The sequence below is a fragment of the Entelurus aequoreus genome, linkage group LG08 (genome assembly GCF_033978785.1).
Source record: "Entelurus aequoreus isolate RoL-2023_Sb linkage group LG08, RoL_Eaeq_v1.1, whole genome shotgun sequence".
NCBI lineage: Eukaryota > Metazoa > Chordata > Actinopteri > Syngnathiformes > Syngnathidae > Entelurus > Entelurus aequoreus.
Window position 1 is genome coordinate 82,478,251 of NC_084738.1, and position 144,179 is coordinate 82,622,429.

The 144,179-nt window shown below is 39.2% G+C and overlaps 3 protein-coding genes across 14 annotated transcripts; 2 read left to right on the plus strand and 1 right to left on the minus strand.

The window, feature by feature from the left end:
* Positions 1–15,317: 15,317 nt before the first annotated feature.
* Positions 15,318–66,632, plus strand: cert1b (ceramide transporter 1b). 6 transcript variants are annotated; one of them, XM_062057436.1, is made up of 17 exons: positions 15,318–15,813; positions 20,566–20,700; positions 36,659–36,775; positions 37,164–37,241; positions 45,751–45,858; positions 45,928–46,066; positions 46,317–46,400; positions 49,767–49,924; positions 49,986–50,078; positions 50,145–50,228; positions 50,698–50,790; positions 53,935–54,030; positions 58,883–59,015; positions 59,090–59,160; positions 59,223–59,351; positions 59,424–59,553; positions 64,465–66,631. In XM_062057436.1, the coding sequence occupies exons 1-17, from the start codon at positions 15,703–15,705 to the stop codon at positions 64,590–64,592; spliced, it is 1,887 nt and encodes a 628-aa protein (XP_061913420.1). In that variant the 5' UTR covers positions 15,318–15,702; the 3' UTR covers positions 64,593–66,631. The 6 variants fall into 6 exon arrangements, with proteins under 6 accessions (XP_061913420.1, XP_061913421.1, XP_061913423.1 ...); XM_062057437.1 differs by having other exon boundaries at positions 45,931–46,066; XM_062057439.1 differs by having other exon boundaries at positions 37,164–37,229; positions 45,931–46,066; positions 64,465–66,630.
* Positions 66,633–67,088: 456 nt separating this feature from the next.
* On the minus strand, positions 67,089–91,900 carry LOC133656369 (3-hydroxy-3-methylglutaryl-coenzyme A reductase-like). 6 transcript variants are annotated; one of them, XM_062057444.1, is made up of 21 exons: positions 91,773–91,879; positions 91,646–91,698; positions 86,705–86,874; positions 86,156–86,267; positions 85,980–86,067; positions 83,564–83,648; positions 83,370–83,475; positions 83,185–83,291; positions 78,889–79,008; positions 78,675–78,808; positions 78,412–78,596; positions 76,232–76,335; positions 74,601–74,795; positions 74,366–74,524; positions 74,132–74,289; positions 73,968–74,073; positions 73,025–73,195; positions 72,813–72,953; positions 69,234–69,392; positions 67,835–67,989; positions 67,089–67,764 (listed from the first exon to the last, which is right to left on the minus strand). In XM_062057444.1, the coding sequence occupies exons 2-21, from the start codon at positions 91,665–91,667 to the stop codon at positions 67,710–67,712; spliced, it is 2,532 nt and encodes an 843-aa protein (XP_061913428.1). In that variant the 5' UTR covers positions 91,668–91,698; positions 91,773–91,879; the 3' UTR covers positions 67,089–67,709. The 6 variants fall into 6 exon arrangements, with proteins under 6 accessions (XP_061913428.1, XP_061913427.1, XP_061913431.1 ...); XM_062057443.1 differs by having other exon boundaries at positions 67,090–67,764; positions 76,232–76,338; XM_062057447.1 differs by lacking the exon at positions 91,646–91,698 and having other exon boundaries at positions 67,090–67,764; positions 76,232–76,338; positions 91,769–91,900.
* LOC133656370 (beta-1,3-galactosyl-O-glycosyl-glycoprotein beta-1,6-N-acetylglucosaminyltransferase 4-like) lies at positions 90,782–98,412 on the plus strand. Of its 2 annotated transcripts, XM_062057451.1 has the most exons (3): positions 90,782–91,036; positions 96,447–96,488; positions 96,602–98,412. In XM_062057451.1, exon 3 carries the CDS (start codon positions 96,618–96,620, stop codon positions 97,878–97,880), a length of 1,263 nt encoding a protein of 420 aa, XP_061913435.1. In that variant the 5' UTR covers positions 90,782–91,036; positions 96,447–96,488; positions 96,602–96,617; the 3' UTR covers positions 97,881–98,412. The 2 variants fall into 2 exon arrangements, with proteins under 2 accessions (XP_061913435.1, XP_061913433.1); XM_062057449.1 differs by lacking the exon at positions 90,782–91,036 and having other exon boundaries at positions 96,391–96,488; positions 96,617–98,412.
* Positions 98,413–144,179: the final 45,767 nt, after the last annotated feature.

The following is a 144,179-nucleotide window of genomic DNA, read 5'->3' on the forward strand; positions in this document are numbered from 1 at the left end:
TGTAAGTATCGCACTTTTTACAAACCAGCTGTTTGATTGCGACGTGCGTTTTAGTTGCGGTTCGCACCAGTCCATCTTAGATGAGCTCGGGCCCAGCGAAGCTGGCGGCGTTTCCGGGTGTTGTTGATAAATGGCTTTGGCTTTGCATAGTAGAGTTTGAACTTGCACTTACAGATGTAGCGACCAACTGTAGTTACTGACAGTGGTTTTCTGACGTGTTCCTGAGCCCATGTGGTGATATCCTTTACACACTGATGTCGCTTTTAGATGCAGTACCGCCCGAGGGATCGAAGGTCACGGGCATTCAATGTTGATTTTCAGTCTTGCCGCTTATGTGCAGTGATTTCTCCAGATTCTCTGAACATTTTGATGATATTACAGACCATAGATGGTGAAATCCCTAAATTCCTTGCAATAGCTGGTTGAGAAATGTTGCTCTTAAACAATTTCCTCACGCGTTTGTTGACAAAGTGGTGACCCTTGCCCCGTCCTTGTTTGTGAACGACTGAGCCTTTTATACCCAATCGTGGCACCCATCTGTTCCCAATTAGCCTGTTCACCTGTGGGATGTTCCAAATAAGTGTTTGATGAGCATTCCTCAACTTTCTCAGTCTTTTTTGCCACTCGTGCCAGCTTTCTTGAAACATGTTGCAGGCATCAAATTCCAAATGAGCTACTATTTGCAAAAAATAACAACGTTTTCCAGTTGCAGTCTATTCAATTGAATATAAGTTGAAAAGGTTTTGCAAATCATTGTATTTTGTTTTTATTTACCATTTTTAGAAAAGTGAAGCCTTACTTGATTGGTTGGGGTGTTCTTTTGAGTCTTTGGTAGAAATTTAGGTTTGCTTCTGCCAGCTAAGAAAGAGATTATTATTGGCGAGTGGTTGCCAAATAATGCTCCTCAAGCAGCAAAAGTATGCGGACGCGGTTTTAACACTTTGAAGACGTGTTGTTTGTGTAGGTGGTAGCTCACGTTGAGGTCTCTCTCTCTCTGCATCTTCGCCAACGCCACTCTGAGGGCGTAGGAGGCGGTCCACGCCATGTGATGCACTCCTCAATCTGTCATCCCTCGTTAAGACGGCGCATAATAGATGCATAGTGACGGCGACGTTAATTGCTTCTCCTTCTCGTCAGCTGGAGGTTTGCAACCATTAATCACGCTGTCGTCGCCCGCCATCGGCTTCTCTCACTTCCTGCCTCGGGTCCTGGGACAGTTCCTGGTTCAGGTCTTCTGTAGAATTGTGCAAATTGCGGCCCGAGGGTCCAGAGCGGCTCCCTGAAATATGATGACACCCCAACAACATTAATAATATATACATGCTATACAAATATAAAAAAAGCTTGTTGTGAAAAATGAGTTGGAATTTCACAAGAAAAAGGTCACAGTTTCACAAGAAAACCGTCATTTTACTTAACGCAAGGCAAAATTTTACAAGGAAAACTGGAACATTTGTGAAATATTATGATAAAAGTTGGCATTTACTCAATAACAGTCGCAATTTTACAAGAAAAGCTAAACATTTTGGCAATTTTATGAAAAGACTCGTCATTTTACTCTACAAAAGTCACAATTTTATAAGAACATTTGGGCATTTTTACTTGGCAAAATGATGACAAAAGTCATCATTTTACTCCAAAAAATATCACTATTTTACAACAACAACAAAAAAAAATTATATGAATAATGTCATCAATTTTAATTAAAAAGTTATAATTTTACATTAAAAAGTAATAATTTTACAAGGAAATATTGCACTTGAATTTGTTAATTATTCGTATTATTTATTTATTTGTTAATATTTTTTTAATTAACTGAATTTGTTGCGTTTGAATTTGGTGAACTGATTTTTTTTTTTTTACAGCAAATTATGCTGACAATTTCATTGAAAAAAAAATTGTTAGCAAAATGCGCGTATTCAACAATTCACTGTTTAAAAATTTAGTGCAAAATAAATTCAGTATAAAAAATATCAGTGTTAAAAAAATTTTTTTTTAAAATTCAGTGCTGAAACATTCAGTGTCGAAAAATTTGCTTCTCTGAATTTTTTCACACTGATTTTTTTTTACACTCAATTGTTATGAACAGAGTTTTTTCACACTGAATTTTTTACACTGAATTTTATAAACTGAATTTTTTTACAGTGAATTTTTTTATTCTGAATTTTTATACACTGAATTTTTTTTACACTGAATTTTGTTACGATGCATATTTTCAAACTGAATTGTTTTACACGGAAATTTTTACATGAGATATTTTCAAACTAAATAATTTTTTTACACTGAATTTTTTTTACACTGAATTGTTATGAACTGAGTTTTTTCACACTGAATTTTTTTACACTGAATTTTATGCACTTAATTTTTATACACTAAATTTTTTTATACAGAATTGTATGGACGGAATTTTTTCAAACTGAATTTTTTTTTACACTGAATTTTATAAACTGAATTTTTATACACTGAATTTTTTTATACAGAATTGTTATGAATGGAGTTTTTTCAAACTGAATTTTTTTACACTGAATTTTTTTACACTGAATTTTATGAACAGAATTTTATAAACTGCATTTTTTTACACATCATTTTTTTTACACTGAATTTTTTTTACACTGAATGTTTTTCTTCTGAATTTTTATACACTGAATTATAAAACACTGAATTTTAAAATACTGAATTTTTAGACACACATTTTGCTAACACATTTTTTTTCAATGAAACTGTGAACATAATTTGATGTAAAAAATAAAAATTGAAAATTCAGTCCTGAAAAATTAACTTCTTCAAAAAGCAACTGAATTTTTGTACACTGAATTTTTTACACACTGTATTTTATACACTGAATTTTTTTGTACACTGAATTATTATGAACGGAATTTTTTCACACGGAATTTTCTTTACATCGAATTGTTATGAACTGCGTTTTTTCACACTGAATTTTTTTACACTGAATTTTTATAAACTTATTTTTTTACACAAAATTTTTATACACTGAAATTTTTTTCCTGAATTTTAAAACACTGAATTTTTAGACACACATTTTGCGAACACATTTATTTCAATGAAATTGTCAACATAATTTGATGTAAAGATAAAAAAATAAAAATTCAGTGCTGAAAAATTCAGTGTCGTAAAATTAGCTGCTTCATTATCCTACACCATTGTTAGCATTCTAACATTAGCATGCTAGCTTTTCTTGTGCAAATTCTATAGGTATATACCTTAGCGACAAATATTTTGTTAGTTGACGACCTGTTAACGTTAATGTTAATATGCTAGCTTTTAAAAAAAAAAATTGTGATAATTTTGTAGGTATACACCTCGGCCATATTTCGGTAACTAACGCACGCTAACGTTAGAATGCTAGCATTTTAAACAAGTTGTCCAGGTACACACCTCAGAATAATACATTTTGGTACTTAGCGCATTTTAACATGCTAACAATATTAACTTTTAGCTCATTTGACCTTAGCGTACTAAATTTGGGCATTTCACTTATGCTAACAGTAAGCATTTTATTGTTAGCACGTTACAGTTAGCATGGTCGCTTTAAAAAAAAAAATTTTTAGCTCATTTTCTGTTAGTTGAAGCTATCTGGCTGTTAGCATTTCAGTTCGGCCCTGTATCTTCCGAAATGTCGACCTAAATTGCGTGTTCGAGTTCTTTGAATACAATATTGTACTGGTTTTGAAGGTGAAAAATACCAAAATGGTGCCCCTGTCCTAATGAGACTATATATATATATATATATATATATATATATATATATATGACAGTCTCCCCCGAAGGACTGTTCTGAATGATTAGTTTTCATGATTTCACTATTTTATATATATTTTTTAAAGTTTTTATAATTTCTAGATTTGTTCCTCCTTTTTCAATAGATTCACGTTATTATAGCACTTTTATTATACTGATATTGGTTATTATTAGCAGAATTGACCGCCATACTGACGCCTGCCAGAAGAGGTCGCTGCCTCGCATCTACACGCGTCGTGTCGACGTGTTATTGCGACTGGACGCCAGCAGGGGGCACTGCTGCGCTTCTAAGCAGTTATGAAGCACGTGAGTCAGAAATACCCTTTTCCCCTTTTTGCCTGCATAAATCTGCTGATTGAGCAACATTCTTCTGGAAAAGAGGATATGATTTCACCGAATTACTGACTCATCAGCAGAGTCTGAATGATGCACCACATTAATCTCAAAGACTATTTTTATTTTGCAAGCCACCATGGTGACACATGTTTCTTAAAGGCCTACTGAAATGAATTTTTTTTAATTTAAACGGGGATAGCAGATCTATTCTATGTGTCATACTTGATCATTTCGCGATATTGCCATATTTTTGCTGAAAGGATTTAGTATAGAACAACGACGATAAAGATCGCAACTTTTGGTATCTGATAAAAAAAAGGCTTGCCCCTACCGGAAGTAGCGTGACGTAGTCAGTTGAACATATATGCAAAGTTCCCTATTGTTTACAATGATGGCCGCATGAAGTGAGAGAGATTCGGACCGAGAAAGCGACGATTTCCCCATTAATTTGAGCGAGGATGAAATATTTTTAAATGAGGAAAGTGCAAGTGAAGGACTAGTGGGGAGTGGAAGATGCTGTGAGAGCCGGGGGTGACCTGATATCCAGCTGGAAATGACTACAACAGTAAATAAACACAAGACATATATATACTCTATTAGCCACAACACAACCAGGCTTATATTTAATATGCCACAAATTAATCCCGCATAAAAACACCTAGGTGTTTGTTATGCTAGCTCCTAGCTACTAGCTCGAGCTAGTTATAGCTCGAGCGGGTAATATGGACGGGATCCTGTATATATAACCCGCCAATACAATTCAAACACCTGCACAACACACACACTCACTCAGCCCAAACAACCGTTCACCTAACCCAAGGTTCATAAAGCTTATATATTTAATCAAAGTTACGTACATGACACGCACGTACTGGCAAGCAATCAAATGTTTGGAAGCGCGCGGGTGGGACCTGATATTCAGCTGGGAATTGTCACGACTTGGTCTTTGGCGTGGTTTGCTCTCCCGTGGTGCAAAAGAAATGGAACGGACGTGGCGTGCAGGTAAAGACATAGTTTAATTATAACTATAAACTACAAAGTACAAACAAAAGGGTACAAACAAAAGGCGCTCACAGCGGAGGTAAAAAACTTGACTAGAAAAACAAAGGGCGCGCACAATGGCGGAGAACTATGAACATTAAACAAACAAAAACTTACGTGACAAGAGATGAAACAAGAACTAACGTGACAAGGAACTGTGGACATGGCATGAATGGGTGATGTCGCCAGGACGAACAACAGAAACAGAAAAGCCTATATAGTGACAACAGGTGCGTGACTTAACTGTGAACAGGTGCGTGACATGACAATGTGAAAACGTGAGACAGGTGTGTGTGAGTACAAACGTGGAACAGGTGAAACTAATGGTTGCTATGGTGACAAACAAAACCAGGAAGTGAAACAAGGAACTAAGGAAGTGTCCAAAAAACAAAACAGCACATGGCCAAACAAAAACATGAACACAGACATGACAGAACCCCCCCCTTACGGACAGATCCCAGATGTCCAAAAACAAAAAACAGGATCAAGAGTCATGGGAGGGGGGGAGGGGGACATGGCGGTGGGTCGCCAGACCAGGTGTCCCCGAATCCACCGGGGCAGAGTCAGGTGGCGGCGGCGGGTAGACCGCCGCTGAACCTGACGAGGTGGGCGACCTGGGAATGGCCACATTCGTGGCAGACGAGGAGGTCGGCGCACCTGGCGTGGCGGACGCCCATGGAATGGCCACATCCTTGGCCGACGAGGAGGTGGGCGCGTTGTCGTGGCAGGCGGCGAAGCTTGGCTTGGTGCGTCAGGCGGCGAAGCTTGGCGTGGTGCGTCAGGCGGCGAAGCTTGGCGTGGTGCGTCAGGCGGCGAAGCTTGGCGTGGGTGGTCTTGGCCTTGGCGGTCTTGGTCTTGGCAGCGTGGGTCATGGTCTTGGCAGCGTGGGTCTTGGACTTGGCGTGGTTGGTCTTGGACTTGGACTTGGCGTGGTTGGTCTTGGACTTGGACTTGGCGTGGTTGGTCTTGGTCTTGGCGTAGTTGGTCTTGGACTTGGTCTTGGTGTGGCGGTGCTTGGACTTGGTCTTGGTTTGGGTCACTTGGCGGGTCTTGGTCTTGGTCACTTGGCGGGTCTTGGTCTTGGTCACTTGGCGGGTCTTGGTCTTGGTCACTTGGCGGGTCTTGGTCTTGGTCACTTGGCGGGTCTTGGTCTTGGCTTTGGTCTTGGCGTGGGGCAGCCACGGGCGGCACTTGGCGGCGTGGGGCAGCCACGGGCGGCACTTGGCGGCGTGGGGCAGCGACGGGCGGCACTTGGCGGCGTGGGGCAGCGACGGGCGGCACTTGGCGGCGTGGGGCTGCGACGGGCGGCACTTGGCGGCGTGGGGCTGCGACGGGCGGCACTTGGCGGCGTGGGGCTGCGACGGGCGGCACTTGGCGGCGTGGGGCTGCGACGGGCGGCACTTGGCGGCGTGGGGCTGCGACGGGCGGCACTTGGCGGCGTGGGGCTGCGACGGGCGGCACTTGGCGGCGTGGAGCAGGTACTGGCGGCGCTTGGCGTGGAGCAGGTACTGGCGGCGCTTGGCGTGGAGCAGGTACTGGTGGCGCTTGGCGTGGAGCAGGTACTGGTGGCGCTTGGCGTGGAGCAGGTACTGGTGGCGCTTGGCGTGGAGCAGGTACTGGTGGTGCTTGGCGTAGAGCAGGTACTGGTGGCGCTTGGCGTAGAGCAGGTACTGGTGGCGCTTGGCGTGGAGCTGGGCGTGGAGCAGGTGGATCTTGGCATGGTCGAAAAACTGGTGGTGGTGGTCGTGCTGGTGGCTGTGGCTTGGCGTGACGAAAGACTGGTGGTGGGGGTCGTGCTGGTGGCTGTGGCTTGGCAGGTCGAAAGACAGGTGGTGGTGGTCGTGCTGGTGGCTGTGGCTTGGCAGGTCGAAAGACAGGTGGTGGTGGTCGTGCTGGAGGCTGTGGCTTGGCGTGACGATGCTGACCCACCCCACCTGAACAATTCCCAGCCCTAGCCCCCCCCTCAAGGAGCGGATACCAGACGCGCTCCCCGCGGTCTGGAACCGTCTTTTGGGGTGGGCGGAGGGGGTTCAGGAGGAGGGCAGAATCCTCCCCTCTAAATTGTCCAAAAGGTCTTTCGTTCCCCCCCACCTGGGCTTTTGTGGGTGAAAAAAAAATTTCTGACTTGGGCGTGGCATGAGTCCTGGGGGGCGGGGCATGAAAATTGGGTGACTGTGATTGACAGGATCTGATTTCTAAAAACATGTCTTGGTAATATTTAATCATGGATTTAGAGTCTTTGGTTGGATGTGGCTGACAAGAAAAAGAGTTCAGGGGAAAAAAATCCATGACGTCACCCACTGGCAGCGGCGTGACGTCGTCCTGGGGAAGCCGGGCTGGCTGCAGCTCGTTTCCGCCCGGAGGGGGAGGAGCTTGCGGGAACGATGCGTCCTTTCCAATGCTTGTGGAAGCCCTCCCTGACGTCCTTCGTTGGGAGCGGCGCTTCCGGGACTGCGGTGACGCAGCGCCATCCTCGGACCAAAGGGAGCTGATCGGCACCAGTTTGCCGGTCGGACCCCACATGAGATCCCTGCGCTCCATGGGGGAATGGCGGAGTGTCTCGGCTTCCATGGCGCGCAGGACCTCCCACGTTACCTCGTCAAAATTGTCCCATTTTTTTGCGGGAGAGCTCTCGTGCTGGCGACATCTGTCAAGACTTGGTCTGTGGCGTGGTTTGCTCTCCCGTGGTGCAAAAGAAATGGAACGGACGTGGCGTGCAGGTAAAGACATAGTTTAATTATAACTATAAACTACAAAGTACAAACAAAAGGGTACAAACAAAAGGCGCTCACAGCGGAGGTAAAAAACTTGACTAGAAAAACAAAGGGCGCGCACAATGGCGGAGAACTATGAACATTAAACAAACAAAAACTTACGTGACAAGAGATGAAACAAGAACTAACGTGACAAGGAACTGTGGACATGGCATGAATGGGTGATGTCGCCAGGACGAACAACAGAAACAGAAAAGCCTATATAGTGACAACAGGTGCGTGACTTAACTGTGAACAGGTGCGTGACATGACAATGTGAAAACGTGAGACAGGTGTGTGTGAGTACAAACGTGGAACAGGTGAAACTAATGGTTGCTATGGTGACAAACAAAACCAGGAAGTGAAACAAGGAACTAAGGAAGTGTCCAAAAAACAAAACAGCACATGGCCAAACAAAAACATGAACACAGACATGACAGGAATGACTACAACAGTAAATAAACACAAGACATATATATACTCTATTAGCCACAACACAACCAGGCTTATATTTAATATGCCACAAATTAATCCCGCATAAAAACACCTAGGTGTTTGTTATGCTAGCTCCTAGCTCCTAGCTACTAGCTACTAGCTCGAGCTAGTTATAGCTCAGGGGTCACCAACCTTTTTGAAACCAAGAGCTACTTTTTGGGTAGTGATTAATGCGAAGGGCTACCAGTTTGATACACACTTAAATAAATTGCCAGAAATAGCCAATTTGCTCAATTTACCTTTAACTCTATGTTATTATTAATAATTAATGATATTTACACTTAATTGAACGGTTTAAAAGAGGAGAAAACACGAAAAAAAAAAAAAAAAAAAATTTGAAACATAGTTTATCTTCAATTTCGACTCTCTAAAATTCAAAATTCAACCGAAAAAAAGAAGAGAAAAACTAGCTAACTCGAATCTTTTTGAAAAAATTTAAAAAATAATTTATGGAACATCATTACTAATTTTTCCTGATTAAGATTAATTTTAGAATTTTGATGACATGTTTTAAATAGGTTAAAATCCAATCTGCACTTTGTTAGAATATATAACAAATTGGACCAAGCTATATTTCTAACAAAGACAAATCATTATTTCTTCTAGATTTTCCAGAACAAACATTTTAAAAGAAATTCAAAAAACTTTGAAATAAGATTAAAATTTGATTCTACAGATTTTCTAGATTTTCCAGAATAATTTTTTTGAATTTTAATGATAATAGGTTTGAAGAAGTATTTCACAAATATTCTTCGTCGAAAAAACAGAAGCTAATATGAAGAATTAAATTAAAATGTATTTATTATTCTTTACAATAATAATAAAAAAATTTACTTGAACATTGATTTAAATTGTCAGGAAAGAAGAGGAAGGAAATTAAAAGGTAAATCGGTATATGTGTTTAAAAATCCTAAAATCATTTTTAAGGTTGGATTTTTTCTCTAAAATCGTCTTTCTGAAAGTTATAAGAAGCAAAGTAAAAAAATTAATGAATTTATTTAAACAAGTGAAGACCAAGTCTTTAAAATATTTTCTTGGATTTTCAAATTCTATTTGAGTTTTGTCTCTCTTAGAATTAAAAATGTCGGGCAAAGTGAGACCAGATTGCTAGTAAATAAATACAATTTAAAAAATAGAGGCAGCTCACTGGTAAGTGCTGCTATTTGAGCTATTTTTAGAACAGGCCAGCGGGCTACTCATCTGGTCCTTACGGGCTACCTGGTGCCCGCGGGCACCGCGTTGGTGACCCCTGTTATAGCTCGAGCGGGTAATATGGACGGGATCCCGTATATATAACCCGCCAATACAATTCAAACACCTGCATAACACACACACTCACTCAGCCCAAACAACCGTTCACCTAACCCAAGGTTCATAAAGCTTATATATTTAATCAAAGTTACGTACATGACACGCACGTACGGGCAAGCAATCAAATGTTTGGAAGCGTGCGGGTGGGACCTGATATTCAGCTGGGAATGACTACAACAATAAATAAACACAAGACATATATATACTCTATTAGCCACAACACAACCAGGCTTATATTTAATATGCCACAAATTAATCCTAATGCTAGCTCCTAGCTCCTAGCTACTAGCTCGAGCTAGTTATAGCAAGCGATCAAATGTTTGGAAGCGCAGCTGTGTACTCACGTTATCGCAACTGTGTATCCAAATCAAAGTCCTCCTGGTAAGAGTCTCTGTTGTCCGAGTTCTTCCATCTTGACTGCATCTTTCGGGAATGTAAACAAAGAAGCGCCGGCTGTGTACGTGTTGTTGCTGACTTCCCTCGCAAAATAGACACTTCGCACCGACAACTTTCTTCTTTGCTTGCTCAGCTTCTTTCTCCATAATGCAATGAACAAATTGCAACAGATTCACCAACACAGATGTCCAGAATACTGTGGAATAATGAGATGAAAACAGAGCTATTTCGTATTGACTTCAATGGTGTCCGAATACTTCCGTTTCAATGATTGACGTCACGCGCATACGTCAACCCTCAGAGGCGTTTCGAACCGGAAGTTTAGCGGGAAATTTAAAATTGCACTTTATAAGTTAACCCGGCCGTATTGGCATGTGTTGCAATGTTAAGATTTCATCATTGATATATAAACTATCAGACTGCGTGGTCGGTAGTAGTGGCTTTCAGTAGGCCTTTAAGCCCCGCTACTCCCGGTAAACAACCGCCATGTTTTCTTCCGGAAGGTTCCGACAAGGGCCGCATTGTTTTACAGCCAATATACATCGAACTGTGCGTCCTATGTGGGTCTTGTGGTGTTTTTCCGGGTCTCATGACCGGGTGGAATGACATCAGGCGGGCAAAAACCCACGAGGAGAGCATGAGTCACGGTGGCATGAGGGAGGAAGGGAAGACACCGGATCAAAAATGTTCTTTTAACCTTAACATTAAAATACAGTAGTGTAGTAGACCTAAGTATTCATCAAGTACCACCATAATGACAACATTAAAATACAGTGGTGTAGTAGACCTAAGTATTCATCAAGTACCACCATAATGACAACATTAAAATACAGTAGCGTAGTAGACCTAAGTATTCATCAAGTACCACCATAATGACAACATTAAAATACAGTAGTGTAGTAGACCTAAGTATTCATTAAGTACCACCATAATGACAACATTAAAATACACTAGTGTAGTAGACCTAAGTATTCATCAAGTACCACCATAATGACAACATTAAAATACAGTAGTGTAGTAGACCTAAGTACGGTATTCATCAAGTACCACCATAATGACAACATTAAATATAGTAGTGTAGTAGACCTAAGTATTCATTAAGTACCACCATAATGACAACATTAAAATACAGTAGCGTAGTAGACCTAAGTATTCATCAAGTACCACCATAATGACAACATTAAAATACAGTAGTGTAGTAGACCTAAGTATTCATTAAGTCCCACCATAATGACAACATTAAAATACAGTAGTGTAGTAGACCTAAGTATTCATCAAGTACCACCATAATGACAACATTAAAATACAGTAGTGTAGTAGACCTAAGTATTCATCAAGTACCACCATAATGACAACATTAAAATACAGTAGTGTAGTAGACCTAAGTGTTCATTAAGTACCACCATAATGACAACATTAAAATACAGTAGTGTAGTAGACCTAAGTATTCATCAAGTACCACCATAATGACAACATTAAAATACAGTAGTGTAGTAGACCTAAGTATTCATCAAGTACCACCATAATGACAACATTAAAATACAGTAGTGTAGTAGACCTAAGTATTCATTAAGTCCCACCATAATGACAACATTAAAATACAGTAGTGTAGTAGACCTAAGTATTCATCAAGTACCACCATAATGACAACATTAAAATACAGTAGTGTAGTAGACCTAAGTATTCATCAAGTACCACCATAATGACAACATTAAAATACAGTAGCGTAGTAGACCTAAGTATTCATCAAGTACCACCATAATGACAACATTAAAATACAGTAGTGTAGTAGACCTAAGTATTCATCAAGTACCACCATAATGACATTAAAATACAGTAGTGTAGTAGACCTAAGTATTCATCAAGTACCACCATAATGACAACATTAAAATACAGTAGTGTAGTAGACCTAAGTATTCATCAAGTACCACCATAATGACAACATTAAAATACAGTAGTGTAGTAGACCTAAGCATTTATTAAAAACAAGCCAGAGGTTTGATTGAACAAGTCCAGTGTAACATTACACAGCATTTGAACGGTAACACTGGGTTTGAATCTTGGAAAACAAAACACTAATCACTTAATGAAGTGATTCTTTGGCGTGCCACTAGATGGAGTCTGTGTAACACGCATAGTACATATACCACAGTTTGGGAAGCACTGCTGCAGGGTTTCCCTCAAGTTTGGTCCCGGGGACCCGTTAGGGTCTCAGTCATAAAGATGTCATTATGGCGGTACTTACTTTTCCACTTTGCATCAGTCCATCTTAGACAAGCTCGGGCCCAGCGAAGCCGACTGCGTTTCTGGGTGTTGTTGATAAATGGCTCTGGCTTTGCATAGCTGAGTTTTAACTTGCACTTACAGATGTAGCGAGCAACTGTAGTTACTGACAGTGCTTTTCTGAAGTGTTCCTGAGCCCATGTGGTGATATCCTTTACACACTGATGTCGCTTTTTGACCGCCTGAGGGATCCAAGGTCCGTAATATAATCGCTTACGTGCAGGGATTTCTCCAGATTCTCTGAACCTTTTGATGATATTTGGTGAAATCCCTAAATTCCTTGCAATAGCTGGTTGAGAAATGTTGTTCTTAAACAATTTGCTCAGGCATTTGTTGACAAAGTGGTGACCCTCGCCCCCATCCTTGTTTGTGAACGACTGAGCATTTCATGGAAGCTGCTTTTATACCCAATCATGGCACCCACCTGTTCCCAATTAGCCTGTTCACCTGTGGGGATGTTCCAAATAAGTGTTTGAGGAGCATTCCTCGACTTTCTCAGTCTTTTTTGCCACTCGTGCCAGCTTTTTGGAAACACGTTGCATGCATCCAATTCCAAATGAGCGAATTATTGCAAAAAATAACAACGTTTTCCAGTTCGAACGTTAGATATCTTGTCTTTGCAGTCTATTCAATTGAACATAGGTGGAAAAGGATTAGCAAATCATTGTATTCTGTTTTTATTTACTGGTTTTAGGGTTTGTATATGTTGATATTTCACTAATGCTAACTGTAAGCATGCGTTTGTTAGCATTCTATCTTTTATTTGTTTAGTTTTTTTGAGCTCATTTTGTTCCTATTTTTTGTTACTTGATGCTATCTGGGATCCAGATGAAGTGGTTCGGGCATCTGCTCAGGATGCCACCCGAACGCCTCCCTAGGGAGGTGTTTTGGGGCACGTCCGACCGGCAGGAGGCCAAGGGGGAAGACCCAGGACACGTTAGGTAGACTATGTCTCCCGGCTGGCCTGGGAACGCCTCGGGATCCCCCAGGAGGAGCTGGACGAAGTGGCTGGGGAGAGGGAAGTCTGTGCTTCTCTGCTTAGGCTGCTGCCCCCGCGACCCGGAAGAAAATGGATGGATGCCATCTGGCCAGGATGCAAACGGTTAGCATTTCAATTCAGCTTTGGCTCTTTTTGACCGAAATAGCTTTTTTTTTTAGTTACTTGAAAAAAATATATGTATTTTATAGTTTTGAAGGTGACAAGTACCAAAATGGGCCCCGCATACTTTTGATTTGTCAGTCTGTGACTCACAGCGGAAACAAATTGGGCAACACTGGCCTAAACCACAAGTTCTGTCGTGCACTAAATAAGTAACATTGCCTGTTAATTTGATCTAAAAAAAAAAATTAAAAAAATTCTGCAACCACACTTTTATCCAGATTTGCACCAACATGTAATTGTTTCAATACCACAATGGTTTTAGGTTCTGTGTATGTGTGTCGATAATAATAATGAATACATCTAGGATAGGGATGTCCGATAATGGCTTTTTTGCCGATATCCCGATATTGTCCAACTCTTAATTACTGATACCGATATCAACCGATACTGATATACACAGACCTGGACATAGTCTGGACTGTATACAAATGCTTATTTTGAAAATTGTATTTTGTTTACAGATTATATGCAATCTGTTGTTGAAGTTCCCAAATTTTGAGTGTACATAAATGAAGGTGTGTGTTGCTGAGCCCGACCTGGACATAATCTGGACTGGACCTGGTTTTTAAGAACCCTTTAAACAATCTAATTTCATGGACAACCAGGTCTGGTGAAGATAAGGTGCCTGTTAAAGGTTAGTACTACTAGGGATGTCCAATAATGGCTTTTTGCCGATATCCGATATTCCGATATTGTCCAACTCTTTAATTACCGATACCGATATCAACCGATACCGATATATACAGTTGTGGAATTAACACATTATTATGCCTAATTTGGACAACCAGTTATGGTGAAGATAAAGTCTTTCTTTCAAAAAATTATAAAATAAAATAAGATAAATAAATTAAAAACATTTTCTTGAATAAAAAAGAAAGTAAAACAATATAAAAACAGTTACATAGAAACTAGTAATTAATGAAAATGAGTCAAATTAACTGTTATAGTTTAGTACTATTAGTGGACAAGCAGCACGCACAATCATGTGTGCTTACGGACTGTATCCCTTGCAGACTGTATTGATATATATTGATATATAATGTAGGAACCAGAATATTAATAACAGAAAGAAACAACCCTTTTGTGTGAATGGGTGTAAATGGGGGAGGGAGGTTTTTTGGGTTGGTGCACTAATTGTAAGTGTATCTTGTGTTTTTTATGTTAATTTAATTAAAAAAATAAATTAAAAAAAACAAAAAAAAACGATACCGATGATAAAAAAAACCAATACCGATAATTTCCGATATTACATTTTAAAGCATTTATCTAATAGTACTAACATCTCTAGTTAGTACTATTAGTGGACCAGCAGCACGCACAATCATGTGTGCTTACGGACTGTATCCCTTGCAGACTGTATTGATATATATTGATATATAATGTAGGAACCAGAATATTAATAACAGAAAGAAACAACCCTTTTGTATGAATGGGTGTAAATGGGGGAGGGAGGTTTTTTTGGGTTGGTGCACTAATTGTAAGTGTATCTTGTGATTATGTTGATTTAATTAAAAAAACAAAAAAAACGATACCGATAATTAAAAAACCGATACCAATAATTTCCAATATTAGATTTTTTTAAAGCATTTATCATCTAGGATATACTCAACCGGGGTGAATAAAGTGTGGGGATTTCCTCCCAGCAACCGTGAAGCTAAATTGGGTTCCATCAGCGTCCGTCGAGCTCTCTTATTTCCAGTGGGATAAACAAAGTGGGCGGGGCCTGACGCCCAAATTAGGAAGAGGCTTTAGTGACGTCACGGCGGCCAGCGCCCCTTGCTGGATGCGCGCGCGCCCGAGACCCGCGTAGACGTCAAGGCGAACATGGCGGAGAGACACCCAGAAAGCTGTCAATAGAACACGCAGAGGAGCCACACGGAGTACCGCTGCCTCGGGAAGACGTTTTTCATCGACGTTCGGTTCTTTTTTCATTTTTCACCATTTCGACCAAAAATCCGGAAAAAGGGGCGGCGGAGCTGAACTGACAGCAAGTGCGCGAACATTTGAACAGAATGTTAGCTAGCATCTCCATTTAGCCGAAATTCACCCGGCCAATAATATTTTAAATATATATTTTTAATTTTTAATTAACGACAGCAGCAGCCATGCTCCGGTGAGTCGTTGCTCCGAATTAACGAGTTCAAACCCAGCTAGCACGCTAACGACATGTCGGACAACCAGAGCTGGAACTCTTCCGGCTCCGAGGAGGACTTGGAGCCCAAAGACGAGCCCGCACACCCGGCCGTCAGCGGGGTGTTCAACGGGGTCCTCAGCAAGGTAAACCGAGCCTATTTGTCAATGACGTGACGTCACTTCCGCCTGTGGAAAGTCCTTTTAATCCCATCTTAACCCCGCGCATGTTTATGTAGCCTCCAGTGACAACTAACGTCTAGAAATACTTTAAAAAAAAAAAAAAACATCAAAAGTGGGATAAAAGAGCAAATGTAACAAGAAAAAGTTGCAATGTTGACTCTAATAACACAAAGCTACCATGCAGGCTGTTTTTTTCCCCTTTAAAGGCCTACTGAAATGAATTTTTTTTATTTAAACGGGGATAGCAGATCTATTCTATGTGTCATACTTGATCATTTCGCGATATTGCCATATTTTTGCTGAAAGGATTTAGTATAGAACAACGACGATAAAGATTGCAACTTTTGGTATCTGATAAAAAAAAGGCTTGCACCTACCGGAAGTAGCGTGACGTAGTCAGTTGAACATATACGCAAAGTTCCCTATTGTTTACAATGATGGCCGCATGAAGTGAGAGAGATTCGGACCGAGAAAGCGACAATTTCCCCATTAATTTGAGCGAGGATGAAAGATTTGTGGATGAGTAAAGTGCAAGTGAAGGACTAGTGGGGAGTTGAAGCTATTCAGATAGGGAAGATGCTGTGAGAGCCGGGGGTGACCTGATATTCAGCTGGGAATGACTACAACAGTAAATAAACACAAGACATATATATACTCTATTAGCCACAACACAACCAGGCTTATATTTAATATGCCACAAATTAATCCTGCATAAAAACACCTGCGTGTTTGTTATGCTAGCTCCTAGCTCCTCTGCTAGCTCCTAGCTCCATAGAACACGCCAATACAATTCAAACACCTGATCAACACACACAATCACTCAGCCCAAAAGACCGTTTACCTAACCCAAGGTTCATAAAGCTTATATATTTTTAAAAAGTTACGTACGTGACGCGCACATACGGTCAAGTTATCGAATGTTTAGCAGCCAAGGCTGCATACTCACGGTACCTGATATTCAGCTGGGAATGACTACAACAGTAAATAAACACAAGACATATATATACTCTATTAGCCACAACACAACCAGGCTTATATTTAATATGCCACAAATTAATCCTGCATAATAACACCTGCGTGTTTGTTATGCTAGCTCCTAGCTCCTCTGCTAGCTCCTAGCTCCATAGAACACGCCAATACAATTCAAACACCCGATCAACACACACAATCACTCAGCCCAAAAGACCGTTCACCTAACCCAAGGTTCATAAAGCTTATATATTTTTAAAAAGTTACGTACGTGACGCGCACTTACGGTACGGTACGTGTTATGCTAGCTCCTAGCTCCTCTGCTAGCTCCTAGCTCCATAGAACACGCCAATACAATTCAAACACATGATCAACACACACAATCACTCAGCCCAAAAGACCGTTCACCTAACCCAAGGTTCATAAAGCTTATATATTTTAAAAAAGTTACGTACATACGCAAAAAAAAGCCAAAGCTGCATACTCACAGTAGCACGTCTGCGTCTTTGTCATCCAAATCAAAGTAATCCTGGTAAGAGTCTGTGTTGTCCCAGTTCTCTACAGGCGTCTGTGTATCCAAATCAAAAGTCCTCCTGGTTAGAGTCTCTGTTATCCGAGTTCTTCCATCTTGACTGCATCTTTCGGGAATGTAAACAAAGAAGCGCCGGCTGTGTACTGTTGTGGCTGACTACGTTCGAAAAATACGTCCATTTCGCACCGACAACTTTCTTCTTTGCTTGCTTGGCTTCCTTCTCCATAATGCAATGAACATGATTGAAACAGATTCACGAACACAGATGTCCAGAATACTGTGGAATTATGAAATGAAAACAGAGCTTTTTCATATTGGCTTCAATGTGGAAGGCATACCCGTGTTCGTCGGGCTACGTCACGCGCATACGTCATCCTCAGAGGCGTTTCGAACCGGAAGTTTAGCGGCAAATTTAAAATGTCACTTTATAAGTTAACCCGGCCGTATTGGCATGTGTTATAATGTTAAGATTTCATCATTGATATATAAACTATCAGACTGCGTGGTCGGTAGTAGTGGGTTTCAGTAGGCCTTTAAAACTGTCATGGCTCGAACAAAAAACAATAACAATCAATGTTGATCTGAATTATTGACCTACTTAAAGCTCAAATGACTTCACATCAAATAATACGCATACCCTGTATGAAAAACATAATTATTTGACCAAAAGTGCATAAAAACAAACATGAAAAAAAAAAAAAAGAATCAAAATTAATGTTGTAATGAATTATTGACCTATTTAAAGCTGAAATTACTTCACATCAAATATTCCACTTTGAAATATATTTGTTGGGGGAAATATTGCATATTTACACAAGGCCACTTCTCAGTGGCCTTGTGTACTAATGTCTAGAAATACTTAAAAAAAAAAAAACACATCAAAAGTGGGATAAAAGAGCAAATGTAACAAGAAAAAGTTGCAATGTTGACTCTAATAACACAAAGCTGCCATGCAGGCTGTTTTTTCCCCCTTTAAAACTGTCATGGCTCGAACAAAAAACAATAATAATCAATGTTGATCTGAATTATTGACCTACTTAAAGCTCAAATGACTTCACATCAAATATTACGCATTGAAATATATTTTTTGGGGGAAATATTGCAATTATTTGACAAAAACTTCATGAAAAGTGCATAAAAACAAACATGGAAAAAAACAAAACATATACCGGTAATCGCCCGATAGATCTGAATTTGATATAGATACTTAAGCGTTGAAAGTAAAAAAAAAAAAAAAAGTATGACCTTTTAACGCTTTTAAGAATTTTAGTGGGACTTTTTAACAACAACAAAAATCGTCTCAAAAAAACAATAACACATTAAAATCAACCTTGTCATGAAATATTGCCCTTTTGGTAGCTACAATTACTTCACATCAAATATTCCGCATTGAAATATATCTTTTTGGGGAAATATTGCAATTATTTGACAAAAACGTCATGAAAAGTGCATAAAAACAAAACTAGGTAGATCTTAATTTGATATAGACACTTAAGCGTTGAAAGTTAAAAAAAAAGTATGACCTTATTTTAACGCTTTTAAGAATTTTAGTGGGACTTTTTAACAACAACAAAAATCTTGTCAAAAAACAATAACAAATTTAAATTAATGTTGTCATGAAATATTGCCCTATTGACAGCTACAATTACTTCACATCAAATATTCCCCATTGAAATATATTTTAGGGGGAAATATTGCATATTTTGTGTGTTTGCCATATAAAAAAACTATTATTTGACTAAAAGTGCATAAAAACAAACGTGAAAAAAATTATAAAAACATAATCGCTAGATTGATCTAAATTTTATATAGACACTTAAGCGTTGAAAGTTAAAAAAAAATATGAATAGGGCCTTTTTGGGTCACCAAGAATTTTAGTGGGACTTTAACAACAACAAAAAACTGCTAAAAAAAAAATAACAAATTAAAATCAACGTTGTCATGAAGTATTGCCCTATTGATAGCTCCAATTACCTCACAGTAAGAATTCCGCATTGAAATATATTTTTGGGGAAAATATTGCATATTTTGTGTGTTTGCCATTAAGAAACTAGGTTTTCGTTGACAAAATGGAATAAAACAAACAAAACAAATAACTTAAATCGGCGGATAGATCTGAAGTTGATATGGAGACTTAAGCGTTGAAAGTTAAATAGAAATGTTTGACCTTTTACACAAGTGGGGTTCTTTTGGGTCAATGATTTTACTGGTACTTAAAAAAGCTGCTAAAAATAATTATGAATCAAAATCAATGTTGTAGTGAATTATTGACCTATTTAAGACTCAAATTACTTCACATCAAATATTACACTTCGGGGAAAATATTGCATATTTTGTGTTTTTGCCATAAAAATAAAGACTTTCTTAGACACAAAGGGCATAAAACAAATAACTTATAATCGACAGATCTAAAGTTGATCTAAAGACTTAAGCGTTGAAAGTAAAAAAAAAAAAAAGTATTACTTTTTTTTAACATCTGTAAGTGGGCCCCTTTTAGTCCTCAATCATTTTAGTTGGACTTAAACAAATAATAGTGAATTAAAGTCATTGTTGTAAAGAATTATTGACCTATTTAGGGCTCCAAATACTTTGCATCAATTATTCCACAACAGTAATATACCAAAAACTCTACAGTTGGTTGATTTGCGGTAAAAAACAAAAACAAACTTGCAGCTCAGGTGCCAAAATTCTACTGTAAAATTGCTTTTTTTTTTTTATTCACAGTAAAAAAAACTAATGTAAATTTTACAGTAAAATTCTGGCAACTGAGCTGCCTTTTTTTTCCTTTTTTTTTACCATAAAAACAGCAGTACTGTTTTTCAATTTACAGTAATATACATTACATTTTGAGGTGAAATTATTGCAATTTACCATATTTTGTATACATTTTAGTTTAAAAAAAAATCTACTAATAAAATCTCTTTGACACCTCTGCTTTACGCCATCATACAAAGTCCAGTTTACGCCATAGGATTAATGAGTGTACACACTTCTACTACATGTATCACCACGTCGCCGGGGTTACTGTCTGAAATGATAAAGTGTGTTGTTGGTGTACTGTATGTACTATGTACACTCAATTCACCAAGACCCAATATGGTTGCTTTATTTAGCATTTGTAATACATTTCACTGTTATTCGCAAAATAAACACGGATTACAAATTGCAAGTTAAACAATATGTGTAGAATTCTAACTGGTGCTTTCACTCCCCAGTGGACCAATTACATCCACGGCTGGCAGGACCGCTGGGTGGTTCTGAAGAACAACACACTCAGCTACTACAAGTCCCAGGATGAGACGGAGTACGGCTGCCGCGGCTCGCTGTGCCTCAGCAAAGCGGTTATTACCGTGAGTGTCCACCGTCCTTACAGGCCAGCAGGGCAATACATTTACCGTACAGGCTTTGGAAAGACGTTTAAGCAACTATGTAGGCGTCAAATGGTCTTGCGAGACGGAATGTTGTAAGAAGGCGCAGTGATGACAGGTTTTAGCCGGCAAACTGTCGTAACTTGGACATGTCACAGGTAGGAAGAAGCACTGCTGCTTGTTTGAACTCTCAGTAGGAATAAATGTAGCGTGGCACAACTTATTAATTAACTGCAGGTGCCTTAGTTTCCCTTGTGTCTTAATTAAAACCCAACTTGTTTGTACAGTGCTGCCTAGGGATACGACGGTTTATGAAATAAATCCGAAACGTTTGGTTGACCTGACACGGTTCGGAGTGCGTGTGTTTGGATCACCCTACATAAACGTCGCCGGCAAAATAGAGGATTGATGTTCCGTTATTTAGACTAATTCACATGGCAGCATACAAAATGGTCCAGGCTTGGCGATATGGGTGAAAACGTCACCAGGGCTCGAATTTAAGGCCGCGAGCGCCCTCGTCATTTGCCGTAATGCCCTAAAGAATTGACCAACATCTGCGGCCAGAACATGCCGTGACCGCCCTTGACTTTTTACTTGTTAATGTTGTGAACGTTGTCTTTAGTTTGTTGACTGGAATGTTCACTCCTCCTTTATTTACCCTATTTTTCGGACTATAAGTCGCAGTTTTTTTCATAGTTTGGCCGGGGGTGCGATTTATACTCTGGAGCGACTTATGTGTGAAATTAATAACACATTACCGTAAAATATAAAATAATATTATTTAGCTCATTCACGTAAGAGACTAGACGTATAAGATTTCATGGGATTTAGCGATTAGGAGTGACAGATTGTTTGGTAAACATATAGCATGTTCTATATGTTATAGTTATTTCAATGACTTTTACCATAATATGTTATGTTAACATACCAGGCACGTTCTCAGTTGGTTATTTATGCGTCATATAACGTCAGTGTTTCCCACACATTCATTTATTTGTGGCGGCCCGCCACAAAAGAATTACGTCCGCCACAAATAAAAAATTATTATTATTATTATTATTTTTTTGTCCTGTCCAGCTTCTCAGGCAAATTATATAGTTGATGTAGATGCCCATATAGGCTGTTCAGATTTACTTTACAAAAGAGAAGTGTAGGATACTTCTCTTGTTGCCTTATTTGTATTTGACCACTACTGTTTTCTGTTTATTTGTTACTGACTGTGGCAGGACACCTCTGCCTCTGTTTCACTTTATGTTGCTGGTAAATAATATGGTTGTAGTAGTAGGCTAAAGTTAAATTATTTAGTATGCACTAATTAAAGGGGCAGAGCTTTAAGAGACATTTGAGCTTTTATATTTTATAAGATATATTTTTTGTAAGAACCACAATTAATAAATATATTTCAGTGAATAACTTATTGTTCAAATCTGTATATAAATATGCACATAAAGTGTTGTAATTATATTGTAAAATGGATGGATGGATGGACGTTTAAAACAAAACTGTTATTATTAATTAGTAAGTATACATTTTTTGAGCCTTTTTAGAGAAAATCATATTGTAGTAAATCATGCAAATTACTCTATGATGTCATGGTGACCACGCCCATAGCCACGCCCCCACCGCCACAGGTATCTTGGCAGTATATGGGAAACACTGGTAAACGTATAGCATGTTCTATATGTTATAGTTATTTGAATGACTTTTACCATTATATGTTACGTTAACATACCAGGCACGTTCTCAGTTGGTTATTTATGCCTCATATAACGTACACTTATTCAGCCTGTTGTTCACTATTCTTTATTTATTTTAAATTGCCTTTCAAATGACTATTCTTGGTGTTGGGTTTTATCAAATAAATGTCCCCAAAAAATGCGACTTGTACTCTGGTGCGACTTACATATGTTTTTTCCCTTCTTTATTATGCATTTTCCCTTTTTTTATGCATTTTTCCCTTCTTTATTATGCATTTTCGGCCGGTGCGACTTATACTCCGAAAAATACGGTAACTACAAACTGTATCAGTGTTCAAATAACATCAATACCAGCTAAAAGGTTTTGTCATCTCATCGAATTGAACGCATGCTGTGAAGATTGTGTATTCGATGTGAGAGGTGTCACTCTTGTTTTTTTTTTGTTATTGGCCAAACTGTTGTACTGAACAACACGGAGGCGTTGGAGAAGAACAAAGCTTGTTTATTAGACTTCATCTTCATTAGCCAAACTACTTTGTGTTTTATATTGATATCAAAAAGTAAACACCATGTTTTTTTACATTACTTGTATTTTTTTCATGTTACAAAGGTATTACTTAAAAAAACATTTATGTGACACATAATTTTGTTAATGTGTTATTGTGTATAGTTAATTCCTATATGACATATTTCTGCTCAAACTCTTAATGGATCAGTTTCATATCGGTCCATATTGTTAATTATTTATATTTTTATGACCTATCGAAAATAAGGAGCAGAAGAAAAAAATATGAAATATAAACATTTTTATTTTAAACGTAACCTTCATCTGTTTAGAATCCCCTCAGCTATCAAGGCAGAAAGGGAATGTCAACACAAGCATGGTAAACACTCAAACAATGTAAACAACATTGTAAAACCACATTGAACACTTCTTAAAATGAAGGTGCAAAAATAAGGAATACGTAAGAAATGCTTGATAAAGTGTAAGGAAATAGCGCAAACTGTGAAAATATAAACATAGAGAAACCTGAGAATAACCATTTGCTGCAGGTTTAGTGCCAGGAAGCTACAGTATATAATGTTATAAAGAGTAGAGCATAGTTATTTTTTTTGTTTACACTAATTCAGTAGTCAGAGCTTCAGGATACATTTTGAAGTTTTAAGATACCGTAATTTCTGGGCTGTATAGCCGCATCCACCAAATTTGAGAAGAAATACATGTGATTACATATATTAGCTGCACCGGACCATAAGCTGCAAATATATACCAGTAGGAAAGATATTGTAAATGTTCATTTATATACCTTAGTTGTTTCCAAACGGTGCTTGTCACACGGCAGTAAAACAGCGGATGAAACAAAACGGAAGCCATCGTCATGGACTCGCTATCAGCTAAACAGACTCAATAACTCCACGGTGACGTTTTGGTGAATTTCCTGAAGAAATTTGTGAAACTGAAACAATACAAAAAGATTGCTATTGTAAGTTAATAACACTAACACGGACACTTGTAAATGTGTTAGCATATTAGCTAATGCTAACGACGCTAGCTTGATTACATTACGATAGCACGTACAAATATGCATAAAAACACTCCTATAGACAGCAAACATGGGACGGTTTAGTAAGTATGAATTGTTTTAGTTACATTGTAAAACTTACAAACATAGTTTGGAGTGACGAATGAGCAGAAAGGTTACGGACAAATAGCAGACAAGACGGGGTATACTTTTGGTTCAAGGTATCACCTGCAGTCAACGAACTCATCCAAAAGATGGCGCCAAAGCACAAACAACACCACACCCTTTCAGTGTCTGTGGTTGTTTCATGAAAACTATTTGTTGAATACAAAACATTATGGCTGGTAGTGAAGAAAAATCAATAAGATAGTTGCACTGTTTTATAAGTAGTAGAGTTCAAAGTATAATAATGGCTTTTTTGCCGATATTCCGATATTGTCCAACTCTTAATTACCGATTCCGATATCAACCGATACCGATATATACAGTCGTGGAATTAAGACATTATTATGCCTAATTTTGTTGTGATGCCCCGTTGAATGCATTAAACAATGTAACAAGGTTTTCCAAAATAAATGAACTCAAGTTATGGAAAAAAACGCCAACATGGCACTGCCATATTTATTACTTAGGTCACAAAGTGCATAATTTTTTTTAACACGCCTCAAAACAGCAGCTTGGAACTTGGGACATGCTCTCCCTGAGAGAGCATGAGGGGTTGGAATAGGGATAGCGGGGGGTGTATATTGTAGCGTCCCGGAAGACTTAGTGCTGCAAGGGGTTCTGGGTATTTGTTCTGTTGTGTTTATGTTGTGTTACGGTGCGGATGTTCTCCCGAAATGTGTTTGTCATTCTTGTTTGGTGTGGGTTCACAGTGTGGCGCATATTTGTAACAGTGTTAAAGTTGTTTATACGTCCACCCTCAGTGTGACCTGTATGGCTGTTGACCAAATATGCATGGCATTCACTTGTGTGTGTGAAAAGCCGTATATATTATGTGACTAGGTCGGCACGCAAAGGCAGTGCCTTTAAGGTTTATTGGCGCTCTGTACTTCTCCCTACGTCCGTGTACACAGCGGCGTTTTAAAAAGTCATACATTTTACTTTTTGAAACCGATACCGATAATTTCCGATATTACATTTTAACGCATCTATCGGCCGATAATACTGGCAGTCCGAATTAATCGGACATCTCTAGTTCAAAGCGTAGGGATAGAGTAGCGGCGGTATTTTTGTATGAACCATGTAATGGTGGATTGTTAATGGTATTCTTGGGTGTAAAAAGAACAACAAAGTGAACTGAACTGAACACCGTCTCCCAAATCCGTGACAAGATCTGAACTGTGGATTTGGTGAACCTTTCCACCCCTTCGTATTGCTTAAATTAAACTGAACCAAACCCAGGCCACAAAAAACATTATTTTCTTATATAAGAATGCTCTTCGGTTTTCCCCCTCGTTTCCCCCTCGTAGCCTCTCGCATAGCCGAGATATGTTTGAGTCATCATTATGTAAATACAGTTTTGAATAAAGTGAATCAGATGTCCAGTATGCTTCTCATTTCCTTCCGGGCTCCCAGCGGCGCCCGAAAACCAGCTGGTGTTTTCAGGAGACCTCCTAGTGACAAAATGTTGTTTCTCCTCATCACAAGACCTCCCCGGTGAAGAATGCATCTTTTTACTGCCACTCAGCCAGGCTTTTCCCCCCGTGCGTCACTTGCAAATACATCCGCGACGTTAAGGCACTTTCCACCGTGCCGAGAGTGTAATCCTCATGAGGTCACCGGGTCACGCGGCCCAAACACGCCGAGCCCGACTAGCGGTCGTTCACAAGCACTACGCGACAGCTCGTACCTGTGTTTGCTCAGCTTCAACCATCCCATGCCAATGTAAATATTAACCTTGGAGTCATACACCCCGGGTTGCCAGGCTGACAACACACCCCACACGTCCACGCAGCCTTCTCAAGAAGCGTCTTATCTGCGATTTCCAAGCGAAAAGCGTTAATTAAAAGGAGATGTGATCATTTGGTTGGACTGACCCTTACCAGTGACAACGAGCGGTCTGGGGCGGCATAGCTCGGTTGCTAGAGTGGCCGTGCCAGCAACTTGAGGGTTCCAGGTTCGATCCCCGCTTCCGCCATCCTAGTCACTGCCGTTGTGTCCTTTGGCCAGACACTTTACCCACCTGCTCCCAGTGCCACCCACACTGCTTTAAATGCAACTTAGATATTGGGTTTCACTATGTAAAGCGCTATATAAATATAATTCACTTCACACTTTTACGTCTTGGAGAACACTTGCAGGAAATGCAAGTCGTGTGACTTCCTCTACATTGGTCATCATGAAAGAAGCTGACCACATGTCCTAATGCTCTTTCTGACTCACACTATGAACCTGATCCTCTTTTAGTGTCACACTCCACTTGTCTCAATTCCAATTCGCTAACATGCACGATTAATCTAGTCGTGGATATTTGGTGGTTGCTGGCTTCAGCTAACGTCGTGTTGATGCACCAGGCTACCACATGTTATTTTGTGCATACATGCTGCATGTACCGCATTTTCCGGACCATAGGGCGCACCCGATTATAAGGCACACTGCCGATGAATGGTCTATTTTTGATCTTTTTTCCATATATTAGGCGCACCAGATAATAGGTCTCCATCTCATCGCTGCCACCACAGCCTGGGGGGGGGGGGGGCAATTGCAGTGTTTCCCACACATTCATTTATTTGTTGCGGCCCGCCACAAAAGAATTACGTCCGCCACAAATATTTTTTTTTTTTTTTTTTTTTTTGTCCTGTCCAGCTTTTTAGGCAAATCATATAGTTGATGTAGATGCCCATATAGGCTGTTCAGATTTACTTTACAAAAGAGAACTGTAGGACACTTCTCTTGTTGCCTTATTTGTATTTGACCACTACTGTTTTCTGTTTATTTGTTACTGACTGTGACACCTCTGCCTCCTGCCTCTGTTTCACTTTATGTTGCTGGTAAATAATATGGTTGTAGTAGTAGGCTAAAGTTTAATTATTTAGTATGCACTAATTAAATGGGCAGAGCTTTAAGAGACATTTGAGCTTTTATATTTTATAAGATACACTACCGTTCAAAAGTTTGGGGTCACATTGAAATGTCCTTATTTTTGAAGGAAAAGCACTGTACTTTTCAATGAAGATAACTTTAAACTAGTCTTAACTTTAAAGAAATACACTCTATACATTGCTAATGTGGTAAATGACTATTCTAGCTGCAAATGTCTGGTTTTTGGTGCAATATCTACATAGGTGTATAGAGACCCATTTCCAGCAACTATCACTCCAGTGTTCTAATGGTACAATGTGTTTGCTCATTGGCTCAGAAGGCTAATTGATGATTAGAAAACCCTTGTGCAATCATGTTCACACATCTGAAAACAGTTTAGTTCGTTACAGAAGCTACAAAACGGACCTTCCTTTGAGCAGATTGAGTTTCTGGAGCATCACATTTGTGGGGTCAATTAAACGCTCAAAATGGCCAGAAAAAGAGAACTTTCATCTGAAACTCGACAGTCTATTTTTGTTCTTAGAAATGAAGGTTATTCCACAAAATTGTTTGGGTGACCCCAAACTTTTGAACGGTAGTGTATATTTTTTGTAAGAACCACAATTAATAAATATATTTCAGTGAATAACTTATTGTTCAAGTCTGTATATAAATATGTACATAAAGTGTTGTAATTATATTGTAAAATGGATGGATGGATGGACGTTTAAAACAAAACTGTTATTATTAATTAGTAAGTTTACATTTTTTGAGCCTTTTTAGAGAAAATCATATCATTGTAGGAAATTATGCAAATTACTCAAAGATGTCATGGTGACCACGCCCATAGCCACGCCCCTACCGCCACAGGTATCTTGGCAGTTTATGGGAAACACTGAATAGACTACAGACTGTGGTGAAGTAGGCCGGCTTCGTCGCGTGAAGAAGCCTACAATTTTTGGTCGTGTTTTCCGCTCCGTATGCTGAAGGGCAATATACGATATATAGCTCGATATTTTTTCCGTAAAGTAAAAACAAAACAGTCCTAGTTACCTGACATACTAATAAGTATGTCATTATTTTGATTTGATTCTAAGACAAAATAATGACTAAGTCAAATTAATGACTTACTGTAAATAAGCGTTTGCAATAAGCGTTTGAAAAAATGAGTTAAAAGTGGGGCCACATGCTGACATATGCACAACTCATCATGCTTCATTTATTACAGCAGCGTTTCTCAAAGTGTGGGGCGCGCCCCACTGGTGGGGAATAGAGACATGACAGGTGGGGCGCGAGGAACGGGAGGAAATTTCACTTTTGATTTTTTAAATTTTTTTATTATTATATTCTTTGATTTTTTTTTTATTACTATGCTTTCATTTTCTATACACACTGGAAATCACTTTGTGATTCTGTCTGTGAAATCCGCTATATAGATAAATGTAAATTACTTATTTTTCCTGTATGCTTTACATTTCTAGGTAGGAGCGAAAGTTTGACAGACAGCAACAGTAACTAATGGGGGCGGGGCTAAGCGGAAGCTTTGTGAATGGCGAGTCACTGTGCGAGGATTTGCTGTTTTGCAAATACATAAAAAATAGAGCCACTGCTGATGAGCTGTTCAAGATAATGGACAGTTTCCTCAAAGAACACGACCTTAAATGGGAAAACTGTGTGGGCTTTTGATCTGATGGCGCGCATGGCAAAGTCAAGAAACGGGCTGCAGGCTCTAATAAAGAGGGTTGCGCCAAATGCGCATTGGACACAATGTGTCATTCACCGGGAAACACTCGCGTCAAGGCAGCTCAGCCCCGAATTCAATGAGGTTTTAACAGTGGCAGTGTCAAGCCTGCAACCCTGATTTGAAAAGCTGTGCAGTGCAAAACAGGCTCATTGCAGCCACTAATGCTGGAGTACTGTCAAACTCATGTTCACTTGCCCTGTCCTCCTTTTTTTGGCAAAGATTGCAAAGTGGCACTTTTATTTTCATTTATTATTGAACTTGATGCAAGTTATTTGATTTATTATTGAACTTGATGCAAGTTATAACACTTTTATTTGATTTATTATTGAACTTGATGCAAGTTATAACACTTTTTTTGATTTATTATTGAACTTGATGCAAGTTATAACACTTTTGTTTTATTTTTTATTGAACTTGATGCAAGTTATAACACTTTTATTTGATTTATTATTGAACTTGATGCAAGTTATAACACTTTTTTTGATTTATTATTGAACTTGATGCAAGTTATAACACTTTTGTTTTATTTATTATTGAACTTGATGCAAGTTATAACACTTTTGTTTTATTTATTATTGAACTTGATGCAAGTTATTTGATTTATTATTGAACTTGATGCAAGTTATAACACTTTTATTTGATTTATTATTGAACTTGATGCAAGTTATAACACTTTTTTTGATTTATTATTGAACTTGATGCAAGTTATAACACTTTTTTTTATTTATTATTGAACTTGATGCAAGTTATAACACTTTTGTTTTATTTATTATTGAATTGATGCAAGTTATTTTATTTGATATTGAACTTGATGCAAGTTATACCACAGCTGTACAGTTATTTTATTTATTATTAAACTTAATTTTATTTTATGTTATTGAGTTTGAATGTATAAAACTTGAGATTACTTGATGTTCGATAAATTTGAAAATGTTAAGCTTGGCATTAGCGTTCTGTTGGGGCGATGGGGGCAGGTGGGGCTTGAAAACTCCCCCTTGTCCAAAGTGGGGGATGACAAAAAAAGTTTGAGAACCACTGTATTACAGCATTTGGGAAGCCTAAAGTTGATTTTTATTATGTAAATGTTATATTTTTATCAACATGTTATAGCAGGGACCCTGCAATTCAAAACTAGGCTGCTACATTACTAATGATTAATGTAACTATAGCTCAAACAATATTACAATAGCAATAGGAGAGACTATTCATCCCTGAACACCATGAAGTTCATGTAGGCTTTATGATGCAGTTACATTATTATATCAACTATCAGAGACAGAAACTTTTCATTTAACATAATGTCCTTTTTTGCTGCTTCAACACAGAAAAAGGTCAAGTGAAATAACTTAGTTGTTAACTGTAGGTCAATAATGCTTGTCTTTCTCTCAGACAGACAGGGCTTTGCTGTCCGTAACACACGCACGCACACACACCGCAAAATGAGCTAACGTTACGCTAAAAGCTATTTAGCCTTCACCTCAAGGACTGCGAGCGAGCTGAGCTGCCGCTTATATTTCTTGAACGTCAACGGGCTCATAGTGATGTTACTGGTAGTTGACAGGGAGGTGTTTATTATAATTTGGGGAGAGTCCGCTGCATTATGCTCACCTGAAGAAAAAACAACAACTTTAGTTTAGGCGGTTGCTCTTTGTTGTTAAGGCGGCCGCCTTAACAACAAAGTGCTGCGGGAAACCCTGGTGGTTCTTTGGTCAAAATGTTGCATAGATGATGTTTTACAGATCATCTTCAAACCTCTTTCTGACATTCGCTTCAAGATGCGCCGTTTTGTGGGCGGTCTTATTTACGTGGCTCACCTTCGACAGTGTCTTCTCCCCGGCAAAAAAAACATAACAACTTGAAGTCGACAGGTAGATTTGAGGTTGATGTAGAGGGGTCCCCAGGACCAAACTTGAGGGAGGCACTACAAAATAAATATACCGTATTTTCTGGACCATAGGGCGCACCGGATTATAAGGCGCACTGCCAAAGAGCGGGTCTATTCAGGTCGTTTTTCATACAAAAGGCGCACTGGATTATAAAGCGCATTAAAAAGGGGTTATGTTATGATTTTTTTCCCAATTTAAAACATTTCCTTGTGGTCTACATAACATGTAATAGTGGTTCTTTGGTCAAAATGTTGCATAGATGATGTTTTACAGACCATCTTCTAGCCGCTTTCTGACAGTCGCTTCAAGATGCGCCGTTTTGTGGGCGGTCTTATTTACATGGCTCACCTTTGACAGCGTCTTCTCCCCGTCATCTTTGTTGTAGCGGTGTAGCGTGCAAGGACGGGAGTGGAAGAAGTGTCAAAAGATGGAGCTAACTGTTTTAATGACATTCAGACTTTACTTCAATCAATAACGGAGCAGCATCTCTTCAAACAACCACACTGAAAATGTGTCCCGTGAAAAAGCGTCCGACCGGAACTCTCTGATAAGTAAAGTTCCTTGGGTGGATAATGTAAACTCACTACACCGGTATGTTTTAGCGCGTCCATGGTGAGTTTACTGACAGATATAAGTAAGAACTTTACACTACTTTATATTAGAAATGGCAACAGCGGAGGATGAATGTCCCATAACAAGAAGATAGAGGAAAAAGAATGAGCTTATCGATTACAGTAGGGGTTCCCAAACTTCGGACCTGGCCCGCCAGCGTCCAAAATCCAGCCCACGGGAAGTCCCAAGTTTAAAAAAATAAATAAAAATTTCTAATCCATTTTCTACTGCATGTTACTTTCGGTGTCTCCGAGCCGCTCAGGCAAATCATATTGTCAAAAAATGCATTTTCCCATCGACAACATGACATTTTTCCCTTTCAAAAAATGAATTGGCCATTTTTCAAACTTCCACCATTTCCACATTTTTCAACTAATTCAAACTATTCCACCTTCAACACATTCCACCATCCTGTAAATTTAAACTACCTTTTTTTCCAAGTTCAAAACATTTCCTGGATTTTCCAGAATTTCCTGATTTCCAAAGCCCTATTTCCACCCTTTTTTCTGGCGTCTATTCCCTCCACATTTTTTCACCCATTTCAACCGTTCCACCGTCAAAACATTCCTCTTAATCCGGACAAAAAAAACTGAGTTGTTTTTTGAACTGGAAAAATTCCCGGTTTTCCCGAAATTCCCTAATACCACTAGGGATGATACTCGAAACCGGTTTTACGGGTTGTTCGATAAGAAAAGAACCGAGTCCTCGGACTCGAATCCCTTTTTGAGACCCGGTACCTGTTATCAAGACCACTATAGTAAAGAAAAAGAGTTGGTTCTTTATTGGAATCCCGCCCCGACCAGAAATGCTCCGTGGGACATCACAAGAAATGACGTCACGTAGCTCAGTCATTAGGCGCAGATAGCGAAAGCAGGAAAACAATGCACCGGAAAAAGCGCTCCAAGGTGTAATAAAGTTCAAAACAAAAGGTATAATCCAATGAATAACTTTACTGAGAGATTTGAGCAGGGTACAAACACATGACCAACACTTTTACGACCAACCGGAAACATAGCAACCAGGTTAGCAACGCACCTCCTTTACGGCAGCTGTCGCAACATTCTTAAAGCAACTGCAGCACATACATATATATGACATCTCCCTTTTTTAACTTTTGTTTTTCTTTCCTTGTAAACAAAAAAAAATCACACTGTATATGTGTTGTCTGTCTAATTATAAATAATGCAGATGAGGCGTGTTGGCTGAGTTCTTGACGTTTACTTTCACAGCGTGCTCATAACCTCATTCTTAGCTGCCGGGTGACGACATGCAACAACACTTTTCGGGGCTACCGCGCATGCTCGTCACTCCCGTTGCATGCTGGGTAGTGTAGTTGTTATATTCCCTAGCTCATAACATCACATCTTTCCCCTATAAAGAAATAATGTTAACTCAATAAAGTGTAATTTTTTTTTAGCTTTAACTTTTCATTTTTTAGCATTGTAACCACATTTGCAAACAACTTTTCTCTTCATAGAATTTTCTTTCAATAAAGAAATAAAGTGCAAAAATGTCAAAGCATCATAACAAACAGTTATGTCAAATAGCAGCAGAAGTGCACTTTTTGGAGAGCTGTATTATTTTCAGTTTTGTGCCCAAGGGACTGATTTTATTTAACACTATATTATTATTTATACACCTATAGTGATCACAGAGACAGGTTGTTTTTGTGTTACTGTATATATTTGTTTTTCTGAAAAATCCCACCTAATATACTTTGGGTAACAACAATCAATAATTATTTATTTTATTTTTTTTTTTAGGGGGGTAACAGACAATATTTATTTATTTATTAGATTTAATTTTTTTCTAATATAATAAAAGTGAGCTTTTGTTAAACCACATATTGTGTGTTTTTTTCCATATACAACAACCTATCTGGACTCGATAAGAGAATCGATAAGGAATTGGTTCGATAAGAGGATTCGATAATAGGCGATAATTTCTTATCAAACATCATCCCTAAATACCACTTCTCAATTCAACATGTTACTACTTCAACATTTCACGACCAATTTTAAAAATTCCAACACCAACCATTTCAACACATTCAGTTGTTTTTTTTACCGTTTTCCAAAAAAAAATTCCGCTTTTCCCGAAATTCCTACATTGAAATCAATGGGACATTCTTCAAAGTTCTACAACTCCCACATTTTTCATCGGATTCAAACTGTTCCAACTTCAAAATATTCAGCCTGTTTGAGGAATTATGTACTTTACTTCAACAAGTCTAGAAACAACTTCCAGGATTTCAGTTCAACTTCAGCATTGGAGCATTCACACGCACTTCCTTCAGGAATGGCCTCATCTAGTTTTTGAATGTTTTTTTTTCCAACCTAAACTTGGTTAAAAGATTTTAGTGTAAGCACATTAAAAAATACCAGTGATAATAATGATAAATGTGATCATTTTGGTCACAATAACCGTGATAAGAAATGTTCATACCTTGACATTCCTAGAATCAACTAATATAGTATTACTACTAGTGTTGTCCCGATACCAATATTTTGGTACTGGTACCGGTATACCGTACAACCCTAACTACTACCATCCCTACCCCTGAATGAGCTTAAAGCTGGTACAAGATGCAAACTGGCCATTTCGCTAAAGCTTCCCTCAGCATTTGTCTTAAGTAGCTTCGAGGGAAAAAGCGAAAACTCAATGAAGGATTAAAATGTCTTCTCTCGCAATACCCCTGACTCCTACGAATCAATGAGTGCAATTTAAAAAAAACACTTCAGCGGTTACAGTTGCACTAATTGTTGCCGGCCTTTCTGCACACGTGCACAGCAGACCTCTTCACACGCACGCACACAGGCGGAGCAGCTGTTAAACGGCGCTGTGCTGACGTGATTCAAGGCGGCTGATAGCAACCAGCTTTTCCCTGATGGCCTTAAGAGTGTGTCTGCTTGTGTGTGTGTGTGTGTGCACCTCTTTCTTGTTGACATACTGCACGCTGAAAAACATGGAAAACATTCATCGCAGACCGTGTGTTCGGCTGTCTGATGCAACAGAAAATATGTGCGATCATTTGTTGGGCCGCCAGCAGCAGCAGGGTGACAGCCGGGGGTCACAGACATCGTGTCCCCGTTTTGTTTATTCAGCTTTTCCTCTCATTTTCCCCCTGCGTGTGGCGTCATCGGATCACTATCAACCAGAGTAAAACAACTTGCACTGAGCCTAGTCTATAAAATCTGCTACACCTCCCTGATACCGAAATACATGTCAAACTACTTCCATAACGTAAATGACCGCCATAACCACAACACCGGGGGAAGCTCCACAAACCACGTTAAACCCAGATTCCGATCTAACAAAGGTCTTAACTCACTCTCCTTCTATGCCACATCAATATAGAATGCACTCCCAACAGGTGTAAAAGAAAGTGCATCTCTATCCTCCTTCAAAACCGCAGTAAAAGAACACCTCCAGGCAACTTCAACCCTAGACTAACACCCTCCCCCCACCACATCCCACCTCCCCGGATTGTAAATAACCAAATGTAAATAATCAAATGTATATACCGTATTTTTCGGAGTATAAGTCGCTCCGGAGTATAAGTCGCACCGGCCGAAAATGCATAACAAAGAAGGAAAAAAACATATATAAGTCGCACTGGAGTATAAGTCGCATTTTTTTGGGGAAATTTATTTGATAAAACCCAACACCAAGAATAGAAATTTGAAAGGCAATTTAAAATAAATAAAGAATAGTGAACAACGGGCGGAATAAGTGTACGTTATATGAGGCATAAATAACCAACTGAGAACGTGCCTGGTATGTTAACGTAACATATTATGGTAAGAGTCATTCAAATAACTATAACATATAGAACATGCTATACGTTTACCAAACAATCTGTCACTCCTAATCGCTAAATCCCATGAAATCTTATACGTCTAGTCTCTTACGTGAATGAGATAACTAATATTATTTTATATTTTACGGTAATGTGTTAATAATTTCACACATAAATCGCTCCTGGGTATAATTCGCACCGACCAAACTATGAAAAAAACTGTGACTTATAGTCCGAAAAATACGGTACTAGTTCTTATGCTTTCCGAACTCACTATGTGCACTGCTTGCTGTACATATCCTACCAAGTCAGACCTACACTGTTCCAATGTCCATTTCTCAGATGATGCAATTGTTGATGACTGAAGTGATGATATCAACCAAACCTAACCCCTCCCCCTCCACATCCCACCCCCCGGGTTGTAAATAATGTAAATAATTCAATGTATACACTCTGATGATTAACTTGTGTGATGACTGTATTATGCTGATAGTATATATTTGTACCATGAATTGATTAACTATGGACTGGACTCTCACTATTATGTTAGATCAGTGGTTCTTAACCTGGGTTCGATTGAACCCTAGGGGTTCGGTGAGGCGGCCTCAGGGGTTCGGCGGAGGTCAAAACACACCCGACTCATCGTGTAAATACAAACTTCTCCCTATCGGCGTATTACGGATACGGCAACAGCTGACTGATTTGCAGTTGTGTGATTTGTTGTGAGTTTATGCACTGTGTTGGTTTTGTTGTTTGAACAAGGCGATGTTCATGCACGGTTCATTTTGTGCACCAGTAAAAAAAAACATGGTACACTTTAGTATGGGGAACATATTCACCATTAAATAGTTGCTTATTAACATGCAAATTAGTAACATATTGGCTCTTAACTAGTCATTATTAAGTACTTATTAATGCCTTATTCGGCATGGCCTTATTATAACCCTAACCCTCTAACCCTGACCCTAACCCTAACCAAAACACTCTAAATTCAGTCTTTATTACTTAGAATATGTTCCCCTAGTGTCCAAATAACTCTAAATTAAGTCTTCGTTACTTAGAATAAGTTCCCCATACTAAAGTGTTACCAAAAACATATAACTTTGTCTTGAATTTGAAAAAAACCAACATTTTATTTTTCACTAAAGAAGGGTTCGGTGAATGCGCATATGAAACTGGTGGGGTTCGGTACCTCCAACAAGGTTAAGAACCACTGTGTTAGATCCACTATGGACTGGACTTTCACAATATTATGTCAGACCCACTCGACGTCCATTGCATCCGGTGGGGGTTGTAGGGGAGCGGGCACATATGCAGTCCTCTCCAAGGTTTCTCATAGTCATTCACATCGACGTCCCATTGGGGTTGTGAGTTTTTCCTTGCCCTTATGTGGGCTCTGTACCGCGGATGTCGTTGTGGCTTGTGCAGCCCTTTGAGACACTTGTGATTTAGGGCTATATAAATAAACATTGATTGATTGATTAACGTGGACCCCGACTTAAACAAGTTGAAAAACTTATTGGGGTGTTACCATTTAGTGGTCAATTGTACGGAATATGTACTGTACTGTGCAATCTACTAATACAAGTTTCAATCAATCAATCATCACTCACAAACATTCAACAGTGCATGTCTTTCCTGTTTTTGCTTTGCAGGCCCACGAGTTTGACGAGTGCCGACTGGACATCAGCGTCAACGACAGCGTCTGGTACCTGAGAGCGCTGGACCCCGAGCGCCGGCACCTATGGATCGACTCCATCGAGATACACAGGGTGAGGAGTGCGCAACAACATCCCGGTCACATTCTCAACACAGTAGCACCGACTAGACCTGGGCCGATAACACATTTTGCTTGACGATTTATTGACCTACAAATTATTGCCGATAAACGATAATATCTACCTACGCAGTGGCCTAGTGGGTATCGGTAGGTTGTGAGTTCAAACCCCGGCGTAGCTGCCGAAACCGATGAAAGCATGAATGCTCTTGAAGTCTGCACATGACAATGTATCGACGCTGGAAAACTTACCGTCTTTAATTTTCATTTATCGTTGGTTAATTGACTTAACGAATGTCGGCCCAGGCCTAGCAGTAACCATTGAGAGTTGAGGAAATGCGTGTGTGTGTGTGTTTTATTGTACACATGTGTGTTTCTATCAGAGTGTCAGAGAGGGGAGGAGAAACAAGGGAGGAGTCCAGGCTGTGACTTTCATCCCTCCACCACTGGTGTGTAGAAATGTGTGTACACTAGCTCCTCTTAGATGCTTCCCTGCCTTATCCACTCCGTGTTTTTCAACCACGGAGATGTCATTTTACCTATTTGGGTTAAAAATATTTTTTGCAAACCAGTAATTTTAATCCGCACATAATGTGCCGTTGTTGAGTGTCGGTGCTGTCTAGAGCTCGGCAGAGTAACCATGTTATACCATACCATATCAGTAGGTGGAAGCCGGTAGCTAATTGTCGGGAACACGTCGTGCGAGACGACGACGGTTTGTCGTAATCACAAAATGCAGGCGTACAGCGGGAGGCAGTGTGCAGGTAAAAAGGTATCTAATGCTTAAACCAAAAATAAACAACAAGGTGAGTGCCCCTAAGAAAAGGCATTAAAGCTTAGGGATGGCTATGTAGAACGAAACTAAATAACGTGCAAATCGGTCGTACAGGTAAAAAGGTATCTAATGCTTAAACCAAAAATAAACAACAAGGTGAGTGCCCCTAAGAAAAGGCATTAAAGCTTAGGGATGGCTATGTAGAACGAAACTAAATGACGTGCAAATCGGTCGTACGACCTGGGTATAGGGGCGAAAGACTAATCAAACCATCTAGTAGCTGGTTCCATCCGAAGTGTCCCCCAGGACAGCAGGCTCGAGGATGCAGTTTTATCTGGTAAAGCGAATGACTAGAGGCCCTAACTGAACTGGCTACAAAGTAAACAAAAACAGAACGCTGGACGACAGCAAAAACTTACAGCGGTGTGGAGCAGAGACGGCGTCCATAAAGTACATCCGTACATGACGTGACAATCAACAATGTCCACACAAAAAAAAGATAGCAACAACTTAAATATTCTTGATTGCTAAAACCAAGCAGTTGCGGGGAATAGCGCTCAAAGGAAGACATGAAACTGCAACAGGAAAATACCAAACAACAGGAAAAGCCACCAAAATTGGGGCGCAGGACAAGAACTAAAACACTATGCACGGGAGCGTGACCGAAAAACTCCAAATAAGTCAGGGTGTGATGTGACAGGTGGTGACAGTACACCTACTTTGAGACAAGAGTTATAGTGATGCATGCTTGGTTATGCTTTAAAGTCATGTCCAACAATTGGGACAACGACTTTTTACTGTCCACTGAGTTTAATTTCTTAATGATTTATGCTGGTGGTGTGCCTCCGCATTTTTTCAATGAAAAAAATGCGCCTTGGCTCAAAAAAGGTTGAACAACACTGGTCTATACCACTTGTCCTTATTAAGGGTGTAGGTGAGCTGGAGTCTATCCCAGCCGACTGGACTGGCCACCAGTCAGTCCCAGTCTGTATCCGCAAACACGCATTCCCATCTACGGACACCTTAGAGTCAGCATTTAGCCGACGGTGCATGTTGGAGGGCCATTTAACTGGCGGCCCAGGGATGACACCACACCGGCCCCCCCGAGTTCAGTTCAAAACTTGGGAGACAAACATTTTTGCAGCAAATTCCTAAAAGAACAATAGTGCTCGTGTTTTATAGAGGATCTTGGACCATGGTAACACATTGGTGGATCCTAGCATTGTCATTTTAACCTTGCGAGCAAATTTAGACCACTGGCGCCCAAACTTGTGATTTACAACACTAAGGCGTTCCTCGAGGCATCCCGTTAAGTCCTCTATTTTTACAATTGTACGTAACTAAAGTTTTGCCGTAGCTTGTTTACAAACCCCAAAAGCAGTGAAGTTGTCACGTTGTGTAAATGGTAAATAAAAACAGAATACAATGATTTGCAAATCATTTTCAACTTATATTCAGTTGAATAGACTGCAAAGACAAGATACTTAACGTTCGAACTGGTAAACTTTGTTATTTTTTAGCTCATTTGGAATTTGATGGCTGCAACATGTTTCTAAAAAGATGGCACAAGTGGCAAAAAAGACGGAGGAAGTTGAGGAATGCTCATCAAACACTTATTTGGAACATCCCACAGGTGAACAGGCTAATTGGGAACAGGTGGGTGCCATGATTGGGTATAAAAGCAGCTTCCATGAAATGCTCAGTCATTCACAAACAAGGATGGGGTGAGGGTCACCACTTTGTCAACAAACACGTGAGCAAATTGTTTTAGAACATTTCTCAACCAGCTATTGCAAGGAATTCAGGGATTTCACCATCTACGCCCTGTAATATAATCAAAAGGTTCAGAGAAACTGGAGAAATCACTGCACATAAGCGATGGTATTACGGACCTTCGATCCCCCAGGCAATACTGCATCAAAAAGCGACATTAGTGTGTAAAGGATATCACCACATAGGCTCACGAACACTTCAGAAAACCACTGTCAGTAACTACAGTTGGTCGCTACATCTGTCAGTGCAAGTTAAAACTCAAGTATGCAAAGCCAAAGCCATTTATCAACAACACCCAGAAACGCTGCCGGCTTTGCTGGGCCCGAGCTCCTCTAAGATGGACTGATGCAAAGTGGAAAAGTGTTCTCTGGTCTGACAAGTCCACTTTTCAAATTGTTTTTGGAAACTGTCGACGTTGTGTCCTGTGGACCTAAGAGGAAAATAACCATCCGGATTGTTCTAGGCACAGACTGTAAAAGCCAGCATCTGTGATGGTATGGGGGTGTATTAGTGCCCAAGACATGGGTAACTTACACATCTGTGAAGGCACCATTAATGCTGAAAGGTACATACAGTTTTAGGAGCAACATATGTTGCCATCCAAGCAACGTTATCTTAGACGCCCCTGCTTATTTCATCAAGACAATGCCTTTCTCCTGGAGCTACAGCTCCAGTCTGAGGCTCGCTGAAACAAATAAAGCTTTTTGTTCGACGATTCCTCGTTGGCATCTTCTTGGCTCATCACCATCTACAGTCCGTAATATCGTCAAAAGGTTCAGAGAAACTGGAGAAATCGCTGCACGTAAGCGGCAAGGCCGAAAACCAACATTGAATGCCTGTGACCTTGGATCCGTCAGGCGGTCCTTAAAAGCAGCTGATCGCTGCTATAACTGAGAAAATAAATGGACCAATATCAAATGTCGACTGTAGAGGATGCTTGTTCTCCGAAATATAAAACATAAGATTACTAGTGAAGGGGGAAGTCCGGCCCCCCCAGCCCTTAGCTTTTTGGAAATGTGGCCCTCAAAACAATTTAGTTTAATAAGCCTGCTCTACACGGATGTTCCAAAGGGGTTTTAGAACCCAGAGTTGCTCGAGTTGCGTGGCGTTCCTACTAAAAACAGCCGTAGGTTCAAATCCAGAAAAGTACGTATGCCAGTTTAAAGCAGGGCTTCCTAACCTTTTTGACTCTGGGGCCCACATTTTCAACTACAGAGGTGCCCGGGGCCCACTCAAATATTTACTATGAATTATAAATCTTACTCTTGATTTTAATCATATTCTATAATTACATTATTTATTTAACACATAAACCTTCGGATTAGGTCAGGCTGATTTAAAAAAAAAAAAAAGAGTACAAAAATAAATGGTATATACGTTCTACATCACTAGCAATACTTTCTGTGTTTTCTCTTCATCCACCATGTTTGAAGGTTGTAGATAGAGTGCATATCTTCCCAAAGGTTGTTTATATTGAGACAAGGCAAGCCCAAAAATAGCTTTCGTGGATGTGGCCATCCTGATTTCTGACCTTGTAACGCTCACAGCTCGGCGATGTCGTCATTCCCAGCTCCCACTTCCCAGGTAAACTGAACGCACCAATACTGAAAGTAGTTGTGGCCAATCACAAGCCAGTAGGAGAGGCTTCTTTCTTGTGTTTGGAGCCATCACCAGCGGGTAGAAATTGCTGTGTGCTGGGATAAAAAAAATGTGATTAAAAAAATATAAAGTAAATATATAATAAATAAATAGAACTAAATACAATATTGCATATATAATAAGATAAAAAGTAAATGACTTCAATAAAATGCATAAATATTAGGTAAAAATTAGGGATGTCCGATAATATCGAACTGCTGATATTATCGGCCGATAAATGCTTTAAAATGTAATATCGGAAATTATCGGTCTCGGTTTCAAAAAGTAAAATGTAGGACTTTTTAAAACGCCGCTGTGTACACGAAGGTAGGGAGAAGTACAGAGCGCCAATAAACCTTAAAGGCACCTCCTTTGCGTGTCGGCCCAGTCACATAATATTTACGGCTTTTCACACACACAAGTGAATGCAAAGCATACTTGGTCAACAGCCATACAGGTCACACTGAGTGTTTTAGAACCTGACCTGTATGGCTGTTGACCAAGTTTGCGTGAAAAGCCGTAGATATTATGTGACTGGGCCGGCACGCAAAGGCAGTGCCTTTAAGGCTAGGTGGAAATCGGGAGAAATTCGCGAGAATGGTTGCCGCGGGAGATTTTTGGGAGGGGCACTGAAATTCGGGAGTCTCCCGGAAAAATGGGGAGGGTTGGCAAGTATGACTGGGAGACGCAACTGCTCTGTACTTCTCCCTACGTCCGTGTACCACTCCGTACAGCGGCGTTTTAAAAAGTCATGAATTTTACTTTTTGAAACCGATACCGATAATTTTCGATAATACATTTTAAAGCATTTATCGGCCATCTCTAGTTTTTTTACGATAAAAGTCTGTCGTTTGAGCTGCCCGTTTTTGTTGTTGTTTTTAAATTGTATTACCGCAAATGGAAAACTAAAAATGACGGTAAAAATCTGGCACCTTAGATGGCAGAATTTAAAAAAAAAAAGTGTTATTGTTTTTCCATTTACCGTAATATGTAGCAAAAACTGTATATTTCACAGTAAAATTCTGGTGAATGATTTGCCATTTTTTCCCCTGTAAAATCTACAGATGCTTTTTTTATTTTTCACTGCGTACATAAAAACATATTTTCAATATTCAAATTCTAATATTTGCTGTTTCAAGCGGCCCTTTGATGGAAGCCATCACTGCGATACGGCCCTCAATGAAAACCAGTTAGATAAATGAATGTCCTCACAAATATTAATCTGAATATCAAGCCAAAAAGTGAGTTTTGTGGCCTTGCCTCGGATCTGTTTTCCATTGTTAGAATGTTGGCAAAACCTAAACGACCACCTCAGTATGTCGCCAAAGTATGTAGAAATGTACGTCGGCCTCGATACATCTCAAGCGCGTAAGCAAGCTGGTTATTTATATCTGCACCTTATTGCTCTTTTATCCTGCACTACCATGAGCTAATGCAACTAAATTTCGTTCTTATCTGTACTGCAAAGTTGAAATTTGAATGACAATAAAAGGAAGTCTAAGTGTAGTTACATGATCTCCAGACTGTGAGGCAGAGGTTCTAACTAGCATGCCTCATATGATGGAAAAATGTGTCAGACTAGTGCTAATAGTTGCTGGGGTCAAGATACTTTACAGAAACTTGCCACCTGGAGGTGTTTATGTTATTTTTTTAAAAACGTGAGACTTGTCAACAACGTGTCGGTTCTCATCTGGTCTCCAAAGTGTGGTGAGAATGTGTCTTGTACGTGTCAAAACACGGAGCGGCTGACTTTGTCTCTGCTTTGTCGTTTGGTTTTCTTGTTGTCTTTTTCGACATAGCAGTAATTAGGGATGAACTGGTTTTTTTTCCAAACCCATCCATCCATCCATCCATTTTCTACCGCTTATTCCCTTGGTGGGTGCTGGAGCCTATCTCAGCTACAATCAGGCGGAAGGTGGGGTACACCCTGGACAAGTCGCCACCTCATCGCAGGGCCAACACAGATAGACAACATTCACACACTAGGGACCATTTAGTGTTGCCAATCAACCTATCCCCAGGTGCATGTCTTTGGAGGTGGGAGGAAGCCGGAGTACCCGGAGGGAACCCACGCAGTCACGGGGAGAACAGGCAAACTCCACACAGAACCCAGGACCTTAATACAGAAAACTTACTACTTGACTGATACCGATAACTCAATTATATCGATTTTTATATTTATTGTAGGTAGAGATGTTTTAAAATGTAATATCGGAAATTATCGGTATCGGTTTCAAAAAGTAAAATTAACGACTTTTTAAAACGCCGCTGTACATATCCGGTAAAACACGCACGTAGGGCACACTTGCCAACCCTCCCGATTTTCCCGGGAGACTCCCGAATTTCAGTGCCCCTCCCGAAAATCTCCCGGGGCAACCATTCTCCCGAATTTCTCCCGATTTCCACCCGGACAACAATATTGGGGGCGTGTCTTAAAGGCACTGCCTTTAGCGTCCTCTAAAACATGTCATCACGTCCGCTTTTCCTCCATACAAACAGCGTGCCGGCCCAGGCACATAATATATGTGGCTTTCACACACACATAAGTGAATGCAAGGCATACTTGATCAACAGCCATACAGGTCACACTGAGGGTTGCCGTATAAACAACTTTAACACTGTTACAAATATGCCCACATTGTGAACCCACACCAAACAAGAATGACAAACACATTTCGGGAGAACATCCGCACCGTAACACAACATAAACACAACAGAACAAATACCCAGAACCCCTTGCAGCACTAACTCTTCCGGGACGCTACAATATACACCACCCGCTACCTTCTAATCTCCCCCCCCCCACCCCCCAAGTATGCTCTAGTATACTCTGGAATCAAAGTATAGTATTTGCCATAGTTGTAGTGGGTATCAGGATTATCTCAGGGAGAGCATGTCCCAAATTCCAAGCTGATGTTTTGAGGCATGTTAAAAAAAATAATGCACTTTGTGACTTCAATAATAAATATGGCAGTGCCATGTTGGCACTTTTTTTCCCATAACTGGAGTTGAAGTTGTTCTCTTTTTTTGGAAAACCTTGTTTTTGATTGATTGATTGAAACTTGTATTAGTAGATTGCATAGTGCAGTACATATTCCGTACAATTGACCACTAAATGGTAACACCCCAATACGTTTTTCAACTTGTTTAAGTCGGGGTCCACGTTAATCAAATAATAAATGGTAAAGTTACATTGTTTAATGCATCACAACAAAATAAGGCATAATAATGTGTTAATTCCACAACTGTATGTATCGGTATCGGTTGATATCGGAATCGGTAATTAAGAGGAATGTCGGATATCGGCAAAAAAGCCATTATCGGACATCTCTAACCTTAAAGGGCACTGCCTTTGCGTGCCGGCCCAATCACATGATACCTACGGCTTTTCACACACACAAGTGAATGCAAGGTCACGCTGAGGGTGGCCGTATAAACAACTTTAACACTGTTACAAATATGCGCCACACTGTGAACCCACACCAAACAAAAATGACAAACACATTTTGGGAGAACATCCGCACCGTAACACAACATAAACACAACAGAACAAATACCCAGAACCCCTTGCAGCACTAACTCTTCCGGGACGCTACAATATACACCCCCCGCTACCCCCTACCCCCCCACCTAAACCCCGCCCCCCCAACCCCGCCCACCTCAACCTCCTCATGCTCTCTCAGGGAGAGCATGTCCCAAATTTTAAGCTGCTGTTTTGAGGCATGTTAAAAAAAATAATGCATTTTGTGGGCTCTGTACCGAGGATGTCGTTGTGGCTTGTACAGCCCTTTGAGACACTTGTGATTTAGGGCTATATAAATAAACATTGATTGATTGATTGATTGTGACTTCAATAATAAATATGGCAGTGCCATGTTGGCACTTTTTTTCCATAACTGAAGTTGATTTATTTTGGAAAACCTTGTTACACTGTTTAATGCATCCAGCGGGGCATCACAACAAAATTAGGCGTAATAATGTGTTCATTCCACGACTGTATATATCGGTATCGGTTGATATCGGAATCGGTAATTAAGAGTTGGAGAATATCGGCAAAAAAGCCATTATCGGACATCTCTAATTGAAGGGATTGAAGGTACCAGAAGGCGCTCCCCAGCTTAGCGCGGGTAACTTGGCCTCCTTGCAAAAGTGCATTGGTTATTGGAGCTCTTTGTCCTGCACCCTTAGCGGTAATGCAATAATCCGCTGGCCGCCAAAATAAAAGCATTAGCTAAAGACCTCTGTTGCCAAACTCATCGCCACACCCACTATAACGTTTTAGTTGACTCACAGGCGGTAAGTTTTAGCAGTCATCCCACCCACCATGAGTCACCATTAACCCCTGCCCGCGTCTCCGTGGCAACACAACACTTGTGTAAAAGTAGGTGTCATTCGTGGGATTCCTCCTGGAATGACACACTGCGGCCATAAAAAAAACACAAAAACACGGGATGACAAAGCGTGGCACTGATTGGATCACGTACTCCTTATCGGCCGCAGCAGCTCCGTGTTGAACCTGCAGGAGCGACCACAAAGCACACTCTCTTTGTGCCACAATGGCAGTTTCAGGAGGTTGTGTTGCACTAAAGCTGAGTTACTGTCGGTCATTGACCTGTCGTTACCTTGTCTGTGGTTCTACTGCCTCCTGGTGGTGCAGCATGGAAGTGTCTCTTGCTGTGCTATTGCCATGGTTACCCGCTCTTAAACAACATAAAGCTTAGATGTTAACAATCTTGCAGGACTTGTAATCGTACTCTCCCTTTTTGATCTTGTCTCCAATGCAGGCGGACCCCGGCTACGGTTCCGAGTCCAGTCTGCGACGGCATGGCTCCATGCTGTCCCTCACGTCAGCCACCAGCGGTTACTCCGCCACCTCCACCTCCTCCTTCAAGGTGGCCCCGTCGTCGCGCCAAAAGTCCCGAAACGTTGCGCGGCGTCTGACCACGTTGCTTCCTTCCTAGAAGGGCCACAGTCTGAGGGAGAAGCTGGCGGAGATGGACACCTTCAGGGACATCCTGTGCCGACAGGTGGACACGCTGCAGAGGTACTTTGACGGCTGCGCAGACGGCGTCTCCAAGGACGAGCTGCAGCGGGACAAAAGTAAGCGGCGACTTGTAAAACCTGCTAAAGTCGGGTTGGATGGTTAGTCTTTTATTTGGAGTCTGACTTTGTGGGCTTTGAGCCTCTTCACGCTCGCGCCTTTTGTTCTCATTCCGATCCCTCTCAGCCTCGCTCCATTCTCAAGATGAAACCACACCATTGTCATCTTGTCGAGGGCAGCGGTGTGTGTGTGTGTGTGTGTGTGTGTGTGTGTGCGCGATGACAACCTAAAGGCTCTCTTGTGTTTCAGTTGTGGAGGACGACGAGGACGACTTTCCCAGCACCCGCACCGATGGAGAGTTTCTTCACAACAACAACGGCAGCAAAGACAAATGTAAGTAGTCCTAATTAGAGATTGACCGATTATCGCCACCGATATTTGGCATTTTGACGTGTATCGGCCTTTTTTTTCCCTAACTGCCACTGAACCACATTAGCGCATATACTGTATGTATGTGTGTATATATATATATATATATATATACACAGTGTTTCCCATAAACTGCCAAGATACCTGTGGCGGTGGGGGCGTGGCTATGGGCGTGGTCACCATGACATCATCGAGTAATTTGCATAATTTACTACAATATTATTTTCTCTAAAAAGGCTCAAAAAATGTATACTTACTAATTAATAACAACAGTTTTGTTTTAAACGTCCATCCATCCATTTTACAAGATAATTACAACACTTTATGTACATATTTATATACAGATTTGAACAATAAGTTATTCACTGAAATATATTTATTAATTGTGGTTCTTACAAAAAATATATCTTATAAAATATAAAAGCTAAAATGTCTCTTAAAGCTCTGCCCCTTTAATTAGTGCATACTAAATAATTTAACTTTAGCCTACTACTACAACCATATTATTTACCAGCAACATAAAGTGAAACAGAGGCAGAGGTGTCCTGCCACAGTCAGTAACAAATAAACAGAAAACAGTAGTGGTCAAATACAAATAAGGCAACAAGAGAAGTATCCTACACTTCTCTTTTGTAAAGTAAATCTGAACAGCCTATATGGGCATCTACATCAACTATATGATTTGCCTGAGAAGCTGGACAGGACAAAAATAAAAAAATAAAAAATATATATAAAAAAAATAAAAATAAAATTATTTTATTGGTGGCGGGCGTAATTCTTTCGTGGCGGGCCGCCACAAATAAATGAATGTGTGGGAAACACTGATATATACTAGAGATGTCCGATAATGGCTTTTTTGCCGATATCCGATATTGTCCAACTCTTAATTACCGATTCCGATATCAACCGATACCGATATATACAGTGGTGGAATTAACACATTATTATGCCTAATTTTGTTGTGATGCCCCGCTGGATGCATTAAACAATGTAACAAGGTTTTCCAAAATAAATCAACTCAAGTTATGGAAAAAAAGGCCAACATGGCACTGCCATATTTATTATTGAAGTCACAAAGTGCATTATTTTTTTTAACATGCGGGTGGTGTATATTGTAGCGTACCGGAAGAGTTAGTGCTGCAAGGGGTTCTGGGTACTTGTTCTGTTGTGTTTATGTTGTGGATGTTCTCCCCAAATGTGTTTGTCATTCTTGTTTGGTGTGGGTCCACAGTGTGGCGCACATTTGTAACAGTGTTAAAGTTGTTTATACGGTCACCCTCAGTGTGACCTGTATGGCTGTTGACCAAGTATGCCTGGCATTCACTTGTGTGCGTAAAAAGCTGTAGATATTATGTGACTGGACCGACACGCAAAGGCAGTGCCTTTAAGGTTTATTGGCGTCCGTGTACCACTACGTACAGCGGCGTTTTAAAAAGTCATACATTTTACTTTTTGAAACCGATACCGATAATTTCCGAACCAATACCGATAATTTCCGATATTACATTTTAAAGCATTTATCGGCCGATAATATCGGCAGTCCGATAATATTGGACATCTCTAATATATATTTATGCATACGGGCCTAAAATGTGTACTTTTTAAGGTCAAAGCAAGTGTTGCCTTAAAGGAGGGCTCATATTTTAGGGCACCAAGACAAACATTGTTTTCTTTCCAGGCAAAGTAATAATTAAGATTATTGTTATCAATATTGAATATGAAGACAATCTTTTTCATGTCTTCATCTTCTCTCACTTTCTTTTGCATGTCTTCATCTTCTATTTCTGCTTTTCATGTCTTCATATTCTCTCTCTTTTTCACGTCTTCATCTTCTATTTCTCCTTTTCATGTCTTCATCTTCTATTTCTCTCCTTTTCATGTCTTCATATTCTCTCTTTGTTTTTCATAACTTTATATTCTCTCTTTTTCATGACTTCATATTCTCCTCTATTTTTCATGTCTTCATATACTCTTTTCATGTCTTCATATTATCTTGCTCTCTTTTCATGTATTCATATTCTTTCTCTCCTTTTCATGTCTTCATATTCTCTCTATTTTTCACGTCTTCATCTTCTATTTCTCTTTTTTATGTCTTCATATTCTCTTTCTTTTTCATGCCTTCATCTTCTATTTATTTTTCATTACTTTATATTCTCTCTTTTTCATGACTTCATATTTTCTTTCTCTCTTTTCATGTCTTTTCATATTATCTTTCTCTCTTTTCATGTCTTCATATTCTTTCTCTTTTTCATGTCTTCATATTCTCTTTCCTTCTTTTTCACATTTTCATCTTCTATTTCTCTTTCTTTTTCATGTCTTCATATTCTGTCTTTTTCATGTCTTCATATTCTGTCTTTGTTTTTCACGTCTTCATCTTCTCTTTCTCTCTTTTTCATGTCTTCATATTCTCTCTCTTTTTTTCATGTCTTCATATTCTCTCTCTTTTTCACGTCTTCATCTTCTATTTCTGCTTTTCATGTCTTCATATTCTCTTTTTCATGTCTTCATATTCTATTTCTGCTTTTCATGTCTTCATATTCTCTTTCTCTCTTTTTCATGTCTTCATCTTCTATTTCTTTCTTTTTCATGTCTTCATATTCTCTCTTTTTCACGTCTTCATCTTCTATTTCTCTTTTTCATGTCTTCATCTTCTATTTCTCTCTTTTTCATGTCTTCATATTCTGTCTTTCTTTTTCACGTCTTCATCTTCTCTTTCTCTCTTTGTCATGTCTTCATATTCTCTCTCTCTTCATGTATTTATCTTCTTTCTCTCTTTTTCCTGTCTTCATCTTCTATTTCTGCTTTTCATGTCTTCATATTCTCTCTTTCTTTTTCACGTCTTCATCTTCTATTTCTGTTTTTCATGTCTTCAAATTCTCTTTCTCTCTTTCTCATGTCTTCATCTTCTATTTCTCTCCTTTTCATGTCTTCATATTCTCTCTTTTTCACATCTTCTCTTTCTCTTTTTCGTGTCTTCATATTCTCTCTCTCTTCATGTATTCATCTTCTTTCTTTCTTTTTCATGTTTTCATATTCTCTCACTTTCTTTTTCATGTCTTCATATTCTCTTTCTTTTTCACGTCTTCATCTTCTATTTCTGCTTTTCGTGTCTTTAAATTCTCTTTCTCTCTTTTTCATGTCTTCATATTCTCTCTTTCTCTTTCATGTCTTCATCGCGTAATGAAGACATAAGTTAACGTCCGTAACGGATACTATTTATGTTTAGATAACTTTTACTAAATGAATATGGGCCTCCCTGACTGATGTGTATCAGTATCGCCGTGGTGATATCCCACATTGGAACATCTGCTATTATCATCATCCCCGCAGTGTTCCCGTGCTCCGGTCCTAAAGATGTGAACGCCATCGACTTCAAAGGCGAGGCCATCACGTTCAAAGCCACCACGGCGGGCATCCTGGCCACGCTGTCCCACTGCATGGACCTGATGGTGAAGAGGGAGGACAGCTGGCAGAAGAGGCTGGACAAGGTGCGTCGCACGCCACCGCCGCCATTGCGCCTTTCCTGCCTCAACTTCCTGTTCCGTGCAGGAGATGGAGAAGAGGAGGAGAGTGGAGGAGAGCTACAAGGCGGCCCTCAACGAGCTGAAGAAGAAGTCCCACTTCGGGGGTCCGGATTACGAGGTGGCGTGGTGGTTGCAAGACGAGCGCGCCGCTGAGCTTACTGACGTCAACTTTCTGTCTTGACAGGAAGGCCCCAACAGCCTCATTAACGAGGAGGAGTTCTTTGACGCGGTGGAAGCTGCTCTGGATCGACAGGATAAAATAGAACAGGTATGATAACGATATCTACCATGTTGATATCAGTCTATCGTCAAAACAATCCGATACGAGACAGCAGTTAACAAGCACACATTTTGTTCCGCTTTAGTCTCAAAGTCTCCAACTAAAGGCGCGAGCGGCTACACAACAGCTAAGCACACGTGCCTAATAATCATTGAACAATAGAACAGCACATTTGTCAATATAAACAAGTATCTACATTACAAAGCCTTGAAGAATGTATCCAGTAACAAACGTGTCTGTATTATGAGCAAAAAACAATGACCACTCTCCTTTAATTGAAAGACAGCATAATTCCATTCCAGACAGTTCTAACAAATAGTTAGTGATCAGACCCTGAAAGCAGGATGTAGGATTCTGTGTTGTACTCAACTGCAGAGGGATGATGTTATTTATGCTATCAGCACTCAGCTTTACAGATGCCACGTCTCTGGGTGAGAGTTGTCTTTCTGCTTCCCAGTGTCAGACGGAGAAGACAAGAATCCAGAGATCCAGTCCAGTTCCACCACCTGATGTCTTCTCCAGTTCAGGCTCTCACAGACTGGCTGAGCAGGTTGTCTCTCTTTTTCATGTCTTTGTCTTCTCTCTTTCATGTATTCATCACTTTTTCATGTCTGTCTTCTCTCTCTCTCTTTCATGTATTAATATTCTCTCTCTCTTTTTCATGTCTTCATCTCTTTTTCATGTCTTTGTCTTCTCTCCCTCTCTTTCATGTATTCATATTCTCTCTCTTTTTCATGTCTTCATCTCTTTTTCATGTCTTCGTCTTCTCTCTCTCTCTTTCATGTATTCATATTCTCTCTCTCTTTTTCATGTCTTTGTCTTCTCTCTTTCATGTATTCATATTATCTCTCTTTTAAGATTAAAGATTAAAGTACCAATGATTGTCACACACACACTAGATGTGGTGAAATTTGTCCTCTGCATTTGACCCATCCCCTTGGGGAGCAGTGGGCAGCAGCGGCGCCGCGCCCGGGAATCATTTTGGTGATTTAACCCCCAACTCCAACCCTTTGTTGCTGAGTGCCAAGCAGGGAGGTTATGGGTCCCATTTTTATAGTCTTTGGTATGACTCGGCTGGGATTTGAACTCCAACCTACCGATCTCAGGGCGGACACTCTAACCACTTTTTCGTGTCTTCATCTCTTTTTCATGTCTTTCTCTCTCTCTTTCATGTATTCATATTCTCTCTTTTTCATGTCTTCATCCCTCTTTTTCATGTCTTCGTCTTCTCTCTCTCTCTCTTTCATGTATTCATATTCTCTCTCTCTTTTTCATGTCTTCATCTTCTCTTTTTCATGTCCTCCTCGTGTCCGCTGTAGTCAGTGGTCCTCTTAATGTCCTCATGTTTTCTCATGTCTTCTTCATGTCCTCATGTTTTCTCATGTCTTCTTCATGTCCTCATGTTTTCTCATGTCTTTTTCATGTCCTCATGTTTTCTTATGTCCTCCTCGTGTCTGCTGTAGTCAGTGGTCCTCCTCATGTCTTCTCATGTCCTCATCATGTCTTCCCATGTCATCTTCATGTCCTCATCATGTCTTCTCATGTCCTGCTCATGCCTTCTCATGTCCTCATCATGTCATCTTCATGTCCTCATCATGTCTTCTCATGTCCTGCTCATGCCTTCTCATGTCATCATGTCTTCCCATGTCATCTTCATGTCCTCATGTCATGTCCTCATCATGTCATCTTCATGTCCTCATCATGTCTTCTTCATGTTCTCCTCATGTCTTCTTCATGTCCTCCTCATGTCATATTCATGTCCTCATCATGTCTTCTTGATGTCCTCTTCATGTCCTCTTCATGTCTTGTCATGTCCTCTTCGTCTTGTCATGTCCTCTTCATGTCTTATGTCCTCCATGTCTTCTAATGCATCTTTGTCTTATGTCCTCTTTATGTCTTCTCTTGTCCTCTTTAGGTCTTCTCATGTCCTCTTCATGTGTTCTCCTGTACTCTTCACGTCTTCTCATGTCCTCTTCACGTCTTCTCATGTCCTCTTCATTTCTTGTCATGTCCTCTTCATGTCTTCTCAGGTCCTCTTCACGTCTTGTCATGTCCTCTTCATGCCTTCTCATGTCCTCATCATGTCTTCCCATGTCTTCTTCATGTCCTCATCATGTCTTCTCATGTCCTGCTCATGCCTTCTCATGTCCTCATCATGTCATCTTCATGTCCTCATCATGTCTTCATGTCCTCATGTCTTCTCATGTCCTGCTCATGCCTTCTCATGTCTTCATCATGTCTTCCCATGTCATCTTCATGTCCTCATCATGTCTTCATGTCCTCATCATGTCATCTTCATGTCCTCATCATGTCTTCTTCATGTTCTCCTCATGTCATATTCATGTCCTCCTCATGTCATATTCATGTCCTCATCATGTCTTTTGATGTCCTCTTCATGTCTTGTCATGTCCTCTTCATGCCTTGTCATGTCCTCTTCATGTCTTGTCATGTCCTCTTCATGTCTTGTCATGTCCTCTTCGTCTTGTCATGTCCTCTTCGTGTCTTGTCATGTCCTCTTCATGTCTTATGTCCTCCTCATGTCTTCTAATGCATCTTTGTCTTCTCATGTCCTCTTTATGTCTTCTCTTGTCCTCTTTAGGTCTTCTCATGTCCTCTTCATGTGTTCTCCTGTACTCTTCACGTCTTCTCCTGTACTCTTCACGTCTTCTCATGTCCTCTTCACGTCTTGTCATGTCCTCTTCATTTCTTGTCATGTCCTCTTCACGTCTTCTCATGTCCTCTTCACGTCTTGTCATGTCCTCTTCATGTCTTGTCATGTCCTCATCATGTCTTCATGTCCTCATCATGTCTTCTCATGTCCTGCTCATGCCTTCTCATGTCCTCATCATGTCTTCCCATGTCATCTTCATGTCCTCATCATGTCTTCATGTCCTCATCATGTCATCTTCATGTCCTCATCATGTCTTCTTCATGTTCTCCTCATGTCATATTCATGTCCTCATCATGTCTTCTTGATGTCCTCTTCATGTCTTGTCATGTCCTCTTCGTCTTGTCATGTCCTCTTCGTCTTGTCATGTCCTCTTCATGTCTTGTCATGTCCTCTTCGTTTTGTCATGTCCTCTTCGTTTTGTCATGTCCTCTTCGTCTTGTCATGTCCTCTTCATGTCTTATGTCCTCCTCATGTCTTCTAATGCATCTTTGTCTTCTCTTGTCCTCTTTAGGTCTTCTCATGTCCTCTTCATGTGTTCTCCTGTCCTCTTCACGTCTTCTCATGTCCTCTTCATTTCTTGTCATGTTCTCTTCACGTCTTCTCAGGTCCTCTTCACGTCTTGTCATGTCCTCTTCATGTCTTCTCAGGTCCTCTTCATGCCTTATCATGTCCTCTTCATGCCTTATCATGTCCTCATGTCTTCTCACAAACTCTTCATGTCTTCTCATGTCCTCTTTATGTCTTGTCATCCATCCATCCTTTGTTCTACCGCTTGTCCCTTTTGGGGTCGCTGGAGCCTATCTCAGCTACAATCGGGCGGAAGGCGGGGTACACCCTGGACAAGTCGCCACCTCATGTCTTGTCATGTCCTCTGCATGTCTTCTCATGTCCTCTCATGTCTTCTCATGTGCACAGATTTAGCAGAGAGGTAAAAGTGTCGTCCTGCTCCCTCAAGTTGTTATTTCCTAAGAGGACATTTTGAAAGCCACCTTTAGTGTTGAAAGTGAAGTTGTCGTCTTGCAGGTGGAGGAGATGGTGCAAAGTCACATGACCTACTCCCTGCAGGACGTCGGCGGCGACGCCAACTGGCAGCTGGTGGTGGAGGAAGGGGAGATGAAGGTACGACACAATGTGGATGACAATTGACACATCACACTGTCATCATGTGTAACAAAGCATATTCATCATCACTGCAGTAAAACGCTCAGTAATACATTTAAACCCCAAAACCGTGATTAAACATGAAAACAAGAGACATTAACATCTTTCCTAATTTAGAAATACCCTACCCCAATCTGAAGTCATTACTGTCTGAGCAACTTAGATATTCAATTGTTAAGTTAAAGTACCAATGATTGTCACACACACACACTAGGTGTGGCAAAATTATTTTCTGCATTGGACCCATCACCCTTGATCACCCCCTGGGAGGTGAGGGGAGCAGTGGGCAGCAGCGGTGGCCGCGCCCGGGACTCATTTTTGGTGATTTAATTTGCATAGAACCTACAAGTTCGCCTCTTAGAACACAGTCATCCTTCTATACTCCTTATGGTGCGTTCAAGGCCCGCTGAACAGAGTAGGACGCCACACCACCCCTCAGAAATAATAGCAATAGATTTGATTTGTAACGCACTTTTCATTTAAATGTATTTTAAAGTGCTCCGGTACAAAGCATTATTAAAACTAGAGATGTCTGATAAATGCTATAAAATGTAATATTGTAAATTATCGGTATCGTTTTTTTTTACTATCGGTATCTGTTTATTATTTTTTTTATATTTATTAAATCAACATAACAAACACAAGATACACTTACAATTAGTGCACCAACCCAAAAAACCTCCCTCCCCCATTCACACTCATTCACACACAAGGGTTGTTTCTTTCTGTTATTAATATTTCTGGTTCCTACATTATATATCAATATATATCAATACAGTCTGCAAGGGATACAGTCCGTAAGCACACATGATTGTGCGTGCTGCTGGTCCACTAATAGTACTAACCTTTAACAGTTAATTTGACTCATTTTCATTAATTACTAGTTTCTATGTAACTGTTTTTATATTGTTTTACTTTCTTTTTTATTCAAGAAAATGTTTTAAATTTATTTATCTTATTTTTTAGATGACTTTATCTTCACCATACCTGGTTGTCCAAACTAAGCATAATAATGTGTTAATTCCACGACTGTATATATCGGTATCGGTAATTAAGAGTTGGACTATATCGGAATATCGGATATCGGCAAAAAGCCATTATCGGACATCCCTATTCAAAACCTTGTCTTCACTGTGTGTTCAAGGACACAACGGGTCTGGGCTGACTATTAGGGGTGTCACAAAACGGATTTTCAAAATGAATCGTGATTCTTATCTGTAACGATTCTTAATCCCATCAAAAATTAGGATTCAAAAAAATAAATCTGTGATATCCAGCCACTTTATTAAATGTCTGCGTATCATTTTCTTCAACAAAACCAGTTTTCTGTGAGGTAACATGGAAATGTACCGTATTTTTCGGAGTATAAATCGCACCGGCCGAAAATGCATAATAAAGAAGGAAAAAAAACTGGAGTATAAATCGCATTTTTTGGGGAAATGTATTTGATAAAAGCCAACACCAAGAATAGACATTTGAAAGACAATTTAAAATAAAGAATAGTGAACAACAGGCTGAATAAGTGTACATTATATGAGGCATAAATAACCAACTGGTATGTTAACTCATATTATGGTAAGAGTCATTCAAATAACTATAACATATAGAACATGCTATACGTTTACCAAACAATCTGTCACTCCTAATCGCTAAATCCCATGAAATCTTATACGTCTAGTCTCTTACGTGAATGAGATAAATAATATTATTTGATATTTTACGCTAATGTGTTAATAATTTCACACAAGTCACTCCTGAGTATAAGTCGCACCAAACTATGAAAAAAACTGCGATTTATAGTCCGAAAAATACAGTATCTATTTTATGAAGGAATGTACAAACCCCGTTTCCATATGAGTTGGGAAATTGTGTCAGATGTAAATATAAACGGAATACAATGATTTGCAAATCATTTTCAACCCATATTCAGTTGAATATGCTACAAAGACAACATATTTGATGTTCAAACTGATAAACTTTTTTTTTTGTTGCAAATAATCATTAACTTTAAAATTTGATGCCAGCAACACGTGACAAAAAAGTTGGGAAAGGTGGCAATAAATACTGATAAAGTTGAGGAATGCTCTTCAAACACTTATTTGGAACATCCCACAGGTGTGCAGGCTGATTGGGTATAAAAACAGCTTCCCAAAAAATGCTCAGTCTTTCACAAGAAAGAATGGGGCGAGGTACACCCCTAACTGCGTGAGCAAATAGTCAAACAGTTTAAGAACATTTCTCAAAGTGCAATTGCAAGACATTTAGGGATTTCAACATCTACGGTCCGTAATATCATCAAAAGGTTCAGAGAATCTGGAGAAATCGCTGCATGTAAGCGATGATATTACGGATCTATGATCCCTCAGGCGGTACTGCATCAAAAAGCGACATCAGTGTGTAAAGGATATCACCACATGGGCTCAGGAACACTTCAGAAAACCACTGTCACTAAATACAGTTGGTCGCTACATCTGTAAGTGCAAGTTAAAGCTCTAATATGCAAAGCGAAAGCCATTTATCAACAACACCCAGAAACGCCGCCGGCTTCTCTGGGCCCGAGATCATCTAAGATGGACTCATGCAAAGTGGAAAAGTGTTCTGTGGTCTGACGAGTCCACATTTCAAATTGTTTTTTGGAAATATTCGACAAAGGGGAAGCGAACCATCCAGACTGTTATCGACGCAAAGTTCAAAAGCCAGCATCTGTGATGTATGGGGGTGCATCAGTGCCCAAGGCATGGGTAACTTACACATCTGTGAAGGCACCATTAAAGGCCTACTGAAATGAATTTTTTTTATTTAAACGGGGATAGCAGATCTATTCTATGTGTCATACTTGATCATTTCGCGATATTGCCATATTTTTGCTGAAAGGATTTAGTATAGAACAACGACGATAAAGATTGCAACTTTTGGTATCTGATAAAAAAAAGGCTTGCCCCTACCGGAAGTAGCGTGACGTAGACAGTTGAACATATACGCAAAGTTCCCTATTGTTTACAATGATGGCCGCATGAAGTGAGAGAGATTCGGACCGAGAGAGCGACAATTTCCCCATTAATTTGAGCGAGGATGAAAGATTTGTGGATGAGTAAAGTGCAAGTGAAGGACTAGTGGGGAGTTGAAGCTATTCAGATAGGGAAGATGCTGTGAGAGCCGGGGGTGACCTGATATTCAGCTGGGAATGACTACAACAGTAAATAAACACAAGACATATATATACTCTATTAGCCACAACACAACCAGGCTTATATTTAATATGCCACAAATTAATCCTGCATAAAAACACCTGCGTGTTTGTTATGCTAGCTCCTAGCTCCTCTGCTAGCTCCTAGCTCCATAGAACACGCCAATACAATTCAAACACCTGATCAACACACACAATCACTCAGCCCAAAAGACCGTTCACCTAACCCAAGGTTCATAAAGCTTATATATTTTTAAAAAGTTACGTACATACGCAAAAAAAAGTTGCGCACATACGGTCAAGCGATCAAATGTTTAGAAGCCAAAACTGCATACTCACAGTAGCACGTCTGCGTCTTTGTCATCCAAATCAAAGTAATCCTGGTAAGAGTCTGTGTTGTCCCAGTTCTCTACAGGCGTCTGTGTATCGAAGTCAAAAGTCCTCCTGGTTAGAGTCTCTGTTATCCGAGTTCTTCCATCTTGACTGCATCTTCCGGGAATGTAAACAAAGAAGCGCCGGCTGTGTACTGTTGTTGCTGACTACGTTCGAAAAATACGTCCATTTCGCACCGACAACTTTCTTCTTTGCTTGCTCAGCTTCCTTCTCCATAATGCAATGAACATGATTGCAACAGATTCACGAACACAGATGTCCAGAATACTGTGGAATTATGAAATGAAAACAGAGCTTTTTCGTATAGGCTTCAATGTGGAAGGCATACCCGTGTTCGCCGGTCTACGTCACGCGCATACGTCATCCTCAGAGGCGTTTCGAACCGGAAGTTTAGCGCCAAATTTAAAATGTCACTTTATAAGTTAACCCGGCCGTATTGGCATGTGTTATAATGTTAAGATTTCATCATTGATATATAAACTATCAGACTGCGTGGTCGGTAGTAGTGGGTTTCAGTAGGCCTTTAATGCTGAGAGGTACATAAAGGTTTTGGAACAGCATATGCTGCCATCTTTTTCATGGACGCCCCTGCTTATTTCAGCAAGACAATGCCAAGCCACATTCAGCATGTGTTACAACGGCGTGGCTTCGTAAAAAAAAAGAGTGCAGGTACTTTCCTGGCCCGCCTGCAGTCCAGACCTGTCTCCCATTGAAAATGTGTGGCGCATTATGAAGCATAAAATACGACAGCAGAGACCCCCGGACTGTTGAACGACTGAAGCTCTACATAAAACAAGAATTCCACTTTCAAAGCTTCAACAATTACTTTACTCAGTTCCCAAACGTTTACTGAGTGTTGTTAAAAGGAAAGGCCATGTAACACAGTGGTGAACACGCCCTTTTCCAACTACTTTGGCACGTGTTGCAGCCATGAAATTCCAAGTTAATTATTATTTGCAAAAACAAAATAAAGTCTGAGTTTGAACATCAAATATGTTGTCTTTGTAGTGCATTCAACTGAATATGGGTTGAAAATGATTTGCAAATCATTGTATTCCGTTTATATTTACATCTAACACAATTTCCCAACTCACATGGAAACGGGGTTTGTAGTTAAACATGAAATGTTATTTAAAATAAAAAAAAGTATTGATTCTGAATCAAGAACCGAATCAAATCTTGAAGTAGTTGAGTGTTGAGTGAGGGACTAAAAGTATGTACGTCCACCAGGTGTACCGCAGAGAGGTGGAGGAAAACGGGATAGTTTTGGACCCACTGAAGGCCACCCACTCAGTGAAGGGTGTGACGGGCCACGAGGTGTGTCACTACTTCTGGGACACGGCCTACCGCAACGACTGGGAGAGTAGGTCCCCACACCGCCTGCCCTCACTAGTCCCAACACACTCTTGTCTCACCGCCGCCTCTCGCTCTCCGCAGCCACCATCGAGAGCTTCAACATCGTGGAGACGCTGTCAGACAACGCCGTCATCGTCCACCAAACACACAAGGTAAGGCCTGGCTACGTCTACCTTTGCTTGATGGGCGGCGCTAATGTGTGTGCGTGCCGCAGAGGGTGTGGCCCGCCTCCCAGCGGGACGTCCTTTACCTGTCGGCCATGCGCAAGATCATGGCGAGCGACGAGAGCGACCCCGACACCTGGCTGGTGTGCAACTTCTCCGTGGACCACGACAACGCGCAGGTGAGACGGGTGGGCGGACATTCCCGTCGGCCGCTCCCGCTAACGTTTGGCCTTCTTCCGCCCACGCCTCAGCCAAGCAGCCGCTGCGTCCGCGCCAAGATCAACATCGCCATGATCTGCCAGACCCTGGTCAGTCCACCAGAGGGCGACAAGGAGATCAGCAGAGACAACGTCCTGTGCAAAATCACCTACGTGGCCAATGGTTAGTGTACACCAAATATTCACATCTCTTTATTAGGCTGAGGTCAGGCGTATTAGAAAAATAATATTAAATAATAATTAAACTTATCTTATGATTACTTTAAACACAGCTTGACCACTTTAGTCTTCATTTTTATGCTTTACAAACTTCTATGACTTAAACTCCACACTGCTCTTCTCATTACTGCCACAAGTGGTGGAAAAGTGTATTACACAGCTGAGAAACATTTTGTGGTGGCCCTCTAGAGCAGAGCTGGGCAAATATTTTGAGTCGGGGGCCACATTGAGAGAAAAAAAGTGTCTGGGGGGGCCAATGTGTATGTGTGTATAAATGATATATACACATTTAGCTGTAAAAACTTGCTGTACAGTATGTGTGTTGGGGTCCCTTTTTTTCCAGAACACTAATACCAAAAGTCACAAAGTCTGATAGGGTTCTAAAAAAGTTATGACATATGACCTTAAAAAAAAAAAGGAATGGAATTATACAGTTTTTTACTGAAGGGGACACCCAAAATTAAGTTAAAGTACCAATGATTGTCACACACACACACTAGGTGTGGCAACATTATTCTCTGCATTTGACCCATCACCCTTGATCACCCCCTGGGGGGTGAGGGGAGCAGTGGGCAGCAGCGGTGGCCGCGCCCGGGAATTATTTTTGGTGATTTAACCCCCAATTCCAACCCTTGATGTACACGAAAATAAATACAGTGGGATTTACAATATAAACTATGAACAATAAAACACTGAATATTAACAACATTTGAACGTATTTTACTTGTCAGACCAGCTGCTCCATAATAAAGTCACAATGTCCGATAGAGTTCTAAAAAAGTTATGATGGACCACCTTAAAAAAAAAAAAAAAGGAACAGAATTTTACAGTTTTTTACTGAATGGGACACCCAAAATGTACATGAAAATAAAGACAGTGGGATTTACAATATTAACTATGAACAATAAAACACTGAATATTAACAACATATGAACATCTTTTACTCCTCAGACCAGCTCCTCCATAGTTGTGTATCTTTTACAATCAAGCAAAAGACAACAAAAAATGTAAAAAACAGCAAAATATTAATGCAAAGTGTAATAAACAACTACAATATGATAAAAACCACAACATTCATAAAAAAAGAAAAATAAATACTTCCATTGTCGATACTTTTCCCTGAATATGTTTTGATATCTGCCAGGGCATTTATTTGTAGTTGGACAGAATCCTTCACAGTGTGTCTCCTCGGCTTACCTGTCAAAACCTCAGGATCCAGTCTTTGTCCTTCTTTCCTGGCGTCTTTGTCTCGGCTCCAGCAGCAGCAATCAGGACGAGCCTCCGTCCACAACACCCGGAGCGCAGGCTCATGAAATGTGCGCTTCGACTTTCATGTTCCGTCATTCAGTCAAATACCAAAGCGACAGAGAAGATATATCTGCTAAAACCTAAACTTTGTGTAAACATCTTGACAAGCGGGACAATGTCTTATAGGTGAAGAGCAGGCAGCAGCTCACACATTCTCATACTTTCTGTAACACCCAGGAAGGAATGTCAGACGTCTTGAATAATGTTTCAATTTATAATCGACGTGAAGGAGCCCAGAAATGTGTGAGGAAACTTTACAATGTATTAAATCCATAAACTGATATAAAAAGGAGTATAGGGTGAATTATTGTGATGTAGACAAATGCCATATTTTTAGCCATTTTTAATGCAAATGTCCTCTTAGATACACGTATTAAATGTGTTTTGCTGCTAAATGAAACATGTCTACTGGTGCCACCTTTACTAAAAAAAACATGTTTAAAAAGTACTGAAAGCCGTGTTTACTGAAGTGTAATATTCATGTTGGAATATCGGTTATCGGCCTCTTTGACTAATCAGAACAGTCAATCTCTAACAAAAATCATATTTTATTTTTGGATAAAAAAGTAAAAAAATAAATAAAATAAAAAAAGACGCAGGCTTTGCATTGGACAGCTAATAAAAAAGTGAAGTGAATTATATTTATATAGCGCTTTTCTCTAGTGACTCAAAGCGCTTTTTACATAGTGAAACCCCGATATCTAAGTTACATTTAAAGCAGTGTGGGTGGCACCGGGAGCGGGTGGGAAAAGTGTCTTGCCCGAGGACACGACGGCAGTGACTAGGATGGCGGAAGCGGGGATCGAACCTGGAACCCTCGAGTTGCTGGCACGGCCACTCTACCAACCGAGCTATATAAAAAGATGTCTGATGCTGATCATCATCATTAGTTAAAGTACCAATTGAGATGTCCGATAATGGCTTTTTTGCCGATATCCCGATATTGTCCAACTCTTAATTACCAATTCCGATATCAACCGATACCGATATATACAGTGGTGGAATGAACACATTATTATGCCTAATTTTGTTGTGATTCCCCGCTGGATGCATTAAACAATGTAACAAGGTTTTCCAAAATAAATCAACTAGGGCTGCAACTAACGATTAATTTGATAATCGATTAATCTGTCGATTATTGCTTCGATTAATACTCGGATAAAAGAGACAAACTACATTTCTATCCTATCCATATTTAATTGATAATTCATACTTATTTTGATTGTTTCTCAGCTGTTTGTAAATGTTGCAGTTTATAAATAAAGGTTTATTAAAAAAATAAAAAAAAATAAAAAAATGTAATTGGAAAAAAAAAAAAAAAAACCTGCGCATGCGCCCAGCATAGATCCAACGAATCGATGACTAAATTAATCGGCAACTATTTTAATAATCGATTTAATCGATTAGTTGTTGCAGCCCTAAAATGAACTCAAGTTATGGAAAAAAGTGCCAACATGGCACTGCCATATTTATTATTGAAGTCACAAAGTGCATTCTTTTTTTTAACATGCCTCAAAACAGCAGCTTGGAATTTGGGACATGCTCTCCCTGAGGTTGAGGTTGGGGGGGTAGGGTATAGCGGGGGCTGTATATTGTAGAATCCCGGAAGAGTTAGTGCTGCAAGGGGTTCTGGGTATTTGTTCTGTTACGGTGCGGATGTTCTCCCGAAATGTTTGTCCTTCTTCTTTGGTGTGGGTTCACAGTGTGGCGCATATTTGTAACAGTGTTAAAAGTTGTTTATACGGTCACCCTCAGTGTGACCTGTATGGCTGTTGACCACATATGTCAGAGTCAAGGCCCGCGGGCCATATCCGGCCCGCGAGAAGGTTTTTTACGGCCCTTGGGATGATCTTGATTTATTATTAGAACCGGCCCGCAGACCGCAGATCTTTTACACGCACCAAGCGGATGCCGGTCCAAGGTTCCGAAAGGGGGCGAGCGGCCCGCCGGGACGCGCCTGCCGGCCGAAGGGCTGCAGCCCGGCCGTCAGTCGCGGAGCCCGCCGTGCCACGCGCGCCAAGGGGGCGGGCCGAAACCCGGCCCCGAGGCCCTGAGACTTCTGCTTTGTTTCCCCAAACCGCGCGTCACCGCCGGGCCCGCACCACCGTCGGGCTGCAGCCCGAGCGTCGGTGGCGGAACCCGTCATGTGCCGCGCGCGCCAAGCGGAGCGGGGGGGTCAAGCGGGCCGAAACCCGCAGGCCACCCCCTCACCACGAGGCCCTGAGACTTCTGCGTTTGACCCCTACGCGCGGCCCGTCGGGACGCGCCAGCCGTCAAGCCACGAGGGCCAGCCGTCGGGTCGCGGAGCCCGCCGTGCCACGCGCGCCAAGGGGCGGGCCGAAACCAGCGGGGGGTTTCGGGCACCCAACTCGCCTCCCTCCCACGGAGGGAGGAGGGGGGTTTAATGTGAACATTACTGTGCAATCACATATTTAGAGTTTTTACTCAATTCAAGTTTAAAAGTTAAAGTTTAATATTTGTTTTCACTGCATGTTACTTCTCCTTAAACAAAGTGTTGTTTTTGATTTATAGATTTTTGCACTTTATTTTATTGTATTTCAATTTAATTATATTTTAAAAATATTTCAGTTGAGTGGATGATAGAAAATTGCTATTATTGTTTTTTTCTTTGAAGTAAATTTAGCCCACTTTTGCTAAAATAGAAAATATAGGCTACTGATGGTGCCTTGAATACCGGTTTCTTTCATTTAATGTTCATGTTATGGGGATTTTTATATAAAGGAAATTTGTCTTTTGTGTCTGTTGAAAATGAAAGATTACTGACAGAGCCATAAGAAAATATTGCTTTATTTATCTGATCATATTGGAATATATTTGTTAGGTTTTCAGTAGGTTCAATTAGGTTCACTAGACTATATGCGTCATTTAAAATTTTTTCAATGAACATTCGAACAGTCCGGCCCTCGGCTTGTAGCTAAATTTTTTATTTGGCCCTCCGTCCATTTGACTTTGACACCCCTGCTGTTGACCAAAGTATGCCTTGCATTCACTTGAGTGTGTGAAAAGCCGTAGATATTATGTGGTTGGACCGGCACGCAAAGGCAGTGCCTTTAAGGTTTATTGGCGCTCTGTACTTCTCCCTACGTCCGTGTACATAGTCATACATTTTACTTTTTGAAACCGATAATTTCCGATATTACATTTTAAAGCATTTATCAGCCGATAATATCGGCAGCCCGATATTATCGGACATCTCTAGTACCAGTTATTGTCACACACACACACTAGGTGTGGTGAAATTTGTCCTCTGCATTTAACCCATCCCCTTGTTCACGCCCTGGGAGGTGAGGGGAGCAGTGGGCAGCAGCGGTGGCCGCGCCCGGGAATAATTTTTGGTGATTTAACCCCCAATTCCAACCCTTGATGCTGAGTGCCAAGCAGGGTCCCATTTTTATAGTCTTTGGTATGACTCGGCCGGGGTTTGAACTCACGACCTACCCATCTCAGGGCGGACACTGAGTAGGTTAGGCCTAATATTATCATTATAATTATGTGAAGATAATGAGAATATTGTGTGTGTCCACAGTGAATCCCGGAGGCTGGGCGCCCGCCTCGGTGCTGAGGGCGGTGGCCAAGAGGGAGTACCCCAAGTTCCTGAAGCGCTTCACCTCCTATGTGCAGGAGAAAACCGCCGGCAAGCCCATCTTGTTCTAACGGCGCCCCCTGGTGGCTGCATAGCTAAACCACACTCCATGTTAACGAAGGAGTCGACTGTTAAAGACTTGAAGTGTCCAAGGTGCTGATGTTGCCAGACTGTCCTGCTAATGAAGGCGCCTCGTTAGCGCAGAAGGCGGGACATCTTCACACTTTGACAAGGAACATTTCAGCTCCACGTTGAATCTGTAAGCTAGAGAGTTGTTTTCTTCTTGTTGCTGCGAGCTCCGACTGCCTTAGGAATAGTTTTGAGGTTGCAGGTTCATCGCTACTAGTCAAGTGCCTTCATTTCATCCATGACGACTTTTACAAGCAGGAAGTTCCGGCACTTTTGACTCTCCTCTCGTCCTTCATTTCAATGTTCAACCAATTTGTTTGAATTTTACATTTCAGCCAAGTTGCTAAATGACGTGAATTCCAAGCCGTGTCCGAGCTTTTTCCACTGAAAAATGCAAGCATGCGGCGAACATTTTGATATTTTTCATTTTCAAAACCAAACCAATATATATTTGTAACCCTTCCTTCCATTTTGGTGAATGTTGAAGGTCTCAAGGACCCAAAAGGGTCTCTAATTAAAGTGTTCAAAATAAGTCATAACATTTTTTTTTCTTTCAAATATGCAAAAAAAAATGTTCAAAGTGGAATACTCAATGTATAAATAGGTCAATAGTTAATATCATGGTTCATTATTTTTTGAGCAATGACTGTTAAAAAATAAATCCATAAATAAAAATCAGACTAAAGGTCACAGGGACCAAAAAGGGTCTGAGTCTTTAATTAAAGTGTTAAAAATAAGTCAAACTTTTTTTTTTCTTTCAAGTATGCAAAAACATTTCCCCCAAAAAATGTTCAAAGTGGAATATTCAATGTATAAATAAGTCTAATTAATATCACGGATCTTGATTCATTATGTTTTGAGCAATGATTGTTTATAAATAAATCCATAAATAAAAATCCGACCAAAGGTCACAGGGACCAAAAAGGGTCTCAGTCTCTAATTAAAGTGTTGAAAATAAGTCATATTTTTCTTTCAAATATGCAAAAATGTTCCCCCACAAAAATGATTATATTTGATGTATAAATAAGTCAATAATTCATGTTACGGATTGTGGTTCATTACTTTTTGAGCAATAATTGTTAAAAAAAACATTAAAAAGCAGACTAAAAGTCCCAGGGGGATCTCAGTCATTTAAGTGTTAACATTTGTTTCACTTTCAACACTTAAATGTCAATAGATCAACTGCAAATCTACATTTTTTTTTTTACATTTTATGCCATTTTGTCAAAACCCTTGAGGTGAAACAGGAAAAAACTAAATGTTCAAAGTAAAGTAATTGGAGCCTTAAATAGGGTTAGGGTTAGGGTTATTTTTTGATTCATTATTATTTTTTGAGCAATGATTGTTTAAAAAATAAATACATAAATAAAAATCAGACTAAAGGTCACAGGGGATCTCAGTTATTTGTTCAAGTGTTAAAAATAAGTCATAACTTTTTTTTTTTAAACTTTCAAATATGCAAAAATGTTCCCCACAAAAAATGTTCAAAGTGGAATATTTGATGTATAAATAAGTCAATAGTTTATTATTTTTTGGAGCAATGACCGTTAAAAAAACATTAAAAATCAGACTAAAAGTCCCAGGAGGATCTCTGTCATTTAAGTGTTAAAAATAAGTAAGAACTTTTCCTTTTTTTTAACTTTCAAATATGCAAAAATGTTCCCCTACAAAAAATGTTCAAAGTGGAATATTTGATGTATAAATAAGTCAATAGTTTATTATTTTTTGGAGCAATGACTGTTAAAAAACATAAAAAATCAGACTAAAAGTCCCAGGAGGATCTCAGTCATTTAAGTGTTAAAAATAAGTCATAACTTTTTTTTTTTTTAACTTTTAAATATGCAAAAATGTTCCCCACAAAAAATGTTCAAAGTGGAATATTTGATGTATAAATAAGTCAATAGTTTATTATTTTTTGGAGCAATGACCGTTAAAAAACATTAAAAATCAGACTAAAACTCTCAGGGGGATCTCTGTCATTTAAGTGTTAAAAATAAGTCATATATATATATATATATATATATATATATATATATATATATATATATATATATATATATATATATATATATATATATATATATATATATATATATATATATATATATATATATATATATATATATATATATATATATATATATATATATATATATATATACATATCATTTTTTACTTTCAACACTTTAAAATGTCTATAAACCAAGTGCAAATCTACATTTTTTAAAAATGTTTTACAGCACACCCTGTTATTTTGTCAAAACCCTCTAGTTAAACCAGGAAAACCCACAAAATGTTCAAAGTAAAGTAATTGGAGCCTTAAATGGGTCAATAATTCATAACAACATTCATTATTATTTTTAATTCATTTTTCTTTTTTGAGCAATGACTGTTTAAAAATAAATACATAAATACAGATCAGACTAAAGGTCACAGGGACCCAGGAGGATCTCAGTCAATAAAGTGTTAAAAAAAAAGAAAAAAAGCCATATATTATTTTGACTTTCAACCTTTAATATCCATAAGTCAACTTCACATCTTCCATTGACAGTTTTTGTTTTGTTTTATGCCCTTTTTGATGCGAAGTCATGTGAGCCGTCAATAATTCATAACAACATTGATTTTGAATCATTATTTTTAAGTAATGACAGTTAAAATAAATAAATAAATGAAACTAAAGGTCTCGAGAATCCACTCATAAAAGTGCTTAGAAATATCAATAAATAAGAATGCAGCTGAGACAGGCTCCGGCCAGCCCGAGAGGGGACAAGCGGTAGAAAATGGATGGATGCTTTTTACATGGCAGTTTTGTGGTATGACTGTCAATATTGCAACATTTTCTGGTGACATTTCACCTGCTTGTGTTTTGTTACAGTATTTTGTACATAGTTTGTTCAGAATAAACCCTCGTCATCTACAAGTGATCATTTCATATTCTAGAATAGACGGGACCGTTATGGCTTAAACACCCGCTGCTGGTCTTAGTCTCACAACAAAGGAGGAGGCGGAGAGAGAACCTTATTGCCAGGCACTGGAGGAGGAGGTGGAGTCCACGTCGCTCACACGGCGTCGCCACAATTTGCAGACACAGTTTGTGCTAAGTTCAACTTGGACCTGAGAGACGAGAGAGGGGGGAGGTGAGTGAGACCAGCGACACACCGAGGGGCGGGGTTTGGCGTCTCACCTGTTGTGGGTCATGTGACTCTTGACCAGGTGTCCCGCTTGGAGGGCCGCCATGAGGGAGAGCTCCCCCGCCAGGACGGTGGCGCAGACCACGCGAGCCAACTGGCGAGCGTTCTCTCCCGGCTGCTCGGGCCTGCTGCCTTGCACTCCCAGCATCTGACCATAAGAGGGCGCTGTCTTAACACTTCATCAGGGAGCTGGCCTATAGCCTTTCTTCTTTTTCATGTCAAATTGTAAACACTTCATGCTTTTTACACCATAACACAACCAACGTTAGCCTTTTATTGTGAAGTTTGTTTTCACAAGACGTGAGGAGGCTGTCCACAAGGTCGCGGAGTGTGTTTATAGGGAATTTTCCACCGTTCTTCCAAAAGCGCATGTTGGTGGAGAAGGCCTGGCTCTCAGTCTCCGTTCTAATCCATCCCAACGGTGTTCTATCGGGTTCAGGTCAGGACTCTGTGCAGGCCAGTCAAGTTCATCCACACCAGACTTCACATACACTATATTGCCAAAAGTATTTGGCCACCTGCCTTGACTCACATATGAACTTGAAGTGCCATCCCATTTAACCCATAGGGTTCAATATGACCTTTTGCAGCTATTACAGCTTCAACTCTTCTGGGAAGGCTGTCCACAAGGTCGCGGAGTGTGTTTATAGGGAATTTTCCACCGTTCTTCCAAAAGCGCATGTTGGTGGAGAAGGCCTGGCTCTCAGTCTCCGTTCTAATTCATCCCAACGGTGTTCTATCGGGTTCAGGTCAGGACTCTGTGCAGGCCAGTCAAGTTCATCCACACCAGACTCTGTCATCCATGTCTTTATGGACCTTGCTTTGTGCACAAGTCGTGTTGGAAGAGGAAGTGGTCCGCTCCAAACTGTTCTCACAAGGTTGGGAGCATGGACTTGTCCAAAATGTTTTGGTTCCTTTCACTGGAACTAAGGGGCCTAGCCCAACTCCTGGAGCGGGCCCCTTCCTCTTACAACTAGCTTTTTAAAAATGGATTATTATATAAAACAATCATTTAAACGACTTTTGAAAAAAAAAAAATCGATTTAGAATCGGAATGAATAAAAAAATGGCGATTCTGGTGTGAATCGATTTTTTTGTGCACCCCTCTAATTATTATTTTTTTGTTCATGGAGCTAACGCTGTTTGAAAAGTGCTGCTTTTTTGTACATTTCAGCACTTTCTATCAGGCATGCATGAAAAATGACAACATTGCACTGACATGGTCTGCTCAAAGTGCTTGAACGTGCCAACAAACATGTCGAAATATCGTACTTTTTTTTTTTTTAACAGTATTTGTGTTTTTGAGTCATTCCTGTGAGAATCCTGACTGAAGCATTAAGGAGTGGAAGTGTGCGCAAACAAGCGGCAGGTAGCAGATAAAAGGGAAAGTACCTGCAGGCAGGCCTGCTGGGGGGCCAGGTTGGTGCCCCCTCCCACGGTGCCCAGCTGGATGGAGGGCATGGTGCAGGTGATGTAGAGGTCCTGGCCGTCGGGGCCAGCAGCTTCCATCTGAGTGATGCAGTTGGAGCTGCCCACCGTCTGAGCGGGGTCCTGCCGTCAAACAGTTCTCTTCATTAACAACAACTTCTCCCACTGAAGAATCGGCCATTTTGAAAACCACTGTCATACATGGAGGGGTTTTTTTACCCTGAGGGCTTACCCTCCCTAGGACCCGGGATGTAAAAAATAAGTGATTTTATTTTGAATGTTTTTAATATTTTTGAATGTTTTATGCCCTTTTTGTTCAAGAAAACTCGTTTTTTTATGGCAAAACCACAAAATATGCAATAATTCCCCCAAAAACATTTCAAAGTGTAATATTTGATGCAAAGTCTTTGAAGCCTTAAATAGTTCAATAATTCATAACAACATTGATTTATATTTATCATTGTCATTTTTTGAACAATAAAGTTTTGTGTTTTTTTTTTAAATCCCACAAGAATTCTCAGGGATCCAAAACAGCCCCACACATGTTTTTTGACTTTCAACGTTTTTTCTGGATCAGCTGAGTATAATTTTTTTCGTTTTTTTTTAATTTTATGCCGTTTTTTTGTCACAGAAAATATTTCAAAGTGTAATTTTTGAAGCAAAGTAATTGAAGCCTTAAATAGTTCAACAATTCATAACAACATTGATTTTAATTCATTATTTTTAGTTTAAAATAAAAAAAATATCCCAGTAAAATGATCAGAGATCCAAGCACACTCAAAATAAGTTACACATTATTTTCATTTTTGACTTTGAACGCTTTTCTCTACATCAACTTTAGATCTGTTAAGTTTTTATTTTTTTACGTTGTTTTTGTCATCAAAAACTTTATGGCAAACACAAAATAACCAATATTATCCTTGAAAAAAACATTTCAAAGTGTAATATTTGATGTGAACTAATTGGAGCCGTTAATAGTTCAATAATTCATAACATTGATTTTGATTTATTTTTTATTTAATCCCAGTAAAAAGTCACTCACTCAGAAGTGTTAAAAATAAGTTGTTTTTTTTACTTTCAACTTTAGTCCTGTTGATTTTAAGTTTTTAAAAAATGTTTTATTGTTTGTTTATTTTATGCCGTTTTTAATGGAAGACACAAAATATACAATATTTTCCCTGAAAAAACATTTCAAAGTGGAATATTCAATGTGAAGTAATTGGAGCCTTTAATAGGTCAATTATTCATAACAACATTGATTTTGATTCATTATTAATTGTTGAACAATGGTAGTTTTAAAAAATCTCACTAAAAACTCACAAGTGTTAAAAATATTTTATTTTTACTTTCAACTTTAGTCCTATTGATTATAAGTTTATATACTGTATATATATATATATATATATATATATATATATATATATATATATATATATATATATATATATAGTGGGGCAAAAAAGTATTTAGTCAGCCACCCATTGATTGTCAATGGGTGGCTGACTAAATACTTTTTTGCCCCACTGTGTATATATATATATATATATATATATATATATATATATATATATATATATATATATATATATATATATATATATATATATATATATATATATATATATATATATATATATATATATGTCTTTTTTATTTTATGCTGTTTTTGTCATTGAAAACTTTACGGCAAACACAAAATAAACAAAATTTTCCCTGAAATAACATTTCAAAGTGTAATATTTGATGTGAACTAATTGGAACCTGTAATAGGTCAATAATTCAGAACAACATTGATTTTGATTCATGATTAATTGCTGAACAATGGCAGTTTTAAAAAAATCACAGTAAAAACTCACTCACTCAGAAGTGTTAAAAATAAAAATGTAATTTCAACTTTAGTCCTGTTGATTATAAATGTGCTTTTTTAAAAATTGTATTTTATTTTTTTAATGTTTTTTTATTTTGTTTATTTTATGTCGTTTTTGTCATCGAAAACTTTATGGCAAACACAAAATATGCAATTATTTCCCTGAAAAAACATTTCAAAGTGGGATATTTGATGTTAAGTAATTGGAAACTATAATAGTTCAATAATTCATAACAAGATTACTTTTGATTCATGATTAATTGTTGAACAACGGCAGTTTAAAAAAAATCCCAGTAAAAACTCAGTTAAAAATATATTATTTTACATTCAACTTTAGTCCTGTTGATTATAAGTTTTTGTTATTTTATTTTAATTATATATATATATATATATATATATATATATATATATATATATATATATATATATATATATATATATATATATATATATATATATATATATATATATGTGTGGGGAAAAAATCACAAGACTATTTCATCTCTACAGGCCTGTTTCATGAGGGGTTTTCCTCAATCCTCAGGAGATTGAAAAATCTCCTGAGGATTGAGGAAAACCCCTCATGAAACAGGCCTGTAGAGATGAAATAGTCTTGTGATTTTTTCCCCACACATTTTTTCCCCCACACATACATATTACGCTCTACCACGGTATCGAGCACTATTTTTGATTACAATCATTTTGGATAATCTAATTAAGACATATATATGTATATATATGTCTTTTTTATTTTATGCCGTTTTTGTCATTGAAAACTTTACGGCAAACACAAAATAACCAATACTTTCCCTGAAAAAACATTTTAAAGTGCAATATTTGATGTGAACTAATTGCAACCTGTAATAGGTCCATAATTCATAACAACATAGATTTTGATTCATGATTAATTGCTGAACAATGGCAGTTTAAAAAAAATCCCACTAAAAACTCACTCACTCAAAAGTGTTAAAAATATATATTTTTTTTACTATCAACTTTAGTCCTGTTGATTATACGTTTTTTTAAACTTATTTTTTAATGTTTTTTATTTTGTTTGTTTATTTTATGCCGTTTTTGTCATCGAAAAACTTCATGGCAAACTGTATTGTTGCACAAAATATGCAATATTTCCCCCAAAAAACATTTCAAAGTGTAATATTTGATGTGAACTAATTGCAACCTCTAATAGGTCAATAATTCATAACAACATTGATTTTGATTCATGATTAATTGTTGAATAATGTCAGTTTTAAAAAAATCCCACTAAAAACTCACTCACTCACTCACTCACAATTGTTAAAAATATATTCTTTTTACTTTCAACTTTAGTCCTGTTAAGTTTTTATTTTAATATTTTTCAAATGTTTTTTTATTTTGTTTGTTTATTTTATGCCGTTTTGTCATCGAAAAGTTTATGGCAAACACACAATATGCATTATTTTTCCAGAAAAAACATTTCAAAGTGGAATATTCGATGTGAAGTAGGTAGAGCCTTCAATAAGTTAATAATTCATAACAAGATTGATTTTGATTCATTATTATTTTTGGGCACATATTAGAGTCAACATTGCAACTTTTTCTCACTACATTTCTCCTGCATGCGCTTTTATTCCACTTGTTTTCTGTGATAGTGTTTTTAGAACATTATAAAAATTTGCACATAGGCGATGACTCACCTGCCCGCAGGCGATGAAGATGGCCGCTACGATGTTTGCGGCGTGCGCGTTGAAGCCGCCGATGCTGCCCGCCATGGCCGAGCCCACCAGGTTCTTGTTGATGTTCAGCTCCACCAAGGAGGCCGTGCTGCTCTTCAGAACCTTGACGCGATGGTACCACGCGTGAACGGGAGGCCACAAACAATATTCAGGAAGCGGAGACGTTCCCTTACCTCACTGACCACCGTGGCGGGGATGGTGGCCTCGCTCACGGTGCACTTGCCGCGGCCCAGGATCCAGTTGATGGCGGCGGACTTCTTGTCGGTGCAGTAGTTGCCGCTGACGGAGAGGACCTCCACGTCGGGGTGGTGCTGCTGGAGCCTGAGCAGAGCCTTCTCGCAGCCCTGAATTTGTAAATAAGCCTTTTTTTAAGCAGGGAAGTCAACTTTAATTCTTGAATATTCATGACAAAAAGTGTATTAAATAACTATAGATGTCAACATTGTGTATGTGCTGAAAGATTCATTTATGATTGTTTATCAAACTAAAACTACAGATGTCAACATTGTGTATGTGCTGAAAGATTCATTTATGATTGTTTATCAAAATATAACTATAGATGTCAACATTGTGTATGTGCTGAAAGATTCATTTATGATTGTTTATCAAAATATAACTACAGATGTAAACATTGTGTATGTGCTGAAAGATCCATTTATGATTGTTTATCAAAATATAACTATAGATGTAAACATTGTGTATGTGCTGAAAGATTCATTTATGATTGTTTATCAAACTATAACTATAGATGTCAACATTGTGTATGTGCTGAAAGATTCATTTATGATTGTTCATCAAAATATAACTATAGATGTCAACGTTGTGTATGTGCTGAAAGGTTCATTTATGACCCGCCAAAGTAAAAGAGTCAGAAAAAAACTACGCACCAAGTTTTAGTTTGATACCGTAATACATAATATAATCTACAAAACCGTTACATCCCTACTGGATCTTTTTTTCCCCTTATTCAGCGCTGACTCAGTGCTCAGGCGCCAAAAATTGACGCGGCTCGTCAAGTGTTGTCGAGTTTTCGGTAATGACGCAAAAAAAAGCAGCTTTCAATGTTTTGTATGTTGGTATCAAAGTAAACTGAAATTGCTAGAAACCAGGTGGTACCTTGGACAGCATGTTCATGCCCATGGCGTCTCCTGTGAGCGACTCAAAGCGGATGTAGAGGTTCCTGCCCGCTAAGCACACAAGCAATTTATCCAGACGGGCGAACCTGGCAAGGACACGCATTTGTCAGGAGAGGTCCAGTCGAACGAGCGGCGTTAGCAAACCTGCTGGTCTGGTCGAAGGCCTCTTTGAGGTCGCCAAAGCCGTCGCTGCACTCCAACCACGCCTTCACCTCGGCGGCCCGGCAGGCCGAGGGCAGGCGCACCACGGGCCCCCGGGTCATGCGGTCAGCGAGGACCATGCTGCGGCAGCCCCCGCTCAGCTGGGCAGGAGGTAGCAGAGCGTCAGTAAAAGCCGATAAAAGGCGTGTCAGCGAGTGGGATTGGTTGGACGCTTACAAACAGAGCCCTGCAGCCTCTGTTGGTGCTCGCCACCAGGCAGCCTTCTGTGGTCGCCATGGGAACGTAAAACTGCTGGTCATCCAACAAGAGCGGACCGGCCACCCCGACCGGCACCGGCATGTAGCCGATGACGTTTTCACAGCAGGTACCCATCACCTGTCGGACCAGGAGACACAAGTTAACCTGCTTTCTGTAGAACTGGATAACCATCAGAAACAGATCTGGCGTCCACCTTGGCGTAGTCGTAGTCCTTATAAGGAAGTGAAGACAAGGCAGAGGCGACTGGAAGCTTCGATGACAACATTTCCCTCCTGATGGCCACGCCCCTCTCTGGTGTCTCCAGCACAGACTCCAGCTTGTAGTTGGGGATGCCGCGGGACGCCACCAGGCTCATCACCTCGCAGTCGCTAAGGCAACGGGCTCCTAGCTGAAAGGCGACAAGTAAAGCCTTCACTCCCTGACACTAAAAACCAAACTAGAGATCAAAATTGTATTTCAATACTTTTCTAAATAAAGGAGATCACGAAAACATTTGCACTATTTTAACAAAAAATCTTATGATGCATTGATTGATTGATTGAAACTTTTATTAGTAGATTGCACAGTACAGTACATATTCCGTACAATTGACCACTAAATGGTAACACCCGAATAAGTTTGGACCAAACTAGAGATCCACGTAATCAATTCATGCATTAAACATATGTTTCTTATTGAAATCAAAGAAAAATTTTGGCATTAAATAAGATATGAGAAAACTTCACTTTTTAGTAGTAGTAAGTAAACAAAGACTCCTACTTTGTCTGCTGACGTATGCAGTAACATATTGTGTCATTTCTCATTCTATTATTTTGTCAAAATTATGAGGGACAAGCTGTAAAAAAATGTTTATTATTCTACTTGTTCATTTACTGATAATATCTGGTTATATTCTGTTTTAACATGTTCTATCTACACTTCTGTTAAAAGGTAAGAAACAATTATTCTACTGCTGTTTGATACTTTACATACATTTTGGGTGATAACACAGGGTATCGATCCGATACCGAGTAGTTACAAAGTCATACATTGGTCATATTTAAAGTCCTCATGCGACCAAGCATGTATTTCCTGAGTTTAAAGACATAATAAAAAATTAAAGATTTTGTGATGATAAAAAATATCGATGTAATCATTGTAGTATCGACAAGATATGGATCTTGTACTTGATATCGTTACAATCGATATCTGTTTAGACCCACCCTTTTGTTTACATTCAGGAGCGCTAGCCTGCTGTCAGTGATCCGCTAGTGTATCCTCCTACGGTGTGTTGAGCTATTCCTCGTCGTGCAGGGAGGATATTTGTATGAAACATCGTTTACTTGTCACCATGGAGGCGAGGATAAGTCATTTACAAGTAGCTAAAACACTATGGAGAGACGTCAGCCGCTGGCTGGCTATGTTTTAAAGCACCACTTGCAGTGGAGCGCTTCAGTGTGTATAGCTCCACCTTTATCGTTAGGTTTAAAGCCAAAGTACGTCCATTCTCCAACTTCACACTGTTTCTGCTTGCATGAAGTGCTGTGTGTGCGTGTGTTGACTAACACGCGCCGCGGCTTGTATGCCAGCATTGTCACAGCAGCGCACATCGTGTCGGTGAAAAAAAAAAAGTACCGGTATTTTGAAAAAGTAGTATCGTACCGTTTTTGATTAATTAGTACCGTGGTACTTTATTAGTACCGACCGGTATGTCGTACAGCCCTTGCAAATACCTATAAAAAAAGGCAGATACTGTGATAGATCAAAACGCCAAATATCGCCGCCAGTAATCGGTCGATCTTTAAACCAAACACTTTTTTTTTTTCTGTGGAGTTAGAAGCTCACCTGGGGATCAGCGAGGACGTCCAGACATTCCTCCAAAGTCCGTGGTGCTCCATCTGAGATGCTCCGTGCTGAACATTCTTCAGCCGCTGGAGGTCCAATCCTGTCTTCTGTGGACGACCGGGACAGTTAGAGGAATGTCCTCGTTGGTTCATGAGCACAATAAGTAGAGATGTCCGATAATATCGGAAATTATCGGTATCGGTTTCAACCTCCCGATTTTCCCGGGAGACTCCCGAATTTCAGTGCCCTTCCCGAAAATCTCCCGGGGCAACCATTCTCCCGAATTTCTCCCGGACAACATTATTGGGGGCGTGTCTTAAAGGCACTGCCTTTAGCGTCCTCTACAACCTGTCGTCACGTCCGCTTTTCCTCCATACAAACAGCATGCCGGCCCAGTCACATAATATATGCGGGTTTTACACACATGTAAGTGAATGCAATTCATACTTGATCAACAGCCATAAAGGTCACACTGAGGGTGGAAGTATAAACAACTTTAACACTGGTACAAATATGCGCCACACTGTGAACTAGGGCTGTGAATCTTTGGGTGTCCCACGATTCGATTCAATATCGATTCTTGGGGTCACAATTCGATTCAAAATCTTTTTTTTTTTTCAATTCAACACGATTCTCGATTCAAAAACGATTTTTTTCCCGATTCAAAAGGATTCTCTATTCATTCAATACATAGGATTTCAGCAGGATCTACCCCAGTCTGCTGACATGCAAGCAGAGTAGTAGATTTTTGTAAAAAGCTTTTATAATTGTAAAGGACAATGTTTTATCAACTGATTGCAATAATGTACATTTGTTTTAACTATTACATGAACCAAAAATATGACTTATTTTATCTTTGTGAAAATATTGGACACAGTGTGTAGTCACGCTTATGAGATGTGATGCAAGTGTAAGCCAATGTGACACTATTCTACTTTTTTCCTTTTTTATAAATGTCTAATGATAATGTCAATGAGGGATTTTTTTTCACAGCTATGTTGAAATTGTAACTAATATTGATACTGTTGTTGATAATATTCATTTTTATTTCACTACTTTTGGTTTGTTCTGTGTCGTGTTTGTGTCTCCTCTCAATTGCTCTGTTTATTGCAGTTCTGAGTGTTGCTGGGTCGGGTTTGGTTTTGGAATTGGATTGCATTGTTATGGTATTGCTGTATATTGTTTTGTTGGATTGATGAATTTAAAAAAACCCAAAAAAAAACCCCAATTTTTTTAATAAATTAAAAAAATTTAAAAAACGATTTTTAAAAAATGAGAATCGATTCTGAATCGCACAATGTGAGAATCGCGATTCGAATTCGAATCAAATTTTTCCCCACACCCCTACTTTGAACCCACACCAAACAAGAATGACAAACACATTTCTGGAGAACACCCGCACCGTAACACAACATAAACACAACAGAACAAATACTCAGAACCCCTTGCAGCACTAACTCTTCCGGGACGCTACAATATACATCCCCCGCTACCACCAAACCCCCCCCCCCCCATCTCCCGAATTCGGATGTCTCAAGGTTGGAAAGTTCGCTCTAGTATACTCTGGACTGAAGCTGTGTGCCTTCATTGTTTTTGTAGCTGTTGTTTTGAGGCATGTTTAAAAAAAATAAAAAATAATGCACTTTGTGAAAGTCAAAGTTTAGTATTTCCCATAGTTGTATTGGGTATCAGGATTATCTCAGGGAGAGCATGTCCCAAATTCCAAGCTGCTGTTTTGAGGCATGTTAAAAAAAATAATGCACTTTGTGACTTCAATAATAAATATGGCAGTGCCATGTTGGCACTTTTTTTCCATAACTGCAGTTGAAGTTGTTCTCTTATTTTGGAAAACCTTGTTTTTGATTGATTGGTTGAAACTTGTATTAGTAGATTGCACAGTACAGTACATATTCCGTACAATTGACCACTAAATGGTAACACCCGAATAAGTTTTTCCAACTTGTTTAAGTCGGGGTCCACGTTAATCAATTCATGGTAAAGTTACATTGTTTAATGCATCCAGCGGGGCATCACAACAAAATTAGGCATAATAATGTGTTCATTCCACGACTGTATATATCGGTTGATATCGGAATCGGTAATTGAGAGTTGGACAATATCGGAATATCGGATATCGGCAAACAAGCCATTATCGGACATCTCTAACAATAAGGGTTCACCTGTCTCGCCGCACACACGTTTACACTCTTCTTCTGCAGTGCTGCTGGTGGTCTTCTTGAAGTCCGCCCTGCAGCCGGGACTCTTGATGGACAAGGAGGACTCCGTCTCCGCCTGCTCGAAGAGGACGTACTTGACGGCGAGAAGCAGCGCCAGGCCGAGCGTGATCACCTGCTCCAGGTCCATGCTGGGGGACGACAGAAGGGACGGTTTAAGACACGGACGCCGGCACCCGAGTGATAAGAGGACTTTTTGGAAGTTCTACCCGTTCAGCTGCAGTGGGCGCATAGAGGCGGCGGACTCCAGTCTCTCCGGCACCGATCCTTCCACGGTGCGGTTGTGTCCGGGATGCTCGGCCGCCAGTCGAGTGTGAGCGTGCACCAGAGCCAAACCCAGAGACTTGATGAAAACAGGACAAGACCTCCTGATTACGAAATGTCTCCGGTAAACATCTGCCAGGCTGAATACAGACCACCCACCATGATGAGTTTTACCCTCTGCGTCACAGGATTGGGCTTGTTGTGTTCCTCCTCGGCCAGCACGTGGTCGAAGTGGCTCAGCTGCCAAATAGGGCGACCCTCACGACTCTCCCTAGACAGCTGCTCGCACACACACACGCACAATAAATGAACACGCTTTGATTAGCAAAGAAAAGCAATTACTAGCATGGAAGTACAGCAATACCCAAATGAACGCCTCATTTTAAGCAAACAGTCAAATCCATAGCCGCAGTGTACGTGGTTGACAAATGCAAATTATCTATCACAAAAAACATTGGTAGTAACAGCTGTGGCTGTAAGCAACCTCTTGTTCGGCGACACCTTGTCCAAGAGCACACACACACACACACCAGCAGCCCCACCACTCTTTTGCCGATGTTAATGTAAGTAGATTTTACTTTTTAATGTTTATTATTGTAGCAATGATTGTTAAAGTTGAGGATTTTTGTGATTTCTGATCGTTTGTGAGGGCACCAAAGAGACTTCACTGTGTGCGCGCATGTCGGCAGAGCATTCAGCACAGTTCAGTGTGTCATTATTGTTTTGGCTTGTAAATTTTAGTTTTTTTCTTTCAGTATTTTGAATGTCTCCTCAATTGCTTTGTATTGTAAAGCTGGAATGAGAATGTAGTTGCTCAATTTTATTCTAAAAGACTGATTAACATAATGTGATTTTTGTAAATAAATTTAAAAAAAAAAAAAACATTTTCAGGCCATCACACCGCATACAAGTTGTAGTACGTCAATACAACTGAAGTTTAATGTATTTATTTATTTGGAACATGTCAAAACTTCACAAGCACACATTTTGCTGAAGTGATCAACCGTCCTAAAGGAATGGTAAAAACCACAGCGTGTCTGGTCCCACCTCTGTGGGACCAGACTAAACCGCACGTCAGCAGCCAAGAGGAGCTTAAGTAACCTGTAACATGTTTTGAAAATGTTTTATCATCATTTACATACCAAATAATATATCACGAGAATCTCGTTCAATCGGAAATCGAATCTGAATCAAATTGTCAGTAGTATTTACAGTATAAACACTTTGTAGGACTCAACAAAAGACCAGACTGGCACTTTAGGACCTAATGGCTAATGTGAATCCGAAACAGCCGGGGATCGGCACACATGCGCAGATGGACTATTTTCGTTATTTAAGTCAATGTGTCAGTTTCCACCGCCTGAGGAATGTCACTAACAAGCCGGTTCCGTTCCGTATTCCAGCGCTAAATATACGCAGAGCTTCTATTTTTGCCGGATTGTCATTAAAACAGTTAGCTCCATTTTTTGGACACTTCTTCCACTCCCGTCCTTGCACGCTACGCCGCTACAACAAAGATGACGGGGAGAAGACGCTGTCGAAGGTGAGCCACGTAAATAAGACCGCCGGCGCACCCTGAAGCGACTGTCAGAAAGCGACTTGAAATTGGTCTGTAAAACATCATCTATGCAACATTTTGACCACGGAACCACCATTACATGTAATGTAGACCAGTGGTCCCCAACCTTTTTGTAGCTGTGGACCGGTCAACGCTTTTTAATTTGTCCCGCGGCCCGGGACAATTTTTTTTTTTTTTTTTTCATGAAAAAATTAAAATAATAAACGTGAATCCACTGTGTACCCATATGGACCTTTATTAGCACATTGCGCCAACAACATAACAAGAATATAACAACAAAGTCTCTGGTAACTTCCTGTCTGCCCAATACATAAATAAAAAAATCACGTGGAAAAATATATAAATGACAAGAACCAGCAATTCCACACTACTGTCATTATGAATGTTATTTTTCAACAGCCGAAATAAAGTTGTCACTTTGGACCGTCAGATAAGCCTCCTGCATGTTTGTATGCCCAAGTCGACTCACAAGCTCCTCCTCTCCCCTCTCCCTCGCCTCCCTCTGCCCAACACGCTCTGATTTTCGTTGCTATGGTAACGTTTACATGCCTTCAAAATAAGATGCAGATACAACATTAAAAACGAATATAAATTGCATGAGATTTTTAACTCACCGTAACGCTAAATCAATGAGAGCCCTGAGCTTGTTTCTCTGCAACGAGACGGTCCCAACTGGGGGTATTGGGAGACAAAGACACCCGAAGTGTGCTTATGTCCAGTCTGCTACGTTGTTTTGTTTTGGTGGCTGTCACTGCAGAAAATCCCGCTTCACACAGATAGGATGTTGGAAATGGCAACAGTGTTTTCAGTGCTGTGGTGGCGATCTCGGGGTATTCTGCCATGACTTTAATCCAGAAAACAGGCAGAGTTTTTGTCTGAAATACACTTTTAAGGGTGCCGTCATTTGCGATCTCCAGCATTTGATTTTCTTCTTGCGCAGACATGCTGGATTCATCTGCTTTGTTGACAAATGGGTCGCGGATCCATTCCTTGGCAGTTCGTGGGTCTTTTGAAGTTGGGAAGTAGCGCTCAAACTCTTTTAAAAGCACAGACAGGTGATCGTGCAGCAGCTTGTTGAATGAAGGCGCAGGCTCAGTCTCACGCAAAAACCCCGCCAATGTTTGAAACATGTCCAGGTTTTTGGGGTTGGTGCACTAATTGTAAGTGTATCTTGTGTTTTTTATGTTGATTTAATTAAAAAAATAAAATAAAATAAATTAAAAAAATTAATAAAACATTCTTCTGCGGCCCGGTACCAATCGAGCCGCGGCCCGGTACCGGTGGTTGGGGACCACTGATGTAGACCACAAGAAAATGTTTTAAATTTTGAAAAAAAATCATAAAATGACTCTTTAATGCGCCTTTTGTATAAAAAAAGACCTGAATAGACCCGCTCATCGGCAGTGCGCCTTTGGTCCAGAAAATACGGTACATTACTTAACCACTAAACATTTATTAAAACAGTAACTCACAGAAAAGTATAGAATATTTGTACCAATCAGTACCACTATCGGTTGAAATATTAAAGGCCTACTGAAATGAATTTTTTTAATTTAAACGGGAATAGCAGATCCATTCTATGTGTCATACTTGATCATTTCGCGATATTGCCATATTTTTGCTGAAAGGATTTAGTACAGAAAATCGACGATAAAGTTCGCAACTTTTGCTCGCTGATAAAAAAAACCCTTGCCCCTACCGGAAGTAGCGTGACGTCACAAGCGGTAGTGCTGCTCACAATTCCCCGTTGTTTACAATGGAGCGAGAGATATTCGGAGCGAGAAAGCGACGATTACCCCATTAATTTGAGCGAGGATGAAAGATTTGTGGATGAGGAACGTTAGAGTGACGGACTAGAATGCAGTTCAAGAGATATCTTTTTTCGCTCTGACCGTAACTTAGGTACAAGCTGGCTCATTGGATTCCACACTCTCTCCTTTTTCCATTGTGGATCACGGATTTGTATTTTAAACCACCTTGGATACTATATCCTCTTGAAAATGAGAGTCGAGAAGGCTAAATGGACATTCACAGTGACTTTTATCTCCACGACAATACATCGACAAAGCTCTTTAGCATGAGCTAACGTGATAGCATCTGTCTCAAATGCAGATAGAAACAAAATAAATAAATCCCTGACTGGAAGGATAGACAGAAGATCAACAATACTACTATCAGGAGACACCGAACCAAACACTGGACATGTAAATACACGGTCAATGCTGTGCCGCCTGTCGAAGCCTAGCAATGCTGTTGCTAACGACGCTAACTTAGCAACGGGACCTCATCAGAGCTATGATAAAAAAATTAGCGCTCCACCTACGCCAGCCAGCCCTCAACTGCTCATCAACACCCGTGCTCACCTGCGTTCCAGCGATCGACGATGCGGTCGGCGGCCCGGAGACGTAGGAAGTCAAGGTGAGGTCGCCGGCGCTAGCGTCTGCTATCCAACAAAGTCCTCCTTGTTGTGTTGCTGCAGCCAGCCGCTAATACACCGATCCCACCTACAGCTTTCTTCTTTGCAGCCTCCATTGTTCATTAAACAAATTGCAAAAGATTCACCAACACAGATGTCCAGAATACTGTGGAATTTTGTCGACGAAAACAGAGCTTTGTGTATTGTGTCCAATAGGGTCCAAACACTTCCTTTGACCTCGCGACGTCACGCGCATACGTCATCCTCCAAAGGCGTTTTGAACCGGAAGTTCCCCGGGAAATTTAAAATTGCACTTTATAAGTTAACCCGGCCGTATTGGCATGTGTTGCAATGTAAAGATGTCATCATTGATATATAAACTATCAGACTGCGTGGTCGGTAGTAGTGGGTTTCAGTAGGCCTTTAAAGTTAGTGAGCGTGCTATGGTTGCCACACTTACCTCTAGAACCAGAGAGACACACGCGGGGAAGAAGGTCATGAAGACAAAGTAGTTAGCAAGGACCGACATGCAGCCAAAACAACACATGATCTCCAACTGTGGCACGCCTACAAAATAAGCACTCAGCTTAGTTAGGTCAGAATCTGTGCCAAACAACCAGCAGAAGAGACTGAAGACGCTCCTACCTGACATGGTGCCAACGCCGATGACCAGACACTCCACCAAGGCGTCCAGGGTGAAGGTGGGGCCCAGGATGGCCATGCCATGTGAGATGTTCTCCCTCACCTCCTCCTGCACACACACACACAAACACACACCACGCATGAATAACTTGTTGGCATTATGAAGATCGTGCATCGTGGATCGCACGCATGCACACCTGAGAGTTGGAGCTGAGGGCAAATTTGGCCAGCGTGCAGGCTTTGGACAGGTCGATGAGGAGGAGGAAGAAAGGTAGCGCTTCACTGCAGGAGGAAGAGGAGAACGGTCATTGTGGCGCAGGTAGATAGCTGCGGTGAACGCAGACATGACAACATTAACCGCATGTACATGGCAGCTGTAGAGCTGACGTGAAAAGCAACGCAAAAGCGATTAAACGTTTTAACGCTGACGCAAGCACAAGAGATAACTCTTCTGCTAATAAAGGGCTGGGCGATATGGCTGAAAACTGTATCACAATATAATTGTTTCATATCGGTCGATATAGATAATTATTAGGGCTGTGAATCTTTGGGTACCAGACGATACGATTCGATTCTTGGGAAAACCATTCGATTCAGAATCGATTCTTGATTCATCATTCAATACTTTTTTTTAATAACATTGAGTGCCAGTTCAATGATTAACCACATTCCTCCTTAAAATAGATAACAGCTCTAATAAATGTCTATATTACTTAGAAGAAAACTGGTTATGCTTAATAGAAATTCTAGCCAAACATTTAATAAAGTAAAATACAAATAAGGCAACAAGAGAAGTATCTAACACTTCTCTTTTCTAAAGTAAATCTGTACAGCAGATATAGATCATCAACAACAACAATATGATTTGTCTGAGTGGCTGGACAGGTAAAAAAATAAAAAATATTTTTGATTTTTTTGATACAATTAAGAATCGTTACAGGTAAGAATCGCGATTAATACGAAAATCTATTTTTTTACACTCCTAATAATTATTGATATTTTTTAGGACCCATCCAAAATAAGGACCAGGATAAAAATACATTTCAAAAGTAAATAATAATAATAATACATTTTATTTGGTATAGCGCTTTTCAGAGTACTCAAAGACGCTTTACAGGATAAAAAAATTAAAATATAAAACAGTTCAAAGTAATAATATAAAATACAGGAAATATAAAAAGCAACCTTCCTCTGAATATAATCCCCTCAGCTATCAAGGCAAAAAGCAAAGGAAATGCCAACACAAGCATGGAAAACACTCAAAAGTAAACACAATTATAAAATCCCATTGGACACTTAAAGGGGAACTGCACTTTTTTGGGGGAATTTTGCCTATCGTTCACAATCATTATGAAAGACATAACGATGGATAGATTTTTTTATAACACATTCTAAATAGTGAATAAATGCAATCAAAAGTCTGCTTACAATGGAGCCTATTGGGGCCGCTCTATTCTGCCTATAAAGCCCTTAAAGAACATCCAAACACCTCTATTAAGGTTTTATATACATGATGTAAGCATATATGTAATGTAGTAACATTTAATATTTACATATTTTGCTTATTTTAAACATAGCATTACATTCGCTTTTTTTTTCTACATACTGATTACTACTCACTCCAGACTTCATGAGAGCCACATAATAAAAAATTACTTACTGTACAAGGTCTGCTGTCATTAGGATGCTGACTGCCAGGATGTTCACATAATCCCATTTAGGTCAAGAATGATTCATAAGGGGGGTGGAACTAAGCGTCTTTTTGTGTCATTCTCGACAATTTCGGGACAAAATTGGCTGTCCAAGTGTACTACGGACGTAGGGAGAAGCACAGAGCAGTTGCGTCTCCCAGTCATACTTGCCAACCCTCCCGATTTTCCCGGGAGACTCCCGAATTTCAGTGCCCCTCCCGAAAATCTCCCGGGGCAACCATTCTCCCGAATTTCTCCCGATTTCCACCCAGACAACAATATTGGGGGCGTGCCTTAAAAGGCACTGCATTTGCGTGCCGGCCCAATCACATAATATCTACGGCTTTTCACACACACAAGTGAATGCAAGGCATACTTGGTCAACAGCCATACAGGTCACACTGAGGGTGGCTGTATTAACAACTTTAACACTGTTACAAATATGCGCCACACTGTGAACCCACACCAAACAAGAATGACAAACACATTTCGGGAGAACATCCACACCGTAACACAACATAAACACAACAGAACAAATACCCAGAACCCCTTGCAGCACTAACTCTTCCGGGACGCTACAATATACACCCCCCCCCTCACCTCCTCATGCTCTCTCAGGAAGAGCATGTCCCAAATTCCAAGCTGCTGTTTTGAGGCATGTTAAAAACAATTATGCACTTTGTGACTTCAATAATAAATATAGCAGTGCCATGTTGGCATTTTTTTCCATTAACTTGAGTTGATTTATTTTGGAAAACCTTGTTACATTGTTTAATGCATCCAGCGGGGCATCACAACAAAATTAGGCATAACAATGTGTTCATTCCACGACTGTATATATCGGTACCGGTTAATTAAGAGTTGGACAATATCGGAATATCGGCAAAAAAGCCATTATCGGACATCTCTACTGAAGACTTACTTGAGGCCCGTCAGCTCTCTGCCAAAAAAGTGGATGACAACTGAACTGAAAACAAAGCTGGAGAAGAGCGTGAATAACCCTGCGATACCTGCGAGAGAGAGAGAGGGAGAGAGAAAACCACATAAGGGGAGCTTTAATGGCGGTGCACATGTCTTCAAACATGGCATCCTACTGACCCAGTATGTATTTGGAGCCCAGTTGTCTGAGGTTCTTGAACTGGAAGTAGATGTAAACGATGGCGATGCAGCGTGTGACAGTTAGGATGATGACGTCGCTGCTCTGGACTTGCTAAAAGGGGCACACATGCAAGGTTTTGTGTTGAAAAATGTCATTTCGGTGTTATGTAGTGACAATTGGCAATTGGCACGTTTCACAGTGAGCAGGTTCTTCGCACATTAAAGAAAACCAAGTGAACTGCACACATGCAAGAACTTGTGACAGAGGCGAGGTAAAAAAAAAAAAAATCCCAATCGGATGATTAACATAAAAGGAACCGCCTTAAATTGGCTTGAATGCTATTTTTCCAATCGCTTACAGTTAATAAGTATTGGTAACAAAGATGTTAGCCCTGGCATCACACAGGGATCCATGCTTGGACCATTACTGTTTAGCTTCCAGTTATGAAAACAACACATAACTGTATCTATCAATGAAAACAAATACAACCAAGTCTAGGTAGGTCTTGAAGATATTATTGAAAACAAAAACAAGTGTCGTCTTCTCACCTCGTCGACTTTGGGACAGTTGTTCCAGCTGCACATGTGGCCGCCGGCGGCCAGGCTGTTCATGGACATGAGGCAGACGGTGAGCGCCAGCGTGCCGATGATCACCTCCCACGGGTGGGCGGCCACCAGCAGGCCGTGGAGCCTGAACAGTCTCGCCAACATGGTCTTTGCTGTCATGTGGAAGGGAAGACACAAAAATCACTAACAATAAGCAAAAGACAATTTCTCAAGTATAATTAAAAAGACATTTGGGAAGTTCGAATATCAAATTCTAGTCCCTTTTGTCTTCACTTAGGCAAGGTGATGGATAGGAAACAAAATAGCGTAAATTTCAGACTATGAGCCGCTACCTTTTACCTACACTTTGTACCCTGCGGCTTATAAGACGGCGCGGCTAATTTATGGATTTTTTTCGTCAGCGGCATTAATACAAATTATTTTATAAAAAGGTGCTGCAGTGTCCTTCCATTTACCAGCAGTGACTTTTTTTAGTTTTCTTAGTTTTTTAGCTGTTCCTAGCGTTTTACTCGTTCATAATTCCCAGCAACGTTTGTAAGTTTTACAGTATAACTAAAATTGTTTATACTTACTTAACCGTCTGTAGGAGTGTTTTCATGCATATTTGAACCTAGCATCTTTTTCCGATGTTATAAAATGCACCCGTGTTTAAAGACTCCTAACTTCTGTCCCTCGATGTCGCTGACGAAAGAGGCTAGCTGCAGCTATAATACCATGAATTGATTAACGTGGACAAGTTGAAAAACTTATTCGGGTGTTACCATTTAGTGGTCAATTGTACGGAATATGTACTGTACTGTGCAATCTACTAATAAAAGTCTCAATCAATCAAAGCTTGCTTCGTGCTGTTGCTCCAGTTGGATTTTCTCTTCTTAAAAGTTGCCACTGTCCTCTTAATATCTGCACATTTTGTAGACGGCTGTCTGACGGTATATCTCCAATATATTAAAATTATGTTGCGGACATGCTGACAACGTTCCAGACACAATGACGTACGTTTTGTTTACATCCGGTTTTGGCAATCAAAGTATTTTTTCCAGTGGCCTAGTTTTCGGTGTCAATAGTGCGCACATAATAGACATATGTATATATATATATATATATATATACACACACAGGTATATATATATATATACACAGGTATATATACATATATATATACATACATATATATATATATATATATATATACATATATATATATATATACATACATATATATATATATATATATATATATATATACATATATATATATATATACATACATATATATATATATATATATATATATACATATATATATATATATATATATATATATATATATACATATATATATATATATATATATATATATATATACATATATATATATATATATATATACATATATATATATATATATATATATATACATATATATATATATATATATATACACATATATATATATATATATATATATATATATATATATATACATATATATATATATATATATATATACACATATATATATATATATATATATATATACACATATATATATATATATATATATATACACATATATATATATATATATATATACATATATATATATATATATATATATATATATACATATATATATATATATATATATACATATATATATATATATACACATATATATATATATATATATATATACACATATATATATATATATATATATATATATATATATATATATACACATATATATATATATATATATACACATATATATATATATATACATATATATATATATATATATATATATATATATATATATATATATATATATACATACATATATATATATATATATATATATATATATATATATATATATATATATATATATATATATATATATATATATATATATATATATATATATATATATATATATATATATATATTCATACTGTAACGACCAACTGGTATTAATGTTTTATGATCATGTGGTTTGGATTTGATGTCAGTTTTTCCCAAATTTGCAAACACACCGTCAGTGCCTGAAAGGTGATTGGCGGAGAATAAGGAAGTGCTGTTGTGTATCCGGGGAAATGTGGACTCGCAGAGACAAAAGTGTTTTCAGGGGAGGTAAAACCTGTTGGAATTTTGCCGTTTGTTATCATAAGATTGGTAATAAAATGTAAAAACAGCGTCAGACTTTGTGTGATTTTTTTCCGGGGCTACGATATATTACTTTAATTTGTTTTCAAGTTAAAAAAAACATATTTTCAAGGCGTAGCGGTAATAAAAATGCCGTGGCAGCACGCCACTTTCAATGGAAACCCTGCAATTGTACAGGATGAAGGTTGGCTCTAATGTCGCTGGCTTAATGCTAACAAGCTCATTGACAGGCTAAGGAAAATTAGCAGAGAGAACTTGTACAAACGTTTATAATGAGGTTATAACGGGATATAATTGACATAAAACAGCAAGTATATTTCTACTTACAGGCATATATTCACCCAACTCCGTAGAAATGAATACTGACCGCTAACTTTGTACTACTCAATGAGTCTCCTGACGGAAGCCCGTTGCTCAAACCTCAAACTAACTCCCAAACAAATAACATAGTCAATGTTTTGTGGAACATCATTGCGGAAGATGGAGGCACATATATTACCCGGAAAGTGAAGCGTTACGTACCGCATCGAGTACATGACTATATGGAAAACATTGAAAGGTGCCTTGTAATCTGAGTTGTAAAATAAACGAGGTACAAATACAATGTTGCGGCACGCCAAAAGTACCTTTAGGACCACCACAAGTAAAAAGAAATCATGGGTCAGTTTAATAAACAGGCCCATATTTGTACAATGTTTAAATTCATTACTAAATCCAGTTTAATTCCACATACAGATATGAAAGGATTCAGTGTTGTGCGTGCATACAAATGCTTTGAATTCCGATTGTATTTCTCCTCTCTTTTTGAATGTCCAGGTAGGCTATCATTGTTTTCTTTTAGTTTGTACATCATTTTAACGGTTTGGAAATGTAGAAGCTCTGTAAATTTCAATATTTCACGTGAAATTAAATATTGAAAGAGTTGTATGTTCCCGGTAGCCAGTCTTATCCTATGTGATGTGTTCTGCAGTACTATTAGCACTGCAGAACATAGTATTATGTTAATGTTGTGAATGTAGGCTTGCAAAAGTCCACATCCCTCATTTTGTTAGAATAGTTTCTCTTGTAATACTCAAGTACACTTTGTATAAGATTTATTTTTTTTATACTTGAGTATAGTAAATGTCCGGTAGTTTTACCAAAGTCATATTCTAAATGTTGACTTTACCATTTACTCAAGCCATTCTCTGGTTAGATACCGTATTTTTCGGACTATAAGTCGCAGTTTTTTTCATAGTTTGGCCGGGGGTGCGACTTATGTGTGAAATTATTAACACATTAGCGTAAAATATCAAATAATATTATTTAGCTCATTCACGTAAGAGACTACACGTATAAGATTTCATGGGATTTAGCGATTAGGAGTGACAGATTGTTTGGTAAACGTATAGCATGTTCTATATGTTATAGTTATTTGAATGACTCTTACCATAATATGTTACGTTAACATACCAGACACGTTCTCAGTTGGTTATTTGTGCATCATTTAACGTACACTTATTCAGCCTGTTGTTCACTATTCTTTATTTATTTTAAATTGCCTTTAAAATGTCTATTCTTGGTGTTGGGTTTTATCAAATAAAGTTCCCCAAAAAATGTGACTTATACTCCAGTGTGACTTATATACACTACCGTTCAAAAGTTTGGGGTCACATTGAAATGTCCTTATTTTTGAAGGAAAAGCACTGTACTTTTCGATGAAGATAACTTTAAACTAGTCTTAACTTTAAAGAAATACACTCTATACATTGCTAATGTGGTAAATTACTATTCTAGCAGCAAATGTCTGGTTTTTGGTGCAATATCTACATAGGTGTATAGAGGCCCATTTCCAGCAACTATCACTCCAGTGTTCTAATGGTACAATGTGTTTGCTCATTGGCTCAGAAGGCTAATTGATGATTAGAAAACCCTTGTGCAATCATGTTCACACATCTGAAAACAGTTTAGCTTGTTACAGAAGCTACAAAACTGACCTTCCTTTGAGCAGATTGAGTTTCTGGAGCATCACATTTGTGGGGTCAATTAAACGCTCAAAATGGCCAGAAAAAGAGAACTTTCATCTGAAACTCGACAGTCTATTCTTGTTCTTAGAAATGAAGGCTATTCCACAAAATTGTTTGGGTGACCCCAAACTTTTGAACGGTAGTGTATGTTTTCTTCCTTCTTTATTATGCATTTTCGGCCGGTGCGACTTATAGTCCGGAGCGACTTATAATCCGAAAAATACGGTACTTGGACTTTTACTCAAGTACCGGTATTGCTTTCAGGTACTTTATACAAGACTGCTTGGAATATAGTACAATTAGGAGAGCTGTTGCCCGTGAATTTAAAGGCTTTTCAGAGAATTTGGCAGTACATCCAACCGGCCTCACAGACAATTTTGTGAGCAATATTTGAAAGGAATAGGTCTTTTGTGTATATAGTAAAAGTTTCACAACTTTGAGTTGAACTCATGAAAAATGGGAGCACAAACTAAAGTGTTGAGTTGATATTTTTGTTCAGTGTATATAAATATATATATACATTTATACACATGTACACAATTAATAACACTGTATATTTATAGCAGGTGCATAAACAATGTTAGCAAAGGCGGATTCAGCCAACAGCTGAAACAGCGTTTAATTAACAGTTTAGACGAAAAGAATAACTCACCGTAGACACAAAAACAAGAGTATAATCTTATTTAACACGTCAACACAAACAAATTTGATTGCATTTACGATCAGGGGCTGTGTAGCATTAGCTTGCCGTTAGCTTGAAGCATTAGCATTAGAAGTCACGCCCATATTACGCCGGCCCAGCTGTAAAGAAAAGGTGCTTAGTCAGAGAGGAAGTAGTATATTTGTACAAAAAGCATAACACAACCCTTACGTGCCTCGTTTCCAAGTGGTCAGAGAAGTACTTCCATTACAGAAATATGTTGTCCCCTCCGCGGAGGAGCTGTAGTGTAAAGTAACCAATGGCTGCTGTGTCAATTTGTGGCAAACCGGAAGTGACGATAGTTTGTCGTCATGAATCACTAAGTATATGTTTTGGAGAATTTTATTTTTATTGGAGTATTTATGAATGAGAATTAAAAAACAGAAAATTACATGAGCAGTTCGTATAAATGAAAAAAAAAACAGTTTTTGTCATACGCCAACACCGGAATCGGAAGTTGATAATTATCGCTTTGTATTCTGTCACGTGACTTCTTTCCGGAAGTAAAACAAAGGGGCACGCCAGCCAGGCATTAAAAAAATAGACCTAAAAATTAGCAATCATCAATCTACATTATGACGTCACTTTCGTCACTTGGTCGTTGAAAAAAAAAACAACCGTCAGGAAGGCGAAAAAAACACTTTTATTTTCAACAGACTCTCACCCAGTGCCGGCTGTGAAAAGCCTGACAACCGACCGCACAGTTCCTGTCTTCACAATAAAAGCGCTGCTCCATCCTACCTGCGCTAACAAAATAAGAGTCTCAGAAAGCTAGCTAGCTACAGACTTTGCCGTTTGTGTATTTAAAAACACACATTTTTCAAAATTTGTCCTGGAATTCATAGTATTGGAGAACAGGGGTGTAACAAAAAACGATTTTAGAATTAATTGTGATTCTCATTTGAAGTGATTTTTAATCGATGAAAAAAAAAAACAATTTAAAAACACACACATTTTTTTTTATCTGTCTTGGAATTCATAGTATTTGAGGATAGGGGTGTAAAAAAAAAAAAAGATTTTCGAATTAATCGCGATTCTTATTTGTAACGATTCTTAATGAAAAAAAAAAGATTTAAAAAAACCACACATTTTCAAAAAATCTGTCCTGGAATTCATATTTTCGGAGGATAGGGGTGTAAAAAAAAAGATTTTCGAATTAATCGCGATTCTTATTTGTAACGATTTTTAATCGATGAAAAAAAAATGTATTTAAAAAAACACAAATTTAAAAAAAAAAAATCCCTTGAATTCATAGTATTGGAGGATAGGGGTGTAAAAAACAAAAAAGATTTTCGAATTAATCGCGATTCTTATTTGTAACGATTCTTAATCGATGAAAACATTTTTTATTTAAAAAACACACATTTTTAAAAATTTGTCCTGGAATTCATAGTATTGGAGAACAGGCGCGTAACAAAAAATGATTTTCGAATTAATTGCAATTCTTATTTGTAGCGATTTTTAATTGATGAAAAAAAAAAATTCTATTTAAAAAAACTAGATGTTTTTTAATCTGTCTTGGAATTCATAGTATTTGAGGATAGGGTGGAAAAAAATAAGATTTTCGAATTAGTCGCGATTCTTATTTGTCACTGTGATTCTAATCGATTAAAAAAAAAATCAACAACATTTTATTTTATTTTTATTTGTTTTAATCTGTCCTTACCAGCCACTCAGACAAATCATAATGTTGATGTAGATGATCTATATCTGTTGTACAGATTTACTTTAGAAAAGAGAAGTGTGAGATACTTCTCTTGTTGCCTTTTTTGTATTTGACTTTATTAAATGTTTGGCTGGAATTTTATTTAAACAAAACAAGTTTTCCTTTACGCAATAAAAACATTTATTAGAGCTGTTTATTGAATTTTATGGAGGAATGTAGTAAATCTTAGAACTGGCACCCAATGTCAATGGCACCTGTATGAACCATGTATGTACCATGAATGCAATCTTACAACCCTGACTTTACTCAGTGACTCACTAGTTTTACAATGGGAATATTTGTTATCAAATATGGCCGTCATATCTCATGTATTCATGAAAGGCCTTTTTCGTGATGGAGTGAAGGGATTTTCTCAAACAAAACATTGAACTATGAACAATGTTGTACTTTTGAAGTTGTCACGTTGTGTAAATGGTAAATAAAAACAGAATACAATGATTTGCTAATCCTTTTCAACTTATATTCAATTGAATAGACTGCAAAGATAAGATACTTAACATTCGAACTGGAAAACTTTGTTATTTTTTGCAAATATTAGCTCATTTGGAATTTGATGCCTGCAACATGTTTCAAAAAAGCTGGCACGAGTGGCAAAAAAGACTGAGAAAGTTGATGAATGCACATGAAACACGTATTTGGAACATCCCACAGGTGAACAGACTAATTGGGAACAGGTGGGTGCCATGATTGGGTATAAAAGCAGCTTTCATGAAATGGTCAGTCATTCACAAACAAGGATGGGGGGGAGGGTCACGGTGTCTCCTAGCCGCTCAGGCAAATCATTTGTTTAAAAATGCATTTTCTCATCGATAACGTGACATCATCGTGCTCACGGAAAGTGCGCTATATATATATATAAATAAATATATATATATATATATATATATAATATATATATAAATATAAATATATTTATATATAATCAATCAAAGTTTACTTATACAGCCCTAAATCACGAGTGTCTCAAAGGGCTGCACAAGCCACAACGACATCCTCGGCTCAGATCCCACATCAGGGCAAGGAAAAACTCAACCCAAAGGGACGATGAGAAACCTTGGAGAGTTCTAAAGCTTAGTGATCAGTGTTTCCCATAAACTGCCAAGATACCTGTGGCGGTGGGGGTGTGGCTATGGGCGTGGTCACCATGACATCATCGAGTAATTTTCATAATTTACTACAAGGATATGATTTCCTCTAAAAAGGCTAAAAAAATGTATACTTACTAATTAATAATAACAGTTTTGTTTTAAACGTCCATCCCTCCATCCATCCATCCATTTTACAATAGAATTACAACACTTTATGTACATATTTATATACAGATTTGAACAATAAGTTATTCACTGAAATATATTTATTAATTGTGGTTTTTACAAAAAATATATCTTATAAAATATAAAAGCTAAAATGTCTTTTAAAGCTCTGCCCCTTTAATTAGTGCATACTAAATAATTTAACTTTAGCCTACTACTACAACCATATTATTTACCAGCAACATAAAGTGAAACAGAGGCACAGGTGTCCTGCCACAGTCAGTAACAAATAAACAGAAAACAGTAGTGGTCAAATACAAATAAGGCAACAAGAGAAGTATCCTACACTTCTCTTTTGTTAAGTAAATCTGAACAGCCTATATGGGCATCTACATCAACTATATGATTTGCCTGAGAAGCTGGACAGGACAACAACAAAAAAACAAACAAAAAAAATAAAAACATTTTTAATTTTTATTTTATTTGTGGCGGACGTAATTCTTTCGTGGCGGGCCGCCACAAATAAATGAATGTGTGGGAAACACTGGTGATGTATCAGATGTATTTAGATTGTAGGCGGGGTTTTTTCTTTACACTTCGCATTTATATTTTGCTGTGTTTGTCACATTTTTGTTGCGTTTCACTTGATTGTAAAATATGTGGATGGAGAGGGGGCGTGACGTTCATATGTTGTCAATATTCAGTGTTTTATCCTTCATAGTTAATATTGTAAATCACACATTCTCTATTTTCATGTACATTCTGGGTGTCTCATTCAGTAAAAATGTTTTAAATTCCATTCCGTTTTCAGGTAAATAAACTCAAACTTAAAGTTTAAGCTCTGAGTATGTTGAACCTTCCTGGTATATAAATCAGTGTTTCCCATAAACTGCCAAGATACCTGTGGCCGTGGGGGCGTGGCTATGGGCGTGACTATGGGCGTGGTCACCATGACATCATCGAGTAATTTGCATAATTTACTACAATCATATGATTTTCTCTAAAAAGGCTCAAAAAATGTATACTTACTAATTAATAACAGTTTTGTTTTAAACGTCAATCCATCCATCCATCCATTTTACAATATAATTACAACACTTTATGTACATATTTATATACAGATTTGAACAATAAGTTTTCACTGAAATATATTTATTAACTGTGGTTCTTACAAAAAATATATCTTATAAAATATAAAAGCTAAAATGTCTCTCAAAGCTCTGCCCCTTTAATTGGTGCATACTAAATAATTTAACTTTAGCCTACTACTACAACCATATTATTTACCAGCAACATAAAGTGAAACAGAGGCAGAGGTGTCCTGCCACAGTCAGTAACAAATAAACAGAAAACAGTAGTGGTCAAATACAAATAAGGCAACAAGAGAAGTATCCTACACTTCTCTTTTGTAAAGTAAATCTGAACAGCCTATATGGGCATCTACATCAACTATATGATTTGCCTGAGAAGCTGGACAGGACAAAAAAAATAAAATATATAAATTTGTGGCGGACGTTATTCTTTCGTGGCGGGCCGCCACAAATAAATGAATGTGTGGGAAACACTGATGTAGAACTTTCTAATCAGGATTTGTTGTCACGTTAATAAAGCACATCCTGCTAAAAGTCAACAGAGTCTACTTCATGTGTGCTTTCGCTTCCTCCGACTCACATGCTTCCGTCCGCCGTTTATTGAATAAGTCAATAATTTGGCAATCCCTCAGAGGGCTGAGATCGTACTAAGTTTAGCGTCAAAATCAAACACAAAGAGAAGTTTTCTTTTCAGCTTCCTGAGCTCTTTCCGGATCTTTCTATGAGCGTTTCTTCCTGTTACCTCCTCACCCGGTTAATTTCTGACTTTACTGCTTCAGATTTCCAGATGAACGGGACTAGGCACCGTCGGATGGTTCAAGGTATGTGAAAGGGTTACACTTCCTCATGAACAATCTACGCAGCCTTCTTAGTAAATCATTGACTATTTTAGTGGCTCATTTTGCAACAGGATATGTGGAGATAATATTAGCAGTCTGCTTCCTCACAGAATGAACGTGAGATGTTCTCTGCTGAGAAGAAAGACGTTTCCCCCCCGGCTGGTGATACTGGCCATCCTGTGCGTCTGCATCTACGTCGCTCACAATCTACGTCGCCCGGCGCCGCCGCCTCCACGCCACGCGCCGACGTTCCGCAAGTACAACGTGAGCTGCTCGGCCGTGTACGACCTGGACCCGGTGGAGGTGGGGCGGTCGCTGGTGATCAGGAGGAAGGAAGTCTCAGAGGACCCGGATGAGACGCTGCGCGACCTCACAGCCGACTGCTCGCTCTTCCTTCGGGTCAGGGGTTACGACGACGTGTGCGCCACCGAGCAGGAGAGACATTTCCAATTGGCGTACTCGCTGGTGGTGCACAAGTCTGCCTGGATGGTGGAGCGGCTGATCAGGGCGCTGTACTCGCCGAGTAACATCTTCTGCATCCACTACGACCAAAAGTCCTCTGCTACTTTTGGGTCGGCGATGGAAGGTTTAGCTCGCTGCTTGCCCAACGTCTTCATCGCATCCAAGCGCGAGTACGTCATTTACGCCGGCTTCAGTCGCCTGAAAGCCGACCTCAACTGCCTCTCCGATCTCCTTGAAGTGGACGTCCCCTGGAAGTACGTCATCAACCTCTGCGGGCAGGACTTCCCCCTGAGGACCAACATGGATCTGGTGTCAGAGCTGGCCGGCCTAAGGGGCGCCAACATGCTGGAGACGTCCCGACCTAGCGAGTACAAGAAGCAGAGGTTCACCTTCCACCACGAGCAGAAGGACCGGATGTCGCCCAAGAAAACGGAGCTGGCCAAGAGCGCCCCGCCTCACGGCATTGAGATGTTCATTGGCAACGCCTACTTCGTGCTCTCACGTGACTTTGTTGTCTACATGAGCACCTCCGCCGTGGTCAAAGACTTTCTGACCTGGTCAGAGGACACATACTCGCCCGACGAACACTTCTGGGCCACACTGATGAGACTGCCGGGCGTACCGGGCGAGGTGCCCAGGAGCGAGCCGGACATCACCGACCTGATGAGCAAGACCCGTTTGGTCAAATGGCACTACCTGGAGGAGGCGCTCTACCCGCCCTGCACGGGGCAACACGTCCGCAGCGTTTGCATCTACGGCGCGGCCGAAGTGCGCTGGTTGCTGAACAGCCGCCATTGGTTCGCCAACAAGTTTGACCCCAAAGTAGACCCGGTAGCCATCCAGTGCCTGGAGGAGATACTGCAGGAAAAACAAAAGTTCCTACAATCCAAAGCAACGTCCACTCGTGACTAATGACGTCTTCACCAAGTCTGAAGGCTTTTTACACCACGAACGAAGGGACTCTTTTGTTGTCCCACAGGGATCAATCCACAGTCCATAGTCCATCTTCCCTCATTCATCTTAACCCTTTATTGCAACAAGGAAATAATATCTGCCATATTTGGTAACTTGATTGGTTGACCAGCAGTGCCACTTTTGGTTCTTGGGGTGGATTCATTCATTGAGGTCTGTAGGGACTCCGGGGTAATAAATGTAGGACCTGGTCGTCATGCAGTGCCCTGGATGAGAAACTGGAATTCTTACTAAGTTCTTACCAAGATGACTTTGTTACTGCTGATCACTGACGTCCCACATGGATCTGTTGACATTTTCCTGTATGAACAGAGCAGAAGTGCCATTTCTGATTCTCGGGGGTGAACCGTTCCATAGTCGCCATCGTAAAAACACCACATTAGAACTCTCCACTTGTCAGGTAACTTATGTGTATATGTGTGTTACATGGTTCAACGACCTTTTTTGACATGGAATGGTGTGAAATAAAGGGTTTTGTTCACAATGGATGCACGCTGAACTCAAATAGAGTCTCCTACTTTGTCCTTACTTTGTCCACATGAGGGCAGCTAACGGATGAATCATCGTTAAACATTCATGTTTACATATAGTACGTGTCAGTGCCAATGGCCCTTGCTGGTTTCAGGTTAATGATTCATTTAGTGCGGACCCGGCTAGAAGTAGTTATTAGAGTTGTCTGATGGTTATTAGAGTTGTGAAGTAGTTAATATAGTTGTTATTGTGTGAATGCTCCAAAGCATTCACACCTATGGTTTTCTACACCAAAATTAATCTATTTATTATTCAACAACTTCTTCTTCTTCTCCAGATTTTGCCGCGCTCTACCTTCCACATTTTTCATCCGATTCAAACTGTTCCAACTTCAAACTGTTCAGCCTATTCGGGAATCGCGGGCTTTCCGTTAAAAAATTCCAAAAATTCCCAGAATTCCAGGTTTTCCGGGACATTTTTTCCCGTTCAAAAATAATTGGCCGTTTTTCAAACCTCCACCATTCCCACATTTTTCAACCAATTCAAACCATTCCACCTTCAACACATTCCACCATTCTGTAAATTCAAACTATCCTTTTCAAAGTTAAAAAAAAGTTCCAGGATTTTCCAGAATTCCTGGTTTTCCAAAGCCCTTTTTCCACGCTTTTTTCTCGCGACTACTCCTCCCATATTTTTCAACCGTTCCACCGTAAAAACATTTCGCTTAATTAGGAAAAAAAACAAAGTTGTTTTTTGAACTACAAAAAATTCCCGGTGTTCCCGAAATTCCAGGAATTCCGTAATACAATTTTTCAATTCAACATGTTACTACTTCAACATTTCTCAACCGATTTGAAACATTTAAACACCAACCATTTCAACTCATTCAGACCATTTAAATTGTTCACCATTTTAAAAAAAAATCCTACTTTCCCCGAAATTTCCAAATTTTTGGGAGATTCCCATTGAAATCAATGGGACTTTCTTTAAAGTTCCACAACTCCCACATTTTTCATCTGATTCAAACTGTTCCAACTTCAAAATATTCAGCTTGTTCAGAAATTGTGTGCTCTACTTCAACAATTCTAAAAAATTTCCAGGATTTCAGTTCAACTTCAGCATTGGAGCGTTCACACGCACTTCCTTCAGGAATTGCCTCATCTAGTTCTTCTTCTTCTTCTCACGATTTTGGCGCGCTCTACCTTCCACGTTTTTCATCCGATTCAAACCGTTCCAACTTCAAACTGTTCAGCCTATTCGGGAATTGCAGGCTTTCCGTTAAAAAATTCCAAAAATTCCCAGATTTCCCAGAATTCCAGGTAATCCGGGACATTTTTTCCCGTTCAATAAGAATTGGCCGTATTTCAAATTCCACCATTTCCACATTTTTCAACCAATCCAAACCATTTTACCTTCAACACATTCCACCATTCTGGTGGATTGTGGATTCCAGGATTTTCCAGAATTCCTGGTCTTCCAGAGCCCTATTTCCACCCTTTTTTCTGGCGACTACATCTCCCACATTTTTTAACCGTTCCACTGTTAAAACATTCCTCTTAATTACGACAAAAAACTAAGTTGTTTTTTGAACTAGAAAAATTCCAGGTTTTCCTGAAATTCCAGGAATTCCGTAATACCATTCTCAATTCAACATGTTTCAGCACCAACCATTTCAACTCATTCAGCCCATTCAAGTTTTTTACCATTTAAAAAAATATTCCCACTTTTCGCGAAATTTCCAAATTTTTGGGAAATTCACAATTAAATCAATGGGACATTCTTCAAAGTTCCACAATTCCCAAATTTTTCATCTGATTCAAACTGTTCCAACTTAAAAAAACAAAAAAAACACCAACCATTTCAACTTATTCAGACAAGTTTGTTTTTTTACCATTTAAAAAAAAATTCCCACTTTTCCCAAAATTCCTAAATTTCCATGAAATTCCCATTGAAATGAATGGGACGCTTTTCTAAGTTCCACAATTCCCACATTTTTCATCTGATTCAAACTGTTCCAACTTCAAAATATTCAGCTTGTTCAGAAATTGTGTGCTTTACTTCAACAACTCTAAAAAATTTCCAGGATTTCAGTTCAACTTCAGCATTGGAGCATTCACACACACTTCCTTCAAGAATTGCCTCATCTAGTTCTTCTTCTTCTTCTTCTCCCGATTTTGCCGCGCTCTACCTTCCACATTTTTCATCCGATTCAAACCGTTCCAACTTCAAACTGTTCAGTCTATTCAAGAATCGCGGGCTTTCCGTTAAAAAATTCCCCGATTTCCCAGAATTCCAGGTTTTCCGGGACATTTTTTCCCGTTCAATAAGAATTGGCCGTTCTTCAAACTTCCACCATTTCCACATTTTTCAACCGATTCAAACCATTCCACCTACGACACATTCCACCATTCTGGAAATTCAAACTACCCTTTTCCAAGTTCAAAAGAATTCCAGGATTTTCCAGAATTCCTGGTTTTCCAAAGCCCTATTTCCACCCCTTTTTCTGGCGACTACACCTCCCACATTTTTCAACTGTTCTACCGTTAAAACATTCCTCTTAATTAGGACAAAAAACTAAGTTGTTTTTTGAACTAGAAAAATTCCCGGTTTTCCCAAAATTCCAGGAATTCCGTAATACCATTTCTCAATTCAACATGTTACTACTTTAACATTTCTCGACCGATTTGAAACATTTCAACACCAACCATTTCAACTCATTCAGACCATTCAAGTTTTTTACCATTTAAAAAAAATTCCCGAAATTTCCAAATTTTTGGGAAATTCCCATTTAAATCAATAGGACATTCTTCAAGGTTCCACAACTCAAATTGTTCCAACTTACAAATATTCAGCTTTTTCAGGAATTGTGTACTCTACTTCAACAATTCTTAAAAAATTCCAGGATTTCAGTTCAACTTCAACATTGGAGCATTCACACGCACTTCCTTCAGGAATTGCCTCATCTAGTTCTTCTTCTTCTTCTTCTCCAGATTTTGGCGTGCTCTACTTTCCACATTTTTCATCCGATTCAAACTGTTCCAACTTCAAACTGTTCAGTCTATTCAAGAATCGCGGGCTTTCCGTTAAAAAATTCCCAAAATTCCCAGATTTCCCAGAATTCCAGGTTTTCCGGGACATTTTTTCCCGTTCAATAAGAATTGGCCGTTCTTCAAACTTCCACCATTTCCACATTTTCCAACCGATTCAAACCATTCCACCTTCGACACATTCCACCATTCTGGAAATTCAAACTACCCTTTTCCAAGTTCAAAAGAATTCCAGGATTTTCCAGAATTCCTGGTTTTCCAAAGCCCTATTTCCACCCTTTTTTCTGGCGACTACACCTCCCACATTTTTCAACTGTTCTACCGTTAAAACATTCCTCTTAATTAGGACAAAAAACTAAGTTGTTTTTTGAACTAGAAAAATTCCCGGTTTTCCCAAAATTCCAGGAATTCCGTAATACCATTTCTCAATTCAACATGTTACTACTTTAACATTTCTCGACCGATTTGAAACATTTCAACACCAACCATTTCAACTCATTCAGACCATTCAAGTTTTTTACCATTTAAAAAAAATTCCAGAAATTTCCAAATTTTTGGGAAATTCCCATTTAAATCAATAGGACATTCTTCAAGGTTCCACAACTGAAATTGTTCCAACTTACAAATATTCAGCTTTTTCAGGAATTGTGTACTCTACTTCAACAATTCTTAAAAAATTCCAGGATTTCAGTTCAACTTCAACATTGGAGCATTCACACTCACTTCCTTCAGGAATTGCCTCATCTAGTTCTTCTTCTTCTTCTTCTCCAGATTTTGGCGTGCTCTACTTTCCACATTTTTCATCCGATTCAAACTGTTCCAACTTCAAACTGTTCAGTCTATTCAAGAATCGCGGGCTTTCCGTTAAAAAATTCCCAAAATTCCCAGATTTCCCAGAATTCCAGGTTTTCCGGGACATTTTTTCCCGTTCAATAAGAATTGGCCGTTCTTCAAACTTCCACCATTTCCACATTTTTCAACCGATTCAAACCATTCCACCTTCGACACATTCCACCATTCTGGAAATTCAAACTACCCTTTTCCAAGTTCAAAAGAATTCCAGGATTTTCCAGAATTCCTGGTTTTCCAAAGCCCTATTTCCACCCTTTTTTCTGGCGACTACACCTCCCACATTTTTCAACTGTTCTACCGTTAAAACATTCCTCTTAATTAGGACAAAAAACTAAGTTGTTTTTTGAACTAGAAAAATTTCCAGTTTTCCCAAAATTCCAGGAATTCCGTAATACCATTTCTCAATTCAACATGTTACTACTTTAACATTTCTCGACCGATTTGAAACATTTCAACACCAACCATTTCAACTCATTCAGACCATTCAAGTTTTTTACCATTTAAAAAAAATTCCCGAAATTTCCAAATTTTTGGGAAATTCCCATTTAAATCAATAGGACGTTCTTCAAGGTTCCACAACTCAAATTGTTCCAACTTACAAATATTCAGCTTTTTCAGGAATTGTGTACTCTACTTCAACAATTCTTAAAAAATTCCAGGATTTCAGTTCAACTTCAACATTGGAGCATTCACACGCACTTCCTTCAGGAATTGCCTCATCTAGTTCTTCTTCTTCTTCTTCTCCAGATTTTGGCGTGCTCTACTTTCCACATTTTTCATCCGATTCAAACTGTTCCAACTTCAAACTGTTCAGCCTATTCGGGAATCGCGGGCTTTCCTTTAACAAATTCCCAGATTTCCCAGAATTCCAATTTTTCCGGGACATTTTTCCCATTCAAAATGAATTGGCCATTTTTCAAACTTTTACCATTTCCACATTTTTCTACCTATTCAAACTATTCCATCTTCAACATATTCCACACATCCTGGACATTCAAAAAATAATTATCCAAGTTCAAAAGAATTCCAGGAATTCCCAGAAATCCCGTTTTTTCAAACCCTTTTTTCTGTTGACTACTCCTTCCACATGTTTCAACCATTCCACCATCAAAACATTCCTCTTAATCAGGACAAAAAAAAAAACAAAGTTGTTTTTTGAACAGGAAAAATTCCCGGTTTTCCCGAAATTCCAGGAATTCCATAACACCATTTTTCAATCAAAAATGTTAACTTCAACATTTCTCGGCCGATTTGAACAATTCCAACACGAACCATTCAAAGTCATTCACATTTTTTAGCATTTAAAAAAAAAACCCCGCTTTTCCAAAAATTCCCAGGAAGTTCCCATTGAAATGAATGAGACATTTTTCCAAGTTGCACAATTCCCACATTTTTCAACCTATTGAAACCATTCCAACATCAACAAATTCCATTCATCCTGGACATTCAAAAAATTATTTTCCAAATTCAAAAAAATTCCAGGAATTCTCAGAAATCCTGTTTTTTCAAACCCTTTTTTCTGTCAACTACTCCTTCCACGTTTCAACCCACTTCAACCGTTCCACAGTCAAAACATTCCTCTTAATCAGGACAAAAAAAACGAAGTTGTTTTTTGAAGTGGAAAAATTCCCGGTTTTCCCGAAATTCCAGGAATTCCATAACACCATTTTTCAATTAAAAATGTTAACTACAACATTTCTCGGCCGATTTGAACAATTCCAACACGAACAATTCGAACTCATTCACATTTTTTAGCATTTAAAAAAAACAACCCGCTTTTCCAAAAAATTCCAGGAAGTTCCCATTGAAATGAATGAGACATTTTTCCAAGTTGCACAATTCCCACATTTTTCAACCGGTTCAAACCATTCCAACATCAATACATTCCACTCATCCTGGACATTCAAAAATTATTTTACAAATTCAAAAAAAATTCCAGGAATTCTCAGAAATCTTGTTTTTTCAAACCCTTTTTTTAAATCCTTTTTTCTGTTGACTACTCCTTCCACATGTTTCAACCCACTTCAACCGTTCCACCGTCAAAACATTCCTCTTAATCAGGACAAAAAAAACAAAGTTGTTTTTTTGAACTGGAAAAATTCCCGGTTTTCACGAAATTCCAGGAATTCCATAACACCATTTTTCAATTAAAAATGTTAACTTCAACATTTCTCAGCCGATTTGAACAATTCCAACACGAACCATTCGAAGTCATTCACATTTTTTAGCATTTAAAAAAAAACCCCAGCTTTTCCAAAAATTTCCAGGACGTTCCCATTGAAATGAATGAGACATTATTCCAAGTTGCACAATTCCCACATTTTTCAACATATTCAAACCATTCCAACATCAACAAATTCCACTCATCCTGGACATTCAAAAAATCATTTTCCAAGTAAAAAAAAATTCCAGGAATTCTCAGAAATCCTGTTTTTTCAAACCCTTTTTTCTGTCGACTACTCCTTCCACATGTTTCAACCCACTTCAACCGTTCCACCGTCAAAACATTCCTCTTAATCAGGACAACAAAAATGAAGTTGTTTTTTGAACTGAAAAAATTCCCGGTTTTCCCGAAATTCCAGGAATTCCATAACGCCATTTCTCAATTTAACATGTTAGTACTTCAACATTTCTCGGCTGATTTGAACAATTCCAACACCAACCATTTCAACTCATTCAGAACATTCACATTTTTTTTAGTGTTTTCAAAAAAAAAACCGCTTCTCCCAAAATTTCCAGGAAGTTCCCATTGAAATGAATGGGCCATTTTTCCAAGTTGCACAGTTCCCACATTTTTCAACCTATTCAAACCATTCCAACATCAACAAATTCCACTCATCCTGGACATTCAAAAAATTATTTTCCAAATTAAAAAAATATTCCAGGAATTCTCAGAAATCTTGTTTTTTCAAACCCTTTTTTCATCTTTTTTTCTGTTGACTACTCCTTCCACATGTTTCAACCCACTTCAACCGTTCCACCGTCAAAACATTCCTCTTAATCAGGACAAAAAAAACGAAGTTGTTTTCTTAACTGGAAAAATTCCCGGTTTTCACGAAATTCCATGAATTCCATAACACCATTTTTCAATTAAAAATGTTAACTTCAAAATTTCTCGGCCGATTTGAACAATTCCAACACGAACCATTCGAAGTCATTCACATTTTTTAGCATTTAAAAAAAAAAACCCGCTTCTCCAAAAATTCCCAGGAAGTTCCCATTGAAATGAATGAGACATTTTTCCAAGTTGCACAATTCCCACATTTTTCAACCTATTCAAACCATTCCAACATCAACACATTCCACTCATCCTGGACATTCAAAAAATTATTTTCCAAATTCAAAACAAATTCCTGGAATTCTCAGAAATCTTGTTTTTTCAAACACTTTTTTCTGTCGACTGCTCCTTCCACATGTTTCAACCCACTTAAACCGTTCCACTGTCAAAACATTCCTCTTAATCAGGACAAAAAAAAACAAAGTTGTTTTTTGAACCGGAAAAATTCCCGGTTTTCCCGAAATTCCAGGAATTCCATAACACCATTTTTCAATTAAAAATGTTAACTTCAACATTTCTCGGCCGATTTGAACAATTCCAACACCAACCATTCGAACTCATTCACATTTTTTAGCATTTAAAAAAAAATCCCGCTTTTCCAAAAATTTCCAGGAAGTTCCCATTGAAATGAATGAGACATTTTTCCAAGTTGCACAATTCCCACATTTTTCAACCTATTCAAACCATTCCAACATCAACAAATTCCACTCATTCTGGACATTCAAAAAATTATTTTCCAAATTAAAAAAATATTCCAGGAATTCTCAGAAATCTTGTTTTTTCAAACACTTTGTTCATCCTTTTTTCTGTTGACTACGGTACTCCTTCCACATGTTTCAACCCACTTCAACAGTTCCACCGTCAAAACATTCCTCTTAATCAGGACAAAAAAAAACAAAGTTGTTTTTTTTAACTGGAAAAATTCCCGGTTTTCACGAAATTCCAGGAATTCCATAACACCATTTTTCAATTAAAAATGTTAACTTCAACATTTCTCAGCCGATTTGAACAATTCCAACACGAACCATTCGAAGTCATTCACATTTTTTAGCATTTAAAAAAAACCCCCAGCTTTTCCCAAAATTTCCAGGACGTTCCCATTGAAATGAATGAGACCTTTTTCCAAGTTGCACAATTCCCACATTTTTCAACATATTCAAACCATTCCAACATCAACAAATTCCACTCATCCTGGACATTCAAAAAATCATTTTCCAAGTAAAAAAAAATTCCAGGAATTCTCAGAAATCCTGTTTTTTCAAACCCTTTTTTCTGTCGACTACTCCTTCCACATGTTTCAACCCACTTCAACCGTTCCACCGTCAAAACATTCCTCTTAATCAGGACAACAAAAATGAAGTTGTTTTTCGAACTGAAAAAATTCCCGGTTTTCCCGAAATTCCAGGAATTCCATAACGCCATTTCTCAATTTAACATGTTAGTACTTCAACATTTCTCGGCTGATTTGAACAATTCCAACACCAACCATTTCAACTCATTCAGAACATTCACATTTTTTTTAGTGTTTTCAAAAAAAAAACCGCTTCTCCCAAAATTTCCAGGAAGTTCCCATTGAAATGAATGGGCCATTTTTCCAAGTTGCACAGTTCCCACATTTTTCAACCTATTCAAACCATTCCAACATCAACAAATTCCACTCATCCTGGACATTCAAAAAATTATTTTCCAAATTAAAAAAATATTCCAGGAATTCTCAGAAATCTTGTTTTTTCAAACCCTTTTTTCATCTTTTTTTCTGTTGACTACTCCTTCCACATGTTTCAACCCACTTCAACCGTTCCACCGTCAAAACATTCCTCTTAATCAGGACAAAAAAAACGAAGTTGTTTTTTTAACTGGAAAAATTCCCGGTTTTCACGAAATTCCATGAATTCCATAACACCATTTTTCAATTAAAAATGTTAACTTCAACATTTCTCGGCCGATTTGAACAATTCCAACACGAACCATTCGAAGTCATTCACATTTTTTAGCATTTAAAAAAAAAAACCCGCTTCTCCAAAAATTCCCAGGAAGTTCCCATTGAAATGAATGAGACATTTTTCCAAGTTGCACAATTCCCACATTTTTCAACCTATTCAAACCATTCCAACATCAACACATTCCACTCATCCTGGACATTCAAAAAATTATTTCCAAATTCAAAACAAATTCCTGGAATTCTCAGAAATCTTGTTTTTTCAAACACTTTTTTCTGTCGACTGCTCCTTCCACATGTTTCAACCCACTTAAACCGTTCCACTGTCAAAACATTCCTCTTAATCAGGACAAAAAAAACCAAAGTTGTTTTTTGAACCGGAAAAATTCCCGGTTTTCCCGAAATTCCAGGAATTCCATAACACCATTTTTCAATTAAAAATGTTAACTTCAACATTTCTCGGCCGATTTGAACAATTCCAACACCAACCATTCGAACTCATTCACATTTTTTAGCATTTAAAAAAAAATCCCACTTTTCCAAAAATTTCCAGGAAGTTCCCATTGAAATGAATGAGACATTTTTCCAAGTTGCACAATTCCCACATTTTTCAACCTATTCAAACCATTCCAACATCAACAAATTCCACTCATTCTGGACATTCAAAAAATTATTTTCCAAATTAAAAAAATATTCCAGGAATTCTCAGAAATCTTGTTTTTTCAAACACTTTTTTCATCCTTTTTTCTGTTGACTACTCCTTCCACATGTTTCAACCCACTTCAACAGTTCCACCGTCAAAACATTCCTCTTAATCAGGACAAAAAAAAACCAAAGTTGTTTTTTTGAACTGGAAAAATTCCCGGTTTTCACGAAATTCCAGGAATTCCATAACACCATTTTTCAATTAAAAATGTTAACTTCAACATTTCTCGGTCGATTTGAACAATTCCAACACGAACCATTCGAAGTCATTCACATTTTTTAGCATTTAAAAAAAACCCCGCTTTTCCAAAAATTTCCAGGAAATTCCCATTGAATGAATGAGACATTTTTCCAAGTTGCACAATTCCCACATTTTTCAACCTATTCAAACCATTCCAACATCAACAAATTTCATTCATCCTGGACATTCAAAAAATGATTTTCCAAATTCAAAAAAAATACCAGGAATTCTCAGAAATTTTGTTTTTTCAAACCCTTTTTTCTGTCAACTACTTCTTCCACATGTTTCAACCCACTTAAACCGTTCCACCGTCAAAACATTCCTCTTAATCAGGACAAAAAAAAAGAAGTTGTTTTTTGAAGTGGAAAAATTCCCGGTTTTCCCGAAATTCCAGGAATTCCATAACACCATTTTTCAATTAAAAATGTTAACTTCAACATTTCTCGGCCGATTTGAACAATTCCAACACGAACCATTCGAAGTAATTCACACTTTTTAGCATTAAAAAAAAAAAAACGCTTTTCCAAAAATTTCCAGGAAGTTCCCATTGAAATGAATGAGACATTTTTCCAACTTGCACAATTCCCACATTTTTCAACCTATTCAAACCATTCCAACATCAACACATTCCACTCATCCTGGACATTCAAAAAATTATTTTCCAAATTAAAAAAATATTCCAGGAATTCTCAGAAATCTTGTTTTTCAAACCCTTTTTTCATCCTTTTTTCTGTTGACTACTCCTTCCACATGTTTCAACCCACTTCAACCGTTCCACTGTCAAAACATTCCTCTTAATCAGGACAAAAAAACGAAGTTGTTTTTTTGAACTGGAAAAATTCCCGGTTTTCACAGAATTCCAGGAATTCCATAACACCATTTTTCAATTAAAAATGTTAACTTCAACATTTCTCGGCCGATTTGAACAATTCCAACATGAACCATTCGAAGTAATTCACACTTTTTAGCATTAAAAAAAAAAAAACGCTTTTCCAAAAATTTCCAGGAAGTTCCCATTGAAATGAATGAGACATTTTTCCAACTTGCACAATTCCCACATTTTTCAACCTATTCAAACCATTCCAACATCAACACATTCCACTCATCCTGGACATTAAAAAAAATTATTTTCCAAATTAAAAAAATATTCCAGGAATTCTCAGAAATCTTGTTTTTCAAACCCTTTTTTCATCCTTTTTTCTGTTGACTACTCCTTCCACATGTTTCAACCCACTTCAACCGTTCCACTGTCAAAACATTCCTCTTAATCAGGACAAAAAAACGAAGTTGTTTTTTTGAACTGGAAAAATTCCCGGTTTTCACAAAATTCCAGGAATTCCATAACACCATTTCTCAATTAAAAATGTTAACTTCAACATTTCTCGGCCGATTTGAACAATTCCAACACGAACCATTCGAAGTCATTCACATTTTTTAGCATTTAAAAAAAAACCCCGCTTTTCCAAAAATTTCCAGGAAGTTCCCATTGAAATGAATGAGACATTTTTCCAATTTGCACAATTCCCACATTTTTCAACCTATTCAAACCATTCCAACATCAACACATTCCACTCATCCTGGACATTCAAAAAATTATTGTACAAATTAAAAAAAAATTCCAGGAATTCCCATAAATCTTGTTTTTTCAAACCCTTTTTTAAACCCTTTTTTCTGTCAACTACTCCTTCCACATGTTTCAACCCACTTCGACCGTTCCACCGTCAAAACATTCCTCTTAATCAGGAAAACAAAAACAAAGTTGTTTTTTGAACTGGAAAAATTCCCGGTTTTCACGAAATTCCGGGAATTCCATAACACCATTTTTCAATTAAAAATGTTAACTTCAACATTTCTTGGCCGATTTGAACAAATCCAACACGAACCATTCGAACTCATTCACATTTTTTAGCATTTTAAAAAAAAAACCCGCTTTTCCAAAAATTTCCAGGAAGTTCCCATTGAAATGAATGAGACATTTTTCCAATTTGCACAATTCCCACATTTTTCAACCTATTCAAACCATTCCAACATCAACACATTCCACTCATCCTGGACATTCAAAAAATAATTTTCCAAATTCAAAACAAATTCCAGGAATTCTCAGAAATCTCGTTTTTTCAAACCCTTTTTTCTGTCAACTACTTCTTCCACATGTTTCAACCCACTTCAACCGTTACACCATCAAAAGATTCATCTTAATCAGGACAAAAAAAAATGAAGTTGTTTTTTGAACTGGAAAAATTCCCGGTTTTCCAGAAATTCCAGGAATTCCACAACACCATCAATTAAAAATGTTACTACTTCAACATTTCTCGGCCGATTTGAACAATTGCAACACCATTCATTCAAATCATTCACATTTTTTTTTAGCATTTAAAAAAAATACGCTTTTTCCAAAATTTCCAGGAAGTTCCCATTGAAACGAATGGGCCATTTTTCCAAGTTGCACAATTCCCACATTTTTCAACCTATTCAAACCATTCCAACATCAACACATTCCACTCATCTTGGACATTCAAACTGACAATTACCCAAGTTCCAAAACAAATTCCGGTTTTCCTGGCAATTCAAACTCTTCAACATTCAAACCATTCCAACATTCAAACTATTCTTACATTCACACTACATTCTGTCAGCATTTCACTTCAACTTCAGCACTGGAGCATTCACACGCAATTCCTTCAGGAATTGCCTCATCTAGTTATAGTTAGTTTTTGTAGTCATTGTTAGTAGTTGGAATAGTGTGGCGCATGTTAAAACTTATACGTGAGTGTGTGTGTGTGTGTGTGTGTGTGTGTGTGTAGTAGAGAGTGAAGTATTGAAAAGGAAACCGTGGAAGTGTGTGACAGAGTGAGTCATGCTTGCGAGGCCTTCAATGACAACCACCTCGACAAGCATTTCCTTCTAAGCTGCACTTTTTTTTTTTTTTGTCCGGAAACTCGCTTTCACTATGAGTCATGAGACCACGACTCTCAACCGGAAGCACAATCTAATGACATCCAATACTACTAACGCTACTACTACTACTACTACTATTAATAGTAGTAGTAAAAATGACAATAATTACAATAATGTAAAAAAATGAAGTACAATACATTTCAAAATATAGTTGAAAAAGTCTAAATCAATATGAAACTTTTTCTAAATAATAAATAAACATTTGAACTAGAGGGACTGAACTTTATTTGAGTGTGTAGCCAAGACTCGTAAAACAAGATAAGCGACTATCAACAGATCAGATCACCTCCCTCCTCGTTGTTGGGCAACAGCTCTGGTGGACATCCCTGCAGTCAGCATGCCGACTGCACGCTCCCTCAAAACGTGCGACATCTGTGGCGTTGTGCCGGGTGATAAAACTGCACATTTCAGAGTGGCCTTTTATTGCAGGCCGCCGAAGGCACACCTGTGCAATGATCATGCTGTTTAATCAGCATCTTGATATGCCAAACCTGTGAGGTGGGATGGATTATCTTGTCAAAGAGGAAATGCTCACTAACACAGATTTAGACAGACTTGTCAACAATGTTTGAAAGGAATACGTCTTTTGTGTATATAGTCAACGTTTTACATCTTTGAGTTCAACTCATAATGAATGGAATCAAAACAAAGGTGTTGCATTTATATTTTTGTTCAGTATATATATATATATATATATATATATATATATATATATATATATATATATATATATATATATATATATATATATATATATATATATATATATATATACAAACACACATATATATATATACATATGTATATATATATATATATATATATATATATATATATATATATATATATATATATACAAACACACATATATATATACATATATATATATATATATATACACACAGACACACAGATATATACATAAATATATGTATATACACATATATATCCATACACATATATATGTATACACATACATATATATACACATACATAAATATATATATATTTAATACACACATACATGTCACAGTTTGTTGGTGACGAAACCCAAGATGCAGAGATGGCGGCAGGCTTGGTACAAGAAAACATGGTTTTAATGTTCAAAAATAGGAAAAGACACAAACCAGGAACTAGGAACAGGAAACAGGATGCCAGGAAAACAGGAACTGGAAGACAAGGAACAAAAAGACAGCAAGCTACAAACATCTACAATATATAGCTTACCGCTACCGCTTACAGCTACACTGGCATCGACAAGTAGGAATGACAATAATCCAGCGGTGACTGGAGGGCAGGGCAGGTATAAATAGCAGCTGGCTGATTGACACCAGGTGTGGCCAGGTGCCAATCAGCCACAGCTGAGAGGACACAGCACTCAGGGAGACAAACAGGAAACTGAATCAAAATAAGAGTGCTGACAGGAACTAAAGACAGGAAACAAAGACAAACGCAGAGGAAAAACTAAAACATAGCCAAACTGTCAGGGACAAGCCTGACAATACGAACATATATATCAATCAATCAATCAATCAATGTTTATTTATATAGCCCTAAATCACAAGTGTCTCAAAGGGCTGTACAAGCCACAACGACATCCTCGGTACAGAGCCCACATACGGGCAAGGAAAAACTCACCCCAGTGGGACGTCGGCGAATGACTATGAGAAACCTTGGAGAGGACCGCATATGTGGGTAACCCCCCCCCTCTAGGGGAGACCGAAAGCAACGGATGTCGAGTGGGTCTGACATAACATTGTGAAAGTCCAGTCCACAGTGGATCCAACACATCAGCGGGAGTCCAGTCCACAGCGGGGCCAACAGGAAACCATCCCGAGCGGAGACGGGTCAGCAGCGCAGAGATGTCCCCAACCGATGCACAGGCTAGTGGTCCACCCGGGGTCCCGGCTCTGGACAGCCAGCACTTCATCCATGGCCACCGGACCTATGCAACTCCCCCTCGCAAGGGACAGGGGAGAAGAGGAGAGAAGAAAAGAAACGGCAGATCAACTGGTCTAAAAAAAGGGGGGGTCTATTTAAAGGCTAGATTATACAAATGAGTTTTAAGATGGGACTTAAATGCTTCTACTGAGGTAGCATCTCTAACTGTTACCGGGAGGGCATTCCAGAGTACTGGAGCCCGAATAGAAAACGCTCTATAGCCCGCAGACTTTTTTTTGGCTCTATATATATATATATATATACTGTATATATATTAGGGGTGTGGGAAAAAATCTATTCGAATCGCGAATCTCACGTTGTGCGATTCAGAATCGATTCTCATTTTTTTTAATCGATTTTTTTAATTTTTAATTTTTTTAAAACATTTTTTGTTCAGTCATTGTGTTTAGAATACACCACTTAAAGTTTACACTCTCAAGGTGAGCCCTCGGGACAAAATGTGAATGCACCCCCGTCTCCACAGATGAACCCAAAACCCGATCCCCGGCCACACTTTCCCAAAGGTCCAGTGCCTGGCACCCCCCACAGATCCCACTGCCCCCAAGCATCCAGGCAGACATCAAACCCCATTATGTGTGTGTACCATGACTGGTCCAACAACACTGCTAGCTCTGTTATTGGCACTTCAAACAATCCTGTTTCTCGTGTCGGTCACATACTGACATCCCAGGACCAAAATCGACAATCATCCATCCTCAGTTCCTCGCCATGGCATGGGCCCAGACCGACCTTTCCCAGAGGGAAAAGGCAACTGAGAACAGAACTCCATTTAGCGCCACCAGCAGGCGGTTGCTGTCCGGCCGCCCAGCCCTCAACTCAGGAACAGCCAAACATGCAGAAGCAGCAAACCCCAGCATCCAGGCACATGCAGCCAGAGAAGGCCAGACCGAGTCACCTGCAAAAGCCACAGCGCAGCTCACGTCCATCCCAAAGTCCCACCCAAAAACCCAATAATGCAACTCAAAAATCTAAGTACTGTTGCGTCTGACCAGTCTACCTCTCAGGGAGTTAAAGTCACTGGTCAATCCCAAGTTCTTTCGATGACATATATGCAGAGTAAGAAGGACCATCAAGACAGTATAGGAATATTATCAAGTTTTACTGAAGCTTCAGGAGACCAGCCCACACCGATACATTCATACCGGCTTCTCGAATTGGTCTAACATTCAAACGGAAGAGACAACTTCTTGCATCCGAAGAAAGCCCCCACCTGTCCGGAAAAGAATACAGCCTTATTGTTCTACTACAGATAAGATATAAGGGAGTACTCCAACTCCTACAGTGCAAGCCTTCAAGGTAACACACACAGTTTACTTGCGGACATGAAATGAAAAAATAGAAAGAGTACAAATGGAAAAACACTAGCTGATTTAAACATGACTATGAATAAAGAAAGAACTCTTAAACATATATGCATTCTCCACAGTACTCTATGATCATTAAATACCATTTTCACCAACATCAATAAAGTACTATCTATCCATCTATCTATCTATCTATCTATCTATCTATCTATCTATCTATCTATCTATCTATCTATCTATCTATCTATCTATCTATCTATCTATCTATCTATCTATCTATCTATCTATCTATCTATCTATCTATCTATCTATCTATCTATCTATCTATCTATCTATCTATCTATCTATCTATCTATCTATCTATCTATCTATCTATCTATCTATCTATCTATCTATCACTTATAGCAACTAATAATGCAAGCATTTGTTCTAATACAAAAGAAAGGAAATAAATATTAGAGAATTCAGAGGGTCATCAATATACCTGATAGTCGGCAGTATTAGTTCCAGTACAAAATAATTACATAAGTATTCCACCATCCCTTACATCGTTATTGTTGCATTTTACGGTAGACAGGTTTTATACTCATAATATTCCCTTCTGTGCTCTTAACACAATTTATACAATTTTTATATATGTGATTTATACTTATTTTTGAATTTTTTAACTGAGGCGCTTCCTTTCAGCTCATCACCAAGACTGTTTCAGAAACAAACAAAACTCCTTTAACTGAAATGCACATGATTTTTTTGAGTAGTCCATATTTGAGTTTTAGGGAAAACCAGGGGTGTCAAAACTATGGCCAAATGCAGCCTCCCAATGTCTTTTTTGAGGGGGCCAGGGAGATGTTATGAGTTTAATAAGAAATCTTACCCAGATTGCATTCATTTCTAGTCTGCCAATGTTGATGCTGTCATGTTGACGCCATCTCGTGGACAAAGTGGGCAACACAGGTCAAAGACTTTTAATTATACTCTGAACTGAAGTATGACCAGTAAAAATAATAATAAAATAAACAATTATATATATATATATATATATATATATATATATATATATATATATATATATATATATATATATATATATATATATATATATATATATATATATATATATATATATATATATATATATATATATTGCCAAAAGTATTTGGTCATCCATCCAAATGATCAGAATTGGGTGTCCTAATCACTTGGCCCGGCCACAGGTGTATACAATCAAGGACTTAGGCATGGAGACTGTTTCTACAAACTTTTGTGAAAGAATGGGCCGCTCTCAGTGATTTCCAGCGTGGAACTGTCATAGGATGCCACCTGTGCAACAAATCCAGACGTGAAATTTCCTCGCTCCTAAATATTCCAAAGTCAACTTGTCGGCTTTATTATAAGAAAATGGAAGAGTTTGGGAACAACAGCAACTCAGCCACAAAGTGGTAGGCCATGTAAACTGACAGAGAGGGGTCAGCGGATGCTGAAACGCAAAGTGCAAAGAGACTTTCTGCACAGTCAGTTGCTACAGAGCTCCAGACTTCATCTGACCTTCCAATTAGCCCACGTACAGTACGCAGAGAGCTTTATGAAAGGAATGGGTTTCCATGGCCGAGCAGCTGCATCTAAGCCCTACATCACCAAGTCCAATGCAAAGCGTGGGATGCAGTGGTGTAAAGCACGTCGCCACTGGACTCTAGAACAGTGGAGACGCCTTCTCTGGAGTGATGAATCACACTTTTCAATCTGGCAATCTGATGGACAAGTCTGGATTTGGAGGTTGCCAGGAGAACGGTACATTTCGGACTGCATTGTGCCGAGTGTGAAATTTGGTGGAAGAGGAATCATGGTGTGGGGTTGTTTTTCAGGAGTTGGGCTTGGCCCCTTAGTTCCAGTGAAATGAACTTTGAATGCTCCAGGATAGCAAAACATTTTGGACAATTCCATGCTCCCAACCTTGTGGGAACGGTTTGGAGCGGGCCCCTTCCTCTTCCAACATGACTGTGAGCCAGTGCACAAAGCAAGGTCCATAAAGACATGGATGACAGAGTCTGGTGTGGATGAACTTGACTGGCCTGCACAGAGTCCTGACCTGAACCCAATAGAAAACCTGCATATATATATCTGCCATAACCTATATATATATATATATATATATATATATATATATATATATATATATATATATATATATATATATATATATATATATATATATATATATATATATATATATATATATACACACATACATATATATATATATACACACACATATATATATATATATATATATATATATATATATATATATATATATATATATATATATATATATATATATATATATATATATATATATATATATATATGTGTGTGTGTATGTGTGTAGATGTATGTATGTATATGTGTATGTGTGTGTGTATAAATGTATATATATACTGTATATTTGTATATATATATATATATATATATATATATATATATATATATATATATATATATATATATATATATATATATGTATGTATGTGTGTAGATGTATGTATGTATATTTTATAAAAATGAAATGCAAAACCTAAAGAAAAAGAACCCCAAAGAGTGGTGGGACTATATAAATAAAGGACTAGGACGCGCTAAATCATCAACTGATGGAATAATCAAAATACAAGAAGTTGAAGAGGACAAAGCTGCAGAAGCCCTGAACAAATTCTTTGCGGAGTCGTGGACTAAAGCAACGCCCTATTGTGTCTATCCCCTCCCAAGAGCTACACCAAGTGACATTTGTAGCATAGGTGAGATGAAGCTAGCCCTCACTCGGCTGGACCCCCAGAAAGCAAGTGGGCCGGATGGCATTCCCACCTGGCTGCTGAAAGAACATGCAGAGGACCTGGCACCGGTCATCACACATCTGGCCAACTGCTCTTTCCAACAGGGGTGTGTCCCCGATGTATGGAAAGAGTCAAATGTCTGTCCCATACCCAAAGGCCAAGACCCTGGCTCAATCTCAAACTGGCGTCCTATCTCACTAACTTCTTGTGTGGGGAAAACAATAGAACGTTTTGTGTTGAAAAAGCTTATGCCAACCGTGCTTGACGTATGTAAAAATCAATATGCATATCTGCCTAAGCACAGTACTACAACGGCTCTAGTCAGGGCAATGCACACCTGGCTTACCGAAACCGACTCCAAACCAACGATGGTGAGAGTACTGTTGGCAGAGTATAGCTTTTGATGTAATTGACCATGGGATCCTGATGCAAAACATACTGGACCTAGGACTGTGCCCATATCTGACAGCCTGGCTGCATAGTTACATCTCAGGAAGGAGACAGAGAGTGGTGGCAAATGGAGCTCACAGCCCCTGGATTGAAGTTACATCTGGGGTGCCACAAGAGGGTGTTGTCTCCCCATATGTCTTCCTCCTTTACATGGCCACCCGGGATGCTGTTTTTGAGGACACCCTTGATGTCGGATATGCAGATGACATCAGGCTATCGACAGCGATCCCCATATCCAACATCATGTCAGACACAACGATGTGCCAGGAGGCACAAAGGCTGGATGAATGGGCAGCAAATAAGAAAATGATACTCAACGGGAAAAAGTTGGTAGAACTCTGGATATGTTTTGCCCGAAATCCATCACAACCTCCTGCACTGATGTTGGGGGGACAGGAGGTCCCTGTCGTGGAAACAACAAAGTACCTGGGTTACCACCTCGATCAAAACCTGACTGGAGATGTGCACATGGAGAAGGCAATAAAAACCGCCTCCAAGCGGCTGCACTACCTCACAGTCATGGCGAGACATGGATTACCTGCAGATGACCTTGTTACCATCTAGACCACACTCATCAGGCCGTGTCTGGAATATAGCTCAGTGCTCTTAGTGGGCTGCTCCAAAAAACAACAGGCAGAGCTAGAGCGAGTCCAGAAACGTGCCTGTAAAATCATTACGAGGAGAGCTGGAAACATCTCACAAGCCCTACCATCACTCCAGACCAGGAGAGAGGAGGCTGCAGTGAAGCTGGTCAGGGATATGCATGATGAGCAACACCCTCTGCATGACCTGCTACCTCCAACACGAGGCAGCCGTACTGCCAGGACATTGAGGAACCAACATAAGCTGGCTGAACCCGAGCCCAAAGCCAAGACAAAGAGACTTAAAAACTCTACCCTGCATACTGCAATTAAACTGTATAATGATACTATCTAATTCTACCTTGAAGGTAGAAAAGCGCTATACAAGTATAACCCATTTATCATTTATCATTTAATTAAATAAGTAAAACAGTCATATACCAGAATGCTAATAGTTTCCATGCTGCTGTTGCCCAAAAAAAAATGTATTTTTTATATAAAATACTGTCTGTTCTTTTAATTATTTTTTTTAAATCTTTGTTTGTTTGATATTAATTGTAAAGTTCAGCTGTTTTTTCAGTGGAGCCTTGGCTCCACTGCAAGCATGAATAAATAAAGTCAAGTCAAGTATATGTGTATCTCTGTAGATTTATGTATATGTCACCGATGCGGTTGGCAGCCCGGAGACGGAGGAAGTCAAGGTGAGGTCGTTCGGCTAGCGCGTCTGCTATCCTTAAAGTGCTCCTGGTTGTGTTGCTGTAGTCCGCCGCTAATACACCGATCCCACCTACAGCTTTCTTCTTTGCAGTCTCCATGGTTTATTAAACAAATTGCAAAAGATTCACCAACACAGATGTCCAGAATACTGTTGAATTTTGAAATGAAAACAGAGCTTTTTGTATTGGATTCAATGGGCTCCGAATACTTCCGCTTCCACTGTTGACGTCACGCGCAAACGTCATCATATCGAAACGTTTTCAGCCGGAAGTTTAGTGGGAAATTTAAAATTGCACTTTATAAGTTAACCCGGCCGTATTGGCATGTGTTGCGATGTTAAGATTTCATCATTGATATATATACTATCAGACTGCGTGGTCGGTAGTAGTGGCTTTCAGTAGGCCTTTAACTTTCTCATTGCCTCTTTTTGCACTGCTCTCCAAATATAAACAATGGAACTAATTAACTGGCCTCTCAACGAAATTGACACACTGTCTTGACACACGACGGACTCATGGGAGGAGAAGGAGTGCCGCGTGCCTGTCGACCCTCCAGTCGAGGACGTGAAGATATCCACCTATTCGGAATTATGACAACACGACATCTGCTGATTGGAGTAAGCGTTGTTTTGGTTTGTCGACAAATTGGAAGTTGCTGGCAGTCTTCAAAGTACCCTAAAACTGCCTCAAATGATTGGAAGATGCGGGAAGAATTGTGGACACTGTTGTCCATCCATCCATCTTCATCTGCTTATCCGAGGTCGGGTCGCAGGGGCAGCAGCCTAAGCAGGGAAGCCCAGACTTCCCTCTCCCCAGCCACTTCGTCCAGCTCCTGACGGGGGATCCCGAGGCGTTCCCAGGCCAGCCGAGAGACATAGTCTTCCCAACGTGTCCTGGGTCTTCCCCGTGGTCTCCTATTGGTCAGACGTGCCCGAAACACCTCCCTAGGGAGGCGTTTGGATGGCAACCTGGCCAGATGCCTGAACAACCTCATCTGGCTCCTCTCGATGTGGAGGAGCAGCGGCTTTACTTTGAGCTCCTATCCGGGAGGAGCTCAAAGTTAGAGCAAACAGAAGCTCTGCCGTCCGCAGAGCTTCTCACCCTATCTCTAAAGGAGAGCCCCGCCACCCGACTGAGGAAACTGATTTCGACCGCTTGTACCCGTGATCTTGTCCTTTCGGTCATAACCCAAAGCTCATGACCATAGGTGAGGATAGGAACGTAGATCGACTGGTAAATTGAGAGCTTTGCCTTCCGGCTCAGCTCCTTCTTCACCACAACGAATCGATACAGCGTCCGCATTACTGAAGATGCCGCACCGATCCGCCTGTCGATCTCACGACCCACTCTTCCCTCACTCGTGAACAAGACTCCGAGGTACTTGAACTCCTCCACTTGGGGCAGGGTCTCCTCCCCAACCCGGAGATGGCACTCCACCCTTTCCCGGGCGAGAACCATTGACTCGGACTTGGAGGTGCTGATTCTCATCCCAGTCGCTTCACACTTGACTGCGTGATTTGGATAACATTGGACCGTCTGCCCTGCAGGAGGAATTTGCAAGTGCTGTTTTACACCTTTCCTGCTTGTTGGCTCCCAGACCGTGGTCGAGGAGCGCAGGGGAGACGTTCCCTCCAGAGCCGATGTTTTGTCGGGGTAACACCCTTCACTTTACCCGTAAGGCTCCGCTCTTTGGTCGGAATTACGAGGCCGTCGATTAGTTACAACTTGGTCACTGTATTTATAATTTCCACAGGGCACAGCTGGACATCCAACATCCAAGGACATCAGAGGACTCCAAGAACATCATAGGACTGTGAAGGCCCTCTCCATCCGAGAAGAGGATGTACGCCGGCAGTTCTTGAAGCTGAATACGCGGAAGGCCCCCGGGCCGGATGGTGTCTCCCCCTCCACTCTCAGACACTGTGCGGATCAGCTGGCTCCTGTCTTCACTGACATTTTTAACACCTCTCTGGAGCTATGCCGCGTGCCGTCCTGCTTTAAGACCTCCACCATTGTCCCTGTCCCCAAGAAAGCACGGATCACAGGACTAAATGACTACAGGCCGGTCGCGCTGACGTCTGTGGTCATGAAGTCCTTTGAGCGCTTGGTCCTGCCCCACCTCAAGGACATCACCGCCCCCCTCCTGGACCCACTGCAGTTCGCCTATAGAGCCAACAGGTCTGTGGATGATGCAGTGAACCTGGCCCTCCACTTCATCCTGTAGCATCTAGACTCCCCAGGAACCTACACTAGGATGCTGTTTGCGGACTTCAGCTCTGCCTTCAACACCATCTTCCCTGGACTGCTACGAGACAAGCTCTACCAGCTCAGCATGCCCGACTCCCTCTGCAGTTGGATCAATGACATCCTGACAGACCGAAGACAGCACGTGCGGCTGGGGAAGATTGTCTCGGACAGTCGAACCACGAACACTGGTACTCCTCAGGGCTGTGTACTCTCCCCATGACTCTTCTCCCTGTATACAAACTGCTGCACCTCCAGTCACCAATCCGTAAAACTGCTCAAGTTTGCGGATGACACCACCCTCATCGGGCTCATCTCGAATGGCGATGAGTCCGCCTACAGACCGGCTGGCGTCCTGGTGCAGCCTCAACAACCTGGAGCTGAACGCCCAGAAAACAGTGGAGATGATCATGGACTCCAGGAAAGTCACAACCCCACCATCCCCCCTCACCCTGATTGACTCTTCCACCCCCGTCCCCATTGTGGACTCCTTCCGTTTCTTGGGCACCACCATCACCCAAGACCTCAAGTGGGAGCCGACCATCAGCTCCCTCATCAAGAAGGCGCAGCAGAGGATGTACTTCCTGTGGCAGCTGAGGAAACTTAAGGTGCCGACAGAGATGCTGGTGCAGTTTTACTCAGCCATCATAGAGTCCATCCTGACCTCCTCCATCACAGTGTGGTTCCCCGGCGCCACAGTCCAGGATAAGCATAGACTGCAGCGCATCGTACATGCTGCTGAGAAGGTGATTGGCTGCAGGCTCCCATCCCTCCAGGACTTGTTCTCCTCCAGGTCCAGGAGGCGTGTGGGTCGGATCACAGCTGACTCTTCTCACCCTGGACACAAACTATTCTCCCCTCTCCCCTCAGGCAGGAGACTACGGTCCATCCAGACCCACACCTCCCGCCACCTGAACAGTTTTTTCTCCTCGGCCATCAGGCAAATGAACAATAACTCCTAACAGCAGCTCCTTGAATTCCTTGAATTCCTTGAATTCCTTCCAAGTCTATAACATGATCTGATAGCTCAGTTACAGCTCTTTTTATTACCAAATATGTGTTGTATGTGTTTTATGTTGCACGATTGCACCAAGAAAAATTGCTAGTTTGTGAACCCGTTCTCAAACAATGGCAATAAAACTATTCTGATTCTGATTCTGATTCTATTAACACCCCTGCACCTGCTACCGCTACCTCTCCTTACTTGCCCACTCACTCACTCTCGTCGATCACCCCACATACTGCCATTCTTAACACATACACACGTACGCTATACTCTCACAACAGCTGCTTTAAAACATGACTCGCAAAATGTGGCGATTAGTATTACCACCTTTGCTTCAGACTTAGGTAAACATTTAAATAATAAGCATTCAGATCTGCACAAGGACCATCCTTCTACTGCGCAGTGCACTCGCTACCTCTCTCTCTTTACTCGCCCACTCACTCACTGATGTCACTCAGCCAACACGTTGCCATTCTCACAAACATACATACTGTACGCTACTCTCATAAGTTAACCAGCTCCCCTGTTGTGCAGATGTAGATACATAACATGTAGATACGTAACATGTAGATACATAACATGTAGATGCGTAACATGTAAATACATAACATGTAGATACATACCATGCAGATACATAACATGTTGATACGTAACATGAACATACATAACATGAACATACATAACATGTAGATACATAACATGTGATACGTACCATGTAGATACTTAACATGTAGATACGTAACATGTAGATACGTAACATGTAGATACGTAACATGTAGATACGTAACATGTAGATACGTAACATGTGGATACATAACATGTAGATACATAACATGCAGATACATAACATGTTGATACATAACATGAACATACATAACATGAACATACATAACATGTAGATACATAACATGTGATACGTACCATGTAGATACGTAACATGTACACCGATCCCACCTACAACTTTCTTCTTTGCAGTCTCCATTGTTCATTAAACAAATTGCAAAAAATTCACCAACACAGATGTCCAGAATACTGTGGAATTGTTCGATGAAAACAGAGCTTTTTGTATGGTGACACATTGGGTACGAATACTTCTGTTGCCGTCGTGACGTCACGCGCATACGTCACATCCAAAGGAGTTTTTCAACCGGAAGTTTAGCGGGAAATTTAAAATTGCACTTTATAAGTTAACCCGGCCGTATTGGCATGTGTTGCAATGTTAAGATTTCATCATTGATATATAAACTATCAGACTGCGTGGTCGGTAGTAGTGGCTTTCAGTAGGCCTTTAAAACAGCGTTTCTCAAAGTGTGGGGCACGCCCCACTGGTGGGGAATAGAGACATGACAGGTGGGGCGCGAGGAACGGGAGGAAATTTCACTTTGATTTTTTTTATTTTTTTATTATTATATTCTTTGATATTTTTTTTTACTATGCTTTCATTTTCTATACACACTGGAAATCACTTTGTGATTCTGTCTGTGAAATCCGCTATATAGATAAATGTAAATTACTTATTTTTCCTGTATGCTTTACATTCCTAGGTAGGAGCGAAAGTTTGACAGACAGCAACAGTAACTAATGGGGGCGGGGCTAAGCGGAAGCTTTGTGAATGGCGAGTCACTGTGCGAGGATTTGCTGTTTTGCAAATACATAAAAAATAGAGCCACTGCTGATGAGCTGTTCAAGATAATGGACAGTTTCCTCAAAGAACACGACCTTAAATGGGAAAACTGTGGGCTTTTGCTCTGATGGCGCGCATGGCAAAGTCAAGAAACGGGCTGCAGGCTCTAATAAAGAGGGTTGCGCCAAATGCGCATTGGACACAATGTGTCATTCACCGGGAAACACTCGCGTCAAGGCAGCTCAGCCCCGAATTCAATGAGGTTTTAACAGTGGCAGTGTCAAGCCTGCAACCCTGATTTGAAAAGCTGTGCAGTGCAAAACAGGCTCATTGCAGCCACTAATGCTGGAGTACTGTCAAACTCATGTTCACTTGCCCTGTCCTCCTTTTTTTGGCAAAGATTGCAAAGTGGCACTTTTACTTTCATTTATTATTGAACTTGATGCAAGTTATTTGATTTATTATTGAACTTGATGCAAGTTATAACACTTTTATTTGATTTATTATTGAACTTGATGCAAGTTATAACACTTTTGTTTTATTTTTTATTGAACTTGATGCAAGTTATAACACTTTTATTTGATTTATTATTGAACTTGATGCAAGTTATAACACTTTTTTTGATTTATTATTGAACTTGATGCAAGTTATAGCACGTTTATTTGATTTATTATTGAACTTGATGCAAGTTATAACACTTTTTTTGATTTATTATTGAACTTGATGTAAGTTATAACACTTTTGTTTTATTTATTATTGAACTTGGACGGCGTGGCGAAGTTGGTAGAGTGGCTGTGCCAGCAATCGGAGTGTTGCTGGTTACTGGGGTTCAATTCCCACCTTCTACCTTCCTAGTCACGTCCGTTGTGTCCTTGGGCAAGACATTCACCCTTTGCCTCTGATGGCTGCTGGTTAGCGCCTTGTATGGCAGCTCCCGCCATCAGTGTGTGAATGTGTGTGTGAATGGGTAAATGTGGAAATACTGTCAAAGCGCTTTGAGTACCTTGAAGGTAGAAAAGCGCTATACAAGTATAACCCATTTATCATTTATATTTATAACTTGATGCAAGTTATAACACTTTTGTTTTATTTATTATTGAACTTGATGCAAGTTATTTGATTTATTATTGAACTTGATGCAAGTTATAACACTTTTATTTGATTTATTATTGAACTTGATGCAAGTTATAACACTTTTTTTGATTTATTATTGAACTTGATGCAAGTTATAACACTTTTGTTTTATTTATTATTGAATTGATGCAAGTTATTTTATTTGATATTGAACTTGATGCAAGTTATACCACAGCTGCACAGTTATTTTATTTATTATTGAACTTGATTTTATTTTATGTTATTGAGTTTGAATGTATAAAACTTGATGTTACTTGATGTTCGATAAATTTTGTAAATGTTAAGCTTGGCATTAGCGTTCTGTTGGGGCGATGGGGGCAGGTGGGGCTTGAAAACTCCCCCTTGTCCAAAGTGGGGGATGACAAAAAAAGTTTGAGAACCACTGCTTTAAAAGATGTAGAAAACGGGCTTCACTATATGAAACACTTTGAGTCACTAAAGAAAAGAGCTGTATGAATATAATTCACTTCACTTCCATGTTCTTAAATATCAGCAAAAAAAAAACCTAATGTATTAATTTACATCATTTGAGAGGAGTCAACTTAGTTTTATTAAAACATAAGTTCATTTTTTCAGTAGTCAAATTACTTTTACAAAACAAAATTACTCACATTTGTGGATAGTCATAATACATAACAAATGCACAATTGATCGCACTTCAAGGAGAAGACAGAATGTCGTTTGACAAGTTCATTCTATTTAAAGCGTCAGGTTAACAAGATGTTGTTACTTAAAATGGCTTCTGCCTTTTAATGCACAATATACAGGACAACACTCAAAAACACGATCCTAAAAGGCGCGCCCACAGCAGTGCTCATAACGAAAGCGAAATGAACTGGAGAGACAGGTGGGGACGGCGTGGCGAAGTTGGGAGCCTAATCGTAGGTAAGGATTGTTGTTTTCCCAGCTTGTCTGATCTAATCGTCCATTCTGGCTCTTAAGTTGATCAATCTTTGAATTTCAATAAGCCTTTCAATGATGTTGTCCAACTTACAGTTCAGTTCTGAATTCTTAACAATCTGTGTACCCACAGTCCGACCCATGCCTTCCATTGCGACCGGCAGCCTTTGGGCTCCTTGAACGGCTGCCATCGTCTTCCAAATTTGACGATCCACAAAAGCAATGCCCAGCCCAATCAGCAGATGTCCTGCGATCACGGTTCCAAATAGAAAGTTGTCTTCCACGTCCTCCAAGGAAAGCACTGAGAGGCACAGGACTCTCCATTACTCCCACGAGCCCCTCATGTACTCAGCAGCGAACATTCCATCAGGGCAACTAGATTGCCCAGAACCTCTTTTCCTCGTCAAGAAGATTTTGTCAATCGAGTCAAGAGTCCAGCTTATCAATTCCATGTTTAAATGTTTAGATTTCAGAGGACAGTGCAGAAAAAGAGATTGTTAAAAATATAGACAAGACAAAGATATAGAGGCAAGCGGGCAGAAACAGAGAGGGGAGGTGAATGCGACCGCCTTCACCAGGTGCCAAGAGAGAAAACACACTGGAGGAAAACGATTTTCACATACAATATGTGCTCAAAGTTTTATACCGGGATGGATTGCGGAAATAGGTGGTGACTGGCACTGGTGGTGACCAGGCTTCAGTGTTTTTATTTTTTATTTATGTTTTCCCCTTTCAGGGCAGACAACTTGGAGAGGACTTGGGGTGGGTTGAATGGTAGGGCTTTTTTGGGGGCAGTCAGGCTGAGAGTGGGTTGGTTTGGGTGCGTGCTGCCTGTTTTATCATCTCAGAAATATTTCTAAAGTGAGAAATTTGTTGTCAAAATTGGATCTCGAAATGATCATTAATGCGTTCATTTTATCTTGCATTGACTATTACAATTCTCTTTTCACTCTTTTCAACAAGTCTTCAGACTTTACAAAATGCGGCTGCCAGACTTTTGACCGGTGCACCCAGAACAGCCCATATCACCCCCATTTTATCCAGTCTTCATTGGCTTCCAGTTAAATTCCGCATTGAGTTTAAGATTTTAGTCCTGGCATTCCGTGCGTTGCATGGTGGGTCCCCTCAGTATATCACTGACTCGTTATGCCCCTACTCTTCAGGGCGCAGCCTCCGATCTTCAGGCCAGGGTCTTCTAAAGAGCCCAAAAACTTGTTTTAAAACTCGTGGAGATCTGGCATTCCAGGCTATAGCTCCCAGACTCTGGAACAATTTGCTCCAGTCCCTCGGTGACCTTGACTGTGTTGAAACTTTTAAGAAACATTTGAAAACATCTCTTTTTAGTAAAGCTTTAAGTTAATGCACCTTTTAACTATCATTTTTAATCCACTGTGTATCCTTTTTATGATGTTGCCCCTGTTCTTTTAAATTGAATTGTTGTTTTACTTCACCTATGTTTTGTACAGCGCTTTGTGATTTTATCTGTGAAAAGAGCTTTATAAATAAAATGTACTTACTTACTTACTTACTTACTTACTTACTGGAGTGCGGGGTTGTTACCTCCCTCTCCAGGGGCGCTGTGTGCTGTTCGCCCTTCTGGGACAGTCATTGGTACGGTTTGCGACTGTGTGGGGGTGTGGCGCTTGATAGTTGATGGCGCGTTGGGGTGTTTGGTGAGCCTGGGCTGATTTCTTCAGGTGAGACACTTTACCCACCTGCTTCCAGTGCCACCCACACTTTAAATGTAGCTTAAAAGATGTAGAAAACGGGCTTCACTCTATGAAACACTTTGAGTCACTAAAGAAAAGAGCTGTATGAATATAATTCACTTCATTTCCATGTTCTTAAATAGCGGAAAAAAAACTAATGTATTCATTTACATCATTTGAGAGGAGTCAACTTAATTTTACTAAAACATAAGTTAATATTTTCAGTAGTCAAATTACTTTTACTAAACAAAATTACTCACATTTGTAAATAGTCATAATACATAACAAATGCACACTTGATCGCACTTCAAGGAGAAGACAGAATGTCGTTTGACAAGTTCATTCTATTTAAAGCGTCAGGTTAACAAGATGTTGTTACTTACAATGGCTTCTGCCTTTTAATGCACAATATGCAGGACAACACTCAAAAACACGATCCTAAAAGGCGCGCCCACAGCAGTGCTCATAACGAAAGCGAAATGAACTGGAGAGACATTACGTAAGAATTAAATCATAAATAAATCAAAAATACTTTGAAAGTAGGTTTTAACGAGCAGTTACGGAAATAAGTAAAATCTCTTGGCCACGACAGAAAAATATTTTCAATAGAAATAATATGATCTAATCAATTAATGAATGCAAACTAAATCTAAAGATTTCTGCCGATATATTGTCATTTTAGTAATCACTAGGCAGAAATAATCAGAAAATATGATGTATTGGGTTAGCCTAATTGTTAAAATAATGTACATAAATACATTAGATATGGTATTATTGACATTTAAAGGCCTACTGAAATTATTTTTTTTTATTTAAACGGGGATAGCAGATCCATTCTATGTGTCATACTTGATCATTTCGCGATATTGCCATATTTTTGCTGAAAGGATTTAGTAGAGAACAACGACGATAAAGATCGCAACTTTTGGTATCTGACAAAAAAAAGGCTTGCCCCTACCGGACGTAGCGTGACGTAGTCAGTTGAACATTTCCGCAAAGTTCCCTATTGTTTACAGTGATGGCGGCCAGAAGTGAGAGCGATTCGGACCGAGAAAGCGACGATTTCCCCATTAATTTGAGGGAGGATGAAAGATTTGTGAATGAGGAAAGTGAGAGTGAAGGACTAGAGGGCAGTGGAAGCGATTCAGATAGGGAAGATGCTGTGAGAGGCAGGGGTGACCTGATATTCAGCTCGGAATGACTAAAACAGTAAATAAACACAAGACATATATATACTCTATTAGCCACAACACAACCAGGCTTATATTTAATATGCCACAAATTAATCCTGCATAACAAACACCTAGTTGTTTGTTATGCTAGCTCCTAGCTCCTAGCTACTAGCTCCCGTCCATATAACCCGCCAATACAATTCAAGCACCTGCACAACACACACACTCACTCAGCCCAAAGGACCGTTCACCTAACCCAAGGTTCATAAAGCTTGTATATTTACCCAAAGTTACGTATGTGACACGCACGTACGGCCTAGCGATCAAATGTTTTGAAGCGCAGCTGCGTACTCACGGTAGCACGTCTGCGTCTGTGTATCCAAATCAAAGTAATCCTGGTAAGAGTCTGTGTTGTCCCAGTTCTCTACAGGCGTCTGTGTATCGAAGTCAAAGTCCTCCTGGTAAGAGTCTCTGTTGTCCGAGTTCTTCGATGTTGACTGCATCTTTCGGGAATGTAAACAAAGAAACACCGGCTGTGTTGTGTTGCTGACTTACCTCGCAAAATACTCCGCTTCGCACCGACAACTTTCTTCTTTGCTTGCTCAGCTTCTTTCTCCATAATGCAATGAACAAATTGCAACAGATTCACCAACACAGATGTCCAGAATACTGTGGAATTATGAAATGAAAACAGAGCTATTTTGTATTGGCTTCAATGGGCTACCGATACTCCTGTTTCACTGGCTACGTCACGCGCATACGTCATCATCCAAAGGCGTTTTCAACCGGAAGTTTAGCGGGAAATTTAAAATTGCACTTTATAAGTTGACCCGGCCGTACTGAAAGCCACTACTACCGACCACGCAGTCTGATAGTTTATATATCAATGATGAAATCTTAACATTGCAACACATGCCAATACGGCCGGGTTAACTTATAGAGTGCAATTTTAAATTTCCCGCTAAATTTCCGGTTGAAAACGTCTATGTATGATGACGTATGCGCGTGACGTCAATGGTCGAAACGGAAGTATTCGGACACATTGTATCCAATACAAACAGCTCTGTTTTCATCGCAAAATTCCACAGTATTCTGGACATCTGTGTTGGTGAATCTTTTGCAATTTGTTTAATGAACAATGAAGACTGCAAAGAAAAAAGCTGTAGGTGGGATTGGTGTATTAGCGGCGGACTACAGCAACACAACCAGGAGGACTTTGAGATGTATAGCAGACGCGCTATCCGACGCTAGCCGCCGACCGCATCGATGATCGGGTGAAGTCCTTCGTCGCTCCGTCGATCTCTGGAACGCAGGTGAGCATGGGTGTTGATGAGCAGATGAGGGCTGGCGTAGGTGGAAAGCTAATGTTTTTAGCATAGCTCTGACGAGGTCCCGTAGCTAAGTTAGCTTCAATGGCGTCGTTAGCAACAGCATTGTTAAGCTTCACCAGGCTGGAAAGCATTAACCGTGTAGTTACATGTCCATGGTTTAATAGTATTGTTGATTTTCTGTCTATCCTTCCAGTCAGGGGTTTATTTCTTTTGTTTCTATCTGCATTTAAGCCCGATGCTATCACGTTAGCTCCGTGAGGTCCCGTAGCTAAGTTAGCTTCCATGGCGTCGTTAGCACTAGCATTAAGCTTCGCCAGCCTGGAAAGCATTAACCGTGTAGTTACATGTCCATGGTTTAATAGTATTGTTGATCTTCTGTCTATCCTTCCAGTCAGGGGTTTATTTATTTTGTTTATATCTGCATTAAAGCCCGATGCTATCACGTTAGCTCCGTAGCTAAAGAGCTTCGCCGATGTATTGTCGTGGAGATAAAAGTCACTGTGAATGTCCATTTCGCGTTCTCGACTCTCATTTTCAAGAGGATATAGTATCCGAGGTGGTTTAAAATACAAATCCGTGATCCACAATAGAAAAAGGAGAAAGTGTGGAATCCAATGAGCCAGCTTGTACCTAAGTTACGGTCAAAGCGAAAAAAGATACGTCCTGCACTGCACTCTAGTCCTTCACTCTCACGTTCCTCATCCACGAATCTTTCATCCTCGCTCAAATTAATGGGGTAATCGTCGCTTTCTCGGTCCGAATCGCTCTCGCTGCTGGTGTAAACAATGGGGAAATGTGAGGAGCCTTTCAACCTGTGACGTCACGCTACTTCCGGTACAGGCAAGGCTTTTTTTTATCAGCGACCAAAACTTTATCGTCGATGTTCTCTACTAAATCCTTTCAGCAAAAATATGGCAATATCGCGAAATGATCAAGTATGACACATAGAATGGATCTGCTATCCCCGTTTAAATTTAAAAAAATCATTTCAGTAGGCCTTTAAGTGAATTAGATGTCACTTTTGTAAATGAAACCAGTGTGGGTGGCGCTGAGAGCAGGCGGGTAAAGTGTTCTGCCCAAGGATACAGTGGAAGCGGGGATTGAACCTGGAACCCTCAAGTTGCTGGCACGGCCACTCTGCCGACCAAGCAATGCAGCTACAAGAACATGGAAGTGTAAAAAATGAATATTTAGCGATTATAAACATTTGAACAGATGCTTTTAATGCAGCGTTTCAGAATCAGAATCAGAACCTCTTTTCCTCGTCGAGGAGATTTTGTCAATTGAGTCGAGAGTCCAGCTTATCACTTCCATGTTTAAATGTTTAGATTTCGGAGGACAGTGTAGAAAAAGAGGTTGTTAAAAATATAGACAAGACAGAGACGTAGAAGCAAGCGGGTAGAAACGGAGAGGGGAGGTGAATGTGACCGCCTTCACCAGGTGCCAAGAGAGAATACACACTGGAGAAAAACGATTTTCGCATTCAATATGTGCTCATGGTTTTATACCGGGATGGATTGCGGAGATAGGTGGCGCTGGGCACTGGTGGTGACCAGGCTTCAGTGTTAGCGACTGTGTGGGGGTGTGGCGCTTGATAGTGGGTGGCGCATTGGGGTGTTTGGTGGGCCTGGGCTGATTTCCTCGGGTGAGACACTCTACCCCCCTGCTTCCAGTGCCACCCACACTTTAAATGTAGCTTAAAAGATGTAGAAAACGGGCTTCACCAAATTAAACACTTTTAATTCACTTCACTTCCATGTTCTTAAATATCAGTGTGGATAATGCATATGTTTAAGAGCTATTTCTTTATTCATAATCATGTTTGAATCAGCTCATATTTTTTTCCTTAATTTTACTCTGTATACTAGTTTCTCTTTGTCTTCAGATTGCCTGGTTAGACAGGGTCGTAAACCATCAGGAATGTGAACACAACCCCCAAGTCTCTCTTCTTATCAGTGTTGAGGGGGGGGGGGGGGGAGATGGGGGCTTTCTTTGTGTGAAAAGAGTTGCTTTTTGCCTGTGGAATGCCAGATCAACTTGGGCTACGCATTTGGATGTGTTGTTCGAGGCTGGTCTCTATTCTCAAATATTTGACAATAAAATTACAAAATACCTATTCTGTGCTTGGTGGTACCTTTTGAGTTCAGTTGATATGTCATTAAGGAACTTGGGACTGACCAGCGTTTTACATCCCACTTGGAGGAACATCTGGTCAAACGCAACATCAGCGATATGAAATGTAATGTATTAATGTACATCATGCGTACATCTGCTTAGTGATAACAAATATATTATGATAAATATTTTTCTGTCCTGGCCAAGAGATTTTACTTATTTCCATAACTGTTAGTCAAAACTTACTTACAACATTTTTTTGATTTATTCATGATTTACTATTTACGTAATGTCTCTCCAGTTCATTTCACTTTCGTTATGAGTACTGCTGTCTTTGAGGGGCGTGACTTGCATATTGTGCATTAAAAAGGCTGAAGCAGTTGTCAACCTGACGCTTTGAATAGAAAGAACTTGTCAAGCAGATTCTGTCTCCTCCTCGAAGTGCGATCAAGTGTGCAATTATTACATTTATTGCTGCCAAATATGGGGGGTTCGACGAGCGCACCGAAAATTTCTTTGGAGGATGTGGAAAAGATGAAACACAAGCAAAAGGGGATGAGATCTAGTGTTGAAGACACAATTAATCGTATCGACGATGAATTGCAGAAAAACAACGTAAATGTTGTAAGCTTGATGAATTTGCTGGAGATTTTGTCCATCGAGGAGCAAAACTTGATGGAACTGGACCGTGAATTGAAACCACACTATTCAAAGGACGACATTGAGAGTGGGACCGCCACATCAGAGACATATAAGAAGATGATCACTTTGTGCAAAAGCCGCGCACAGGCCATGATGACAACAAAGAAGCGGTCATCCCAAATGACATCAGGGCAAAATGTAAGTGACACTACTTTATCAAGTGGATTTGGACAGAACATCAGTGAAGTTATGAATGAATATGATAGAGATGTCAGCTGAGGGTCAATGATGCACTCTGCAAAAGGTACAAGTTATCCTATTTGAAAACTTACCTCACTGGACAAGCTGACTACAAGCTGAGCTGGAGAGAATGTTACGATTTTTAAAAACAATTTCAAGACACACATTTTTAACTTAGCATTTAATTAATACTCTCATTCATCTTAGGATTTGCAATATCTTTTTAACTCTGTGTTTATCCAGTATTTTTATTTAGTATACTAGTTACATAAAATTCTCAACCATGGATGTTGAACACCTGACACAAGTCATTTCCTCCTACATAACATACAAACTACAGACAACTTCAAGGAAATTAAGGTTAAAAAAAAATAAGGTTTCCTAGTAAAAACACATTTTTAAGCTATGATAAAGCTGACTCAGATCATTTTCTCTTGTAGGAACCCACACCACTTGTGGGCTCGATGACGACTCTGGTAGAAGATCCTCTGGACAAGATGAAGACTGTGAGATCACAACGTCTGGAAAAACTGAAGAAGGAGCAAGAAAAACTGAAGGCTCAGGAAGAAAAACTGAAGGCTCAGGAAGAAAACATTCAACAGGTGAAACATCTAGTGTAGAGGAGGCAAGGATGGGAGACAACCTCCAGGTTATGTTGCATGGTGGTCATGCGGTGGCCCCTGGTTCCCTGGGCACCACACCTACTGTTTGTGGGTTGGGCTCTCCGGGAGGCTGGGGCCGTACTCTGGCTACCACACACACTGGGAGTCAAATGTATTGTGCATACAAATTCACATATACTCACATACATACATACACACATACATAGGTACCTACGCTCCCACATACATATACAAATACAGTACATATTTACACACTCAAAGTTCGTACATCCACATGCACACTCATTATACAAACATACTGTATACACATACTGTACATATACATTCACTGTACAAACATACATATACACATACTGTACATATACATTCACTGTACAAACACACACATACACATACTGTACATATGCATTCACTGTACAAACACACATACTGTATACACATACTGTACATATACATTCACTGTACAAACATACGTATACACGTACTGTACATATACACTCACTGTACAAACACACACATACAAATACTGTACATATACATTCACTGTACAAACACACATTTACACATACTGTACATATACATTCACTGTACAAACACACATTTACACATACTGTACATATACATTCACTGTACAAACACACATACTGTATACACATACTGTACATATACATTCACTGTACAAACACACATATACACATACTGTACATATACATTCACTGTACAAACACACATATACACATACTGTACATATACATTCACTGTACAAACACACATACTGTATACACATACTGTACCTATACATTCACTGTACAAACACACATATACACATACTGTACATATACATACACTGTACAAACATACATACCGTAATTTCCGGACTATAAGCCGCTACTTTTTCCCCTCGTTCTGGTCCCTGCGGCTTATACAACGGTGCGGCTTATTTACGGCCTGTTCTTCTACGACACCGACGAAGAGGATTTCGGTGGTTTTAGTACGCAGGAGGAAGACGATGACACAATGATTAAAGACTGACTTTTCATATACCGGTAGGCTGGTTATTTTGATAACGTACAGGCGAGCACTTTGTATTACTTTGCACCGTTGTATTATTTGTACTCTGCACGAATGCTGTTCGCCATGTCAAAGATGTGAAAGTTTGATTGAATGATTGAAAGATTTATTGTTGATAAATGGGACGCTTTGCGTTCCCAAACAGTCATCTCTGTCCCGACAATCCCCTCCGTGGTAGCAGGAACCCCTATATACTACGGTAATTACACATCAAAACCCTGCGGCTTATAGTCGGGTGCGGCTTATATATGGAGCAATCTGTATTTTCCCCTAAATTTAGCTGGTGCGGCTTATAGTCAGGTGCGGCTTATAGTCCAGAAATTACGGTATACACATACTGTACATATACATTTACTATACAAACACATATACACATACTGTACATATACATTCACTGTACAAACATACATATACACATACATGTACATATACATTCACTGTACAAACACACATATACACATACTGTACATATACATTAACTGTACAAACATACATATACACATACATGTACATATACATTCACTGTACAAACACACATATACACATACTGTACATATACATTAACTGTACAAACATACATATACACATACTGTACATATACATTTACTATTCAAACACATATACACATACTGTACATATACATTCACTGTACAAACATACATATACACATACTGTACATATACATTTACTATACAAACACATATACACATGCTGTACATATACATTCACTGTACAAACACACACATACACATTCTATACATATACATTCACTGTACAAACACACATATACACATACTGTACATATACATTCACTGTACAAGCACACATATACACATACTGTACATATACAAGTACATATGCACACATACACTCATGCACATAATCACGTTTCATCAAACATATATTAGCGTTGTTGCCCTAGGGTAAACTGGGTATAACACATGGCACACTGACAAAGCTTAACCTATTGTTACTATAACAATCTACAAGGTTAATGTAGGTTGCTTCTCTTTCTTCCCCTCCATTTTTCTGCATTCTTTCGTATCTCAAGTTATCATAACGTATATATATTGTTGCATTTGAACAACTGTATTGTTGATAATAAAGGTAAAGTATTGGTATTGTTAATTATCAATAGCGCTATTTCTATTCAATCAATCAATCAATCAATGTTTATTTATATATCCCTAAATCACAAGTGTCTCAAAGGGCTGTTGGTATTCATATTGCTCCATTTTTAGTGTAATAATGCTCATTGTCATTTCTGTATTATTTTTTATTTTCGCTAACTGCTTATTTGCTATTACTTTTACCATCATATTTGTACATGTCGTATTTGCTGATGTTGCTCTGTTGTTGTTGTTGTTGTGTTTGCTGTTGTTGTTTTTGTCTCTCTGTCTAATCCCCCTCTTGTCCCCACAATTCCCTCCTCTGTCTTCCTTTTTTTCTTTTTCTATCCCCTCCTGCTCCGGCCCGGCTGCACCAAATGATAATATAAATACATTTAATAAAGTCAAATACAAATAAGGCAACAAGAGAAGTATCCTACACTTCTCTTTTGTAAAGTAAATCTGAACAGCCGATATGGGCATCTACATCTACTATATGATTTGCCTGAGAAGCTGGACAGGACATTATAAAATAAATAAATAAATAAATAAATAAACAAAGAGAGGTAGCTCACATAGAAGCGGTCAGGTAATAGACAAATATCATCTATTGTTGTATGGCGAGTGATTATACAGTTAATAAGTTATTAATATTAACCGACACTTGTAAACATGTTAGCATATATGCTAATGCTAACAACGGTAGCTTGATTACATTACGATAGCACGTACAAATATGCATGAAAACACTCCTACAGACGTCACACATGGGACGCTTTAGTAAGTATGAATTGTTTTAGTTATATTGTAAAACTTACAAACGTTGCTTGGAGTGATGAATGAAGAATCCATAAGAGTAGAAACGCTATGGATGGCTAGAAGAATGGCACTCTGGTTGGAAGAAAAAAAGCACGACCGTTAAATGAAAGGACACAGCAACACCTGCAGTCAGCAAATTTGTCCAAAAGATGGCACCATAGCGGGTGTGCGAGGTGGAGAAGTTCCGACTAGATGTAATCGGACTCACTTCGACGCACAGCAAGGGCTCTGGAACCAGTCCTCTCGAGAGGGGCTGGACTCTCTTCCACTCTGGGGTTGCACGCAGTGAGAGGCGACGGGTTGGGGTGGCAACTCTTGTTGGCCCTCGGCTCGGAGCCTGTATGTTAAAGTTTAACCCGGTAGATGAGAAGGTAACTTCCCTCCTCCTCCAGGTGGGGGGACGGGTCCTGACTGTTGTTTGTGCTTACGCACCGAACAACAGCTTAGAGTACCCACCCTTTTTGGACTCCCTCAAGGGAGTAGTGGAGAGCACTCCCTCAAGTGATTCCCTTGTTCTGCTGGGCGACTTCAAGGCTCGTGTTGGCAACGACAGTGAAACCTGGAGAGGTGTGATTGGGAAGAACGGCCACCCGGATTTGAACCCGAGTGGTGCTTTGTTATTGGACTTTTGTGCTCGTCATAGACTGCCCATAACGAACACCACGTTCAAAGAAACGGAAACTGTGTGCTGCTCCTGGCCTCTTTAACTGCATCATTGACCACCTGATGTCCAGAGTTTGTGAGTGGATTCCCGGACTGTCCTTTAGCAGCTACCACCTAACAGACCTGGAGTATGCGTATCTTGCTTAGCACATCCTACAGCCAGCTGAGCTGGAGAGAATGTTACGATTTTGAAAAACAATCTCAAGACACACATTTTTAACTTAGCTTTTAATTAATACTCTCATTCATCTTAGGATTTGTAATATCTTTTTAACTCTGTGTTTTTCAATATTTTTATTTAGTATACCGTATTTTTTGGACTGTAAGTCGCAGTTTTTTTCATAGTTTGGCCGGGGGTGCGACTTAAACTCAGGAGCGACTTATGTGTGAAATTATTAACACATTAGCGTAAAATATCAAATAATATTATTTAGCTCATTCACGTAAGAGACTAGACGTATAAGATTTCATGGGATTTAGCGATTAGGAGTGACAGATTGTTTTGTAAACGTATAGCATGTTCTATATGTTATAGTTATTTGAATGACTCTTACCATAATATGTTACGTTAACATACCAGGGCACCTTCTCAGTTGGTTATTTATGCCTCATATAACGTACACTTATTCAGCCTGTTGTTCACTATTCTTCATTTATTTTAAATTGCCTTTCAAATGTCTATTCTTGGTGTTGGGTTTTATCAATACATTTCCCCCAAAAATGCGACTAAAAATCCAGTGCGACTTATATATGTTTTTTTCCTTCTTTATTATGTATTTTCAGCCGGTGCGACTTATACTCCGAAAAATACGGTACTAGTTACATAAAATTTGCATATATGGATGTTGAACACCTGACACAAGTCATTTCCGCCTATTTAACATACAAACTACAGACAACTTCAAGGAAATTAAGGTTAAAAAAAATAAGTACACCTAGTAAAAACACATTTTTAAGCTTTGATAAAGCTGACTCAGATCATTATCTCTTGTAGGAACCCACACCACTTGTGGACTCGATGACGTCTCTGGAAGTATATCATCTGAACCAGATCTTCACTGTGAAATCACTGTGAAAAACTGAAGACTCTGGAAGAAAACATTCAACAGGTGAAACATCTAGTGTAGAGGAGGCAAGGATGGGAGACAACCTCCAGGTTATGTTGCATGGTGGTCCTGGTATCCACAACAAGAGCTATGAACGCTCAATCATTAGCTTTCTCTACAGTAGCACATAAACTACAAGTGAGTGCATTGATACTCATATTAACAATATTGATAGAGTATCTGAATGATATTGATCCTCATATTATTGTATTTTCCGGACTATAGAGCTATAAGCTATATAAACTATAAGCCGCACCCACTACATTTTAGAACAAAAAAAAGATGTTTCCAATATAAGCTGCACCACACATACTGTATATATGTTGTGAAATGAGTTATTTACACAGAAATATTTTGTAAACCATTGGCGTTGTTAGGCCTATTTTATGGAGGCTCTATCCCCCTAAAATATTCTTAAGCCCCCCCCCTAAATAATTTGGTGTTATATTTTATTTTATTTTATTTTTTTTACAAATACATGCCGACATATTCATTATAAAGTGGCCCGAATATTAGTTTAAATAAATAATCATATAACCTGTCATTATTCACTCAGTCTCCCCTCACTTCATAGCGTAAGGTAGAGAGCCCCTTTAGTGTGTCGCTATCCAATCCATTCCACTTGTTCATATAGAAAATGCCCACATCATTCAAAATCCAGTACACATTTTCTCTGCGACCTTGCTTGCGGTCCTGCTGGTGTGCAGCTTTGAAGCACACAGCGCTGCAGAACAAGAACGTGAACGGATGCAAAATGGACATAAGAAACTTTTTCAAGAAAGTAAGTATTCATCACTGCTTGTAGTAAAATGTATTAGCTCCACTTTACACCAGGTCTGTGTTTGACAAATAAAAACCTGTCTAGCACACTATAGACAGCCTCTGTGCACGTTGTACATTTGTTGTTTTGCAGGCTAAAGTTACATTCCCGCTCTAAAACAATGCTGCTACTTAGTTAGCTAGTTAGTCTGAAATGCATCATGAAGGTCCTGGTTATTTATAAAGTTAAATGTGCACTCTTTTTTACCATTTGCTATCTTTGGGGTTACTTCCTTCTGGAGCATCAGCTGTGTTTCTCACTTTACACATGGAGGAGAAGAGGAGCTGAGCTCATTCACGTATGACTATCATCAGTAGATAATAATAATAATCACTCCACAACCCCTATTGACCTGTAGGAGTCAGGGCAGAGGAGCACAGAAAGTGAGAGGGGCAAGGCCTCTACTGGAAAGGCGAGTAGGAGAATAATGATACATATAAATAAATATATAAAAAACTTTTTTTTTAAATGGCTTATCGATAAGCCATTTGTTTTATTTATTTCTGGGTGGATCATTTTGACTATTGGTCCTCCTAATTGTCAATCATTCTGGTGATGTTACATAAGGACATATATATATATATATATATATATATATATATATATATATATATATATATATATATATATATATATATATATATATATATATATATATATATATATATATATATATACTATTGGTCCTCCTAATTGTCAATCATTCAGGTGATGTTACGTAAGGACATATATATATATATATATATATATATATATATATATATATATATATATATATATATATATATAATTTATTTATATAATAGATTGTATTTTTAATCTACTTTACATTTGATTCCAAATCTTAAAGTGCTACAGAATTACAACCATTGGCGTTGTTAGGCCTATTTTGGCATTGTACTAAATAAATAAATAAAATATGGCTTATCGATAAGCCATTTGTTTTATTTGATATATATATATATATGTCCTTACGTAACATCACCAGAATGATTGACAATTAGGAGGACCAATAGTCAACATGATCCACAACATCCTCTAGTATATTTTTAAGTCTTTCATATATATATATATATATATATATATATATATATATATATATATATATATATATATATATATATATATATATATATATATATATATATATATATATATATATATATAAAAGAAAAACCCAGTGAAGTTTTGTGCTCGTGCGGTACGTTCGCTCGCATCCTGTGCATCTCCTGGGGGCTAAGCCCCCCCTGTCCTTAAAAGCTAGTGACGCCCATGTTGTAAACGTTTATTTACATACATTAATTGTTTCCAAACGGTGCCTGTAATACGGCAGTAAAACGGCTGATCAAACAAAACAGAAGTCATCGTCTTGGACCCACAAGCTGCGTAAGCTAGCTCTCCAATCAGCTAAACAGACTCAATAACTCCACGGTGACATTTTGGTGAATTTGCTGAGGAATTTGTGAAACTGAAACAATACAAAAAGAATGCCATAATGATCCACAAGGGACTTTTTTTCCACACAGTAGCTCAGTTACAAAGGATGGAAAGGGTAAGGATGGAAAGGATAATGCACACAAGGGCACAAAAAGAGGGCGAAAACAAAATGTATAAAGTACACAAAAATGTACCGTAGTAGCAATATAAAATATAACATACATGTAATATTTACATATTATACATACAGTATATAATATATACTGATATATTACATTATTATATTATATTATTATATAGTATATACAATATATAACAAATCCTAATTACCATGTACAATATTACAGCATATAGATAGATAGATAGATAGCTAGATAGATAGATAGATAGATAGATAGATAGATAGATAGATAGATAGATAGATAGATAGATAGATAGATAGATAGATAGATAGATAGATAGATAGATAGATAGATAGATAGATAGATAGATAGATAGATAGATAGATAGATAGATAGATAGATAGATAGTGTTGCGTCTGACCAGCTTTTCCTCCCAGGGAATTAAAGTCACTGGTCTATCCCAAGTTCTTTCGATGACATATATGCTGAGTAAGAAGGACCATCAAGACAGAATAGGAATATTATCAAGTTTTACTGAAGCTTCAGGAGAACAGCCCAGACCAATACATTCATACCGGCTTCTCAAATTGTTCTAACATTCCAACGGAAAAAAACTACTCTTCCCCCCAGAAAGGAATGCCTCTCTCTTCCCCAACACTGATAAGGCAAGGAGGGGGATGCATCTTCTTCACATTCCAACGTCTAAAACACTAAACAGACCTATGTAGACAAAGAGAAACTGATATACAGAATATACAATGGAAAAGTACTAGCTGATCCAAACATGGCTATGAATAAAGAAAGAACTCTTAAACATAAATGCATTCTCCACAATAGATAGTACTTTATTGATTCCTTCAGGAGAGTTTCCTCAGGGAAATTAACATTCCAGCAGCAGTGTACAGAATTCAGATCAAATTTATAAAGAAAAAAGTAAATATTGGGGGTATAAATGGAAATAAAATAGAAAATATTACAATAGGAATAAAAATAAAAAGCAACAATATGTATATGTAACAGCTGCAGCAAAAGAAGGGCAGCATAAAATAAAGAGTAGATCCAGCGTAAAATATACATTATAAACAAATAGAAGCGGTCAGGTAATAGACAGATATCATCTATTGCTGTATGGCGAGTGATTATACAGTTAATAAGTTATTAATACTAACCGACACTTGTAAAGATGTTAGCATATAAGCTAATGCTAACAACGCTAGCTTGATTACATTACGATGCATGAAAACACTCCTACAAACGTCACACATGGGACGCTTTAGTAAGTATGAATTGTAGGGCTGCGAATCTTTGGGTGTCCCACGATTCGATTCAATATCGATTCTTGGGGTCACGATTTGATTCAAAAATGATTTTTTTCGATTCAACGCGATTCTCGATTCAAAAACGATATTTTCCCGATTCAAAAGGATTCTCTATTCATTCAATACATAGATTTCAGCAGGATCTACCCCAGTCTGCTGACATGCAAGCAGAGTAGTAGATTTTTGTAAAAAGCTTTTATAATTGTAAAGGACAATGTTTTATCAACTGATTGCAATAATAAATGATAAATGATAAATGGGTTATACTTGTATAGCGCTTTTCTACCTTCAAGGTACTCAAAGCGCTTTGACAGTATTTCCACATTCACCCATTCACACACACATTCACACACTGATGGCGGGAGCTGCCATGCAAGGCGCTAACCAGCAGCCATCAGGAGCAAGGGTGAAGGACACAACGGACGTGACTAGGATGGTAGAAGGTGGGGATTGAACCCCAGTAACCAGCCACTCTACCAACTTCGCCACGCCGCCCCTATATAACAATGTAAATTTGTTTTAACTATTAAATGAACCAAAAATATGACTTATTTTATCTTTGTGAAAATATTGGACACAGTGTGTTGTCAAGCTTATGAGATGCGATGCAAGTGTAAGCCACTGTGACACTATTGTTCTTTTTAATTTTTTATAAATGTCTAATGATAATGTCAATGAGGGATTTTTAATCACTGCTATGTTGAAATTGTTACTAATATTGATACTGTTGTTGATAATATTCATTTTTGTTTCACTACTTTTGGTTTGTTCTGTGTCGTGTTTGTGTCTCCTCTCAATTGCTCTGTTTATTGCAGTTCTGAGTGTTGCTGGGTCGGGTTTGGTTTTGGAATTGGATTGCATTGTTATGGTATTGCTGTGTATTGTTTTGTTGGATTGATTAATTTAAAAAAATAAAAATAAAAAAAAATAGATTTTTAAAAATGAGAATCGATTCTGAATCGCACAACGTGAGAATCACGATTCAAATTCGAATCGATTTTTTCCTACACCCCCAATAAATTGTTTTAGTTGTATTGTAAAACTTGCAAATGTTGTTTGGAGTGATCATCCATACGAGTAGAAACGCTATGGATGGCTAGAAGAATGGCACTCTGGTTGGAAAGAAAAGAAGCACGACTGTTAAATGAAAGGACACAGCAGCACCTGGAGTCAGCAAATTTGTCCAAAAGATGGCGCCATAGCACAAACAATAAAATACCTTCTGATTGTTTTTTCCTTTTTTAATCAAAATATTTTTCATCGCTCTGTCTTAAGAAGCTGCAGATTTCAAAGGGTCGTAAAAAGTAGCGGCTTATTGTCCGAAATTTACTGTGGTAATGTTGAGTATCAGTTGGACATTGATCTTCATACGAGTAATATTGATTAAGAATGAAATGGATATTGGTGGTGATATCAGTACTATTGATAGAGTATCAGATGGATGGATGAGTTGTTGTGATTACATGTATCATGTTTATGTGTGCTATGCTATGTGAGGTTTTTTCCTTGGACTCAGTCTGGACCCCTCCCGAGGGTCCAGCCTTAGACTGATACTTTTTGTACTCTTCCCCCTTTCCCAATGTCACCTTTTTCCCACCTTTTTTAAGGAGCGCCGTAAGTGGCTGATCCGTTGGCGGTCCCGTCTTGTCTCCCTTGTAACGTATGTCTGCTCTTAGTGGGACTGTGCCATACTTGCCAACCCTCCCGTTTTTAGCGGGAGAATCCCGGTATTCAGCGCCTCTCCCGACAACCTCCCTTCTCCCGACAAACTCCCGGTATTCAGCCGGAGTTGGAGGCCACGCCCCCTCCAGCTCAATGCGGACCTGAGTGGGGACAGCCGTTCTCACGTCCGCTTTCCCAGCAGCTTGCCTGCCCAATGACGTCATAACATCTACGGCTTTTAGAGAGTAGAGTGCACAACAAG

What these genes read in the sequence shown, in the direction of transcription:
- cert1b (XM_062057436.1), top strand. Translation starts at nt 15,703, where the DNA reads ATGTCGGACAACCAGAGCTGGAACTCTTCCGGCTCCGAGGAGGACTTG. An exon ending in TCAACGGGGTCCTCAGCAAG is followed by an intron (nt 15,814 to 20,565) that starts GTAAACCGAGCC and finishes TTCACTCCCCAG; the next exon opens with TGGACCAATTACATCCACGG. An exon ending in GGCAGAAGAGGCTGGACAAG is followed by an intron (nt 49,925 to 49,985) that starts GTGCGTCGCACG and finishes TGTTCCGTGCAG; the next exon opens with GAGATGGAGAAGAGGAGGAG.
- LOC133656369 (XM_062057443.1), bottom strand. Translation starts at nt 91,667, where the DNA reads ATGCTAATGCTTCAAGCTAACG. An exon ending in AGAGAGCTGACGGGCCTCAA is followed by an intron (nt 83,649 to 85,979) that starts GTAAGTCTTCAG and finishes TTCCTCCTGCAG; the next exon opens with TGAAGCGCTACCTTTCTTCC. An exon ending in CGGCGTTGGCACCATGTCAG is followed by an intron (nt 83,292 to 83,369) that starts GTAGGAGCGTCT and finishes CTTATTTTGTAG; the next exon opens with GCGTGCCACAGTTGGAGATC.
- LOC133656370 (XM_062057451.1), top strand. Translation starts at nt 96,618, where the DNA reads ATGAACGTGAGATGTTCTCTGCTGAGAAGAAAGACGTTTCCCCCCCGG.